Below are 105,164 nucleotides of genomic sequence, written 5' to 3'. Positions count from 1 at the left end.
CCACTCTCACCGTGACTACTAATTACCACGACAACTACAAGCTAGCTACTGGAACTACCGCTGGAAAATAGTATTTTTTGGACCAATCAACTATCACGAGATTTTACCATCAGACTACCGATGACAGGCTGTGAAATTGTACCATCACGAGATTTCACTGTGACTACCATCAGAGTACATGATAAGGTGACATTGGGGCCAGATTTGCTAAAAAGTAGATCGCGGAGTCCGGATTTTATCAAGATTTATCAACACGAGATAAACCCCCGAGACGAGACAAAGATCGGTGGCGCGAGGGATGTGGATGCACAAGAGGTAGCACCTTGTACGTGCGGGTCGAGGACGACGTCGTGGATGCGGAAGTGGAAGGTGCGGAAGCAATCCTCCCCCGCGGCGGGGTCCGCGGCGAATCGTCGGCGGACGGCGCCGAGCAGGCGTCGCGCGGCGGGGCGGGTGGCGGAGGCGTGGAGGCGCTCCAGCACGGCCTTGGCGGCGCCGTACGCGGCGTCGCCCGAGGTCCTGCAGTCCGCCAGGAAGGCATCGACGTCCTTGTCCTCGACCGCTGGCGCCGCCATTTGCCCTCGGCCTGGATTGGTTGGTGGGCTAGGTCTGGAACCCAGTCGAGGAGATGGATAGATGGTTCGGGTGGGGGTTGGAAGGATGGAGATGGAGAAGAAAATGGCGGGGAGGGTGCCTGCTCTAGTTTTATAGGCGGTGGCGGTGGCGGGCCGGGCCGACGAGGCGACGCCGCCGTGGACGACGGAGGGACACAGGGGTAAACACGTAACTTCTTCCAGATTCTGCTACCTTTGTTTAACTACCGCAGGTTAAAACAACCAGGGCCAACATGTCAGTCACAGTTCGTTAAACTTGACATGTGCTGACCTGCATTTTCATGTCGGATGTACTCGTCCGTCCGTTCGTTCCAAATTGTAGCTAGTCGGATGTGCCCTTCATATTGTACCTCTGTCAGATGTACCATCTATTCGTTCTAAATCGTAGCTTATTTTAAATTTTCTAAATTCATAGATATTATTATGCATCTAGACATGCACTGCATCTAGGTGCATAATAATATCTATGAAACTTAAAAAGTTAAAACGATCTACAATTTAGAACTGAAGGAGTATAACTTTTGAATGGATGTAGACATTTCGTACAAAAAAATCTTCTTGCCCTTCTACACGTTTTACACTTGAATAAGTTCTGGCCTAAGAAATAATACAAGTATACAACTGCACAGAAATCTTTTTCCCTTCTGCGAGGAATTGCACAAAGGTGTCTGTGTGTTTCTTTGTGATGAAACTCGTGACACAAAAGTTCAGATACTTGTGCTCCACAATGTAGAAAATAAGGGAAAACGAGGGCCTGATACTCACAGCCTCACAGGGGCATACACGTGGGTTAGGTGAGTTGCCAAAGTCCCGACGAGGGGTAGCCATCTTTCTTTTTCACCGGGATCCGTATCTAGCTTTTTATTAAAAGAAATATTCCTCTTCTTCCTCCCATACTTCTTTTGAGTTCGCGTGGATCAAAGGGCAATAAATGAACAGGTGGCCAATCAATGAAAATCCAATCCCCCTTTTTTCTAGTGGTAATGCACCATTTTTCTGAGTAGAATGATTTGGTAAAATGGTAAATTCAAATATTGGTTTCTCTCTACGTGCACGTGTCTCGGCAATGTTCCACCTTTTATCCTCAAAGGACATGTGTCCGATCGTCATGTCAAGCTTTGTCAAAATCGTGATCCTGAATCGGATTGGAACTCCAATAGTAAAGTAGCAAATTGTAGGATCAGACCTACTAAATTTGTAGATTCTACTTAGGACATTGGTGTTGTCTAATAGGCGGTCTCATGCATTGACACGTAATCTTAAGATGACTTAACAAATAACAGGTACAATGTATTGTCATTTTAAGTTATCTCGTTGTAATTCTATTTCCTTAATTGGTGTATAGAAAAATTTAGCCTACGAGGCGGTTGTTTCATAAAACAACAACCTTTTTCTCTTTCCTCACCCTCTATCCTCCACATCAGCGAAAATTCTACGTGGCATTGCATAAGACGACCTATGAGACTGCTGAGGTGTAGCAATGTACTTGCTCTTAGTAGAATCATAGAATCAATCCGATAAACAAATATCGTAAAGTTGTAAAATCGGATGATAGAATCGGGATTTTGACAACTATAGTCGTATCTTTAGGTTCGACTTAAGGGTAAGTATATTGCTACACCTCAGCAGTATTATAGGTCGTAGGATTTTTGCTGATGTGAGGAGAGAGGGTGATGAGAGAGAAAGAGGCCGTTGTTTCACGAAACAACCGCCTCATAGGCTAGATTTTAGGACTACGAGACGACTACTCTATCATTGTACGAGTTGTGGTTGCATGCAACTCATAATATTTCTTTTTTTTCTATGCACAAATTAAGAAGAATAGAATTACTATGAGACAACTTAAAAAGATAACCTATTGTATAAGTTGTTTGTTAAATTGTCTCATGATTACATGTCAATGCATGATACCGACTATTAAACAACACCAATGTACTTGCCCTAAGTATTATCTTGATGGATCCTATTCAGGTGCGGAGCTTCCAATATATGCTTTTAATCAGCCTTGTGTGGCAAAAGCAACGGTAACCTAATAGGACTAAATGGAGGACCAGTTACAGTTAGTATGTTGTTTGTAGGGATGAGGTTGCATTGAAGGCCCTGTCCCAACCGGTGATTCACAACTGAAAGCCACTTTGCGATCGAGGTTCATCCATATCTTGCTTGGTTGTCTGGGTTTCCTTTCACTACAAGGTTCAGCACTTTTCCTGCTGAGAGTTTGCGTTGAGTGGCTGAGGGGGATTATATTGATTTGCTTATTATATTTCTGTACTAGTAGTCGAGAGCGTGTGGGTTTTATGGAACTAATCTCCGAGAGTACAGATGATTTCCAGAGAACGAATCACCGACCGACATTAATTTGCTGACCAAAGAGAATACAACAACAGGTCACCGTCGGCCGCTCAACACAAACTCTCGGCAGAAGTGCTGAATCTTGTAGTGTTTCCTCTAACAGCAACAGCATCGACGGTGACAAGGAGAAGCACGGATTGGCCATTGGTTAGTTGTGGATTGGATTTAATTGTATATTTTTTTTTGGGTTTTGTTTCGAGTAGGGAGTAAAACCTTTTGCGTAAACTGTTCATCGATCAACCTGTCGTGATCAAAGAAAATTAAGCGTCGTAACGTACAGGCACCGGCGCAGGCAAACGAACGAAAGCGCGAATGAGATGTGCCAAGTCAAGAGACGCACTCGAAATTGGTGATTCTAGTGGTGAGCCATGCGCTGTGCAGTAGTTGATGTAGAATCGAGCCGGTAGTTGACTTTGACTGATCCGGCCGGCCGGTGAAAGGTTCGTAGGTGTGATCCATGTGTTGTGTATAGAATAATTATAGATGCAGCTATATGTCGATCGATCGGCTGTCTCTGTCGTCGTCGACAGCATTCTTTCTTTCCCTCTTTCTTGCTTGCTTGTAGTGTTTCTTGCTGATTTTGATTGATTGTTTTTTATGCATGCAGGGAAACGGTACTTGAGTTGTGTGTTAAATTCATTAACTAAAGCAACTAGTAATAAACTTCCGATGGATCCTACTGGTGCCATGCAAGATTTGTTTACTTTTGATGACATTGACATTTGACAGCGTAGTTTGTGTCTGTCCTCTTCACAAAGAAATACAATTAAGCAGCTTTGAATTACTAGCTTATATGCACCGAAAAATGGAACGTGTGCGTGTGCTCATCGTCCTTTCAGTCTCTGTAGACCTTGTAGTTGACTCTGGCTCCTGGCTCAAAAAAGCTTGAGGATATTCGGCAGATCTTACAGAGTGTGATTTCAGATCTAACCAAACGACGATTTATAACGTTAAAGTGATTCTTACGAGCTGTGTCGTCATCCATCGATCTCCTTTTAAAAATTATTATATTATAGAAAAATCATTAGCTAGCTCTCCTTTTCAGTACCAAGTTGCAAATGGTCGGTCGGCAGAGCGCGCGCTGATTGGCTCACGACAATGATAGATGGCCGTGCACTGGCAGCTAGTGAATGAATGATCGGTGGATGGGATGGGCATGGATCGATACCTGGAGACGACGACGCGGAGAGGAAGGGGTTGCCGTGCAGGAACAGCTCCTGGATGCGGAAGCCGAACCGCCGGAAGAAGTCTCCGCTGTCGTCGTCGTCCGACGACGACTGCTGCCGGCGGCGGAGCTCGGCGAGGAAGACGCGCGCCTGGCGCCTGGTGGCGGGGTCGTGGAGGCGCGCGAGCAGGACCCTGAGCTCGCCGTAGGCGGCGTCGCCGGAGGGCGCGCACCGCTCCAGGAAGGCCTCCACGGCGGCCTTGACGGCGCCGGCGTCCTCCTCCAAGCCCACGCTGCCCATGATGTGGTCAGAGAGGGATGATCGTGGTAAGGTACGGTGCCTGCGTTGCGTTGGAGAGGCAGCCTGCGCTCGGCTTGGGCCTTGGGCTGCTGCCTCGATTTATATGGCTTGGCATCCACGCCACCCATGGCGACTTGTATTATGTAAAATATATACATGGACATGCTTTTTCTAATTTTCTGTCACTGTTTAGCCCTCTATTTTCATCCATCAGCTGATGATGTAGATATCTCCGGTTGTATATACACTCTCGCTTTAGAAAATGTAACGAACTTTTTTTATACAAGCGACCGGTGACCATAACCAAGAGCCATCTTATCTTCTTCCATGGTACAAAACCTTATATATCTCATTGGAATTCTCTTAAACTTTTACAATGCTTCCTGCTTGTTGCAGGTAGCCTCCGTATCCAATATTTATCACTGTTGATTTTTTTCACTGCACCACACATACCTACGGCCGGTTGCAAGTTGCCTTTGTCTATGTAGAGATTCCTACTTGTTTGCAGGTAGCTTACACATATACTACCTCCGTATCCAAATATTTATCGCTGTTGATTTTTTATCACGATGTTTGATCATTCATCTTATTCAAAAAATTCCGTAAGTATCATTTATTTTGATTGTTGCTTACTTTACAATTATAGGTATTTTAAGTATAATTTATCTTTTTGTACATTTGTAATTAATTTTTGAATAAGACGAATGGTCAAACGTTGAAAGGAAAAAAAGTCAGCAGCGACAAATATTTTGATTCGAATGGAGTATTCTTTGTCGCCAAGGGTGCCGATGCATTCATTACACATAATCCCTCCACCATTTCATAGTATTTATTTGGTTTGTATACCTAGATGACGTAATACTTTATATTATAATAGAATTTAAGTATGTCAAATCTACATTCATTTGATAGATCAAGAATGAACTATTTTCATAGAAATATTATACATATACAGTGCCCATGAAACGCAGTATAATTGGGGTGTGTGTATACACGTACTTTTGTTATACCAGCATGCATGCAAATAGGGCCGCGGCCAGCCGATATATCATTTGAATTTTGAGCATCTCCTCACATGTACGCACGTGATTGTTAGTTTCCCTCCACCGGAGTACTAGACTATAATACGCGTGCCTCTCATAGCAATACAAGCCAAAACATTACTGGCCGGGACACTTGTCGCAACCTGGTCCAGCTAATTCGCAGGCCTGCGTGTCTCTTTAATTATTTAACTACTGGCACATCAATTTTGTGTAAAACATGCTAAATGTGCCGACACGTACCTTTTCTTGTTCAATAATGTCCACTCCAATAATATTCCTTAGCGTGCGCGCATTGTATCCAAGCTAATATATTGTTGCTACAGTATTTCTCCCCTTTTGCGAGACCAATTTGCTAAGGGTACGTTTTGATGTACTAAAACTAAAGTTCAGCCCTGACTAAGGTTTAAACATCTAAACTTTATTTGGCTAAATTAGTCCAGTCATGTTTGGAGCCGGTGCTAATTTTTAGCTTATTTATTGATAAAAGTCCATTTAGTGGGAGGATATTTTTGTCTTTTACCATTCTTGTTGGAGGGCTAATGAAGTAAAGTTTATTAGTTGAGAGGTTGGCTAATTTTTGCCCATCTTTAACCTCCCCTGTTTGGATCATCGGAGACTAATTTTTAGCTAACTAAAGTTTAGCCCTGAATCTAAATAGGATCTAAATGCAGTGTTCATTCATGATAATTAATTAATGTTTTTTCTGCGAGCATCTTCTACTCATATAATCCTATTTTAGCATGTTAGTCGTGCGGTTCAATGAATCTACACTCTTATTTTAAATTGTAGATTATTTTGGATTTTTCTGTCAAAGCGATGTACAGTTTTTTTTTTGAAATGGGAGTAGTTAATAACTTAATTTGTGTATATACCCTGCCCAGCGAATTGGACTTATAAAAATTCTTGTGGAAAGTTTGATGTGATGTGCCGACATGGATGGGAAAGGCACGATGCACGAACGTTCTGTGGTCGTGGAAATCCATGGAAAGCAAAAGAAGGGCAAGACTTCTTGATCATGGTTTCGTCTGTTATCAAAACTGCCGTACCATCTTTTTAATGGAATAAAACTATCACTCTCAATATACAGTTTCATAATAACATGCAGCAATTAATTTTTACATAGACTTATGATCAATTGTATCATGCAATGAAACTATAATATCCTCGATGCAAGTTTCATTAGGTTTCATGGGACTAGGTAATAGGTTTCATGGGGATAAAACTCTCCTCTTCTCTCTACTCATAATGAGGTTGCCTTTTCTCATGAAACTCCACTAAGACTGTTAGGCTCATGAAACTCCACTAAGGCTGACCTAACAGGAGCCTGGCTCGCTCCAAAAGACTTAGGATATAATTATGTGTGGAGTTATGTATGCAGTAATGCAACTTCACACGAACTTTGACTTACATATATACGCTGAGTTGTTTTCAGCAATTTTATTTAATTTATGGGCGTATGATTGTGGCGTGCATGTAACTGTACGTAACACTCTCTCTCTCTCTCTCTCTAACTAGATCTCCCCGCTTTATTTCATTGATACATCACAGTTTAGCGTATTCGAAGCGCGCCCGCTAGAATTCATTCTAAGCACACAAGGACTATCCTCGCACATTATATACTATTTGATGCGAGCCCAACATTGGTTGAACTCTCTCTCGCTCTCTCCTTATTTAAAAAGGAGCTGTACGTAATTCTTGTAATAATACAAAAGGAGAGAGGCTGTCTTCGCAAGTCGGCAGGTCGGCTGATGGTCGTTTTCTAGAATCTCTGTATAATTAACCGGGGCGCTCGAGGGAGAGTTGTCTCTAACTGATGATCCGGTGGTCGTTCATCTTCAGCTGCTCTTCGTTTCAAATTATAAATTATTCTAACTTTCTCGGAGACTTAAAACATTTCAAGTTTGACTAAATTTATACAGTAAAGTACTAACATTCATGATATCAAATAAATACCATTAATGTCTTCATTAAATATATTTTCATAGTATATCTATTCAATGCTATAAAACTTTGTGATCCTCTTTATAATTTTGATGAAACATAAAATAATTTGATTTTTTAAGAAAGTTGGAATGAGTAACGGTGAATTTTCTTTGGTCTCTCGTCTCGATCTGTTAGCGATCGACATGCATGTGATGAATGTGCATACAGAGAGCACCGATGGGTCCAGGTGCAGCTAAATTAATAATCACAATAAATTAAGGCCACAACCACAATAAATTAATAATCGTGTTGCCCTCTGGCTTTCTGCTGGGTTTTACGACCCAATGCAAGTAAGAGCAGTTGAGCAGAGTAATGTAATAATGGACGATCATGGTTAATACATCTGTCTTTGGAACGACATCTCCTACAAAAGTAGCTAGTGGTCAGCTAAAACTCTCGAAAAATGAATGATAGGAGCACAGTGCTATCCACGACGACGATCCACCTACTGCCACACACCCACACACACTGGATTTCTATGATTTCCATCACGTGCTGAGAGCTCGTGGAATCTCACCAAACATGATAGCTGGGGCATCGTGCTCGGGCTTTAGGGAGACAGGGTCGCCGTACGTCTTGAAAAAAATACATGCGCGGCTACCCTAAAATGCGTATGCGCGCACGTGTTTGTTTCTCCTCCAGTCGTCCTCTGCTTAAGCCAAACACTCTGTAGTTGTAACAACTAACAACAACTTGCAGCGGCGCTAGACAAACATCATATTCAGATCATCATGTATGTATATGTGTGCCCCGCCCGCGCTTATTCTACCACTAAACTAAATTCATTTTGGCAGAAACTTATTAAACGTGCTAAATAATGATGTGCCTGCCTGCCTGGCTACTAGCACACGCCTTCTCTTCAACTTCCAATGCTCCCCACCCAGAGTGTGTGCGGATACCTACATTTTTTTTTTGTATATTCTTAAAACATTTTTTGGGACTGGATCTGGACGGCTAGGCCTGGTTTGGTTCATTGCTTATTTTTAAGTACCCGTCACATCGAATGTTTAGATACTAATTCAGAGTATTAAACGTAGACTATTTACAAAACCGATTACATAAGTGGAGGCTAAACGACGAGACAAATCTATTAAGCCTAATTAGTCCATGATTTGACAATGTGTTGCTACAGTAAACATTTGCTAATGATGGATTAATTAGGCTTAATAGATTCGTCTCGCCGTTTAGCCTCCACTTATGTAATGAGTTTTGTAAATAGTCTACGTTTAATATCCCTAATTAGTATCTAAACATTCGATGTGACACGTGCTAAAAATAAGCAAAGGGAATCAAAAGCCACCGCAGTTTTTCAAGACCAATGGACGGCTACAGCATGCTGCTACAGTTGCTTGTGCTAGTTAATGTTTCTTCTGCAGGAATCTTGTACATGTGAATGTGATCCAGGTAAAGTTATATGTATATATTGACGAGAAAAGGACTCGCTGTTCAATGTATCCAAATTTAAGATCGTTTGCACCTCCGACCACAAGACGCACCAAGCTCATCTATCAATGACGATGCTGCACACGACACACGGATCGTTTGCTCCTCTCTCGCATCACCTTGCTGTTCACTTGTTCATCTATGGATCGGCTCCACGGCAACTGCTCTGCTCTCCCTCAACCTAAAGCAACTGATCGAGCTGGGCAGCAGGCATTCACCTTTCACCATACATGTCATAGCGTTTTGCTGATCAGTGCTGAGCAACAACAGCTCAAGACCATTGTTTGTCGAAATGGTTGTCAGAACCCAAATTAGCCCATACTTTATACCATTAAAATGTTTAAAATGGTTTAGTATAGATAATAAATTAGCCCTACTTTATATTGTTGTGGAGAATAATCAGCTCGTCGAGCGGCAGAGAGAGAGAGGGAGGGAGAGGAGGCCCGGGCCTGTACGCTGTAGGCCGGCGAGCGCGGCAGCTACGTCGGCAATGGCCGCGGCGGCGTCGCACTCGTACAGGAACTCCGTCTCCTCGTTCGCGTCCGCCGACGGCGAGGAGGCTGCGGGCGCCGCCGGCTTCACGTGCAGCAGGGCACCACCATCTACCTCGAGCGCGTACCGCCGCGAAAGTTCTAGAAGCTTCGGCGCTCGGGAGACGGCACGGAACGCCCGCGCGGTGCGGTGGGTCCAGGAAGGGGAAAAGGTCAAAAGGTCCTCCCTGGCAATTACCCGGGACGCTAATATGGTCCGTACATGTGCGATCCGACGGCTAAGAACCACCCAGGGGTGGACGGTATTTCATTTACCGTCCACCCCGGGGTCGCTATCCCACCGTAGTGCCGCCGCGTTCCGCGCGCTTCAAGCTTGGAACCGTCTCGTTCGCCCTGTCGGACACCCCCGGCGGCAAGTGGCGTCGTCGTAATGGCCGGCCGATCTCATCTCCGACCGGGCGGGATCGGAGGGATCGCTGTGCGGTGTCGGTGCGTCGTCGGAGACCGTGCGGCCGCCGCGTGAGGGGCAGCGCGCGTCGGCTCCGGCGGAGGAGGCGGCGGCCATGGCGCGGCGTGCGTGTGGGATGCTCTCATCGAGCTCGTTCACAGCCGACGGAGGTCGTGCCAGCCGTCCCGTCCTGTAGTTGCAGAGATTGGAGAGCCTCTCATGCTGTCCGCCGTCGCCGACGGCTGGCACCTGTTCTGGGACGCCGGGAAGGAAAAGTTGCAACGCCCCCGTTTCTACCGCTGCAGATACTGACGCATTCTAATGTTCCTGAAGAGGACGGCATGCTTCGGCCAATGCATTCGTCGCCTGAACTGCACTTCTGCTGGAAGAAAGAGCTGGTCAGCTATTTCTGCTGGAGTAAAAGGCATGAAACAACCTCGACTGCAAGACCTGAATGTCCAGGAAATGGATGAGACAGTTTTCTCGGATTAGTCCCCAACACATCCGGGATCAGTAGTACTAGTAAACTAGTAATCTCTTCCACCGCTAACTAAGGTGGTGTTTGGCTCGAAGCTTTGCAACAACGTAAACATGGAATCAACCATGGTAACAGAATCAGTGGCTGCTCTGGCCTGGCGTCGACGGTGTCATCCCTGCTTCCTGCCAGTTCCATGAACTCCTCGTCTTGGATTAGTTCTTGCTTAGCCCAAGTAGAAAATGGGCCCAGAAGCCCAGCCATTGTCTGACTAGGCCAAATCTCTATCTCTATTCCTACCTTATTAAAGTACAGGACAAATCCTTTAATTCTTTGGTTTTTTTTCCGTCATCTCTGTCCGAGTTCTTCACGGTTCTGCCCAACAGCTCTCCATCTCAGCTTCTACGTGCTACTACCATCCTTGATCCTCCATCTGATCAAGCCAGCAAAGGTCGGCGTTGCCTGATGTCTATAGCCCTGGGGCTCCTACCGACCACCTCTACTCTACCATGACGAGACTGCCGAGCCGTCCAGCGGCACTGCTCGCCTCCTCCCTTGTCGTTGTTTCTCTCCACGAAAGCATGGCTCCATCAATCTCCTTCTCCAAGTAGCAATCAATCAAGATTAGACCCTAGCAAGCTTCTTCTCCACCAACTCCCTCTTCCTAGCCACTTCATCTTTCCTCTACACTACGCCATGTCCTCACGAGCTTCAAAACAACAACAATAATGGTCATTCACACTTTAATAATCATCGTCCAAAACCACCATGAAATCCACATAATCTCCTCTCTCTCCCGGTACCCTCATATATGAAATTGGTGGCTGGAGTCTTTGTCCCGGCGAGGCTCCAGTAAAGAACCACTGCAATGCACGCAAGACGGCGGTGGCGGCGCGAGGAACCACCGCAACATCCTGCCGGTGAGGTCAAGTTGCCGGTGTTTATTTTCTCTTTGGATTGGGTTCATATATGCAACTAATTTGGGCTTTAGGGTTTAACAGCCCAAATAACAAATAGACCACGTTTGTTCCCTGCAACATATTTTTTTTCATTTATGCTCATCACATGAATTTTAGATCAATATCTTTTTTACATCAGAACGAATCCCGTTGCAACACATGGGCATAATTGCTAGTTAACTACAAAGTGAGAATCATTTTCTCTTGCAGAAGTTCCAGTCATTTTTTTTTCTGGAGAGTAAAGTGTGCCAACACCAAAAGGACCCAGGCATTGCATCACAGAAAATCGCCTTCTTTGTTTCTTTATTCCTCCTGCTAGTTCAAACTTCAAATTCCAAACACACACCTTATAGCATCAGCATCAAACTCAGTTTACTTTGCCATTCATGTTAGACAGTCCAATTGTGCTGTAAAATTACGGATCAAACTTGGTTTATTTTGCACCTCCTGCCACTGGGAAAGATGACGTATATAGCATGCGTACAGAACCACCCGAGCAGAGTACAAGGTGGTCGACGAGACGGTGACCATGGACGAGCAGAGCACAACTGACAACACGACGACGAACGATCAGGCGGCCTGGACGTCGCCGGCGAGGAACGGGTAGTCGGTGTATCCGACGACGGGGTCGGAGGTGTAGAAGGTGGTGCGGTCGTACTTGTTGAGCGGCGCGTCGGGGAGCTCGAACCTCCTGGGCAGGTCCGGGTTCGCCAGGAACAGCCGCCCGAAGGAGACGAGGTCCGTGTACCCCTCGCCGACCACCTTGTTCCCCTCCTCCCTGTCGTACCCGCCGGCGGCGATGAAGGTGCCCCTGAACGCCTCCCTGTACGGCCGAAGCCGGTGCGGGATGCGGCGGCGCCCATCCACCAGCGCCATCCGCGGCTCGATCATGTGGCAGTAGAGCACGCCGGCGGCGCTCAGCTCGCGGACGAGGTGCGCCGCCAGGGCCTCCGGGTCGGAGTCGTGGCAGCCCATGTAGTCCGTGAACGGCGAGAGGCGGACGCCCACGCGGCCCGCGCCGACCTCGCCGGCGACGGCGCGGACCACCTCGAGCGCGAAGCGGCAACGGTTCTCCATGGACCCGCCGTACTCGTCGTCCCGGTCGTTGGCGGCGTCCTTGAGGAACTGCTCGATGATGTAGCCGTTGGCGCCGTGGATCTCGACGCCGTCGAACCCGGCGTCGATCGCGTTGCGCGCGGCTCTGCGGAAGTCGTCGACGACGGCGGGGATCTCGTGCGTCTCCAGCCGCCGCGGCGGGGAGAACTCCTCCATATGGCCGTCGAAGCTCATCTGCGGGGGCACCGCGCGGTCGGTGCTGGAGATCGGGGCGGCGCCGCCGGGCTGGAAGGCGGTGGTGGAGACGCGGCCGACGTGCCAGAGCTGGCAGAAGAAGACGGCGCCCCTGGCGTGGACGGCGTCCACGATGGGCCGCCACGCGGCCACCTGCTCCGCCGTCCAGACCCCCGGGGTGTCGGCGTAGCCCTGCGCCGTGTCGGAGACGCCCGTGGCCTCGGTGATCATGAGGCCGCCGCTGGTGGCGCGCTGCGAGTAGTAGACGGCGGCGTGCGGCTGCGGCACGTTGCCGTAGGAGCGCTGCCTCGTCAGCGGCGCAAGCACCACCCGGTGCGACAGCTCGAACTGGCCCATCTTGTACGGCGTCAGCAGAGGAACGGCCTCCATCTCTCTCAACTCCGGTCGATCGCTCCTTGCTCTTGTTCTAAAGATCTGACAATGGCAGCTTGCAGTGCAGTGAGCTGCGCAGAAACTTGCAGCGTCCATTTATATAGCATCCAGGAAAGTTGGTAGTAGCTGAATACTGCAACTAGTTTATTCTCAGGATAGCCGGGCCGCTAGCATATTGTATGATTATTGTGCGGAGAGATATGCAGCCAGCAGTTACATCAGCTTTAGATAATGGAAGCTGTTCCAACCTATATATGAGTCTCTTAAGTTTATTGTAATACTAAAACAATTTTCTAATACTAATTACTAAATCATAGCAACTCATTCTTCACGGAGAAATCCATAGCCGCCACCTCCAACGCTTGCTATGCTATGCTTTATGTCCTGCTCCTCCTTTGGCAGCAATCTTCATTCTTCAGAGTATTGAACCAATAGATGCCCTGAACAACATGCTTCAGCTTCAGCTTATAAGCCGGCTGAAAAGCTGAAACGGCTGATTTGTTATGAGAAGAAACACTATTTGGTGGCTGATAAGCCGGTTGAATAAGCTTAAGCGCCGGTTATCCTTCAGGCGGCAGATCTTCCGATTGGCAGGGCAGATCTTCCGATTGGCTTTTGGTTAGCCGCCAATATAATGTGGCCCCTAGATGGTCTATCATGGTATAACTCGGTACCCTTTGATATTGAAGTTAGTTACACAGATGTCATTGTAATCTCTTTCTCCACTTTTCTGAAAATGTTAAGTGGTGCTAGTAATAATTAAGGCAAATATTATTTGTGAACCATCCTGCATTTGAAAGTTTTGCCACTTTAGGAATAATTCACTTCTGACTTTCCATGAGGCCTGATCTAGAAATGGGAATGCGCTGATTTTGCTTCGCACTTTTTTGACCTTATTGTAAGCAGGGATTGCGAAACCACACCTCCGATTTAATAACAATTTATTTAAAAAGGCTACTATATGCATCGTCTTGTGATCTTGCCAGAAAATATGGAAAATCTTCCTCGAAAAAAAAGAAAATATGGAAAATCCTGAATAATGCTCCAATCTTCTTTGCAGCCCCCCTCGTTGTATTTCGAAAGAAGGGCAACAGGAGATTGGAAGCGAAAAAGCGGCGGCAGTCGGCAGGAGGAAGGAAGAAGGCAGCAGCTCCCATGGGCCATGCCCGGCGGCTATGGGCAAGGTCGTGAGTCAAAGTGTCAAGGCTATGGACAACAACTAAACGCATAGTCTCATGTCATCTCACGACGGATGAGATATTTTTGGGACACTAGCTTCTTGCCGGTACTTCCTCCATCCTAATAGTTTAGTCATTTTTTGACTTTTCTAAATTAGACATGCACAGTATTTAGATTAAAAAAATCAAAATGATCACGGAGGGAGGGAGTAGCTCGGTAGCTGCTTACTGCCGCTGAAGTAGAACACGGTGCAGCGTATACACCGGAGATGATGCATGTATGTATATGTATAAACAATTGAGACGCTGACGTCACCCCTGACCGATGCAACTCGAAACAACCGACGCTTCCTTCCTCCGTCGGGTGGCCCACCTTTGACCCCATCACATCTTTCTTCTGTTCCTTATTATGCAGCAATAATCTGTACCATGGCATCGCATCGCACACACCTGAGTTCGAGCCTAGCTGTTTCTCGCTATCAAACTCAATTGTCTCGGCCGTAACAAGTAGGAGACGAGCATTATGGCACGGAATGGTTGAGACGGTTGCTCCAAAGCCACACTGCTCAGGTATTGTAAGACTACCTCTCTGTATAGGCAGGGTTTTTTTTTTTATAAATCCGAGATGTTAGACCTTAAATTTTGATTGCCTCTTCAAAACAGCAACATTGTATCGGACAATGTCAAGGCGGTTCAGGGCTTGATTATTTAACGTTACAGACAGGAAGAAGCCTAGGCAAGTGGTTTCACAAATGCACTATTTTATACATATTACTTCCTCCGCAATTCAAATTGCAGATCATTTTGATTTTTCTAGGTTCATAGATATTATTATACACCTAGATATACACTATATCTAAATGAATAATAATATCTATCAACTAAAAAATAATATCTATCAACTAAAAAAAGCTAGGGAGTAGGAAGTTGATTGTCAAAGTACAGCTTTATATCACTAGGATTTCTTTTAACTAAAAATCAATAGGTCCAGCGGTCCCCAGTCCAGTGCAGCAAAGTCACTTTCTGTGGCATTCAAGTCCAGAGTAGGAAGTTTCCTTCCTCTCTCCTACATAACATAAGCAATAACAAGTTTGGATGAAAAACCATGAAAGCGTATGTCCATCGTGTCCCTCCCACCCTATGGCGTCTAAGTTGCCGGATGAAGAATTGAAATCCACATGCAATCAGCAAGACCACAGGGTATCCCACCCACACTGCAGCCTGCAGGATCAAAAGTTACTTGACAAACCAGCAGTGACCAATCACCATCAGTCATCAGACCAGTAACTTTTGCAGACACATACAGGTTCAAATAATTCCACTACAAACCATGTCCAAATAAGTCCACTGCAAACCAATCTTCATCAGTACAATGTTACCACAAGCAGTTTACAATAGTATAGAGAGTACCACAGATTTGAAACTCAGGAAATTAACTTTGGAGGTGCAACGGTGTTCCAGCATCACCATAAGAGTGCAAGTACTCGAAATATACGCAATAGGTAGGCAAGGTAGGAGGATACTGCTCTCTCAGAGCAGCAGGCCACAGCATCCATCTTAGCAGTAAAACATGACGCGCTTCACATTTTCCTTGAGGGCAGGTAGAGGCCTCACAGCAACATTTCCAACAGCCCTGGAGCTGCGAGAAGTCCCTGGTTGAGGACCACGGCTCATCGTAGCACCGCTCACCATCGACCCACTGTCAGAGGTATCTGGCTCCAAGTAGAAGCGAGCTCGGAAGGCTGCCAGGTGAGCATAGTATGCAGGAGGCACTGCAAAGCAATCGAGCAGAACCGTCAGCATTCTCTTTTGCATTACTACCCCACGTCAAAGGTGGGTGCAAGGGCAAGTTGCACTTACCAACTGATACTGAGCGCGTGCACCTAGCATACCTGCAAATATTGATATTGTTTTTAGTTAATAGGCAGTTAAAAAGAGTTCAATTTAAAAGATGAACAGATGGACGGAGCAGTAAATGTTACGTGTAGCACAAGTTGTTGGTGAGAGATTGTAACCCATCAGCTGTGAATTTGTTCTCATCCCACAAAACATGATAATGCGCGGGGCGGCTTGTTCCCTGAAGGGAACCCAAATCAGCAATCAACTTATTTCATCATGTAGAGTAAAGCAATAAACAGAATTCAGCAATCAGATAGGAAAACCCAACCTGAATGCCAGCATGGCTACACAGGTAGAAATCGAACTCAGTCGGATGGCAAATCTTTGAATCCACAACAGTGCCTATATTTATAGTAAGAAAACAGTTTAACGACATTCAGATTAGGCAAGCTAACCTATCCCTCAAAATGAAAGGATTATACAAGCTAAGCCCAAGGTATAATAAGAGAAGCATCGAGAACTAACCAGGCAGTATGTTTCCACTTCTATCAACAGAACGCTGATCTTTATGGTTGTTAGCAAACAACCTAGTGTGATGACGCTTCTGGACCACTACAAAAGTAACTGGAGGCTGGTAATTGGGCTCCAATGATGCACAGGCCTGTATCCGTAGTTTCACAAGGGTGGTCAGAGAAAAATTAGAGGTGAAGAACATCACCAAACAAATGCCCTTAAATTAAGTTCACCTTTCTAATGGCATCAAGTTCATACAACAAAACTTGATAGAACTGTCCCTCACTAACACCATCCCTGAAAGTGATAAATGGTTTAACATACAGGGGAATCCTAGTCAGAAAAGGTGCCCATGTGCAAGGATATGAACCTGTAGAATATGATCCTCTGGGGTTTCTGTCCCGTTGCCCTCCTGAAAGAAATGAGAAGTTCCCTGCACAATCAACAAAAGTTATACATACAGCAGCATCCAAACATGGAGAAGTGAATGCATCTCATGTATCTCAATAAATATCATACTTGACCATGCCACCAGTGACAGTCCCTCTTTGGGGATCTTGCCATACTTTGAAAAGATCCTGTATCAACTCTTGGCGATGGGCTTGGGCACTCACTAATCCTGCATACTTGGTGACCTCAGGCCAGTCTTGAGAAGCAACCACCTAGGTAGGGAGGAACATAGTGAATAAAAAAAAATAGTGAAACTTTCAACTGAGAAAAGAGAACAGATCTTCTGGGCTTTCTCTGTCTTGTCACAATAATGCCACACTTACAGCTGCAATGGAAGGACTGGAATCTTCTCCAGGATGGGGATGGGTAACATCAGCACCAAATATAATGGTTGGTCTGTCACTGACAAGGGGGATTCTCCTTGCCAAAGCATCTACAAGCACAGTATTCCTTCCTCCAACCTGAAAAGTAGGAAAACTGTAAGAGACGAGTCTAGTGTTTAAGTAAAAAATTAGAACAGATCGGGTGAAATGATATACCTTCACATTTATTTTAAGGGCAACATTTGCAAGATACTGCTGCTTGTTCGCCTTGAAAACATGTTTAGTCAGACAACATTGGGAGACCAATCCAAGATCAGTCTCACAGATCCTTTTAAGATCCCCTAAAGAATGAAAAGAATACTAATAAGATTATACATTGGGCAAATTGCTTGAGAAACTTTTGAAAGAGAACATACCATAAAGTGAACCGTTATTGTCGGGCAGTATTACAATCAGTAGGTCCAGTTCTCGGCCCTGAGGTCTGAGTATGTTCATGGCATCTTGATAGCATCCCTTAAGTGCTCTTTCGACATGTTCAGGCCTCGCATACGATGGGGGAAGCACAGGTTCAAGTGCAAAGTCCTACAAGAACAGGATACGAAAGGAAAATAACACAGACAAATAAATACCAAAATGACAAACAGATAATTGTATTGAAGTTCTATCTGAATGACACACATACCATTCCAGATACTTGGCACATCTGAGCCAGCTCTTGACAGAACATCCTGGCAGCATTATCTTGCACATTTCGTGAGAAGTTAATGCATGCCCAGCTGCTAACTCTACCACCATTGACCATTTTCTACCATAAAAAAAGAATAGAAAATAATAAGCAAGACACAAGTTACAAAAATTTAATGATCATCAAACAGAGGAAAACAAAAGGCAAGCTACAGGTTGAAAATAGATTATATCTGACTAAAATAATGTGAATAGGAATACGAGTATAACCTAAAGGAACTTCAATCCTTGGTTGGTTGAGTTTTTTATTTAATGGTCAATTTCAGTGGCAAATGTTATAAATATTAGTCGCAAATTAATAACCGGGTAGTTGCATGAAAAAGGTAAAACAAGAGCAAAATTTCAAATAAGTTACACACTCACTATAGAGTTTTGCAGGTAAATCATGCAAAATTCCTCAAGAAAATTTCCATATAAAACTACACGAGCACATGGAATTGTGGGATTACAGAAACAATATGTAGCTGTGTGCCAAAACCCAGAGGAGTTCACTAGTCATTAGGAGCTATCAAGCTTTATATAAAGAATCTCATTATTGTATCATTCACGCAATGCTCAGGCTACGGCTTGAAAGCATGCTGTCATGCTTGGTGGCAGTTATATCATGGCTGCTGGGCCAACTTCCTACCTTTTGTAAATATAAGATTACAAAAACAGTTGCAGCTATATCATGTTTAACTTTCTCCTCTAATATTTTCATAAGGGGAAAAACTGAGTACGCCTGACGGAATTCACATGAAAAGGTGATTTTATCTTGATTTATCAGGAATTGCATAACAAGGCATACCTTATTCATCATGTTCCACTGACCGACTCTTGGCAACACATCCTTCTCTCTGCCACTATCATGGTACTTCAGCTATTACACATAAAGTAGAATGCCAGGTCAAAGTATGCCCAAAGATGCAAATCAACTGCTAACCCAGAGATGAAAATTCACTGACCCTTGGGGGAGGCAGAACACGAGCTTCGACAGCTGCAAGACGCTCATCAATCTTTATGCCAAATTCCTGTGCATATGGATCTTCGAAGTACGCATTGTGATGCACAGTCTGATTAAAATAGGTAAGGAAAACAAGAGATTTAGAATCATCAGTTCAAATTTATCAACCTTCATGAAGGCAAAAGCTAATTAAATGAACAAAAGCAACAAAATATTCCATGTCATTTAATCTTTTTTTCCTTGACGTGTCTCACACACAAAAAAAAATGGGATTGCTACAGACTCGCCACACTCACAAATTAGATGACCGGATCACTAATATCACTTAATGGTTATATATACAACAATTCTTAATAATAGATGGTACTTTTCACCAAAATATACAAGTTTGCTTTGCATGAATAACTTACTAATCAAGTTTTCGTAAAATGTATATGTATAAATGTACTGCTATTGCTAGTGCTGATGCTACTCCTATGCCTAAGTCAAACCAAGAAATATGATCTGCAATCACCTGCAGGATGTCTTTCTCGCGCTCTTGAGGACGCTGGCAAGTCACTTTCAGTAGAGCAGTGATCTGTTTCTCGTTCAGTCGTTTTGAGTAACGCTGTCCCTCAACTATCTTACAGACCTGGTATTTCAAACCATGAGATTTATGAAAACATGCTGAAGCTGGATATAGCAATTAGAAATCATATGGATAGATAAACATAGTATAATACATCAATTGCAATAGAGCTAGTTTAAGACAGTAACCTCCATAGGCAGATAATTTGGTCTTTGTTGATTGCCCACTTGCAAGCAAGGCAAACTGGTGTGCTGAATACTGAAGCCATAAGTCTCCAGGAAGTATTGCACCACAGTCTTCACGGTACCACGATCATCAATAGGGAATCTATAGCAGGGAAATCAACAAAATCATGTCAGCACCTTATACCTTGCACTATCAATCCATACAAAGCTAGGGAACATGCACGTACGACAACTCCCTTGTTGCTTGTGAAGTGAGGCCAGATATACGATATTTCCTTCGCATGTTTCCTCGGTGTGTGACTTCAATTTTTACACCTCGTAAGGCCTTTTTAATCTACAAAGGGAGCATTATAACAATGAAAGTACTGAAGCATAAACCAAAGCTTCTATCAGGAAATTTAAGGCAATTAATCAAACCTTCACACGATCAGAATCAGATAATGGTCTAACTGAGACATCTCTGTTAAGAAGCTCAGCAACGAAATCAATCACAGGGAGGGGCTCAATAAATGCAGTAGAGGACATATCTGCAACAACAAAAATCAAGCAACCACAACATTTCAGATAAGACAGTGATGCCATAAACTACACCAAAAGGTTTGTTGTGTTAATTTTGTTGTTTAAGCTTTTTTGTGTGTAAAGCAGAGTGTGCGTAGTCAACAGATCCGAGCATGCATGCAGGAATTAGTAGAGGTGATCCTGCGTGCTCTGCTTGTGGAGAGAGTTTGGCATGCAGGAATTAGTGGGGTGATCCTGCATGCAGGTCTATTAGTTCACCTATGCGTGAGTGATTGGCTGAGTTCTGCGGCTAAATTAGTGGCTTGAGCAGCGATGCAGGGTGTGCTTTTTTTTTTGTTATTGTTAGTGTAATCCTTGTTGGATGTTAGTTTGAGTCAAGTCTTTTATTAGTGCAAGTCAAGTCTTTGCCTTAGGGTGCAAGTCAAGTCTTTGCCTTAGTGTGTAAGTCAAGACTTGAGTCTTCAAGAGTAAGGCATTAGGGCTGTCTTGTGCTATAAAAGGAGTGGTGGTGTGAGTGTGAGTGATAGTGTGAGAAAGAGAGTGGTGATGGTGGTGTAGTGTTGATCAGTTTGCGAGTGAAGCAAATTGATCAGTTCGTGGAGCATGGAGTGCGTGCTATGTGGAGTTCGTGCATGTAGTGTGTGGCTGCGTGCTATGTGGAGTTTGTGTGCCTGTGTTAGTGAGCTAGCTGTGTGAGTGTTCTTGGCCGGGTTGTGCGGCTAAGTCACAGCTTAGTGCATGTGTGTTTGTGATGTGTAAAATCAGTGCATGTCATGTTAAAGTGCAGTGAATTTTAGTGCAAAAAAGGGTGCTGGTGTGTAGTGCCACAAAATTGTGTGTGCGTTCCTTATCAGTGAGAGCTTTCTTGTAGAATGTGCTAAACATTGTGCGAGATCCTGGGAGGTGCTAGAGGCTAACAGTTATTTTTAAACTGGTGGAATCAGTGTGTTCTAGTGAAAGAAAAGGGAGAAAAGGCACTGGTGTGCAGTGCCGCAAAACCTGTGTTCTTGCTCATTGTGTGCGTGTGTTTGTGCTCCATCAAGGCTTTGTAATCTAGAATGCAGTGTATTGTGTATGAAGTGTGCTCCTACTGGTCTTGGTAATGTATCAAGTGTCCAAACTGAAAGCTACACGACAAAAGGAATCAACATGAGAAGGTGGTATCTAACCAATATTCAGAGAAAGGCCCATCTGTGTGGGCCTTATGCTTTGGTAGAAACCACGCCAAGTTTCCAAACCGTCACCAAGTTGCTGGCGTCTCCCTAAATTGGGAGAATAAAATGACCTGCCAACAGGGCAATACCTACACAGGAAATAAAAAGACATTGGAGACTTTGCCATAGGAAAATAACTCTTAACAAAATACCATTATCTCAAAGATTACCTGGCAGTAGGCAATTCACGTAGTACAATGTCAAGTACTTGAAGAGCCTCTTGAGGAGCATCTGGTTGCCTCCCAGATAGAAACATAGCCAAATGGTGGAGATCAGCACGGTTAGCAAATTTGATCACCACCTTAAATACCCTCTGGCGCCTGAAAACATACAGAATGTCAATACAAAATTTTGGATGTGTCGCAAGCACAAATACATTAAAGAATGTTGGTATGAAATTTTGGATGTGTTTTAAGCACAAACACATTAAACATAAAGAATGCAGTACGAAATTTGGGTGTGTTTTAAGCACAAGTATGTTAAGAATGTCAGTACGAAACACTAGATGTGTTTTAAGCACAAATACGTTAAGCATAAAATGTCAGTACGGAATTTTGGATGTGTTTCAAGCACAAATACGTTAAAACATAAAGAATGTCAGTATAAAATTGTGGATGTGTTTTAAGAACAATTACGATAGAAACAGCAATACCTTTGGCCTCCTTGTCCTCCACCAAGACTATCTTCCTCATCTTGCAGTGTAATTTCAAATGTCCTAGAAGTAAATGGCAATGGCCCTGCTGTATAAAGGCTCTTCCTTCCATCGTATGCAGGTAGACGCCCATCCAAATGAGACTGTCTATAAAGAGTTACAAGCTCTCCCATAACAGCACGATTGACGCCACGTGATGTAACCTCGGGCGTTATAGAAACCTGATGACAAAAGGCTGGTTGTCAGAAACATATAAGAACTATGGCGCAGAATTATGTCTTCTTATTACGGGCTTACATCGTAGTGATGAAGGTCTTTATCAGGCAGCTCAGCAAAGAAATGGTTTGCCTTCACGATGCACCTGGAACCATAAGTACCCTTGCCAGGGCGCAATGGGAATTTAACTGATTTGCTTGATGCTGGTGCCATCTGAACGGCTTGGCTAGTTGAACTCTGACCACGAATAGCAAGTTCCTGAAACTGTTGCTGGACTTGCCCAGTGCTCACCTCGGCCTCTGCAGGCTGCGAGGATGAGCTAGCTCCCGGTGTGGATGGTGATACCGCCACAGGGGCTTGATATTGGACATATGGGGCTTGGTGCAGCTCGGGAACTGATCTCGATGGACCTGGAGGAACACTTGGTCCAACACTACCTCCCCCACGCCTGCCATAGTGTGGCTGAGGCAATCCCCCTCTGGGGCGCGGACCACCACGTCCCTGGTACTCAGGTGGTCCACCACCAGGATGCTGTGAAGGTGGGCCTCCACGGCCCTGGTAACCACGCAGTTGAACCTCAGGTGGCCCACCTGGATGTTGTGAAGGTGGGCCTCCACGGCCCTGATATCCACCGCGGCCCTGGTAGTCACGCGGTTGAGACTCAGGTGGCCCTCCACGGCCCTGATATCCACCACGACCCTGGTGTTGCCCTGCACCACGGGCACCTTGTTGAGGCAGTAAACCACGTCCTCCCCCATGCTGTTGAGTTGTCTCAGGTCGCTGTGAGGAGCCCTGTCCAGGCACTCCAGGAGCCTCCCCAGAACTCTCTCCAGGGCCAGTTCTTTTCTTCCTCACCATGATGGACCCTGGCATGACAGATACAAGAGCATCAAAAATAGATTAGTAGTGCATGAAAAAATGATGTATGTGATACACACACACAATGACAGCAGGTTAGGTGACACACACATTGCAGGACACACAACCACAGCAGGGTATGTGGTACACACATTGCAGGAACACACAATGGCTGCAAGGGTATGCGACACACGCATTGCAGAAACACATGTCAACAGCAGGCATGTGATACACACATTGCAGGAACACACAACGACCTATGAATCACCGGTACTTCACTAGCTCAGCCGTACCCATACCCGATACTTGCGTGTCCGATACTTTGATACATCGATACTCCGACACTCTCTCTATACCACCACTGTTGTTTTTCAAAGTCATATCGGTGATACAAAGACAACGACAGCTGGGTATGTGATACACACATTGCAGGAACACACAACGACAGTAGTGTACTTTGAGTCAAAATGAACTTGTGTCAGACGGCTTGACTATAGCCTAGAAATACAATAGCAGAACCACAAGAAGCGCGCAACGATCAACAAGAAATTATCACATGAGAGATATGTAGAAGTGCACCTACACCAAGTACTCAATTGATGAAGAGTCCTTGGGGTGTTTTAAATCTTACGTTTCTGGCTATTGGTCTGATGTTACGATTTAACAACATATCTCGATCAATCTAGTAGCAACAAATTCACCCATGAATTGTTAGGGAATCAGAGGCGGGGACGCGAGTAAAATCAGGGGGGCGCGACATGGGTGTGCACATGCACACCCAGTAATTTTTGCAAAAGAAAAAACGAAGTTACTAGGTAAAATTCATGGTCAGATCCGAAGACAAATAGGACACATTAGGGTTTTGGGTGTTCGATTCTGCACAGCGGGAAGGGAAGGGAATGAGCGGGCATACCCCTGTCGGATGCTCGTCGCCGGCGAAGCGCCCGGCGAAACTGGCAAGGGCGGCGCCAATCGCTCTGTCGCCGCCGCTAAGAAAGGAAGGCAGAGAGACGGGAAGGCGTGGGAGAGGAGAAAGAAACCCGAAGGTCTAACCGTGCACCCCCGGCCCCCGCTGATCCGGCCTCTCTATAATGCCAACCAGGGTCCGTCCCTTTGGCAGGGCTCCAACACCGGCTCCTGTTGCGGCTTCTACCGGAGCCCCTCTGAGAAAACGGCTTCAGTGTCGAAGCCAACCCCAGAACCGTTCTCAAAATGAACTAGAGGGGTGGAGTAAAAAAATGTAGCTCCTGCCGGCTGGTGGAGTCAAAAAAATGTAGCTCCTACCGGCTCCTCCCCTTCTCTACACACAAAAGAACGAAATTGCCCCTCAACAGCGCCCCCACTCTCCTACCGTCGGCGTGGCCGTATGCAGCTGGGACGACCACCGCGCGGCTGCCCCGGAGGCATCCCCTGCCTCGTTCGAGTCCTTGCCGGCGTCGGCGCAGCGGGGGAAGAGCAAGGCGCTGGGGCAGCGATGCTGCGAGGTCGAAGCGTGGCTGCAAGGGAGCAGCGCGGATGCGAGGATGGAGCAGGACTACGGGAGGACGGCGGCGCAGCGAGATTGTCGGATTGCGGCGGCAGGAAAGAGCTAACGAGTAGGAAAGAGAGGAAAAGATAAGGTCTAAAACGAAACTATAAGAAAGAAATCGGAATAAAGAAAGGATAGGAGGAAAACAGATGCGTTAAAAATGGAAAAATGACATCAGTTTTTTTTAGCAAGCACGAATATTGGTTAAGAAATATTTTTTTTCATTTTTCTTTTTATCTTATATGAATAAAAATTATAAACTGAGGACAACCATACAATTCATCTTAACAACCAAGTCATATATCAAGAGGCATATTGGACATTTAACATCTCCAATTCATCATAAAAAAACAGGTGAAGCCGTTTTGCCAAACATTTCCCAAATTAGCTCCACATTCACTGCAGAAGCCGCTCCACCGTAGGAGCCAGAGCTGGAGCTATTTTTTAAGGAGTCGAAGCCCTGCCAAACTAGCCCTCACTCTCTAGTTTATATAACTGAATCCCTAGCTAATAACCCGAATAGCAAATCTCCTAACTAATCTCTTACAAAATATCAAAACAACCGAACAAATACAATCTCCTACTTGAAACAGAAGAAGCTCTCGGCGCCTAGTCTAGTTGTCAGCTTATTTTTTTATCTAAATTGCTTTGGCTCCTATCTACAGTTTAGTTTTCTTATCTAAATTTAGTTGCTATGTATCCAAATAGGACCAGTTAAATTTTAGCTATCTAAAGATTTCTTTAGCTAGTTGAACCCAACTAAAGTGAAAAAAGATCAAACTACCCCTCCACTTTCTGCAGGAAAAGTATTTATAGTAGGAGTGAGGAATAAAATAGAAAAATACCTTTTCAACATCATTTAGCTGGAGGATCCACACACCCCTAGCTAAACTTTAGTTAGATCCAAACACCCCTAGCAAAACTTTAGCTAACTAAAAGAAAGTTGGGTGGATCCAAACAAGACCTAAGTCAATGGAAGATGATGCCGGACATAACACATGCGTGTGATAATCCAAAAATAAAAAAAATAAGCTGTACTTATCTCTTGATATGAGTCAAAGCAATTTAGATATATATATTTACTTATAACTTATAAGCACGTGGTGTCATTTTATTAATATATTGAGCTTCGTACGTACATATATGTTTATAAGAAAAGTACTACTCATTAATATTATCATGACATTAATATTATCATAACGACATGCAAAATAAAATATTTTCTTTGATGCAGCTCTATGTGTGTAGTGAGCCTACCATTTTGTTTACTTATCGATACTAGTGCTACTGCATGGTCACCATCACATGCATGAACTTAGCAATTGGCACTGCCTTTTTGCCTTGGAAGCCGGTGTCGGTACTGCTGACACTATGACTAGAGTACTAGACGGAGCGAGCCGCTAGTGCGTCACGGTGCATGGACGCACGCGCGACTGGAGTCACACCGCAGCACGTGGCGCGACCGTTCCATGTCAGCATTCGTTCCAGCGTGGCATTTGGTCACGCCAAATTTGATGGTACGACTCAAGTATTTGTCGTGCTAGAATAGTTGGCGCGACAAAAAAGGCTAGTTCCTTTAGTACGGATTATTATTAAAAATTTAGATTTAAAAAGGTTAAAATAAAAAAAATTCGAGAGCACGAGGTTTTCCTTAATAACTTACGTCAGCGCACCCTATACATGATGTCAAGTTCGAGCCCAGTCACTATCAGGTGGGCAGTGAACCTTCTCTTCCACCTCGTCTCCTCAGCGACAGCTTAAGTGGAATCCAAGCATTTTTTGTGCATGGTACTACCACAGGCTCTGATCCGCACTATGATTATGATACACGGACTCTAATAGTATACAATATTTGACCAAAATAACTACTAATAGTTTCCACATACGTCCTAAGACTCTTATAAATAACCTTAAAACTCTAGTTATGACCCATAATACGAAAAACATGCGTGGCTACCAGTTCTGCAGTAAATGTTGTGTATTTATTCATGAGATGATCTATGAGTCTACCTCCATAAAAATGTTCATCAAATACAAAAAAGAGCACTCCTCAACCTTAACATTAACATGTTGATTGGCACAACTTAAGTGCAACCTGATTAGTTTCTCTTTTCTCCCTAAATACTAATCAACCCTCCTCATGCCTAGCAACCACAAAATTCAATGCATGTGACTAACATGTCAAGAGCTTGGGAAGCGGGTCTAGTCGATGCTCATGCAATTCTATTATAAAATATATAGTATAGGAATGGAATATAAAGGACTCTATGACATGGCAACCTACTACTGAAAATAGCCTCTAGCGGTTCCACATCAACATCACCGATAATAATAATCATGGGATCGCAACATAAAGTACACAAATGGGAAAAAGGGGTAAAGAACTCGTTGAAAATAGCAACATTTCGTCACAAAGCCATAGGTAAATCAACGGACCCCTTCCTAGCCACATAGATCAACACCAAACCATAACATCCGTCGAGAATTCCAGCATCGAGCGGCATAAATCAACTCAACATCACCGAAACACAAAACCTATACGCGGAAAACAACAATATATCACAGAACTCCCTCCTAACCGTAAAAGTTGAGATCAAATGGATCAATCCCCTTCACCATTGCCCGTAATCCGTCGCAGGAAACCAAATCCCCCTCGAAGCATGACAAATCGAGTATGCATTAAGCTAGATTCTTCGAAGAGGACCCAAAGCCATCGCATCTACCCTTGAATCCCCACTCTTCGAACACGAGAAAAGTAGATCTGGATCATACCTCCACGCGGACGATGACGCCCACTCTACAAACACGAGAAAAGTAGATCTGGATCATACCTCGACGCGGACGATGATGCTGACAACATTGTCGACGGAATGCCGGTGAAGTATATGAAACAGACGAAGTCGCCTAGGAGGATCGCGCTGCAGCAGCCGTCGCCGTTGGACTCGTTGGCCTCGAGGGCTGTTAGGGTTTGTTAGGGAAGGGGTGCACGTCGGGAGAAAGGGAAATGAGTAAGAAAGGCGCTTTCACGATTATATACTTAGGGTTGAAGTGATAATGGGCCTAGGCTAAATGTTTTGGTGGGCCCATATCCTTATATATCATAGTTTTTTTTGTTTAACCGGGTCCAAGACCAAATTAGGCCTTGTTTAGTTGCCCAACTTTGGAGATGCAAAATCACTGTTGTAGCACTGTATCACACTGTAGCATTTCGTTTGTATTTGTGAATTATTATCCAAATATTGACTAATTAGGCTCAAAAGATTCGTCTCGCAAAGTACAACAAAATTGTGCAATTAGTTTTTGATTTCGTCTACATTTAGTACTTCATACATGTACCACAAGTTTGATGTGATGAGAAATCTTCTTTTGCATAGTTTCAAAGTTAGGAGTTTGAGGGCGACTATTCCCTCAACCGGAATCCGGTGAGAACTAGGACCGAAAATCGAGGACCGGTTCTTTTGGTCAGCTATTTTTAGTTAGCGGATAATTCAGTTCTGTTTTCCGGTCGCGATTAATTACGTGCACTCCTAGTGGGGAGACCGAGGGAGCGAGGAGGATCAGCCGCAGCTGGCAGCTGCTCCGCAAGGGCAGACTGCAGAGTGGGTGAGAACCAGCCGAGCAGAGCAATAGATCCAGCGGCCTTCATCCTTGCTTCCTTGGCCTCGCTTTGCTTTTGCTTCAGTCTGCCACTCTGCTCGGTCAGGTCTCTCCCCTCCTCTCGACTGCCGAGATTGGGAGCGAGCGAGTGAGAAGCGAGCGGAAAGAGAGGGGAGATCCAATCCATTCCAATGGCTGGGCGGCGTGCGGAAGAGGAGTACGACTACCTCTTCAAGGTGGTGCTCATCGGGGACTCCGGCGTCGGCAAGTCCAACCTCCTCTCCCGCTTCACCCGCAACGAGTTCTGCCTCGAGTCCAAGTCCACGATCGGCGTCGAGTTCGCAACGCGAACGCTCCATGTCAGTCCACCATCCTGCTCTCTCTTTCTATTGCTAGTACCTTGCTGCATCAGATCATCAGATCTCCCTCTCTCATAGACCGGATCAGACTCCAGATCCTGTCTCCCTCCCCCATCCGTGCAAAAAGAATGTTTTTTAAGCAATCTATCAAGCTGGCTGCTCCCCTTGCCTGTTGAATGGAGGATCCGAATCTGTTCATTTGATACATCCATTGATTCCGCAGCTAGCTCAGCTCAACGCTAGTAAAGGAAAGAAACCATTGATCCGAATCTTCACCTCATGGCTAGTTTCATTGGTTCGTTGCTACTAGTTTGCAACAAACAGAGAAAAGGAAAGAAGCTGCCAGCAGGCTTAAAAGTTGCTGTCTTTCCTGCAAAGCAAAGCAAACAAACCATGAGTGACCGTTCCGCATCTTCGTGCAAATTAACTACACGCGGGTGTCACAGTAGTAGATCGATGCATGACTCGGCTCCAGCTCAGCTCAGCAGTGTCACACCAGACGCGCTCATCTCATTGGATTATTTGATGATGTAGTGATCTTCCACCTGCACCACCACTAGTGGGGTACAGCGGTGTATGTTAATTACCTGTAGATAAACGTTAGCCTTAATCATTGTCGCTCTCAGCTCCGCAAGTGGCAAGTATCTTTGCCCCTAGTGCAGAGCTTAACTACCCTGCCTGTAGTGCAGGTACCTACCAGACTGATCTGTTTTTTGTTTGCTTGTTGCCTTGCCTGCTGAGATCCAAAGAGTAGAGTTCCAACTGCAAGCCCTGAATGGGGTTCCTGCCCAACTAAGTTTATTCCTTAGCCCTCCCAGTCCCAACCAAGAAATCGAGTGCTGTTACGAACTACTCGATGCAGTCAAAACTGCACCTCTTACAAACTTGTCACAGGAAGATTCACAGTTAACCAAGAAATTGATTACTCAAAAAAAAAAAGTTAACCAAGAAATTATGCAGCTTGCAGTGTTGCTGAATGTGTTATTGATTCTTCTAACCATGCAAATCCTTGCCTGTGCCTAATGTTGACTTGATATTGCAGGTTGAGGGCAAGATCATCAAGGCGCAGATCTGGGACACGGCAGGTCAAGAGCGGTACCGGGCAATCACGAGCGCCTACTATCGTGGAGCCCTTGGCGCTGTCCTTGTCTATGATGTGAGCAAGCCCACCACCTTTGAGAACATCAGCCGGTGGCTCAAGGAGCTGCGCGACCATGCTGACTCCAACATCAGAATCATGCTCGTCGGCAACAAGACCGACCTGAGACACCTCCGGGCTGTTGCCACGGAGGACGCCCAGAACTTTGCAGAGGCAGAAGGCCTATCCTACATCGAGACCTCCGCGCTGGAGGCGACAAACGTGGAGGAGGCGTTCCAGCTCATTCTGGGCGACATTTACCGTGCCATCAGCAAGAAGCCCGTGGCGTCAGACGAGTCTGGGGCAGGGGCAGCCGGAGGCGTCAAGGAAGGTAAGACGATCAATGTTGCAGCTGACGCTGCTGCTGAAAAGAAGCAATGCTGCTCAACTTAGTATGGGTGGTGCGTCCTGCTGAGATATTTCAGAGGCGTGTATGCTGTTGTAATGGCCATTTTGAGTCCAAAGTTTGTTGATTCATTTTGTCAGATAGTACCTTTGTTGGACCTCATGTTCACATTTTCTCTAAAGCAAGCAGTTATATATGATTATATCGAATCATCAAGTCAATTGTTTTCTTATATATGATTGTATATCAAAATCATCGAGCCAATTGTTTTATCAAGTATCAGCAATCCTACATATAACAAAAAAACGAAGCCCAGCATTCCGGCTGACAAAAAGATGAGATAGGTAAGCTTAATTATCATGTTCAAACAATCAGCAACCAGCACTCACACCGTATATCATGCACTTAACTGCAGGTTTTAAGATTAATAGATGGTACATTTTGCTGCATAACACTAATACAAACTGTGGCAGTTGATTCTAATCTGTATAAAAGATGGACATCTATAAAGCTAAAACAACACACGTTTTTAGTATCCTCCATTCCATCCAGTGCATTCTTCCAATAATCTTGATCGGACAAAGTCTTGCAACATCCCTCCAACCACTCACCAAAACTGAAGTGCTCCCTGATGATAGGAACGGAGCACTGCAGGTATACCCTTCCTTGCTTGCTTTTGACAAAGCCCGTGACTATGACGAGCAGCAGCTGCTCTCCTACTGTATTGGCTGCCCTTTCATGTGAACGTGGACGGTGGGTCTCCTCTCCACGCTAGGTTGGGTCTGGGTTGCCATCCTGCGGCAGTAGCACGGCAAGTAAAAAAATCATCAGGCAGGCAGGGTCCCAATCTAAAATCCACCTCAGAACAGCACGCAGAGGCGTGCCATCACGGATACAACTATCAAAAGGGCAGCATGCACACTCCGTATTACTGGAGAGGCACCGAAAAGAGACATAAAGCACATTGATCCGCCCACAGCACTCAGAAAAGCAAACATTAATGTCAAGAGGATGCCCTGAATTATTTACCTAAGAAAGCAAAAGTTAAAAACTTGATTTCAAGTAGCCAGAAAGGTACGTGTTAAATTCTGAGAAAATTTTCATCATTTGGCTAGCTCGCATATATGTAATTATTTTTTCTAGAGTGCCCAAGCACTTTTCGATTAAGAAGAAAACAGTTTACAGACACAATTTTGATGAAGCCGAGCAGAGTTTGACCAGCTCTAGCACGAGAGCACAAAGGATCAAAGAAAAAAAACATCGAAGAAACACACAAACAACCACCACACGACGTGAAACAACAAAGAGGAAGCACACTCGAACCCACGTACCTAGACACAGCCACTCTCCTGAACTTGCCAAAAGATACAACATCGTCAAGGATGCTAAAGGTCACGGCGGCAAAGCATCCGCCCGAACACAACAACAGTGGCAAAGCATCTACCCAACCAGCACAACCGCGACGGCAAAGCATCCACTAGATGACGATGACCTAAGCAACCCGGGCGAGGTGGACGAATCGAAGCGAGGGCAGGTGCAGAAGAAGACACTTCCCAAGACGACCACCACGAGGACCCTGATCAGCCGGAGACGACCGGGGGCGGCGTTCAGCAACGATCCAGCAGTGACGGTAGCAAGAGCCCGCTGAGCTTCAAAAACGACGCCTCAAGGGAGGGGTGACGCCACTGGCGCCGCCGTCGTCTGACCAACACGGTCAAGGTTTTCACCCAGAAACTTGCCGTAGGGGAGGAAAAAGAGAATGAATGACACCTTCAAGAAGGGAAGCGGCGCCCGGGGGAGTCGCTGTCATCGACCCGCAAGTAGGCACAAGGCTTTCGCCTACCCCCGTTCCTTCCTCAGAAATCACCACCGCCACCAGGAGCACGGGGACCGCCGGGCGCCAAGGAGCCGAAGAATGCCGCCACATAACCAGTTGTCTGACCCCCCGGCCGGCGGAAATGCCCCCTAGCGGACCCGACAGCCGGGGAGGGACGCGGCCACCCTCGCCGCCCGCCCTCCGGTAGCGGAAGGGGTAGCAAGGGGAGGGAGAACACAGATCCGGCCGTGGCCCCCTGTCCTCCGGGCGGCGGAAGGGGGGAATGTGGCGGCCATCATTGGGGAAGGGACCCCTGCGCCCGGAATGAGTAGATTCGGGCTCAGGGGAGGTGGATCTGCCAGCAGCGGTCGGCGGCTGGTGACCGGCGGCAGATCCAGGCTACCGGCAGTGCTAGGGTTTATGGAGTGGGAGTGGAGAGGGAGAGAGCGTGATGCGGGGGGCTGGCTTCGGCGCCGCCGCTGCCGGAGTCGGGCAGGTAGGCGGGTGGTTGGGTGCGGGTGCTATCGCCTCCCGGGTCGCCCCTCCAGAGTGCTCAGGAGTCGGTCGAGTAGATCGCTAAAAAATCTGTAACTGTAAATTGATGAGAAAATGGTAAGAGAAAACGCATCAGCATAGTTTCAGTTCCCCTATCGTTTTGCCCTGCGAATGCCTTTTAGCGATGGGGAATGAGTATGAATGGAGCTCGAGCAGGTTGTGTGAGAACCACTCAAATTCCGTAAAATTCTAAATGGGTCTGGAGGAATATATATGTAATCATGAACTTCATCTTAAAAAAGGGTAAAGAGTGGAAGAGGAAAAATAGGAGCATTCAGTTGTGCATTATTTCCCACCAAAGAAAGAGTGCCAAATCTACTAACAGAGTTTTATGCAGCTTTCATTTCTGTGGCATGCTGAGAGTTCAATAATGTTGCAGTGTCGAGCATGACAGATAAATGCGGGACAAAATGGCTTCTGAAAAGTTTTATTTTTCAAACTACCTTTTCTTGATTTCTGATGACATGGTTAGGAAAGCTTCCTCCACATTGATGGATTCCTTTGCACTTGTCTCGATAAAGGGAATTCCTAACGAATCCGCAAATGCCTGCAATTGATCTGATTGTGAGGTTTCGGAAGAACCTATAAGTATGTATGTTTATCGAGAATAAAATAGAATCACAGTGGTTTCTGGATTTTCGTAATGGTAAGAGATGCATTCTTCTATTGTGTTCATTATTTTTTCCCCTACATTTAAAAGTTGTGCAGCCAGCTGTTAGCCAGCATCAGAAAGAAAAAGGATCTTTACCTTTGCTTTTTCAGTATCAACAACCTTACTGTCGACCAAATCACACTTGTTCCCAACAAGAAGCTTGCATACATTGTCACTGGCATACCTATCAATCTCACTCAGACACTGCTTGATGTTATTGAAGCTCTCCATGTCTGTCACGTCATGTACGATCTGAAAAGAGTAGTGCGCAATATCAATTACGTTCCAAGACTGGCACATTGTGTATAAAAGTTGAAAAAGGGAAATTAACTGCCAATAACTAAAACAAGAAAGCTGAAAAGAAATGATCGTGTGTAAACAGGTATCATCGCAAACTGTAAACGATCGGCGTTTAAAAGGAATTACAATGATTCCATGAGCTCCTCGGTAGTAACTGCTTGTAATTGTTCTGAACCTTTCCTGGCCTGCTGTGTCCCACTGAACAAGAAACGCTGACATCAGTATCAACAACTGGTGGCTGAACAAAAATGAGTAGAATTTGTAAAGCAATGTGCGATCCAACTCATCCTATCTCACCAAATAATTAGTAATAAATAACAAAAATTCCAGTTTCTAGCTGCTTCCCAAGCATGAGCAATCTAACTATCGAAGTTATCTGATGTATGCAAACCATTAGTATTAGAAATCTGCTACCTGCCATGTATGCTTATCCATTCTAAATTATGTGATGTAAATTACATGAGATGTGTAGACCATGAGGATCTGTCTTATCATCATACAAATCAGCTCCTGTTGGAAAAGAAACCTAGCATATATCCATTACGGATAATGGGATTTCGCTAGTGCGTGGCGATGCCAATGCCAATAAAGTAACGCCAATGACTAGTTTCCTTTTTCTTTTTCGTGGCCAATTTCCTACTGACAAAAATCAGGGTAGTTGTAAGATTTAGATCCATCATAGTTCTATAGACACCGCGTTACTCGATTGTTATGGTCTGTAACTATTCCCACCACTGATATAATTTTAGTGCAGGATGTGAACCTTTTGGGTTTGTACATAGCGTTCTCGCATCAAGCAGCAAGAGGGGACGAGTTTTTTTTTTTTTATTATTTGGTGGGCAAATATCACTATCTTCCCAAATCCCAACCGAGAAAGAAGAGCGGGGAAGGCGGGAGGTAGGGACTTACTACTCGATGCTGCTCATGGCGGCCGGCTTCGATTAGAGTTCGTTGATGCAGTTTGGAGGAGGAAGAAGAAGTGCAGAGAGGAAGGAAACTGCAGGCGGAGGAGCAGCGCAAAGGCAGAGCCGCGGAGCAGGCATGGTGGTCAGATCGTTACGGATGGCCACCCTTCTGCTGATGTGGCAAGCCACGTAGGCATGCCAGCATGAATGAGCAATGCGAAAGGGCTCTTTTGCCCCTGCCAGTCCACTCCCTGCTACCTCCCTTTCTCCGACGTGCGCTCCACTCGTCATCCCTAACCTCCTCCCTATCACATGGCCGAGTTCACAATACCACACTCCATAAATTTCATGAGCAGCTCCCGGTGGCTCACCTCCTCGTGCTGCTGCTTCGCGGCCGCCCGCAGCCCGCGCATGCAGCGTTGCTATGTCATGCACTTGGTGACCATGCGCCATCTGCTGGTCCCCGGCGAGCTCGAGGCTTAGAGCAGCGTGGAGCCATGGACGCTAGCCGTGTACGTGAAGAATGAGATGAGTGGACATCAGCACAATGGCTCTGCTAGCTTATGGGAGGGCGCATGAAAATCAGATTGGAATGAGCATATGCAAATGGGGTTCTTGATTACTACCGCTTCCGCTTCAATTTTCTAGAAATGGATCTGCAGAGTACATGGCCGTGCAAACACTACTGCGCTCGCCGTGGTGTCGCATCTCAGCGTGAGCTCGGCCGCCGGCCGCGCCGCCTCCTCCCGCTCCTGTCATGGCCCGTGTGGCGCAGTCGTTGCTCCGCCGCCTTGCACTTTGGGGCCCGCCGACTTGCTCCCATCTTTCGTCGGCGCCGAGCGCCGGAGGATGGCGATGCCAGCCGCACTGCGGAGTGGAGTTCCACAACGAGCCAACGGGGGATTCAGAGGTGAGCTCCTATACCGGACCCATCGAGAAGCACAGGTGAAGAGGAAGAACAGAGATAGAGGTAGGTGAGGAAGCGAAGAGGAGGCGCGGTTGGAAGTGAAGAGTTGGCAAGGTTTGGCTATGGCAGGGGCGCCTGCACCATGGCCCACCCGCCTGTTTGCTTGGGTTTGGGCCGAGAAAAGCAAACAAACAGTTGGGCCCAATGGGCCGGGCCTCCACCACTCATCCATCATGATGAAATGCAACCGACGGCCCAACGCCCACGACCGTCACCGTCGGCTTGCTCCTCCGCTGCCACACCAACCAGTGATCCCAGCCATGGCCGCCGGCGGCGGCGGATTCCGCCTGGGCCAGCGCGTGCACGCTTCCGGTGACCCCCGCCGCGTCGGCACGGTGCGCTACCTGGGCCCCATCGAGGGTCACTCCGGCGACTGGGTCGGCGTAGACTGGGACGACGGCGCCGGCGGCCGGCACGACGGCTCGGTCGCCGGCCGCAGATACTTCGTCGCCGCGGGGGAGCGCTCGGCATCCTTCGCGCGCCCCACAGCGCTCAGCCAAGGGATCTCGCTCCCGGAGGCGCTCCGCCTCCGCTACCGCGTCGAGGACTTCACCAAGGAGGAACAGGGTTAGTGTAGTGCGTGCCGACGCCCTCCCTCAATTTGCCTTCACATTTTTCTCTTCCAGAGCATCATCGCGATTTGTTGACTTCGTTGGCAATGATCGCTGATTGCATGGCTTACTGTTCAGATGAAATGTATGTCTTCTCAACAAGCCAGAAGCGTGTGTCAGTTGAATTCGTTGGCCAGAACAAGGTTCAGGAGAAGCTCAAGAACTTCAACGATCTCACCAGTGCATCAGTTTCCTACATGGGAGTAAGCTCAATCGGACCACTGGATGAACTCAAGAATTTGGTTCCAAGTAAATACTGTTTGTGATACTGTACTCTTCTTGTTCATTTTACTTGCTCTTGTTCAATAAGCCACACTGCACTGTACCAACTGGAGCTGACAGTTCTTCATCCAGTTTTTGTTTAGAGACTTGCTAGTTGGTCTACCATTGTGCTAGAGTCTACGTTTTCATTAGCTCTGATGTCTGTTTCACTTGCTTCAGATCTCAGGCTTCTTGATTTAACTGGAAATCTGTTCTCTCAATGGCAAGTATGTACTCTCACTGGTTGGTTCTTGTAATTTCAATTACTGTAGATACAATGCATTTGGCTCTATAGATAGGAACAGCCAGATAAATAATGTTATTAATACTGCCAAATGTTTGCAGTATGTCCTCTGTGCTACTTCTTTTCTTCTTTTGCTATGTACCTAAACATTTTGGGCCCTCCCTCCCTCTCAGGATATATCGGCTCTTTGTCACGCTCTGGCATCTCTGGAAGTTCTTAATCTGACAAACAACACCATGGAGAATGATGTCATAGAAAGTCCAATGCTAGAGAATATCCATATTTTGGTTCTCAACAACTGCGGAGTAACATGGGAACTGGTATATACCCATTCCTGTCACTTTGAAGCTTTCTTAGTTGGTGCCAATCACATTAGAAGTTATTTGACGTGTAACAGGTTGAAAAAATCAAAGTCTCATTTACATGTCTCAACGAACTCCATCTGATGTCGAATAAGCTGAAGACGATCATGGTCAGTATTTCCTATTAAACCTCTGTTTCCATGTGCTCCATGTCTATTGCTACATTTCTTGTATTTCATCTCAGCTGCGTCCAGTGGCAATAGAAAACTGTATTGTAGATGTTGTTGGAGGCTTGTGCCTGGTTCACTGCCAATGTGCAATCTATTTTAAATGGATTATCCTTTTCAAGTTTTTGTGTGCATGCTTTTCTTGTTTCAGCAAAGTGTACACTTACTTTATGATTTTGTACCACTAACTGTGTTTCCCCTTTCACCAGACTCCAGATGGAAATTTTGTGCAAGGTTTCAATACATTGCGGCTCTTAAATTTGGAAGATAATCATATTGATTCATGGGATGAAATTGTGAAACTGTCTTATTTAAAAAGGTAAAAATTGAAATAATGAAGTTTTTTCCTGTAATTTGATTTATACTTTTGCATTTGATTTCAGTTATATGAAATATGGATATTGATCATCTCTTCCCCCTATTTTTCCAGTTTGGAACAACTCCATTTGAACAAAAACAGGATCAAGCATGTAAAGTATCCATCTAATCTTCCATCAGCTCTTGATGATGCATCTGCCGTGCCATTTGAAAATCTACAAGTCCTTTTGTTAGGTATGCCTGTTGTGGGGGTGTTTTTGTTGTCCTTTGACTTATGTACTACGTTGATTTTCTGAAAAAAACAGAATATGCTGGCTAATGCTGACTTTTATGTGCCTCAGGATCTAATGAGATCGATGACTTCTCTTCAGTTGATTCTCTTAACCTCTTCCCAAGTTTAAGGGTGAGCTGGTTTCAAAGATTTACCCTTATTGTTTGGAATCTTCTTGTTTGATATGACCATACTGATTTCTATTATTTAAAGGACGTCAGGCTTTCTGATAATCCTATAGCCGATCCTGCCAAGGGTGGTGCTCCCCGATTTGTGCTTATTGCTCGACTAGGAAAAGTTAAAATACTTAATGGCAGTGAGGTAGGCGCAACTCCCTGGATGCTTTTTTGAGAGGGTACGATATGTTGTGCAGATATTTGATGTTCTTAATCCTTGCATATCCAGGTAAGCCCACGTGAACGGAGGGAATCAGAAATACGGTCAGTTAATCCTTTCGTTCCGGTAGATGATTTCCTGTTGTATGGTATTTAGGGCCTCTTTGATTTATATGGCTGGTCAACCCTGGTTGGGGGATCAGATCGGATAAATGACAATCTAAAGTTGCTTTCCCCCTCTATGTGAACTGCAGATTTTTCTCTGGGTTTTCAGAGAAAGTGTTACTAAATACTTTTATTTCTTTTTTTATAATAAACATGTCCAATAGCATTTCCTAAAGTAGAATTTTTCAGTTCTGATACTTGTGGTGCAATGTGACATGCAGATATGTTCGCCTTGTTATGGGAAAAACACAATCAAATGACACAGAAGAGATCAAACGGCTACACCCTAGGTAGGTTTGTGGGAGTTTTTCTCGTCCTCAGGTTTTTTAATCTTATATTCTCATACAACATGACCTAGAGAAGAAATAATCCATTGATTTTTATGATTTAGTTCTTTTGCTGAGAAGAGCAAATTCAGTTAATGCATCATGGCATAGCGCATCCATCAATTCAATGGAATCGATATCCATGATCCTGTGTGTCATGCAAATGCAATGATCTTTCTAACAATGAGAGCACCAGTTGGTCATGTATAGCCTATGTAATGTGCGACTGAGGATTTTATGGATGTCATTTATCCAATCAGGATCGATTACGTTCATTGTAGATATGTGTTTGAGCTGCCTGGCTTCATTTGTCATTTTAATGTTCATGTAACAGATACCTGATTTTTGCATCACCAGTGATTAATTGAATTACAGAGGTAGCAAAAAATTGTCGATGCAGATTTGCTGAACTCAAGGCCTTTCATGGTATCGAAGATGAGAAGCCAACTTCAAGCACATCGGGCCCGCAAAAGATGGCTTCTGGTCTTATAAGTAGTGTCCTTGAACTATAATTTAGACAAGACATTTACATTGTTGATAAGTCAGCAGGGAAGAAGTGGGTCATTTTTTTTGTATACTTTGCATGCAGGCATCACCTTGAAATGTGTGGGGCCGTCTATGGGTGAAAAGCAACCATTGACAAAGAAGCTGCCTGCTACGACAACTGTGAGTACTTGTTGGTACCACTTGCCTATCCTCAATTTATCAGGGTTGTCGTTTGCTTTCTCTTGGGATGTTTTAGTCACATCTTGCAATGGTGGTGGAACATGGTTTCTGGTTGTTGCTCGACCTGTCCTTTAGCAATTCAACTATCAATGTGTGAATTAGGCTGCTGTGAAGTAGTACAATGAACTGTGGTGCCTAGTAATTCGAGATCCTTGATTGTTTCTTCAGCGCATCTAGATGAAGCAATGTCTGAAGTCGTTTAGTGTGTGCGTTACAGGTTGGGAAGTTGAAATCGCTGTGCGAGAGCTTCTTTAAACTGAAAGACATAAGGGTAAAACTATTTGTCGAGGAAGAGGTATGAACTGCAACCGCAACTGTTTGGAGCTGTACCTTTCATGCATAGAAGTCTTGTATGATCACTGCTATATTGGAACAGGGATGCCCCCTGCCGCAACTCCTGGAGGAGGACACGGCTTCTCTGATGGAGCTTGGGATCGGTTCGGGAGCAAGCGTTGTTGTGGACGAAGAGAGCTAGCCGGTCGTCATCGCCATCAGAGCAGGGAACCCAGCTACTCTGTCACGCAAACTGATTGATCTTCATTGTCCTGTATATTTTTTCTTGAGCAAATGTGCACTTGCCACTTGGTGAATCTTGCTGTGTACGTGTATGGCTGAAAAACGCATCAGCATTATATTGTAACAACACTGCCAAGACAATGGTTTGTTTTCCCTTTTTCCCCTTCAATTTATTAAGGGCAGAAAGTCCGTATTAAACACTGTATCATCATCAATGTCTAAATCATGGAAAGATGCTGTTGCTGATGTTAAAATGAATTAGGGCATATTTAGATGTGCTATTACTAAAGTTTAGCCCATCTAAACCCACCCGTTAATGTTTTTGCAACTTTTTTAAGGCAGGCTCCTCCCGTTCAGAGGGTGTTTGGTTCCTCCCCCTAAACTTTAGCCCCCATCACATCGAATGTTTAGATACTAATTAGAAGTATTAAATGTAGACATTTACAAAACTCATTACATAAGTGGAGGCTAAACGGCGAGACGAATCTATTAAGCCTAATTAGTCCATGATTTGACAATGTGTTGCTATAATAAATATTTACTAATGATGGATTAATTAGGCTTAATAGATTCGTCTCGTCGTTTAGCCTCTATATGTGCAATTAGTTTTACAATTAACTTATATTTAGTTCTCCTAATTAGCCTCCAAATATTCGATATAACACGGACTAAACTTTAGCTCGAGAAACCAAACACATGCCTTTTCAACCATACACCATGGTCATAGAAAAAGCAAAAAATCATTAATGAGCATGTCGTCCTCGTAGGAACCCTGATGGGTACACGTGTCGCCTGCTGATTGCCTGGAAAGGGTGGACGGCTCCCAAAGTCCAAACTGCATACCCAATTTTTCGTTTTTTGTTTTTAAAATTTTGTTTGCAGGATCTTCACTCCACCCGAGGTTCCTTTCCCCGCAACTCTTGGTTGCCACGACCAGATCCATTCCGGACGCACGCCCTCCTCCTCCGTTCCGATCCTCCCTCCTCCTCCTCTCTTCCTTCCATCTCCCCCGCCGTCCGCCCATCGCCGGAATCGTCCTCCGCCGATTCCTGCGTGGTGGAGTGCTTTCGATTCGAACCATCTCTGGGGCTGCTCCCACCCCTCAGCTGAACGTGAACAGGGCAGGGGCCAGGGGAATAGGGGATGCCCCCAGCTTAATCAAGGGTACCCCTGAATCGAATGGGGTCTCTTCTCACTAGGACCGGCGTCCTGCCATGGCTCCAGAGCAAGATTGTTGATCCCGTGCTGCAGGTCATCAGAAGGTACTCTGCATCTTCTGCGCTTCTTCTTTCACTTGTTTTAGTTGCAATAGCCGATACGTGCTGCAGTGGAGAAGCTGCTGCCTGAATAAATACATGCGCTTGCATCCATTTCGTTTGCTGCTGCCTTTAAATTCAGTTCAGTTCAGCACCTGTCCCCATTATCTCTGCATCTGTGGGCGTCTTGCCCATCTGCTTCATCCGCATCCATTTCACCCGCTCTTGAAGTTGCTGACATGACAAGCTTCTGTTGGCATTCCGTGCAGGGGAGCAGAACCCAAGCAACTGGCCTTCTCTGCTGCCCTTGGAGTCACCATTGGAATCTTTCCAATATGTGGTAAGGAGCTTCTCGGCCTGCATTTCATTCCCCCAATTTCTTCTCGTACAACTGGAAAGATGATCCATCCTTGCCATCTCTCAAGTTTCCTGTGGTTCAGAGCTTTCAGCAGTTTTCGTATTCTTGGTTATCCCAACCATCATTTTAGCAGTATCGGGAAGAAAAAAGAAACCTCTGCATTGGAGCACCTATAACTATAAGTACTGACATGAAATGGCTATTGGCTATTGAGTGGAGTCCAAAAATTTCACAAGTTTTGAATGGTACTGCTGCTTAATCATGCGTGCACGGATCCTGGAACTGAAACTTTTTGGCACATATCACTGCGTTTGCGCAACAATAGTCATTATTACATCTATCGGCGATCCTACCATATGTTTGTCAAAGCATCATTGTTTATCCTTGAGCGTTCTGTTACTGCAGGGACCACTGTTATTCTTGGTGGCGTTGCTGTAGCAATGTTGGGAAGCCGTTGCAATGCTGTTACTCTTATGGTTCTAAATTTGGCCGCCACTCCTATTGAGCTAAGGTACACACAGTCACTCTCCTGTCTTCTGAGTTCTGATTCCCTACAAGATCATCGCCTTGCAAATAGTAGGCTTGTGACTGATTCAAGAAACAATCTTTGCATAGCTGTAGCTGCTTGTTTACAAGAGCATCAGACATCTGAAATCAGTTCTTACTGTCATACTATGCACATCAAATACTGTGCTGGATCAATCATCTGCTTACCCTGTTTAAGCTTCTATCAGGATATATGTTTCGGATGTAAATGCACCAAGCACCACGGTGTAGATTTGTCACATTCTAGTTGATTTGTAGCTACCCCATGATTTTTTCAGACTGGTCTTGATGTGATTGGCAGTGCTAATTTCTTATTCCATGTCTGCAGTTTGATCATCCCTTTCCTGCGTTTGGGAGAAGCAGTCACGGGCAGCGGGCACTTCCCCTTGACGGCCGACGCATTGAAGAACGTCCTCACCGGCCATGCCTCAAAGGATGTGCTGATGAGCATAGTCCATGCGGTTAGTAAACTACTTCTCAGCCATCAGTTCTACTCATTCGTAGGATAGAAGCACTGGTTTACTATTCGTTTGTAGCAACGCTGACATAGGAGCACTGCCATTGTTGATAACAGATGCTAGGTTGGCTGATTGCCGCGCCATTTGTACTGGGCGTGTTGTACACCATCTCGGTCCCGTGTTTCAAGATCCTGGCGGATAGGTTTGGCGGCATCCCTTCGAGCCCCAGGACGCCGATCAAGGCGGTGTAGCTAGTGTGGCATGCCCAGTGCTCCTGAAGCTGTGTGTACAACCAATTCTTTGCTATGCCAGCGGGTTGAGATGGGTTACGGCGTCATGTTGCTCGGCCATCCATCCCAGAAACTGGCGAATAATTAGACCTTGAGCTATCACATGTTATATCCCCACTGTAATTCTGTATGCTGGCTTCACGATCATGTAGTGAGATATGTATTCCTGAATTCGCGAAGTCTGGATAAATAAAGTTTGGAAGCACTAGGGCCATGGAGCCGTGATGTACTGCAGCCGTGGGCCGGGACCAGGTAAATTTTCCCTAGACACTGCACATGTTTGTTTGTAGGAATTCAGAGGAAACAAGTAGCATCTCATTGAAAAATTCCTGCGTTCCAAATGGCGTCTACAATAATAAAGAATGAAAATGAAGCAGTGGGCCATAGCCCAAGCTCAAAAACCAGCAAGCAGTACAAATTTCAGCTGATGAAAACAAGTCAGCAGTTCCATCTTTCCAACTTGCAAAATCACTGTTGTAGTACTGTAGCATACTGTAGCGTTTCGTTTGTATTTGTGAATTATTGTCCAAGTATTGACTAATTAGGCTCAAAAGATTCGTCTCGCAAAGTACAACAAAACTGTGCAATTAGTTTTTTATTTCGTCTACATTTAGTACTCCATGCATGTACCGCAAGTTTGATGTGATGGAAAATCTTTTTTTACATAGTGTCAAAATTAGGAGTTCGGGGAACTAAACAGGCCCTTATATTAGCTTGGAGTAAACAACAAAACGAAAAGTGACACCTTTGACAAGTTTGCTTGCTAAAACCAGCACAAAAGGCGCCAAGAAGAACAACCGAGAGAAGGCAAGGAAAAATGTGTGACTGGGTGATGACCAAACAAAACCAACCCATCTCAGTCTCTGCGTGTGTGTTTGACCCCAACAAATCCCAAAACCAGATGGATGGAAGAAGAGCAAGAGGACACAGCAGGCCGGCCAAACTTTATTGCTGCTTGTCCTACTGCCACACGCACCTCCTCCTCCTCCCTCCCCCGCTTCCGCGTCGCCGCCACCAAATTCCAACCGCAATCCCGCCGCAATCTGCTCCCGCGCGCGAAATCGGCTCACGCATCCTCAATTTTTCAGCTCAGGGGTCGCTGAATTGCATCGAGCTCGCCATACCTGGCTGCTGAGTTCCGTTCGACTGCCCCGCCTCGAATCGACGAATCCCCTCTCAAGAGGTTGCAGGAAGGCGAGCTGCAGAAAGCTTCCAGAGCTCCCTCCATCGTTTCGGCCTCTGAATCCCCGGAGGACAGGGCTTCTTGAAATTTCAAGTCTTTGGCCGCTCGGAGCTGCTCCGGGCTCCTCAAGATCGAGGCAATCGGAGAGTCGGCAGCATTCCCCTTAGGGTTTCCGAGCTGTGTGATGGTCGGAAATGGCGCTTAAGGCCTCGGCTCAGGGCGCCGCGGAGGCGGCCATAGCGGCCATCGGCCGCGGCTACGATGTCGTCTCGGACGTCCGCCTCAAGTACTGCAAGGGCAAGCTCGCGGACCCGGACGCGCGCCTCATTGACCTCAGCCGCGATGAGGTCCAGGACGTCGTGCTCCCCGGCGGGATCAAGGTCGACGCCGTCCCCAAGTCCATCAAGTGCGACAAGGGCGAGCGGACGCGCTTCCGCTCCGATGTCCTCTCCTTTCAGCAGGTCCCTCCCTTTACTTGCGTACGCAGCTTCGGTTCCTGTTTGCTACTAGTATTAGCTAGTTGGTTGTTCTAGTCTACCGTCGTTAGTTTGTTGGATGCCTAGTTGCTAGTTTTTGAGCCAAGAAATGTATTCTTGCAGATGTCTGAGCTGTTCAACCGGGAGCTTTCGTTGACTGGGAAAATTCCATGTGGCATGTTCAATAGCATGTTTGATTTTTCTGGCTGCTGGCAGAAAGATGCGGCTGCCACCAAGTCGCTTGCTTTCGATGGCTGGTACATTTCGCTGTATAAGGTTGCGCTATCCAAGTCTCGTATTCTACTGCGTGATCATGTTACTCAAGCAGTGCCTTCAACCTGGGATCCTGCTGCTCTGGCAAGGTCAGACAACTTCTTCTCGTGTGCTGCCATAAGACCAAACTGTGATCATTTCTGTTGTAAAAAAGTTTTAGTAGCTTGGATTCTTGGTCAGGAAATTCATATTATTGGAAAACTAGTAGGTTGGAGCAGCAATTTGTGTTTCTAGCTTAATGCTACTGTTGACCCTTATTTATGTCATGAGGTTGATGGATGCTGCTTTGCCGACACATATTTTTTTCTTTTGAGTTTCTCAGTATTGTATAAATGGTGATATCACTATGGAAGATATGAGTTGATGTTGTTCCTCAACCTTGATTTTGGTTGCTTCAAATTTCAGGTTCATTGAAAAGTTTGGAACCCACTTAGTTGTTGGTATAAAAATGGGAGGGAAAGATGTTATTTATTTGAAACAACAGCATTCGTCAAGCCTGCAACCAGCTGTTGTTCAGAAACGACTCAAGGACATGTCAGACAGGAGATTTCTGGATGCAAATGGACACTATGATATGAGTATCAAGGATGCATATGGGAAGGATAAGGTGCTTTCGTACTCTGCATTAAAAAATTCTGTGGTTTTTGGCCCTTTCTTGTTGTTAGACGGGGATTATTTGATGCTGAATTTCAAGTAATCAGAATGGAACAATATACAAAAATCTGCTTGTGAACCTTACTATTAAATATTTAAACTGAAGTATTGATAAATGACCCTGTTGGGTATGTGAAAACTGCATGCCGATCAATTTTAGCTATCTTTTAAAGGTGAGTTTTTTTCAATAATCTGGTGCAATATCCTGTGCAGAGTGATGCAAGAGAGCAGCGGCTAAGATTTGTGCAATCAAGCCCATCAAGTTCTTACTGCTCGAAGGAGGTATTGATTTTCCCCCCTAGGAAGTATGCTTAATATTTTTTCCTGTTCATACAACATTTAATTTTTTTATACATTATCCAGGACTTGGTGATGGTGGTTAAGCGGAGAGGTGGAAGGGAATGGGACAAAGAGATGCCTCACAGTGAATGGATAAACACTGTTCAATTAGAACCTGATGTCATCTCGATGACCTTTCTACCTATTACTTCATTATTGAATGGAGTACCTGGCTGTGGGTTTCTGAATCATGCAATTAATCTGTACCTACGCTGTAAGTTCGTATCTCACTCTTCATTTCATGTGACAGAGCATCCCATTTTTATTTCATTTTCTAAGCTGCTTGTTAGTCATGCTATAACATTGCTACTCGTATTCAGCACACTGTACAACACTTAATTGAGGCGTCCTAAACTATTTTGCAATGGATATGTTGCTATGCATACTCTCCAATCCATAGATTGTCTTGTTGTTTATAGGTACCTTTTGTTTAGCGTGTCACTAGGCACCCTGAATAGCTGGCAGTTATGACATAGTACGTGCTCGAAACACTGCAAATGTCTATGAAAGAAACAAATGGTGAATTCAATAGGTTATACAGGAATTTGTCTAGTTGGTTTACGCTATGTCACTGGGAACAGCTGATGTAGAAGTGTCCTAAAACCAGGTGATTGATTTATTCCATTAATTGCAGATAAGCCTCCAATTGAAGAACTTCACCAATTTTTGGAGTTCCAGCTACCAAGGCAGTGGGCACCTGTGTACAGTGACCTCCCCCTTGGCCCTCAGAGGAAGAGACAGAGTAGTGCATCTTTGTCCTTAAGTTTCATGGGACCAAGGCTATATGTCTGCACGAATATGGTATGTGTGTTCTTGTGATCTTCATAATTTTGTTGGTTTACAAGCAAGTAGCCATAGAGAGTTTGTGTGTTTATACTTAATATATGTTCTCATGGGTCGTTGAGTGAGTCTACCCAGTCAGTTGTTACAGACTAATTGAAAAAGGCACTGTGTTTGAAGAGAATTTGTATTCACGTTGTTTCCTTAAATAACATGTATTGTGGTATTTGATACAGGTTGATGTGGGTGAAAGACCTGTTACTGGACTGCGGTTGTATCTTGAAGGAAAGAAAAGCAACATGTTGGCTATCCATCTTCAGCATCTATGCTCCCTTCCTCAGATTCTGCAGCTTCAGGATGACCCATACAACCACCGAACACCAGAACCATATGACAGCAAGTACTTAGAACCATTTGGATCCTGGAAGCGGTTCTCTCATGTCTACACGGAACCAGTGGAGTCTGATGACGACTCCTCAATCGTGACCGGGGCACAGTTACAGGTCAGCAGCCATGGGTTGAGGAAAATCCTCTTCCTCCGCCTCCATTTCTCCAAAGTTATCAATGCTGCATCGGTCAAGAATCCCGAATGGGAAGGATCGCCGAATCTGGGCCAGAAGTCCGGACTCATCTCGACTCTAATTAGCACTCATTTCTCGACAGCGGCTCAGAAGCCTGCCCCTCGCCCAGCTGATGTGATCATCAACTCGGCTGTGTACCCTGGCGGTCCACCTGTGCCTGTGCAGGCACCAAAGCTCCTCAAGTTTGTGGACACAGCAGAGATGTTACGGGGACCACAGGACACACCGGGATACTGGGTGGTCTCTGGTGCAAAACTGCAGCTTGAGAGGGGCAAGCTGTCGCTGCGGGTGAAGTACTCGCTCTTGACAGCCATGGTACCTGATGATGAGTATCCACTTGATGAACATAGTTGAAACTCATTATTTGGATGGGCTAGTGTGCATTTAATCGTATGGTGCATGGCAAGTAAAGGTTTTCAATGTGCTTAGGAAGGCTTTCCAACATGTACATCGCCTGTCGTTCAATTCTGCCTATTTCTGAGCAGAGTGTGCTGTCTGTAGTTCAATGTTTTCGCAGAGGGTGAAGTGTATAACATTCTTTGTATATACATGATGTTTCTACCTCCAACGAGGGGAAGATGGCACCTGCTATTCTGCTCCCATCTTTTCTGAACATTGTCTTACCAGATCTGGCATTCTTTTGACCAACATTCTTTTCCTATCCTAGCATTTCGAAACAACAATAAAGTACCAATTGCTGCCGCTGTGACTCCGCCTTGGGAGACTACGATTTTGATTTACAGCAACAGTTACCCCTAGCTACGGTCGCATTTAGGACACTGGTAGTAACAAACAACAAGGCTGTGAAACTCAAATTTGACAAGTAACTGGATTTCAGGAAATATCCAAGTAACCAGGTTTCGGGACATCCCGAGTGCTAAAATCTCTTCTTGGCTGCCATGGCAAGGATGGCAAATAATTAATCCTTGCCAAATAATTAAATATACCGGTGTTGACCAACAAATTACACATGTGCTTCTACACACTGTATAACAATAAATCAGTTACAGTTGACCCGTATAGACAAATGTTGTTTGGAATTGTTCTCCAAAGGAGCGTCAGTTCCTTCAGCTACTTCACTAACTCATAATGCTCTTTATTTCAGTTGTTCGGCGATCTGTGTATTAGTCCCAATTGTTGTACAAACTCCAGCTCTCCATGCTTGCCTCCAAACTTCCCTACAGATGCAAACAATGAAACAAGCATATCAGAAACTAACATGCACACAAAAAAATACATGTGGCACACACAGATGGCATGCAAACACAGTTGATTCCATGATGATTCCAAACAGAGTTTGAACCTGCATGCTTGTTTTCTTTATTTTGGGTTCATTACCAGCAGCTACATGCATGGCATATCTATAAACTTCAGGTAACAAAGAGGCTCCAGATACAATAAAAGACACAGCTCTGTTCTTGAAAATATGGCCAATCAGCAGTATCACAGATCTAAACAGAAATGTACATACCATCGGCTCCAAGTCTTCAGAGAATCTAGCTTGATGTGTTGACTCTGGATTTTCTCTCTTTTGAGCACCGCGTGCACTATCTTTTTCTTCATAAAAATCAAAATCATCCAGAATTGATGCTCCCTGAGGATGATCCTTGAAAATTTTCAACATTTGCACACCTTGCAGCAACCCAATCTGCATAACAAGAATGATATTAGATAAAATGATCCAAAATTGTGCGTTAACAGAACAAACGACGAGGGAACTTCTAATGTCTATTTGAGCATTCATATTGGGAAAATCTTAAGACGAACTTATATTAAACCTGCTAGTATCCTGCTTCAAAACATATTAGTTAATGCCTTAACTGTAGGATCACTAAATAACCCACTTTGTTTTAATATAAAAGATTTCTTTAGCTTCGATGTCCTCCAGTGAGTCTATAAAAGTAAATAACTTCATTTTTAACCTATTGTTTTTCTTATAACAGATTTGGGATGGTACCTCCTGAGTGTCCCTACTAAATGTAACTGGTCTGTTATCATTGTATTCAAGAATTATATGCCTGAACAGCCGATTTGGAATGTCCTTTATAATATGCCATATTATAGGGAAAAAACCACTCCATCTATCGTCTTTCCAAAAATCCATGGTCTTCTTGAAATCAACAGGGCCTAACATTTCAGCCAACCCTACAAACTGTCCGCTGGTGTTAACCTGAAAAAGGAAACATGAGGAACATGAGTGCATTGAAATTTCAAGTTTCTACAATTGCCAGGGAACTGCTTCAGTCAAGTTTCGAAAAGAAATTTACTGGATTAGATAAATGTATTCTTAATTGAAAAAACATTACTTATTCTATTGGCAGGCATATCTTGACCAGAATCAGGTTAAAACTGTCCTATATGGAAATCAATTACACATTTAAAACAATGAAACACTTAATACAGAAACAAAAACAAGTAAACAGCAGAAATCACGAAAAATCATCAAAATATAGCATGCAGCAATTTTTTTATGCTAGGAAATAGCAAATAGGCAACTACATTCACTTTTTCTTTAATTAGTCCTCTTTTTTTTTGAGGAAATTAGAACTCAAATCACACAGGTAAAGAAGCAAGCATCACCACATACATGTCTTGACCAAGTCAGTGTTCATGATCAGGTGTTCATTACAACATTTTGAGTTGTTTATGTGAAAAATAAATCCTAAAACAAAGGAGGCTGAAATGTTTATCTAAAGAAGCCTTTAATAAGGTGCAAATTCAAATGAATAAAAAACCCTGAAGTAGGCTGTCTATTGAAGCTGGATCCAGGGTTTCTATCACTAGTCATTTACAACCATTCATCTAAAACTTTGTAACTTAAGACAAAACCACTTGAATACCCTTTTAGAAAACCAGTGATGTCTCACTTAACTATCTTGCTCAAACATTGATCTTATCAGATACTAGGACCACTGACCTCCCAAAAAATACAAGGAAGAATAGTCTTTGCTGCTATAATATAAACTGTCATTTACTTGTGCTGTTATGAACAGGCAAGAAGATAAATAATTAGAAGGAAGCATTTGATCCTTACTTACCGAGAAGAATAGGAACACAGGACACTTTTCCCCATTCTCTTTCATTAAAATTTGAGCATCATGGTAAGCAGCATCCAGCTTATTGTTCCCGTTTGGTGTACTTGCCCAAACATTGTATTTGATACCTTTATGAATATCATCTTCACTATATGATTTTATCATGAAAAACTTGGCCTGTTTATACTGAACTGAAAAGTCCGATCTATTGAATTGTTCCCTACAGACCAATGGACTCATGATATCTTTCACAGGGGATGATGCTGAAGCATCATTCAATTTATTTGCTCTTGGCCCACGAACTTGGTCCATTACAGCCTCTGGATTTCTGCAGCGATTATCTTTCATATTGGTCCTATAGTGGTCACTACTGTTTGCAACTCTGTTGACCATCCTAGGTTTTATAAAAGCATGTTTGCTTGTGGTAACTTTGGCTTGCTCATTGGTATTAATCCTGGAAAAATTTTGTCTTGAATGACCATTCCGATGAGAAGCACCTTGCCGGTACCTTGATGGCGCATGTGGCCCAACATCATGGCACCAATGACCAGAGCACGAAGGGATCTTATCTCGGTAGCGCCAATTTGGAGAAAGTGACGGGATCTCATCACCATACTCATATCTTCTTGAGAACAATGGGGTTTGAGGACCATAGTGCCATTGGCTTGAGCGTGAAGGTGCATACTTCTTACTAGACAAAGAAGGGATCTCATCCCCATACTGCAGCCCTCTTGGTAGCGAAGGGCCTCCATCATCAAAGCACCATTGACGTGAAACAGGATTGATATCATCTACATAGTGGTGTCCTCTGGCATAATCGACCATCTGTTTCAACGATAACTTGTCACGATGAAATATTTCCATACAGAAAAAGGTTAGCTGTTATGCATGCATCAGACTACAAGTCACCATTTTAGTAGTCAGAATGATAAAAAGATATACCTCATTGCAATGTCCTGCAGATTGACCGTTGTGGCTTGAAAAGGCAGTAACTCGGCCTGATCTTCTGTAACAATGTTCTGAATGATCTAAACCATAATCGAGTTCAACTTCTCGATGCTTTCTCACGTGAGAAGCAGTAGTAGGATATGAAGAAAAATAATCTGGCCTTGCACTGAGGGTGTTGATTTTGGTTCTCATTTTCCCCAATGCATGCCCTAATGCATCTGGGCTACTTGGTGCTGCTTCTAATGCAGAAGATTTTTCACAAGAACAGCTTGAAGTAGGAAGACATGACTTCTGCCTATGATATTCTCTTCCCAGTGGCGATGGATCCTCAGAATATGCATGTGATCTAAGGTCAGTAACATAGTTGGACTCCACAGGCCGTGCTTGATAATCCTGACAAGGGGGGATTTGTTCAAGCAGAGTGAAAGAGAGCTTAATATGGATGCAGAGAGCTTTATCCAAAAATTGCGTAACTGATTTAAAACATACATTTCTTGACACATAGTGCCAGAGTAACAATTTCATTCGCTGACCTATCTAAACTACACATATTGGCTGGGTAGTCAGTAGTCTGGACATGTGACATAGAAAATGCAATTATTAAGGCAAGATAGTCAACAAGTGAACATACATTTCACGTGCGAAAGTAACTGCTTATGGTTTTTCTTAAAACAAACTGATATTTTGAGCTCATGCAAACAAGTTGGAATGTCTGAACCCATTTCGAACTAATTTAGTAAATGTTTTATTCGGTTTTATTGCTGAATTATTTGGCATGTAAAGCACTAATTGTTTATCAATTATAATTTGTATGGTTAAACAAGATATCATAAGGGTGTTGGAAAAAACGAAAGGATGAATGTTATCAAGAGAAAGCCTGTACCACACACGACAAATCCCTTTTTGCCTGAGATAGCAACTGGCCATGTTCCTCAAACTTCATATTGCCCCCTACAGAATTGGCTGGAAAATAAACACAGATCCAACGTAACCTTGCTCATTTAGAATTTGGTTTTCTGGAAAGTACCAGGACACATACATAATTGATACGAAGAACCCAAATCTTGTTCGAAAACCACATCATTTCTAATGGAAGTACAAGGACCATTTTTTGCTTCTGTTTCCCCTTCCATTTCTGGTGGATTAAAAACTTCCTGCATCCGTCAAGCAAAAGACATGAAATAAATGTGAGAACCGACAAATAAAATGGCTAGTCCAGACTGTGCTACTATTTCTCAATGATCAGAGACAAAATTTAAGGTCAAAATATTAATATTTCATAAGCTGAAGTCAGGGCCCCTTTGGTAGAGCTCCGGCTCCTGCTCCCCTGGTGGAGCAGGAGCAGTTCCTTAAATCGTTTGGCAATATGCAAAAGAAAAGATTGAGACAAGTACCACAGGTATGATTGAACTGCGCAAATCAAACTGGAAGCAGTTCTGCAAATTTGCTAACAGATGATAGAAAAGATCAAACAAAACTCACGCATTGCAGCACAGGTTGATTACAAACAAGAACTGCTGCACAGGGATTAGCACAAGCACACACTGATCGACAATCAATTCTAACAACTAAAAATGACAGATCTGGGCATGGTTGAAAAACGGTGGCACATGAACAGATAGGGCATGAACTTGAGCATCAGTGGGACCTACCAGAAGAAGAAGGCAGCAACAGGTGTGGATGACTCAGGTCTCAGGCAGGATCGGCTACCTGTTCCGGTGCTGGGCGGCTTGCAGTCAGTTTCCATGCGGGGAGGTGAAAGGAGGACATCAGGATCCGGCAGCGACCAGGTGGACACAGCAGGGGGGTGTCAAGATCCTGCAGGCAGGGAAGGCGGGGGGAGGGCAATGGAGGTCAGGATCCCGATAGGTTGGAAAAGCGATGCAGGGGCAGGTTGGGGAGGTGAAGACGAACCCTAGCCGCCTCTGTGTGGAAGATTTGAAACCACAGGTACGTGGAGTGCTGAGATAGGTGTGAGGGGGAAACGAAGGGAGATGCCGATGGGGAGCAGGTCATTTCCGCTACGAGCCTTCTAGTACAAATTACAAGAGCTCGGAAGCGCTTCCCCTGCTCCTCCAGTGTAGCAGCTTGTATGTTTGAAGCTTGGTAGAGCCCCTCGAGAAGTAACATGATGAGCAGGAGCTGAAGCTCTAACAAAAGGGGTCTCAATGTTGCCGCAGAGGATGGCCAGTTTTTTTCCTCCCAAAGCTGTCCATGCACATGCATTCCATGCAATTGCTACTCCTGTGGTTGCGGCCATATACCTGATTTCCTATGCAGAATCCACCAGATGTTTTATCCAAAAAAAGGCAAGGTTTCAGTCAACAAAATATAATATCCGCGGATTCCATAAAATGGATCACTAAGGTGACTTTTCCCTCAAAATCCATGCATCAAATGTATCTAATGTGCTATGGAAGTTTTTTGTACCCACAAAAAAGCTACTTGCTGGCCCTTAAGTTGTTATGACTGCCTAAATAAATTTCCTTTGTGGGTTTACGCGGTTATCTGTTATCTGGAGTGCGGAGCTAGAGAATTATGAGAGGGAAATGGAAAGACACGGGTTGGGGATTGTTTTAATACCGTTAACTGCAGAGCCCATCACTCCACTGGTCAGTGAGGCAGGGAGGATGGACAGACCTCAAGACATGACAAATATAACAGTTACTAGCAAATAAGTAGCCCTTTATTAAAAGGCGTCTTTTGTTTGGTCTTTTAATAAAATATAAATGCAGTAAGTGTAACAGATTCTCCTACATGGCCAACTTTTATGTAAAAAGAACATTTCTTATTTAATAAAATAATACGCAGCTGCCTATTCAAGAAACTTTTATGTAAAACTCCAAATTGTATTACCCGTAGGGAACCAGTTATGCATTCTCTTCGTATTGCAAGTGAGGGCAGAAAAGGACATGAAATTCATACTTGCCCTTTATGATGTGCCCTGTCTACATAGACACCAATACACCAATGCATGCCAAAATAGAATTAAAAAAAAAAGCAAAATGTAACCCAACAGATACATTAGGGTTTTGGGTGTTCGATTCTGCGCAGCGGGAAGGGAAGGGAAGGGAATGAGCGGGTATACCCCTGTCGGATGCTCGTCGCCGGCGAAGCGCCCGGCGAAACTGGCAAGGGCGGCGCCAATCGCCCTGTCGCCGCCGCTAGGAAAGGAAGGCAGAGAGACGGGAAGGCGTGGGAGAGGAGAAAGAAGCCCGAAGGTCTAACCGTGCACCCCCGCTAAAATTTCTTTCTCCCAAGTGTCATCCCGCTAAAAAAAAAAATTCCTCCCAAATGTCATCACGGCAAATTTCCAATAATAAAAACTTCCCAACGCTCAGCACGTGGACCCCTCTGACCACGTCAGCACGTGGACCCCTCTGTTGGGAAAAGAAGAAACAAGCTTTGCAGCAGCCCACGGCTATGGAAGCGACAGGGAGTGGCGGGAGCGCAAGGGATCGTCGCCGTTGAGGGAGGGCGCGCGAGATTGGCAGCTGCATCGTCGTGCACCGTGCTGGACCTGACGCAAGGCAGTTGGGGGAGATTACCTGCAGATCAGACGGGGGAGGCAGGGATGCAAGATCTCGCAGGGGAGGCGGACGGGGTGCAAAGCGGCCAGGGGAGACGGCGCTAGCGCGGATAGAGAAGGTCGCCGCCGAAGGGGACCTCCTGGCGCCGGCGAGGAAGCTCCTTGCGCCCGGAGGAGAAGAGGGGCCCGAAGGGGTGGTCGCCGGGGAGGGGCGGCCGGCTCGAGGGGAGGCGAAGGAGAGCGCCGCCGGCTCGATGGGAGGCGGAGGAGGGGCGCCGCCGGCGTGGCTCGTCGCGCCGCCGGAGGGCAGGGCCGGACGCCGCCGCCGGAACCCTGGTTGCGGCGTGCGGCAGGCGGAGAGGCGGCGTCGGGGGGAACTGACCGAGAGGAGGCGTCGGGGAAGAGAAAAATAGAGCGCGCGGGCGCGGGGAAGGACCGGTCCCCCGCGCGGGGCACCGGAGGTGGTTTTAGCGTCTGCTTAATGTTACGAGAACGATAGGAGAGCTAATTTTAATTTTAAGAGAGTTTTTGAAGTTGCTCTTAGAGCCACACCACCGAACGGTTGGGCATGGCGTATGAGAGCACGGATTTTTTAATTTAATCTTTTAAATCTAAATTTTTAATAATAATCTAAACTAGTCATTTTGGTCACGACAAATACTTGAGTCGCACCATCTAATTTGGCATGACTGGTTGCTAACTGACAAGTTGGGTCCAGTTACTCCGAGCGTGACGTCACGACTGAGCTTTTCCGGCAACGGCCACCAACCGGGATGTGTCAGGATGTCAGGCTAGTGAGAAGTAAAGGCTAGCGTGCGAGATAGAAAATATGTGTCCATGAAACACTAGAGGAGGCTTGGTAGGCCAAGCGGTGTTGTAGGCGACAGCGCTAAGGGCAGATGGATCCGGGGAAGAGAAGACCAAGGTGACGCGGGGAGGTCAGGTGGCGTTGTGGGCGAGGAACTCGAGTTCCACCGGCCACACGAGGTCCTCTGGCGGGGTAAACTCCTTCAATCGGGTGAGCTCCAATGTCGGGACGAATTCATTCTGCGGGGCGAGCTTCCTCCGTCCCTTAGCGGCTGCGCTTGCGTCGACGCGAGCTGGAAACGATAGCAAGGTGGGCTGGATAATAAGGCACGGGTGACAGATTTTTTTACTGCACAGGTGGAAGGAGTTGAGGAGCGACGCAACATGTATAAAATATATAGGCATGACGCTATTAAAAAGAAAAAGAATAGCACGGAGTTTCAGTGGATTAACTATGTTAAAAATTCATCTCTGGATCAAAAGAATTAGAATAGACTAATCTCCCAATCAAATACAAAGTCAGTCAGTGCAAGAAACTAGTGGTTCTGTTATTCAATACCGATACGATAATATCTCTCTAACGATAAGGGATCAATTCATGCTAACAGTGACTTGAGGATACAACAAAGTCATTTAGAGCTTAAAAAGACAATTGTGAGCAGGTCATGATGTATTTTAAGTTTTATGCCATGAAATTCAAAAGCAAAGCAAGACATGTTGCCACACGAGAATAGTCTCATATACCACCTATGCCTATGTGGGTCGGTCATTAGAATCAGAAGTAGACTTTGCAATCGACATATGTAGAGGAGAGTTGATATGGGTCACCCGCACATTGCCTGATATTTGGGTTGAACAACAGGACTACGACTTTTAGAGTATGACGCTTCACTTAGATAAACTTGTCGGACCAGTGACATGTCACACAAAATTCTCATCAATTTAGATAAGAGACTAAAATTAGAGATAAGATTGTATTCTATGATAGATCCTAAATAGTATATAATATTTACCCATAGCAACGCACGAGCATATTTGCTAGTAATTACTTATGGGCAATGTTCTGGTCAAGCTCTCGCTTTTGAATTGCAGAATGTCGCTTGCTTGCAACAGTGGCTCTACTATTCATAGCAATATTTTATTTCCCTGTACTTCGTCAATATTTTCATTGTGCTTGAGATGATTTTTGATATGTGGCCGATGCATGCATGGTAACATGACAGTTCTAGGATTAGAGCAACTCCAAGAGTTCTAAAAAAAAATTTAGAGTTGCTCTTAGTGGTTAATTAACTTAGCCTTGCAGGAGTTCTTGGCTGCTTTAACTAGCAAGTCTAGTTTTTCCTCACATGATTAATTGGAAGCTGGCGTGCAGCCTTTTGGAGCTTAATCATTTTGCTTCCCATTGCTACTTGGAATATAATGACAATCATTCTAGCTTATATAATCGAATCCTCAACTAACAAACCGAATAGCAAATCTCCTAACTAATCTCTTACAAAATATCAAAACAACCGAATAGCAAATCTCCTAACTAATCTCACGAACAAATCCAATCTGCTACTGCGAACGGAAGAAGCTCTCGGAGCCGAGCCTAGTTGTCAGCTTATTTTTTTTATCTAAATTGCTTTAACTCCTCTTAAGAGATAAGTAAAAGACCAAACTGCCTCTCCACCTTCCTTAGGAAAAGTATTTAAAGTAGGAGTGAGGGATAGAATACAAAAATACATTTTCAACTATCATTTAGCTGGAGGATCAAACATAGCTAGCTAAACTTTAGCTAACTAAAACAAAATTCCTAAACTTTAGCTAGCTAAACTTTAGTGGATGGATCCAAACACAACCTAAGTCGATGGAAGGTGATGCTGGACATAACACATGCGTATAACAATCCAAAGATAAAAAAAATAAACTGTACTTATCTCTTGACAAGAGTCAAAGCAATTTACATATATATACACACACGCGCATATGGTGTCATTTTATTAATATATTGAGATTCATAGTTCGTACGTACATATATGTTTTTTTTATATATATATATATATATTTATAAGAAAAGTACTAGTCATTAATACTATCGCAACTACATGCAAAACAAAATATTTTCTTGGATGCAGCTCTATGCGTACAATGAGCCTAGCATTTTGTTTAATCATTGGTACTAGTGCTACTGCATGGTCATCATCACATGCATGAACTTGGCAATTGGCACTGCCTTTTTGCCTCGGAAGCCGGTGTCGGTACTATGACACTATGACTAGAGTACAGAGCGAGCGGCTAGCGTGTCGAGGTGGTCGTGCCACGACTGGAGTCACGCCACAGCACGTGGCGCGACCGTTCCATGTCAGCATACGTTTGGTCATGCCAAACTAGATGGCGCGACTCAAGTATTTGTCGCGCCAAAATATTTAGCGCGACCAAAAAGGCTAGTTCTGAAAAATTAGTTCAATACAGATTATTATTAAAAATTTAGATTTAAAAGGGTTAAAATAAAAAAATCAAGAGCACGAGGTTTTGCTTAATAACTTACGTCAGTGCACCCTATATATGACGTCAGGTTCGAGCCCGGTCACTGACAGGTGGGGCCAGTGACCCTCCTCTTCCACCTCGTCTCCTCGGCGACCGCTTAAGTGGAATCCAAGCATTTTTTGGTGCATGGTACTACCACAGGTTCTGATCCGCACTATGATTATGATACATGGGTTCTAATAGTATACAACATTTGACCAAAATAACTTATAATAGTTTCCACATATGGGATAAGTAACCTTAAAACTCTGGTTATGACCCATAGTACGAAAAACATGCATGGCTACCAGTTCTACAGTAAATATTGTGTATTTATTCGTAAGAAATCTATAAGTCTCTCTCCATAGAAAGGTTCATCAAATAGAAAAAAGAGCACTCCTCTACCTTAACATGTTGATTGGTACAACTGTACATCCTATCTAAATTTACAAGTCCCTCACCATCAACCGCTAATCTAGGAACCTGATTAGGTTCTCTTTTCTTCCTAAATACTGATCAACCCTCCTCATGCCTAGCAACCACAAAATGCAATGCATGTGACTAACATGTCAAGAGCTTGGGAGGCGGGTCTTGTCGTTGCTCATGCAATTCTATTATAAAATATATAGTATAGGAATGGAATGTAAAAAGATATATGATGTGGCAAAATATATTAACAGTAAAAAAAGGCACCTACTACTGAAAATAGCCTCTAGCACCTCCACATCAACATCACCGACAAATAATAATCACGAGATCGCAACATAAAGTACACAAATAGAAAAAGGGGTAAAGAACTCGTCGAAAATAGCAACATTTCGTCACAAGCCATAGGTAAATCAACGGACCCCTTCCTAGCCACATAGATCTACACCAAACATAACATCCGTCGAGAATCCTAGCATCGAGCCGCATAAATCAATTCAACAACACCGAAACACAAAACCTATATGTGGAAAACAACAATATATCACAGAACTCCCTCCTACCCATAAAAGTTGAGATAAGATGGATCGATCCCCTTCACCATTGCCTGTAATCCGTCGTAGGAAACCGAATCCCCCTCGAAGCACGATAAATTGAGTATGCATTAAGCTAGATCCTTTGAAGAGGATCCAAAGCCACCGCATCTACCCTTAAATCTCCACTCTATGAACACGAGAAAAGCATATCTGGATCGTACCTCCACGTGGACGATGACGCCGACAACGTTGACGACGGAATGCTGGTGGAGCATACGAAACAGACGAAGGTGAGGATGCTAAAAACATTGTACTTCTATGGTGAGTTGGTGACTCTTTTTTTAAGATAAATTGCCTACTTTGTAATAATACTTGCAAGTTAGGCTTGACAATTTCGACTGGATCCAACAACAGGTTGGAGCATTCAACTGATGATTTGGTGTCAGTTATTAGCACGAACAGGCTGCATGCAGAATTTCGTGCTCCTTGCATACATGCATGACATAGAGACCAGTGCAATGACATGGACAGGCCTGCATGCCACTCTGCATCCTCAGCTAGATGTGTAGCTGAAATGGGCTCTTGGACCACTCGAGTGCGTAAACAGGAGAGGCTCGCAACTGGACCAAGCTCCTGGTGGAAGTGGAACACATATGAATGTATAAACCTTTTTTAAAATTTTTTTTTTGCCAAGCATCAAGCACGCATAGGGAATTTTTACATAGGTAATATATCTGTGTTGCTGTGCACACATTTGCTTCACTTCGGCATCTCATCAAACCAAAAAAAATTAGTACAACCTTACAACCTAGACAACATGTGAAGATCGTAGCTGCTAATCGTGCGCGGCCGTGAACACGCCGGCGAGGAGCATCGCGGCCATGAGGAACGGCGCGCCGCTCGCCTCGGACACGGCCTACAGCAGGATCAGCGCTGGCACGGCCAGCGCCATGCACGCGACCCAAGGCCCCTCACCAGCGCCCTCGCCGTGGTGCCGACGGGCGCCGGCGCCTCCGTCGTGGCTGGGATGGTGAGGACGACGACGTGGGGGCCCTGTGGCAGCGGTGGCGCCGCAGTAGCGCCGTCCCGGACGGCGACGGCGCACGGGATGTTCACGGCGACGTGCCCCGGCTTCGGCTGATTTTCTGCCGAGGCGCCGGTGGAGAAGGGAGCCGGGAGGGGCGGCATGTTCTTCCTCCGGCCTGGCGAAGCGAGAGGAGTAGGCGCGTGGCGGAGATGGGTAGGAGCAGGCGGCGCCGGCGGATACTTGTACAGGTCTGTGGGTCGGTGCTCCGTCGACTCGAGCCGGAATCGAAAAACCAGACGCCGACGAAAGCGAGTTCCTTCCCTCATCGCTGGCTCAACTCGGACAGTCGGACGCGCAGATTCACAAGAAGTCAAGAACAGTGCAGATCGATCACCGCATTGCTTCGCAATTTCCGATCACAAAATTCTACCAGGTATCCAAAACTACTGAATCGAATACCATGGCATGATCAGCAACCTATTACTGTAGAAAAACTTTAGCCTTGTTTAGGCTTTCAGCCAGCTTCTCGCTCCCGGAAGACGAAAGTTGAGGCAAACGGCAAACTTTCGAGCCTAGCTTTTCGTGAACCAAAAGTTCTAACTTTCCACGATACAATGGAAAGCTTGAAAGGAGGGAAAAATGAGCTTCTGGCAGTATTTACCCGTCTGCCATCGGTAAAGTACCGAAACGGTACGTTTCTTTTTCCTCCCTCCGCCCTTGCCGTCCTCCCTCCGCACTGCATCGGGCCGCCGCCCTCCTCCCTCCACCCGGCCCCTGCTCGTCGCCTGGCCTCACCTCATCCTCGTCGCCATCCTCCCTCCACCCCTGCTCATCCTCGTCGCTTGCCGCCCTCCTCCCTCCACACCCCGCGTCGTGCCGCCCTCCATCCGCTCCTCTTCGTCCTCATCGCCAACCGCCGTCCGCCGTCCGCCCTCCGCATCCTACGTTGCGTCGCGCCGCCCTCCCTCTACCCCTGCTCGTCCTCATCGGCGGCCGCTGTCCACCCTCCGCATCGGGCCGTTGCTCATCCAGCTCTGCTCGTCCGGCCTCTGCTCGTCCTCGGAGAAGTTGGGTTGCCAAACGGATCCCAGCTTTCAGAAAGCTAGCATTTCAGGACGAGAAGCTAAAAGTCAGCTTTTGGAAAGCAAAAGCTCAAACAAATTGGACCTAAGGACCTAAGTGTCTAGCAATCAACAAACATTTCCTTTTGCAAAAAAAACAAATATTTCAAAAACAAACAAGCACACGTCGCTCAGCATCTGAAGCCTAAACGAAACATGACTGCTTTACTTGACTGTTTTTCTTTCCACAAGCATCAAGCAGCCTTAGAAATTTTAATTTACAAAGGAACAAACACACATGCTTCAGCATGTCAAGCCTAAACAAACAAAAAACTATAACAACATAAAACTAGCCAATTGTTCTTGGAGCTAGCGCCGAGATAATAGCCAGAGAGCTAACCCTTCACCTCCGTCTGCGCCTGCTCCTCCTCCGCTTCCCGGACGAGGAACAGCGCCGGCGTGAACACGCCGGCGAAGAACACCATGATGAGCTGCACGAACGGGGACGCGCCCCAGACCAGCGCTGCCGCCACCAGCGCCGGCGCGGCCAGCAGCATGTACGCGATCCACAGGTCCTTGACCAGCGCCCTGACGAAGGCACCGACGCGCGTCGGGTTCTTGGGACCGACGACGACGGGCCGCGTGCCGGCGGCGGGGATGTCCACGGCGGCGAAGGAACGCCTCCAAGGATGAGGACGACGGGCGGCGTGACGGCGGTGGCAGGGATGTCGATGGCGACGCGTTCCGGCGGCGGCGGTGGCGCGGGACCGTCAGCTGAAGGGACCCGGCGTGGCCTGGCGCCGGCCGCGGGGCAGGAGGCGAGCTTGGCGCCACCGCAGGTGGAGAAGGGGGGCTTCCGCAAATACTGGATCCAGAAGTATTTACAAAAGGACCTCAAAATCGGATCGCGATTATTTATCGCGATCCAAATCAGGGGTCGTTTTGAAACATTCCTTCCGATATTTTACAAAACACCCCTAAATCGGATCGCGACCAATAATTGCGATCCAAACAAGTTACAAAAGGACCCCGGTTTTGGACCAGGGGCCTTGTCGAAAATGTTCCGGGGGCGGCGCCGGTGAGCAGGCGGCGACCCCGCGCTGTAGCCGCCGGTGACCTCTGCTAGCCCCGTGCCGCCGTGCGCCCCACGCACCGCCATTCCCGCCGCCGATGCTGCGGCACCCCGACGCCGCGGCCGCGCAGGCACCCACCGATGAGCACCGCAAGCCCCCTGTCCCCGTCGCAGCACGCCGGAGGCCCTCGACGTCGCCATCCGCAAGCCCCGACGCCTCCTGGTCCCCACTACGCCGTCTGCAGCCACGACGTGGCACCCTCCTGTTTCCAATTGGGCACCGGGGACGGGGAAAGCGATGCTGGGTGCTTGGATTCTTGGAGAGGGGATGGAATGATGGATCAATGTGGCATGCGTTGCTGTTGCTAGCGGCTTCTGATTGGAGAGACGAGGGAAGCTGGTTGCTCGTTTTACCGTGAAGGAAAACAAAGGAGGGAGAGCGAGCTGCTGCTGCTGGGCCATCCACGGGCGGCTACGGCAATGGCCGCGGTGAAGTTCGTTCCATCAAATCCCAAGCACCCATCCACATCGCGGCTTTGAGGAAGCCTATCCTCATCGTATGGTGGCCATACAAACTCACACAGAAGAGGGACCAGACACAAAAATGCTGTAGAGTTTCCAGTTTGTGCTGGTAGCAAGCTAGACAAAAAGAAAGAGAAAAAAAACTATACGTATTTGACTCCGTGGCTAGAGAAAATTCGCAGTCGCTTTCTTCCTTGCTTGCTGGCTTTAGCTTTTTGCTGCAGGTTGCTCCATCTCGCCATCTGTGTGCGTTGTGTTGTGATTGGAACCAACTGAATATAATCTTCAGAAGCCAAAGAAGATCTGAGCTTGCTGTTGAGGCTAGCAATTACCATGGAGCTCGCCATTGCCACCGCCAGCAGCAGCTTGGTCACCGGCTTGAGGTGCAGGACGACAGGCTCTGCTGCCGTCGCATGGCCAGGGAGGACTTCCACGGCCAGGCTATGCAGGAGGAGGGCGATGCCATCCAAGCGTGGAGCCAGGCTGATGGTATCGCAGATTTCACAAGCATCATGTGACCCATATCGTCAGCTGCATATGATTATTTATTTTCTTCAATTGAATCTCTGCTCTTTGCCTATACATATCTACTCCAGGTCACCTGTGCTCCTACCTGTCTCACTGTCTGGATTGAAAGATGCAGAGAGTGATTCTTTTACCCTTGCAGGTCTCTGCAGCAGGTTGCAAGACATGCAAAGGAAAGGGTGCAGTAGAGTGCCCAGGGTGCAAGGTACTCCTATCCTATGCATGATCCAGTTCGATGAATATGCTACCATTAATTTTTTCCTTTTGACGTTCTCTAACTTTCCAAAAATGGAACTGGCTGATGTGATGCAGGGGACCGGCAAGAACAAGAAGAACGGCAACATTTTCGAGAGATGGAAGTAGGACCCATCCATTATGCATTGCATTCTACTGCATATGTTTGTTAATACGTGTACCGGATTTAAGAGGAATCAGTCGGTCATATGTGTGTATCCTGATTGTTTCTTCAGGTGTTTCGAGTGCCAAGGATTTGGGCTCAAGAGCTGCCCCAGCTGCGGCAAAGGAGGCCTCACACCCGAGCAGAGGGGGGAGAGATGAGTGAGATGTTGAAAATGCGAGCATTCAGAATTTCAGATTCAGCCTTGCACATTCAGACAGTGAATGCTCTTCCCTACAGCCACTTACTATAAAATCTGGCCGAGTCTGTAATCGTTGCCAACTATTGTGGTAGCTGTGTGTCAGGCTGTGCCATTGTTAGCCAGGTCAGATGATGGTGAACAGATATAAACTTGCTTGAAATACTGTATATATGGAATGCAGTGCTGTTACATCTTTTCTGAAGTACGTATACTCCTTTCATGTGAAGAATACATCTCAATCTGGTTTGGTTTCCTTCTCCCTGTCCCTCTCATCTCACATCTCCGTTTTTCCTTGCTAACAAATAACAAGCAAAGGAGTTGTACAGAACCAAAAGTAATGGATGGAATCCTCTTCAGCAGGCGAGCAAAGCATGATGATTCCGCACAACGTCAACCAGCTACTACTATTCATTGCAAGTCATTTGATGAATTAGAGTGCCATATTATCAACAACACATAAATCCAAGCACAGACGAAAATTGTTACACGGGCTACCAACTCAAACAAAAAGGTTTGGAGCTGCTTGCTGTCATACCACGCTGTACCATCCTCTGGTTGGTGGTATAACACCAGCAGATTGTATACAAGATACATCACTAACGGCAATGCAAATGCGGGCGGGAGCCAGGTACAGTAGAGAGCACTGTCGCTGTGGTGCCCAGACAAACCCCACCCACACCACAAGCAGGGGGGGCTCTATTGGCTGAGCAGTTTGGAGTCGCAGGCCACAATCTTCACTTTGCCCACCTGCTCGGTGTTGTCATCGTTCTTGAACTGTGCGTCCGTCAAGATGAAGGTCCACACATTATCGCAGAACCTGTATGTGTGCAGATGGCCCTGGAGATACACAGGACCAGGCATTAGTAACTGTGCAAGGTGGCAGTGCAAATACAAGCACAATGACAAACATGCCAAATGAGGAGAAACCCCGGGCAAACTAGAGCTAATCTTTACACGATTTCCAATAAAATAAGGACCATCAAGTAAAGGGATAAAAAAGTAATATACAGGAATAATTAAAAATGAATTCCCGGAGAGGCAACTCCGGGAAGATACAATAAATTAAGATTAAGTGGTGGGAATCAACGAGCATGTTGCAATAAATAAAAAACTATTTCTTTTTTCCCATTTTTCTTTCTTATAACAAACACAAGAATCAAAACTGGATTACTTTCTTTATATATGAGTCTGACCCTTTCGAATAAAACATCAACAATTGGAACTTGGGTGTTTTGTGGCAAACTGCCAGTATTGCAGTCTGGGAAACATCACAACCATAATGCCCTCTAATGCAATCACCAGAACAACAATTTATACAAGATATCAGTATACACAGGCTTATCAGGATTACGTCCAAAATGACAGAATGGTTAGGGCAAAAAAGTAGCGCTGGACAGTTTCTCAAGTTCCCACCACTTACGGCCACGTAGATGCTGGATCCTAGACTGTACGGCAGGGGACTATGGAAGAATTCCTTCCAAGGGTGCAACTGCAGTGAGGAATATTATGGAAGAAAAAAAAAGGTTTTCTCAGATCCACTCAAGTTTTTATAACCACGTAACATGCAGCAGGAATGATCCCATGGATTCCAACTCCTGCATGCTATCAGCTAAGCCCATAAACAAGGATTGGTAATTATATCCATTAAAATGCCTAATGCAAACAGGGAATTTAGCAATCCAAGTTAGAACATGAATCAACTGAAGCTTGTCCAGGGCAGCAATCGAGAACAGAAGAAATGCCAGGATTGTTGCACGAGCCCTAGGCTTGTCATTTTGGAAATGTGCAAATGGTACGGTTGACCAAGTTATCCACCTATGGAATCTACTGTACCTTGAGACATCCTACAAACATGGGTGAGCAGGGATTGATTCACAGAGGGCGCGGCAGCTGAAATCTAAAAGGCTCTCACAGTTCAGTGACAGCAACATGTGGTGGCTGTGACCTATGATGTCTCCATGACATGTGTAAATCTGCACAGCACCGAGCACCTAGCATGTTTGGTATTTTCAAGCTTGTCAAACCATGTTCTGCTGTAAGAACATGTAATTCATAGGAACAACAGTAGTTTTGTTACTCCATGCTCCAGATTAGCCAAGATTCCAACCTCAATAGTTTTCTATCCGGTTCGACTACAATTTAGACATGGGAAAAGGAAATTCAAATTGCCACTACACTTGCCATTTAAGAGTCAGCTATCTGACTAGACAACAGATGGCATTTGACCCTATTGCTAGTGTAAAGTTTCATTTGTAGAAGAAAAAATGACCAGAACAAAATGTTCACTTATCTACATTCTACTATCCACTTTTTGCATACAAGGTTATTGATGCGATGCCAATTAAGCAAACTGAAATTGTGCTTCAAAAGGCTCTCATGTAGCTGTGCCCATATGCCATATTCACACCTTGCCAGCATTCGCTATCCTTTTCCATAAATTCTACAGTTCCCTTACTTATGCAGTATTGTCAAGAACTCGGAGCATCAGATGCAAGGCAGACTCCAAGTGCAATTTCAAAATTACCAATAGCGATTACCGAGTAGAGTCCTTAGTATGTGAAGGGGAAAATTGAAGGCATTCCTTTACCAAGATGTGGGCACAAAATATAGGTATCTAATTTATCGAGCATGTTAATCATGAGTCTGGAATTAATAACAACAGCATTAGGGAACAGCTGCACTGGTCCAATTGGATGGGGCCATTAGCTTTCCGATGTTGTGTCACACACAATACAAGTCTGTAATCCAATTTCTAAATGACATGAACAGGGGCTGCCATCTCGTCGTTCCCTCACAACCCAAGAGGAACAAGTGAAGTTGTGCACACTAGACGATCTACTTGATATAACATCGCTAGAGCATGAACATACCTTGATGTTAACCTTGCTCTTCACCTGGTTCTCCAGAGCATCCGTCATAGACTAAAAGAGGCACAGAAAAGCAAAGGTCATAGGTTTCCCGCAGGAGACTAGACAGGAATAACATGATCCACAGGCAAGGAGGTGTGCGTTTCACCTTGTCAAACTGGACAAGGACCTGAATGGCGAGCTCCGGGCTGAGGGTGCCGCTGGAGACCATCTCGTCGAGCGTCTCGGTGAGGCACATGCCGATGGTGGACCTCCGGTAGAGCTCGAAGGTGGCCATGGCCGCCGCCTGCAAGAGCAACGAGCGCAAACCTCAGAAGAGAAGCGGAGACTCCTTTCCCCTTTTGGAGTTTTGGTGCGGGCGAATTCACCGGGGGACTGGACGGATTGGTGTGAGGCGGAAGGAATTTACGAAATTCGGGCGCCACCCTCACCTCACGCTCTCACGAGTCGCAGCGAAAGGAAATATAGGAGGGAGCAATCCATCGCGGGGAGCAAAGCAGGTAGGCAAGCTAGGGTTCCTTACCAACAACGGATGACGAGATCAACCCGAGCTGCGCAGAGATGGATCTCCGCCCCACGCCGGCTCCGAAACAGGAGAGGAGGATGGCGACGCGGGAGGTCGGGATGGAAGGGGAAGGGGTGGCTGGATCTCGTCGGAGCGGCGGCGGGGCAGTAACCGAAGAGAGGAATGGAAGGGTGCGAGGGGGAAGGAAGGAATGAAGGGAGGGAGTCCAGTAGTCGAGTCAGCGGGGGGTCTACAATGCCAAATCCATATCCACCGCTTATAAAGGTTGCCCTGCCCAACATCCAAAAACAACCGTAGAGTTTCTCCTGCTACAGCAGAGATGGACTCTCTTCTCCAACGTGTCACGGGGCTCTCCTGCTTAAATTTGCCACTTCGTCGGATCAGCTCATACGCACAGGTAAATGATTCATTTCAAGCTCAGTCATCCAAGAGAGAGCATAATTTCATTTGGTCATTTGACTCAGAAAGAAGTTTGTACGGCCGCACCCCCGATTGGCTTGCGTATTCGTAATATTTACTACCCTTCACTTTGGCTGCGATTTAAAACTTTAAGGCGATTGATTGGGGATTTAAATGGGTGACTGAAGGTAACGGGTCTACTTTTAAATGTGATATTTACTACTCCACCTTTGTTCACAAATTTTTATATCTTTTTTACATATTAGCCTCTTGCTATTTAGTTTTCGACGAGCATTTTTAATTCGGACATGCGTTCTGTGTAAGTATATATATTGTTCATGTTTTATTTTGAGGAACTACTTTCTCATATGACCAATACTAAGTTCATTAGAGCGTTGACATGACCTCCAATGTACCACTTAGATTATTACAAAATATTTAGGAAAAATACTTCAAATAAAAAGAGCTGTATATTATAGAGGTGGGTAATCGACAGATGGTTCGTGGTCACTCCTTCAGTTCACTGGTTGAAAGTTTAATTAGTTTCCATGAGTTTTGGTTACTTAATGGCTTCGAGAAAAGAAAACCTGCATCCCTAATAATGAAAGTGTGCTTCATATTAACCTTATATTATCAATCGTAAGAGTTTTTAACTATGGCAGCTTTGGTGCTGAAAGCTACAAAATTAATGTTTGAATTAGGACAAACACAAAACGATTTATTTTCATGATTGAAGGAGGTATGGTTTTGATTGTCATGTGTTTGATGCTTATTTACAAGAAAGAACCGTGTTGTAATGAATGAGGAAGATACCAAACATCTATAGGTCACGAGATGGTACAGAGAAGACAACAAATTATAATATTAGTGAGGACATGTTCACATGGTTGTGTGTTGCGTGTATTCGTCTTTTACCTAAAAAAGCCGATGCATGAGAAAAAAAAAGAATGTGCATGCTTTGCTTAGGATAAAAATGTCTTGGTCGTTAGAAATATTGTAGTTTTGTTTAAATCCATTACCATCTACTCCCTCCGTCCCAAATTACTATTCGTTTTAGTTTTTCTTGATACATAATTTTTGCTACGTATCTAGACATACATATATCTAGCTTCATAGCAAAAGTTATGTATTTATAAAAGTAAAAAAGAATAGTAATTTAGAACGGAGGTAGTATATACACGACTCGTTTAAACTGGATTATACTTCACCCAATGCATCGATAAAATTTACTTGTTTGCAGCTAACTTGATGATGAAACGCCGCCGTCGTGAGGACCAAGTTGCTGTATGTCCGCCTAAACTTATGTCAGCAGTTTAAAAACAGAGCAGCATTAGTGCTGGCATGCATACGATAGGCACTTGCACCTGAGAGGCATTGATTCTCGGTTGTTGGTTTAGTTCCAGCCATACACCTATTTGTATGGATGACCCGACAAGGACCTCCACGAACATCAATCCTATGGTTTGCATCTTAATCGTCAATCAGGAGTATCATCATTCATCAGCTAGCTCGTCTAGCAGACCAAATAATAAATAACCCATCAGCGTTTGCAAGCATGCGTGTGACGACATGATTCATTATGCAACATGGGCAACGGATATCAGGGCACTGTAACTTGATTTTAACCACAAGCCATAACAAATAAACCGCTTCTAGAAAATGTCCACGGTTAAGTTCGTGTGCTTGTAGAGAGGTGTGAAACTGAAACTGTATATGCAAAGTGCCCAGCACGTTCTGCAAGTGCAAATATTGAGCTGGTTGGCCGGGTCAGCAGCTCTCAGCAGCAGCCTTGCCGTGTAAGCTCCTCAACTTAACGGCCCAACAGCATTGAATAATGCTTGGAAGCACAAGAAAGGGAAGTCCTTCCCTTAAAAAATTGACACAACAACTAACACGATACATTTGCATCGTAGTCCTCCAAATGTTCCTGTTTAGCATTGTTACGGCACGTATACTCCACCCGCTACAATACTTGGTTGACGTATTATAAACCACAGTGTGTATTGTATATATATATATGCGCGGTTGGAATGTTACCTTCTAAGGAGAGCTGCCATTTTTATCGAATGGATTTGTTTAATAACTCCTATTTTTTTTTGGTGAAATCCTATTCTTTTTTAGAGGCGAAATCCTATTCCCATAACTTGATTTCATTACTTTTAGTGTATAGCTCTTCTTAGTGCCTGAATTCTAATAAGAAAGTTTTACTTTTATATTTTATTGAAAAATGCCTTGCTAGTTTCTATTTCCTTAATTATAACTTCACATTAAAAATAACACCAATTAATGGTTAATGCATGATTCATGCGAATCTTTCTTTTCTTTTAGGTAATTTATGTGAAGATAAATCCTTAAAGTGAGGTTCTCAAAGACAAATCTTCAAAGTGAAGCCTCTTTTTTTAGACATGGCAAGATCCAATCTAGATGATTTGTCTACATCACTGTACTAGTCGTGTTGCAAGTTGTAATAATGTTATGGTACTTGGCTGGTTGACTTTTGGAACATGAGGAAATGCAATTTCATTTGAATCTTGAGCCATAATAGAGAATATATGCTCATGCATGTTTGGTTGACAAAGGATCTCTTTTTTTTCGAGGAGAAGGAAACAAAGGTTTGTCCAGATACATGCATTTCATGGATTGTTTCTTGTGTAATAATGCCAATAAAGGGAACTGAACAAATAAGAATTTTGAAGCTTCTACACGTCAAGGAAGAAAAGGAGAGTAAACAGACTTAAAATATGAAAAAACATAGGACTCTTTTAGCAAAATTTCTGGCACCTGCCTCGACGTACAAGAGTTTTGTTTGGGGATTCATGGAGGATTCTCTCTCTATCACGTCGCGCTGTCAGTCTCTCTTTTCAGCACAGTGCTCGTCCCTCTCTCTCTCTTAAATCTCATCAATATTATTTTTACTCTCCTTCGTCTCCCCTGCTTCGCGGCATCTACTACTACTCCTCCCACCTCGTCTCCGGCGGGCGATCTCTCCGATCAGCCCCCCTCCGCCGAGATCGAGGTAACCCTTGACTTCGCCGCCTGCTCTCATCTCCCGCTACAGGCCCCGCCGCTGGCCTGATTCCGCCCCAGAATTCGCCCATTCCTACTCTCCTCTCCTCTCCCGTCCTGATGGCGCCTCACTCACTTGACCTGGCCTTAAAAATTCTTCTTTTCTTGTGTCCAATTCGGTTGCAGCGATGCTCCGTGGCGAGGTGAGGACGCCCTGATTCCGCGCTGTTGCCGTACGTGAGATCTCGGGGTGGCCATCTCGCGGCGGCGACATGCCGTCTCTGCAGCTGCTGCAGTTGACGGACCGCGGACGGGGGCTTCTGGCTTCCAGGAGGTCTGCTCCGATTGCTCACAAAGTTTGCTCCTTTTTTTCTTGCCATTCTTCCCAATTGCGTTGTGGAATGCGGTGTTTGTCTCCTTACCGTCTCTCGTGTGGAATCAGGAGGACTCTCGCGGTTGTTTCTGGCGCGCTGATTGCTGGTGGAGCTTTGGCCTATGCCCGGTCAAGTCAAAGCCAGCGGAGCAGGCGTTCGGAGGCAAATTATGGCAGCGAAGCCAGTGAATTGGCCACCAATGGGGATGGGTTGAGTCAAAATTGTAGATTGGCTGCAACAAAGCAGAAAAAGAGTGGGCTTAAATCTTTGCATTTCCTAACTGCTATCCTGCTCAAGAAGATTGGTCCCAATGGCACACGCTACCTTCTAGGCTTGGTATTAACAGCGGTAAGTTCCACCATTTTCTATGATGAATGTATTCTATTTTGGAACTTTTGGCTTGTCACAAGTGATTCCAATGTTGCAACTGGCCTACTGCTGCTAGCATATAAAGGAATAATTTGTGAATAAATCTGTATTACTCATCCTAGTTTCTTAACAAGGAAAGCAACCTAACAATCCCATGTCAATGAAGAAAGTTAGCAAAAAAATTTTCCTGAAAAATAGAAAAGAAACAATCTATGTCTAATGCATTTTCCATATGTTTTGATGGCAAAATTTCGAATGTCTAAAAACATTTTATCCTGACTATTTAATAAAATGTTACTACCATTGCTAGAAACTTCTTTTTTTTTTTACTATTGCTAGAAGTTTCCGTTTTTCAGATGTCTACCTTTGGGAGTTTTAGACAGTATGGGAAGCTTTACTAATGATCTACAGCACCACATTCTTTTTTGCAGGTGCTGCGTACTGCTGTGGGGCATAGATTGGCAAAAGTTCAAGGCTTTTTGTTTAAAGCAGCATTTCTTCGGCGTGTCCCAACATTTACACGCTTGATCATAGAAAACCTTATATTATGTTTCCTCCAATCCACATTATATCAGACATCAAAATACTTGACAGGGTCTTTAAGTTTGCGTTTCAAGAAAATTTTAACCGATATCGCTCATGCTGATTACTTTGAGGTACTTCTACTGCAATTTGTTTCTGCATTGGTTCCATTTTGTTTTACTCCCTAGTGCACACATTTCTCACCTGCATTATTTCCTCAGAATACCAGGAAGAGTATTATAGAGTTTGAATGCCAATAAAGAGTATTTTCTAAGTTCTTATCTATCAACAGATTAATTTTGTTCTTGTTGGTATTATGTCATAGATTATAGGGACCATTTATAAAACTAGTGATCAGTGCAGCAAAGATCGCATACGATAAAACACTGTAGCTGTTATGTCATAGAAAAAAAAAGAAATTCCATAAAATGGGGAACTATGTTTCATCATGTGCTATTCTCCTACAATTTAGAGATGAATATCGTTTCTGTGATAGTCAATTATAGTATTGGGTTGGTGCATGAAGAAATGTGCTTACTATTTTTTTTCTAGTGCTGTTTACCAGTAATTTTTTTACCTTACCCTTTCTAGTGCTCCCATTTTCTTTATGCTAGTTGAATTTTCCTGCCAGTTTTTAATTTATGCTAGCATTGATTACTTTTTCAGTAAGGTTGTTAAGATTATATTTGATTTTGGTTTTAGAAGCTATTTTTTCCTGTTTTCCTTCATGTCTTATTAGGAGAATGCAGTTGCTTTTATTCATGCTTGCGCTTTTAGTACACATGCTAGCAGCTATTTTTTCATTAATTTAACACTTCTCCTTTTGAAATACAATTTTGACAAGACATTTTCGCACTCTTTTTTGCTTTATGTCCAGAATATGGTTTACTACAAAATGTCACATGTGGATCATCGAGTATCAAATCCGGAGCAAAGGATTGCTAGTGATATCCCAAAGTTCTCTTCTGAACTAAGTGAGCTTGTACAGGATGATCTGGCTGCGGTTGCAGAAGGGCTAATATACACCTGGCGTCTCTGTTCGTATGCTAGTCCAAAATACGTGTTCTGGATTATGGTAAATTCTTGATACAAAATCTTGGTAGTGATGCTTTATTTACTTATATAGGATGTGATAGCCTATAATAACCTCTATGAAAGCTATTAGTATTTTGTAATGACAGCCAGTTTCTTCCCCCACTCATTACTTGGTAATATTATAATATTTAAATGCTTTCAGGCATATGTACTAGTTGCTGGTGGGGCAATAAGGAAATTTTCTCCTGCTTTTGGAAAACTGAAATCCACGGAACAACAACTAGAAGGAGACTATCGTCAACTGCATTCACGATTAAGAACACATGCTGAGAGTGTGGCATTTTATGGTGGTGAGAACAGAGAAGCATCTCATATTATGCAGAGGTTTGATGCTCTTGTTGGGCATCTGAATCTTGTGCGTCATGAAAACTGGTGGTTCGGCATGATTCAAGATTTCTTTCTGAAGTATTTTGGTGCCACTGTGGCAGTTGTCCTTATCATTGAACCATTCTTCTCTGGCAACCTTAGACCTGATTCATCAACCCTTGGAAGGGCTGAAATGTTGAGCAATCTTCGATATCACACAAGTGTGATCATATCATTGTTTCAGTCCCTTGGAATTCTTTCTATCAGTTCAAGACGTTTAAATATCCTGAGGTACAGTTTTCCATCTATTTTACGAATTGTTAACATTACATCATTACCCCATAGGTCTGAATCATGGAAGGTGAACCTTTGCTCCAAAAGTTACTGAACAGTGGTGCATTCTATCTAATTAAATCTACTTTTTTTTATGCCCTTGCAATTTGACAATAGTGATACTTCCTGTTCCATTTCTGACATGCAGACTGAAAATAACTTCTTTTTTTCATGAAACTGTTTTAGTGCTATGATCCACATATTTTGTGAAGAGGGAAGAATCTCACTTTTGCTTTTTGTTGTTTAGTGGTTTAATATTTTTCCAAGCCAAAGACACTATGTCATTTTGTGTAGTGCTTGGACAGAGCATAACTGGAAATTGTTACATCCTGTTCATGATATGCTGCCAACTTGTGATTTAGATAATATTTAATTCAGAAGTACTTTTCAATTTGTGCAGCTTATGACGTTATTCTCTATTGATTTGACCTGTTGCATTTTGTGTTAGGTGACCTTTCTATATTCTAGTATATGAGATCATGAAAATTGGCAGAGCCATTAAAGTTTTGAACTGGTGTCCATAAAAAAACACACACAGTAACTTTATGATTATTTCGATAGACCATACTTTATGCAGAATACAGCTGGACAATGTCAGCTTACTTGCAAAACACAGTGACTTTGATTTCTGTTTGGAAAACTTTGGTGGGGTCCTTCCTTGCCCCTTTTGTGTTCCAGATGCGTTTTCTGCTCATCTGCTGCTTTTGAGTTTGAAACTTTGCACCATCATGATTGTGATGCCTATGGACTTTCAATGTAATTTCACAGTGGCTATGCAGACCGGATTCGTGAGTTATTGGATGTTTCACGTGAGTTGTCTGGTATTCGTGATAAATCATTGAATCACAATTCTTCTTCTGGAAATTATATCAGTGAAGCAAACCATATAGAATTTTCTGACGTTAAGGTAATAATAACATGCTGGTTGGAGTATCATATTCATTTTTTATGTGCTTTATTTTCAAGTTTCTGATTTGAAGTGATTGCAGGTAGTCACACCTGCAGGTAATATCTTGGTTAACGATTTGACTCTCCGGGTAGAAACTGGTTCGAATCTTTTGATCACTGGTAATCTTCTTCTACCAAACATTTGCTATTGTGAATTTAGACTTATGACGTGACTGGCACACTGCTTTCTGCGATGAAAATTAAATTGATTTGAAGTGTAGTCCCCCACATATATGGGCTGATATGCAAATGTATGTTACTATGTTTCCTTAGCTTGATGTGCATTTCTATTTTATACACTGTAGACCATTTGTAAATCAACAGCTATTTGATTGTGTGATAAGGAAGTCTGTACAGTCTTGACACCCACTTGAAGGATAGTGTTGAAATGTTCTGCATGTATTCTTGGATGATTTTAGATTCCTTTTTGTATGTCTCATTATGATCTCAAACTCTCAGTGTATATACATCTTTGCACAAAACATCTGTTTTCATAAGCCTATGTCTCAATATATTCACAATTTTACGGATTTATTCTTCTTCCAGGTCCCAATGGTAGCGGAAAAAGCTCCCTTTTCCGGGTCCTTGGGGGTCTATGGCCACTGGTATCTGGCCACATTGTTAAACCTGGTGTTGGTTCAGATCTGAATAAGGAGATCTTTTATGTCCCGCAAAGACCTTACACGGCTGTTGGAACACTACGTGAACAACTAATCTATCCTCTTACAGAAGATCAGGAGATTGAACGTCTTACCTATGATGGCATGGTGGACCTTCTAAAGAATGTAATGCTTTCTAAGTTGGATATTTGCATTGGTATTGTGGCTTCTTGAGGCTTGAGGTGCAACTTAGCACATGAACCTGCTGGATTTCTAACCATGCCCGTTTCACAGGTTGACCTGGAATACTTGCTAGAACGCTACCCTCTTGATAAGGAAATTAACTGGGGTGATGAGCTGTCCCTTGGTGAGCAACAAAGATTGGGAATGGCCAGGTTATTCTACCATAAGCCAAAGTTTGCCATCCTTGATGAGTGCACTAGTGCCGTAACGACTGATATGGAAGAACGTTTTTGCAAGAAGGTTCGAGCTATGGGTACATCCTGCATAACAATATCTCATCGCCCAGCTTTAGTTGCATTTCATGATATTGTTTTGTCCTTGGACGGTGAAGGCGGCTGGAATGTTCAGCATAGAAGGTTGAAACCCTTTAAATAAGTTGTTAAATGTATGTTCTCTGAATTAATTCACTAAAGTTTTAGTAATATACTAATTTTGCAGGGAGGACTCTTCCTTTTCCACTGAAGAGTCTGATTTTTCATCATTAGAAACTGATCGTAAATCTGATGCACTGACTGTTCAAAGGGCTTTTATGAGCAGGGCAAAGGTATATGATTTTTGTCTACTGGATTTCTGTTCCATCATCATTAACAGGCACAGCTTATCGTATGTTTCTGTTTTATGGGTTTCCTCACCAGAGCAATGCTTCGTTGGGGTCCAAGGACCATTCGTACTCTACAGAGGTCATAGCAACATCCCCTAAGGTGGAAATAGAACATGCAGTACGGACATCTCGGGTTCCACATTTGCGATGCCACCCAAGACCTTTGCCTCTCAGAGTAGCTGCAATGCTCAAAATACTAGTATGCTGTTCTCCTTGGTGCCTCACAGTTCCTCTTTAGATTCGTGTTCTCCAATAATTCATATTCAGCCCCTACTTTAGAATTTAGATATCTTTGCTTGTTGGTTGCTCCTTTGTTTGAACAAAAACATCTAATGTGATGTAATAACTAATAACCTTTCGAGTATACTAATGCTCTACAAACTAAGGAATTATTAAAAAAAGGAGAAGATTCTACACATAGATCGGATGAAGCCTCTTGAACTAGCTCTAGGAACTTTATTCTCGATGTTGATACACCCTGAAATTCTTATGCTACTCATTTCCTTCACTCCCCAGGTTCCTAAACTACTTGATAAACAAGGCGGGCAGTTGCTTGCTGTTGCTGTACTTGTTTTCTCTCGTACATGGATCTCTGATCGTATTGCTTCATTGAATGGTTCTTCTTTTTCACCCTTGGATATCTTTCATAGTTAGAAAAGCTGCAAGTAAATTTCTCATATGATATGTCTCATCTTGCCAGGGACAACTGTGAAGTTCGTCTTGGAGCAGGATAAAGTTGCCTTTATTCGCTTGATTGGTGTCAGTATTCTACAAAGTGCTGCAAATTCTTTTGTGGCACCATCTCTTAGGTAATCATTGGTTAACTCCATTTAAAAGATTTATCACTAGGTAATTGTTACACATGGACGCCATAGGGCTTGTTGCTGCAGCTGTAGTGCACATAGGGCAACAGCTATAGATATGGCTGCAAGCACCAAAGAGACATAGCCTGCATGGAAGCCACGCAGCAAGATAGCAGCAGCTTCCATCGCAATAGATGAGGACAGCACATTGTTAGTTGTTTCGATGCTCTGTCTTATCTTAACATTAGGAAGCTGCATTATTTGACAATGTATCAGGGTTTGGTGTTAATTGCATGCACATCTCGCTAAGAAATTTTAGTGAAGAACATGCAATGTTATCATCAGTGAATTGCATGCTACATCATCATCATCATCATCAAAGTTTCTATAGTGGGAGTATTTAACGTAGGATTGAAACTTTTACATGTATCTGTACAGGACCCTTACCGCTAAACTTGCCCTTGGATGGCGGATTCGCATGACCAATCATTTGCTTCGATATTATTTGAAAAGAAATGCATTCTACAAGGTATCTCCTCGAGCAAAAACACACAAACACATTATTTCTTTAGTTTCCTTTACTGGTTACCTGTTGCACATTATAGCTTCTCGATATTCTAGTTATGGTATGACGGGACTTTGTAGGTGGTGTTATAGCTGTTCTGATATTCATTTGAATGCATCATTTATGTGACAGTCTGTACTAGTGGAGAGTTGGACACTATTTTGTTCAGTGTGAAATGCTGGGGTTGTTGCTTTGTTGGACACTTGCTTATGTAATTGTACGGGTGTGCCTCACAGAGCCAGCTGTTTGAAATTTGAATTATGGGCTTTTAATGGCAAAGGTAAACTAATACTTGAGCCGCTGCCTAAAACGTACCCAATACACGTTTGAGCTAGTCAAAATGTTCTTTTTAGTTAAATCATAAGGCAGAAATACTCCCAAGTTAGAAGTTGTGCCTTCTCAAAAATTCAAATTACTTTAGAGGTTCTAATGTGGATGCTCCAGTCTACATGATGGAACAAGATGCTGGAGTCTGGTACCTCCAGCACTCCAGTGGGCATCAACTTTGTGTGTATTGACCCAGGCTGGAAATTTGGAGAGGGATAAAAAACGATAAGGGAATAGGTTTGACCTGGGACGTAGCCCCCATGTCCTTTTCTATTGACTCCAATGCATTTATTTGTTCCTAGTTTTTTGTGAAGATGAAGAACCTGAGTGCTGAGACTGGAGATGGCCTAGCCATCATGCTGTCTAGTGGTGGCATGGCAATTGTTTTAGGGTTGAGATGGACAGGAAAAGTAACAAGTTATCCTGGTATATGTTTTCAGGTATTCAACATGTCAGGTAAAAGTATTGATGCGGACCAAAGATTAACACTTGATGTAGACAAGTTGACCACTGATCTTGCTGGCCTAGTTACTGGAATGGTAAAACCAGTAGTTGACATTCTTTGGTGAGTTATCCTTGCATCTATCGCTAATTATGAACTTGGTTTAAAGTTACCCTAGAATTCATTGTGATAATTCTAGCCAAATTCACCAGGTTTACATGGAGAATGAAGCTCTTGTCTGGACGAAGAGGAGTTGCTATACTATATGCTTACATGTTACTGGGTTTGGGCTTCCTGAGAGCAGTATCCCCTGACTTTGGTCGTCTCTCAGGCCAAGAACAAGAACTTGAAGGAACATTCAGGTAAATACTGCATATGTTGTTGCGTCTTGGTAGAGCCAACGTGCCATTTAAAGAATTTGAAGCGCTAATCTGATGAGCTTTTGCAAGGTTCATGCACTCAAGACTGCGGACACATGCTGAATCAATTGCTTTTTTTGGTGGTGGTTCAAGAGAAAAAGCTGTGAGTTCCATTGCATTACACGGATAATACTCAAGTTCATACAAATGATATGTGTTTAATACCATCAATTAATTAAATGCTTGTTTGATTATTTTAGCCTCAGTTGTGAAGTGCAACGCTAGGTAAATAGTGGGTTGTTGAAAGGTAGCTGGATTTTTTTACCTTAAAAAGCATATTTTTGACTCAGAAACTCTGTTGAACATGTAACTACATTCTCACTTTGTAGCTTTATGAAACTAGATATTGCTTCCTTACTGCTTTATTGTGTTTATTACTCTATATTTAGTTCTGCCTGAGATAGTTTGCTTTCCGTACCTTGTTGCACCTTCCTAGCAAAGTTAATGTTTGCTTGTTTTATTCTTAAGAGTGCTTGTAGCAGCCTGATTCAGTTTTTTCAATGTGTTAGATTTAGAGATTATGAGATAAAACTGTTATCATTATCCCAGGCAGTGTGGCTTATTTATACACATTGCGTGTAGCCATGTACATGAGATGGAATATTGAAGAGCTAGGATAATATAATGTGGAGACCCAGCAGTTCCATTTTCTGATGCTTCTATATGGCATTTGTAGAGACCATTAAGTGTTTAGACTTTAGAAACTGTTCTTGTGGGGTTCTTTTTTAATTGTATTTGCAGTTCTAACAGACATGTTATGTTTATGAACTCTAACTGATAAAGGTTTTCCCCCCCAGTAGCTCTTCTGCTACCCTTATTGTGTTAGATGACATGAACCTGACTTTTCTGCTTATCATTCTTTTCATATATCAGATGGTTGATGCTAAATTCGTAAAGTTACTTAACCACTCAAAGATTCTCTTGAGGAAACAGTGGCTTTACGGTATTGTTGATGATTTTGTTACAAAGCAACTTCCTCACAATGTGACATGGGGTCTTAGTCTATTATATGCTTTGGAGCACAAGGGAGACAGAGCTTTGACCTCAACTCAAGGTTACTAATCTTCACAACTCTTCCATTCTACATTATTTTTCGTCTTAAACATCCCGAAATACATTGTTCCTTTGGTTTGTGTAACAGGAGAGCTGGCACATGCTCTACGATTCTTGGCTTCAGTGGTGTCACAGAGCTTCATAGCCTTTGGCGACATTCTTGAGTTACATAAGAAGTTCCTTGAACTCTCTGGTGGGATTAACCGGATCTTTGAGCTTGAGGAGATTATATGTGCCGCTCAAAGGAGTAAGTTCAAACCTTTTTTTTTTACTCGAACATGCAGGAGACCTGCGTATCAATATATTAAGAAGAAAGGGTGTAGAACACGAACAGAATACACAGGTTTAGATAAAAACCTGTTCATTACCACACTCGCTCACTATTACGTTGGCTTTCTAACAGACAATAACAATCATGTTAAATTCTCTAATTGGATTTTTCAGTAAGGAATTATATAGCCCATTTTAAGTGTGCATAATATAACACTAAAACACAATATATTAGGGTAGTAATTGATCCTGTTATTGACCTGTCAGCTTGCATAATTCTGGCTCTACAGAATCTAGTGGTGTTTTATACAGCACATATTGTGAAGAATCCTGCTCAGCATGTTATGGTTGAGCTTGCCACCTCCTAAGAGTTTGGCACGTGAAATCTATGAAACAACATTCTTATAGCAATTCTTTTACCATGCCAAGTTAAATAGTAAGTCTCTAGCAGTGTACTGAAAATGGTGCGGTGGTCTTTATATGTTTTGTCAACAGTTGTGTGTTTGCAAAATTGCCAATAGTTGGCAGAAAATTTAATAGCTGCCACCCTGAAAAGGTTGAAAACTTCGATAATTGGGCCGGGTTGAAGTTTAGTGTTCATGTTCTGTCATTAGTTAAGCTTTCGATTCTGAACATGCTTTTAAAATTACTCCAGATACCGTGGTGTCTTCCAATGCCATCAGTGCATCCTCAGAAGATATTATTTCATTTCATGAAGTGGACATTGTAACACCATCACAGAAGCTATTGGCTAGCAAACTGTCATGCAATGTGGTACAAGGGAAAAGCCTTCTTCTGACTGGTATGCAATCTTCCTGCAGGCAATCTTCATTATTTTCTTATCTGCAGTGACCTTATATTAACAGGATTCATTTTACCTTTACTGAAGGTCCCAATGGTAGTGGAAAGAGTTCTATATTTAGAGTGCTCAGAGATTTGTGGCCCACCTTCTCTGGGAGAGTTATCAAGCCCTCTGAAGGGATGTTTCATGTCCCTCAGCGTCCATATACCAGCCTAGGTACTCTGCGGGATCAGATCATATACCCTCTCTCAAGGGAGGAAGCAGAGATGAAAGTTCTCTCGTTACATCAAGCTGGTAGGCCCACTTACTTTTTGGTATATGTGTCTATTGAATTAGTAAGAAACCATGTGTTTGAAAGTGTGAACATAGTTTTATGATTTGCTAGGAGGATGCTGGTTAAAAGGACGTACTAAATTATTTTGTTGCTTGTCCTGATAATGGGAAAACTCTGGCAATATAGGAAACAGATCTAGTGCTTCCATCCTGCTTGATGATCACCTGAAGACAATTCTAGAGAATGTGCGGCTGGTGTATCTTCTAGAAAGAGAAGGGTGGGATTCTACACCAAACTGGGAAGATGTTCTGTCACTAGGAGAACAACAGAGGCTTGGGATGGTCAGTATTAACTGTCAGGCCACCTTTATTTGTTCTTTCATTTTATATGTAGTTGAATTTATTGGAAGTAACTCTCTCATCGTTGTTCTAGGCCCGTTTGTTTTTCCATCATCCTAAGTATGGCATCCTCGACGAGTGTACCAAGTACGCTTTCTGTCACGATGCTCTTTTGACTTTTCCATTTTTTTTTAAAAAACTTTTTGCTAATTAATTACTGCGGGTCCTAAAATTTTTCTTGATTGCAGTGCTACTAGTGTTGATGTTGAAGAACATCTGTACAGGCTTGCAACTAACATGGGCATAACTGTGATCACTTCCTCACAAGTAAGTGCTTGGATAATCCCTGCGACAACACAAAAAATTCTTATATTGGTGAACTGTTCGTATTAAGGAAAAAAAAAAGATGGTGAACTGTTGTCTGTTATCGCCCAAAATTCATACCTTGCTCTCAGGAATGAAATTAGAGTTTTGCTGAAAGACTGAAACATTTCCATGTTTACAGAGGCCAGCTCTGATACCCTTCCATGCCTTGGAGCTGAAGCTCATTGATGGCGAAGGGAACTGGGAGCTATGTTCAATCCGCCAGTGAGTGATGCCACACCTGAGCTGATGCTATCATATGCGCCGTCAGCTGCATGTACAAAAGCAAGCAGCTATCGCATTGCCATTGTGTATGATAATAGACAGTGGCAGTGTTGGTGTCCTGAAAGACAGCTATATTCTTGTCAGAATCTGCTTGGCGTAGAACAACAAATCACTCGTAGTTTAGCTTACATCAAGGAGAAGGGTGGTGCGTGATTGTGATCCATGAATGATGTGTGGCGAGGTTTCACTTGTAGAGGTGTTTCAGAGTTGCAGTAGTTGGACAGCTGCAGAGCAGAAGAGAACATGTAAATTAGCAGATACCTACTGATTCATTGTATTAGATTATGTGTAGTGTAGTAGATATATATATGCTATCGCAGGCAAAGCAATAAATAATGTGGACGCTGCAAGGGCTAGCGGCATTTTAGAGCAGAGGCTGTACTGTAAATGACAATAATTTGTAAAAGTGTCGTTCCTTTTTGTCCATCTTTTTTTAAGAAAAGGAAATTTGCAATCCATGCATGCTTGGTTTATTTCTTGTGACTGGAAATATGTGCTGCATTTTTTTTAGAGAGCAGGAACTCCGTGCGTATGAATCGAGGTGAACTCCAAAGCGAAGAATTAGTCCACCTAAAAAGGTGATGATGAATTGATGATACGCAGATATATTATCCGCGAAAAATATACAGAGACATATTATGAAAAAAAACACTGACAGCTGTGGGATTTGAACCCACGCCCTTTCGGACCAGAGCCTAAATCTGGCGCCTTAGACCACTCGGCCAAACTGTCGTTGTTGCACTCACCATAACGAAAAATTTAAGTACTAATAAATGCAGTCAGTGTCCCAAACGCATTAGCGCCAAGTGGAGGCGCTCGCCGTCGTGAGCCTCATCCTGTCGGTCGCCGACCTCGTCAGTGCGTTCAAGGTTTTCCGTCCCTTCAGTGGCTAACCTGCCAAAGTGGCAAGGATGTACGTACGTACAAGCCGGAGCAGCTTCGTTGCTGTTTAGTAGGAGTAATAGCTGCTACTGGAAGTCTGAAACTCGCAGAGCCATGTTTTGTGTAGTGTCCGCGGAAGATCAACTTGTTAATTGTAAGTTGTGATGAAGTTTGTAACCCAGAAATGTCACTCCTAGAAACCGTAGTCATATGGTTTCTAAGTACAAAATATGCATACGTTGGTGATTCCCGAAAAAATTCAGCACGGCGATATGTCTAGTCCATAGGTTTTAACTTGTTAAACATCGAGCAGTGATTAATCACTGAAGTTTAACATCACTATTAAAAATACCAAAATCATCACATACTTCTGTACGGGTAAAGTTGCAAACAAGAAACCTTGCATAAAAATGGGGAAAAATAGAAAAGAGAAGGGCCCATCCGGGTTCGAACCGGAGACCTATTGATCTGCAGTCAATTGCTCTACCACTGAGCTATGGACCCGTGTTTGTTCTTCTTTAAATATAAGTACTTTGTAATACATTAACCTAGAGCCTACGTTTCAACCTTAAACTTAGCAGAACTGCTGACAGAAACATACAGCTGACATGAAAAGGCACTTTTTAGCTGGCATCAACTTTTCGCAAGCACTTCGAATTGAGCCACAGGCTATCGTTCTCCATGGAAACATACTGTGGCAAGAGAAACGGCCGTGTTGGATTGTGACTGTGACAGCATCAAGAGGAGACGCAAGGACAAGCTACCAACATAATACCATTAACACTTTCACCATGTTCTTTGCTGCTACAAGAATCGAGTATCTCATCTGCAATAGTTCAACTCCATGCCAGCAGATTCAGGACATGGACACGAATCCACCGGCCTAATTACAAATTACAACCTCTGCCCCACCAGGTTGTGGCAGGGAGATTAATGGATTAGCTCTAACATACATCATCAGGTAAGGAAGGGGGAAAACATGACATCCACACTACTCCCAAACATATGCACAGGATAAACAACAATCGCTTCGTTTCGTCTCGTCTCATTTATATAAATCCCAGCTGGGTGAGGTCATCATCTGGGATTTCCAGGGCGCCTGAAAGATCAATATCTTGCAACGAGTCATCAAGCCCATCCGTAAACCATGAGCTAATATCGTTGCCCTGCCCATCAAGCCCTCCTGGAACATCCAATATGTCGTCTAGTCCAGGCAAGACTGGCAGGGCAGCATCCGTGGTACCGCGCTGGGCAGCGTTGCTGGAAGTATTCCTTGTTGGATGCTGAGTCTTTCTCTCACTTGGTGGCTCGGGTGGGGGCTCTTGCACTGCCGGCGATGACAATGGCTCCACCACTCTACCCAGCACGTTTCCAGAAGTTGATAGCTGCGCCAGCTTTTGCTTTGGCTTTGTCTTATTTTTGCGCTCGCCGCTCCTCCCGCTGCCGCCTGATGAGTGGCGCCCTGACTTCAAACCAGAGCCCTTTGCAGATGCATCCCTGTTGTGATCCCTTTCCCTCTCGCCCTTTTTCCATTTTGTGCCACCTGCTAATGTATCAGCAACAAATCGATATACTTAATCAAACACGAATGGTCTTCTAACATCACCCAGTACAATCATCACCAGGATAGCTAAGTTACCTTGATCAAATGGAGTTCTGTCAAGCTTTTGATGCTTCAGTCTCTCTACACCTGAAGCCAAAAGAAAAGTAGGCAGGAAGTTATTTTTTGGCAAAATGATTTGATATGACAAGGAAAATGGGCATGCTGCAGTGTACAGTCCTCTCTTAAGTACACAAACAAAAACAGAAATTTCTCTCTTAGCAGAAACAGTTGCACATAAATTACCTTCTGTGGATTTTGCATCACTGCTAGGCAAGGGCGCAGATAGCACACTCCAAAGAGATGGCTCACTGAAGCAGCTCTTTCCTGTTTCATCAAATTTCTGGCACCGAGCAAGTGTACGCTTGGCAAAAGCCAATGCAAGCTGTTTTGCAGCCTTATTGGCAGACTTACTGACACCAGCCTTGTGGCTAGAGCCAACTCGCCCACCCTACATATCATAAAGATATACAATCAATATTGAGGATCAAGGTTAATCACAGCTAACCCACATTACCCCGTTTTTGACAGACAACAAAACATTAAGCTTAAAGGGGCAAGCACCATCCAACATGCAGAGACCTACTGCCCCCACAGTAATTTTTAAAAGAAATAAACAATGTCTTGTTGAAGCAATGAAGGGTGAATATCTCTACAGAGCACAACTACCATAGCAGAGCCATGGCACTTATAGGGTCTGTTTGGTAGAGCTCCATCTGATTCTGATTCTCTATGGGAGCTGATTCTCTGAGAGAAGTGATTCTATGGCTGAAAGTGATTCTCTTCAATTCTTTAGCATAAACTCTTAAAATCAGGATGGAGAATCACTTCACAGGATCAGGAGAAGCTACTTTTTTCCGCTCCCAGCCTCTTAGTTCATTTCAGAGAATCACTTCACAGAATCAGCAGAGAATCACTTCTCTCTGGAAAATTGTTTGGCAGAGCTCCTGCTGGATTCAGCTGAGAATCAGCTCTGGGAGCTCTGCCAAACGCACCCATAATCTCATGAAGCACCAACAGCAATATAAGAAAAAGCAATCATGTAAATAGGAATCTCAACTACCTTGAGTTTTCTGTATGCTCTTTCAACTAGTTTGTTCATGGCATGTCGCTCCAAGCTCCTGTCAGGTAATCTTAAAGTTAGCCATTGAAGTAACCTCACATACTAATCTTTAAGATATAATCCAGAAATATAATTCACCGGTACCTCTCCTCAAGATCCTTTGTATCTTGAATTGATTTATCTAGCTTATGTAATCTGCATTTCTTTTGATTCACCTGCAAAACAAGAATGGTACCATTTTAATATGTATTGTTGCAAGCCCAGTGAGAAGGAAACCAATTCTATCTTTCAACATATGTATGTAAAGTTATAGCAAGCATCCGATGAAAGTATCAACGATAAATAGTCTTAAAATAGCACAACAAGAAGTACTTGTCTTGGCCATTAGGTTGAATGTAGATGGCTCAAATAAACCACTTGAACCACAGAAACTTTTCAAAGGACACATAACTGGGCCACCTCGCATTTGGTTGTTCCACCTAGTGATACAGGCAGCAACCCATCCTAATCCATAACATTCAAATTTCACCTACAGACTTTTACTAGATACAGATCCTAGCATAAAAATAGGATAAATATCTAATTTTGATGATTTCAGACTTGTATACAAATCATCATAAAGAGGGGTGCAAAATGGCAGTGTTTTCCCCGAAGAAACTATATTGGTCCTCTCTTGAGTCCTTATTTGCCAGGATACCACTTATGTAGCTCCCACGAACCCTGCAGTTTAAGCACATACTGATGCCAGATAGGCAAGCCCAACTTTGTGTATGCTTACATTATAACATTTTAAAAACAAAATATTTAGAACAAGGAATCCTTAGACAACCCAAGTTCCAAAACTCGATAAACGTAATAACAATTTACATGAATCTGGTGAAGTCATATCAATACATTGAAAATAGTATATTGAGTAATGGTGTACCCATCCAAATTTAATCAAAACTGAAGACATGTTATAAGGGGGTGTTCATGTAACCTGATCATGCAGCCTTTTCCTCAACTCTGAAATCATTTTATTAATGTCCTCGTCTTCTCCATCTTCCAGCTTTGGCTGAAAAGGGTAGTGTTGCAAAGATGAGGCAAGAATCACAACTAGAATGTCAGAGGGGGAATACATAATTTCAGGTTACTACATAATCTTTGACTTTCTGGTTATTGCAACAGACAGAAAATATCATAAATATAAGAATTCAGAAATGATAACATATAAATGTATATGCCATTGGATGACTACTAATTTTCGGGCACATCAAATACTTTCTCACTCGCTCCTTCCTTTCGTGAGTGTGATGTTTCAGGAGTGAAGAGAACTCTTTAAGCTGTCAAGAACATAGACAGCTACATCTGCGTATATTGCATCTATCTCATTCAATCCATGCTAGATGCTATTTGATCACTAAGATAGAGGTGTGCTAATAAGAAAACAATGAGGTGGCAAGAGACACAAAGGGCAAGTGATCATCTTGTGCATTTCTTTAGTAAGTGTTGGGTCAAAACACCAAACAAAAGAGAACATAGGGCACTTTGAAAACATCTTTGATCAGAGCTCACAGATTTTTGCCAAGGTGAGGAACTGAAGTAGAGGAGCAGGAGGATAGGAGGGGAACTGGGGAAGTAGAAGCTCCCCTCTTCTTATCAGGATGGGGACGAGATGTGAAGACTGAAGAGGGGAGGGGAGGATAGGAAGAGTGTGAATGTTTGTGTGGATTGTATCCTAAATACTTTCTTCTCATTAATGCAACAATGCGGAGCTCTCCTACGTATTCGAGGAAAAAAAACTTTGGAAACACCTCAAACTATGAAAAACATCCAACCATATGACAAAATCCCCAACTGGCCAACTTCAGCACTTGACTCATCCATTTTACTGTATGCCACAAAACAGTTCAAGAAAGACAAGCCCTTAACAGCTATCATCTTAACAAACGGATCAGGTTGCCCAAAATTTGCCAACTATACTGCTCATATTTTTTTCCTTGAACATGCAGACGAGCTGCATGTCATTACATTAAGAAGTGTTCCTACTTTTTGGTATGTTCAAGGCATACTACAACTTGTGAAAAAGAATTGCATAAAGCTTTTCTTGAATGCAGGTGAGCTGCATGTCATTATATCAAGAAGTGTTACTATTATTTGACATGTTTTCTGGTGGGCATAATAACATCTTGTAAAAAAGAACTGCATAAAGCAACACTGAAGTTAGAAAAATGCAGAGTTTAAGGGATCATACCACTGTCTCTGGACAAATGCCAATACTTTGCAGCTCAATCAAAATCTTATCTTCCACTGACATCTGCCCATATTGATACTCATATGGAGAACAAGGGAAATCTTTCACTGGATTTTGACATTGCCTTGAAATCTGTGGCATCAAGTCATGCAAAGAGCCACTTTCTGGGTATACAGTAAAATTGACTCCATCTGATAAATGCTCACTATGAACTGAACTTTCACTATTTGAATTGATGAAGTTGCTTGAAGCTGTAAAACCATTGCACATGCTCTGGTGTACCATGGAAGTACTGTTTGAGTGCGTGAAATCCACACTCAACCCGAAATTAGATGTTATGGCACTAGCTTGAAGTTCATTTTCTAAGTATCTGTTAATAGTGTAAGGATTGTGGCTATTTGGAAACTCAACAAGTATATCTCTTTGCACACCATTGGAATCAGGTAAGTCATCTTCTATAATTAAAGCTGAAAGGAGTCTGTGTGCCATTGGAGCCATTTCATTAAACCATTTGTCAGCCTCCAGCTTTTGTGGTACAGTGTGGTTTTCATCACCAGGAGAAAAACAGCCGATAGATCCTTTCGCTCCAACTCCATTGGTTTTGCTTTGCTGGGATGGGGGAGAAAAATTGGATGGAGCCAACACCTGAGATGAATGCTCCTCCTGCAGATTTTTCAGACAGATGAAGCAAGGATACATAGAGACAACAAGTTTTCATGAAATGGGAACTCTTTTGTCGGAATTATTTACAGCATGAAGTCACATACCATCTTTTGCATTCTTCTGTAATCACTTAATGCTATTATATCATGTTCACCATCAGACATGCATGACATGCTCATCTCAAGCTCTTCAACAAGGTTGATCTGACCACAAACTCCAACAAATTAGAATCCATCCCAACCCAACAATGAAAGCACATTCAATCATGACAACTAAAGAAACCATGACACCAACCTGGTTTTTCAAGAAAGATAAATTTTCAGAGCTTATGAAAGTTAGCATGGGTTCCATTTTCTTCCAAAAAGGGCCAGAATATGCACCAACTGCAGAAAAAAGAAAAGGAAGTTATAAACATCAACCCAAAGGGGCGTCTAACAGAAATCACCAGGCAAAAATAATAAGACCGTATACACACCAATAGCGCTGCGAGCAGCATTAACAGCAGCTAAAAGTTCCTCTTGGTCATCTTCTGGTTCACCTACAATGCATAATTAGTTACTAAGAGAAAGAATAATGACTAGAGTTGATGAGTATAAAGGTGAAACATGAAGTATCTTTCAGAAAACCTGTTATATCTGTAGGTTCACAATTTAGAGCCTGTGAATGCCAAGATGAAGCTTTGCGGTCAGAGCCTTTCTTCATTGGGGGCCGCCCCAACTTACTGCACAGATGATTGAAAGATCAAATCAAGATTCATATAACAAACTAAGATCCACAATGCCACCAAAAAAAAAAAGAAATAACCATCTAGTACCTCTCGTTCTTTTCAGATCCAGGCCTTCCACCTTTTATTGGTTTTCTTGTTTCTGCAGTGTCCAGTTTTTCTTTTGGTATGGAAGAACACCCCTTAACATGCATAGTACCTCTTCCACTCCTCCCTTGACGGCGAACACCACCATCCTCAAGCTCTTCTTTCAAAGGAATCCTATTTTTATTTGATGAAAATATCAGTCCCATTGCGTTATGGGCTGCATTTGCACCCTCATTCCCCACTTCACCACTATGCATAGCTTTCTCCTTGGACTTGCTTTCGGTTGCAACCGATCCCTCACTTTCTGACAACCCAGCAGGAGATGAGATGCTATCCATTTTGGTTGTTGGTGTGTTCTTTGTCAGCACACTGCCAGACTCTATAGGTGTTGATCTAGCAGCAGTATCAAGTGGTGATCCTTCAGATAACACTTCATCAAAATTTGATACTGGAGAAACAACATTTGCTCTTCTTGTCCGTGACATTTTCTGTGGACGTTGCCCAACCCAAGCAATAGGAGGTGAAGAAGCATTCGAATGTGTGGAACGTTTGCGATTTGTCATGCCTCCCAAAGGCGAGGCTTTATTTGTGTAAGGGGCTGCTTCTTCCCATTCATCATTTCCTCCAGTTGAACGTTGGAAATTAGAAGACGAATTCATAACAAGCGAACTGGTTCTTGGTGCCCTGCATGCTTTAGCCTTGGGCAAGGGGCTTAAGCTTCCATTCTGCATATCCTCAGAAGTATTTGCCCTAGATAACAATTAACATATCATCAAAGGGATGGCAATGTTGCACTGATCATTCACATATATGTAGCAAAGACAAAATGTGAATTATCAGGAGCACAGAAGTATCTTAGCTTACTTGTTTCCTTTTACCGTAGTCCTTTCTTTATCGACTCCAGTATGACGTTCTCTTCTTTCATTTGGCTGAGTGGCATAATCCACATCTGTCTTGGATTGAATACGGGATACAATATTGTTCTGCTGAGAAGTGCCATCCAACTTGTTACCTGCTAATGCTCCAGCGGAAGCTCCATGTCTGTAGATGCAAGAATTAAGAAGGGTGAGCTCTAACAAGGATATGGAGAGGATCCAGTGGAACCATAGATAGCAAGATTGATTGCAGATTTGCAGAAGGTGAAAAACTGTATTGATCAAAGAAATAAAATGCAGCTTAGCCCAAGCAACAATAGCTAGATTCTGCTAGAAACACAAACCGTCAAACACCAACCTTCTAATAATGCGCATATACAGTAAAATCGTTCAACTCTCTCGTGATGTTGGACTTAAACAAAGACAGTTTATGTCAACCCTTACATCTCTATTTCATGTTAGCGCATGATGTCAATTTGTCAACATATCATGTATATGTTTTCGATGTTTGAGTTGTCCCAAGTTATGGGCTTCAGTTCAGCATGATGCTCAATCAGACAATCATTTCAGGAAGCGACCAATCACAAACAAGCAAAATTCTAACTTTAAAAACAAAATAATTGTAAGCCCATGGTTTACCTGTACGCAAGGCCATCACTGGATCGTGGACGTACTTCGTTGGCTGGTCTATGTTGACCAACAGATTTGACATCTCGATCAGCATCACTGCCTCTGCCGAGCATCGTTCCAACAGAGCGCTTGCGCTTCATCTTTTTTTCCCATCCTTCACCACCAGTAGATAAACCTCGCAATTTGTCTTCAGAAAGCACTGAGACTGTAGCAGACATTCTTGTACAGCTCTTTTCCTTCTCCACAGGTGAATTTTTCTCATTACTAACCAAAGGGCCTTGCCTTGTAGGAACACTAGTACGTCCTTCCACCTGAAATATGTACAAACAGTGGAAAAGTTTTTTTAAGTGAAAAATGGTAACACAGGAAAATTACAAGGAATATGAAAACATTATCATTGTAAAATTAGTGATAGAAGTTTAGAAGAACACGTCATACACACACACCTTAAAATGACAAATTTTCATGGTCTAGAATTGAAACAAGGTCAACAAGAGTAATAGTTTCCAAATCCAAGAAAACAGGTTGCTAGCCAGTTACCAGGTGGAACTAGGAAGTTGAGTTACGAAATGATAAGACTGGGTACAGTACGGAGTATGAGTGGTCGAAAAGAAAATTTTATAGCATTGGGCAATTTAACCGAGACAATTCAACTTACAAAAGAATAACGAGTTTTCTGGAACTCAACTGGTTTCCATCCACAAGTAACCGACAATATGAGGAGGTAAGGACACTTGCTTGAGTTATAATTAGTTGTAAGGATTGAAAAGCCACAGCTTTTCTGAACTGTTGTTGTCCCAGAATCTCAGTAACCATTAAGAAATTAGAAACCTAACCATAACAAACTAAGAAAAATTAGAAATGCAAATGCTACACTGTTACATTTAACTATGATGAAATAACCGGATCAGCTCAATAGCTACAACTAACAATAAAGAAGAGTCCTGAGATTGCAAAGCTTGGAACTTTCGTAGATTTGGTAGCTGGTCACCAAAATCATGGCAGGGTCAGGATTGTGTACGGGCAGTGTAAACTTAAGCAACCGCTGTACAGTATAGGATTGTTCTGAAACAAAGAGTGAGCCAGCAAGGGATGAATGACGAACCCGGCCATCGGCGAGGGAGGAGCGCACGCGCTTGCTCATGACGGCAGAGCTGTTCTGCGCCCCCATCCTGAGCGCACCGGATGAGGAGCCGAGCTTGTCGGGGCCCGCGTCGGCGGTCCTCTGGCGCTTGCGGGTGACAATGTTCTTGAACTTGTCGAGCTTCTGGATGGCGTCGTGCAGCGACCTGACCTTCTCCCTAGGGCGAGGGGGGGAGGTGCAGCAGAGTTAGCAATGCGGCGGCGGCGGGGAGGGGAGGGGATAACAGGCAGGAGGGGGGAGAGCTGGGAAGGGTACGTACTTGGCCTTGCCCGTGGAGTCCTGGACGCTGGCGCGGATCCGCCTGAGCTCGTCTGCCTGGTCGTCGGCGGCGAGCGCCCGCCTGAGCTCGGGGTGGCGCCAGTGCTGCTGCTGCTGCTGCTTGGGGTCGGGCCCCCAGGCGGGCGAGTCGAGGGAGATGTACTGAGAGAGCGGCGGGGTGGGCGTGGGCGGGGGGGCGTGCGCGTCCCCCGGCCCCGCGCCCTCGCGGAAGCTCCCCGCCATGGGGAGGGGGAGGAGGAGGAGGATTAGGGCTAGCTGGGCTCCTCCTCGTAGGCTAATTGCGCGCGGCGCGGCGCATCGAATGCTGCGGCGCGGGCGATTGGGGGCGGAATTGCTCGGCGGCGAGAGGGGGCGGCGGCGGGAGGAGGGGGAAGGGGAGGGGGAGGAGGCCGAGGTAGTCGGCGGGGTTGCTGACGTCGTCGCAGGCTTGGTCCGATCGAAGAGGGGTGGAGAGGAGGAAGGGGGAGACGGGAGGGGATGCGGGGACGGGCAGGCTCACAAGAGAGAGAGAGAGGAGAGCAGGAGGGGAATTTGGAGTCAACTTTTTGCCGCACACTGGTCAACGGAGCCTCTGATTGGCCCAATCCGGTAATGTTAATGTCTCCTCCTCCAGTGGCCATACTAGTGAACTGCTGCTCGATTTATATATTAAGCTATATATACTCTCAAAACATGTTCTCTTAAGAGGCCAATTAACTTTCCTAAGATGTGGGATAATTGAGATACTGCTCGATCTCATGCTCTGGGGGCCCAAGTGGTGAAAGTGATGGATACGTGAATAAGGCAAAAGCTATTTTTTTTAGAGAAATTGTATGACGGCAGAGAGAGTTACAAAGATTGAAAATAAGAGGGTGTTTGGTTTCACAGACTAAAGTTTAGCCCCTGTCACATTAAATATTTAGATATCAATTAGGAGTATTAAGTATAGATTAATTACAAAACCAATTGAACAGATGGAGGCTAATTCGCTAGACGAATCTATTAAGCCTAATTAATTCATGATTAGCATATATTTACTGTAGCATCACATTGTCAAATCATGAACTAATTGGACTTAATAGATTCGTCTCGCGAATTAACCTCCATCTATGCAATTGGTTTTATAATTAGCTCATATTTAATTCTCCTAATTAGTATCTAAACATTTGATGTGACAGGACTAAACTTTAGTTCGTGGAACTAAACACCCTCGAGACTATTTGTGCAAAGTGGATGTACACCAACCAGCTACCGAGAATCACACTGCACCTCGCCTAGGCAAGCACGCCTATGTTGCTAGATATCCTCTTTGGGCTTATCTGCCACCCTTCATTTCCGCATATTCCATATAATTTGATTGACAATAGCAACCTATTGTTCGCAAGTCTTGCCAGAAGCCTTATTAATTTGTTGATAAGAAAGGTATGAAGCTGGTGTTTTTTTGATCGATGCTAAATGAAAGGTTCTCGCCATACTAACTTTGTGCGGGTAAATTAAGGGGAGGTACAGATTAATAAAGTATAGGATGTTGCAGGTGGGATTTTTTCTGTCTATTTCCTTTTTAAAAATAAAAAACCGCCCAACTCCTCCACTCATTTTTCAAAGGCGGCTTTAGTTCATTCATGCATAGAAAGCTTGTGGGTGTGGATACCCCTCTAAGATCGCATTATATTAGTTTTTTTTTATCTTAGAGACGATAATAAGCATGGGTTTGGTTTTGAGATGATGTGGGTTGGGTTAGAGCCGACCCACTTTTATGGGTTGGAGCCGACCCATCCCGTGTTTGGATGACTGGGTTGGAGCCAACCCAGTCTTTTGTTTGGTTGGAGAGATTGAGAGGATTGGATGGATGTCTTTTTAACACCGTTAGTTGTGGGCCCCACCTGCCAGCTGCGGGGCCCACCTGTCAGCCTCTCTTTTTTTCCTTACCTTCTTCTCCTTATCTTCTTCCTCCTCCCTCACGGTCCGCTCCTGCTCATCCTCCTGGCGCGCTCCTCCTGCCCGGCCGCCGGCCCCTACTCTCCCCGCTGCCGGCCGCCGGCCTGCGCCCCCTCCCCGCCGCCGGCCTGCGCCCCACGGCCGGCCGCCAGCGCCCCCCGCCGCTAGCCGGAGCCCCGTGCCGGCCCGAGCCTCGCGGCCGTCCACTAGCGCCCCCTGCCGCCGGCTCGAGCCCCGCGCCGCCGGCCCCTACTCTCCCCGCCGCCGGCTTGCGCCCCCGCCGCCGGCTGGAGCCCTACCCCGGCTCCTCCCCACGGCAGCTGCCCGACCCAGCTCCTCCCCGCGCCCCCTCCTTGCCGTCGGCCAGAGCACCACGCCTCCTCCTCTCCCACAGAGCTCGAGCGGCCGCGGCGGCATCCAGGCGCGCGTCGCCCACGGACGGAGACCGACGCCGTGCAAGTGGGTCAAGATGATCCCTCGAAATCGAGTGGACCATCTCGACCCGGATCTTAGAGGAATATTCCTCTACTGTGTTGGACCCAACCCCCACCCTCTCCAACCAAACATGGGTCGAAGTGGGTTGGCTCCAACCCAACCCACTTCGACCCCGTAATCAAACACACGGTAAAGTATAAATTGGTCAAGACTACACTCATTTTTTTTTATCTCTAGCATACCGCGAAACATGGCTCGGTTGTCCACAATACTCCACACATTAAAATAATCATTTTCACCTAGAGAGAGAGAGAGAAAATAGGCAGTGAATGGACACTTCTGCCCTTGTTGCATTCGATCCGAGCCCACATGTTATCTTCCTACTCTTCATTTCCTCTCCCTCCCCTCTTTCTTCCCTTGGAGAACGGTGGATCTCGAGCTACGGATACGTCGATGGTGGATATCATGGCTCAAGCCACTGGACCTCTCTATCTCCATCTTGAGATAAAGTGATAAACTCAGTATTTTTTCAATATCTATATGACCTCTAAAAACATATTTAATTATCATGAAACAAATCTGAATCGAGTTATATATATATATGCACACGTCTAGTTTAAAAATCAAAATTAATAGACAAATTCGAGATAATTTAACCACACAAATCTAGATGTTTTCTTATTTTGATATTGACAGGAGTGCAAATTGATGTTCTCCTGACTATCAGATTATACTATTATATATCTTCTAAAAATGCCAGTTAATTTTCCCAATTCTATAGTTTCATTTGTTATTACTAGTTCAAAACATGCACTTATGCTTAAGCACGCAAAAGGACAAATTCTTGCTAATACATCCATATGCAGGTAAACAATTTACCATGTGCTCAGCAAAACAATCACACGGGTAGGGTGCAACGGCTTTTACTAGCTCTCATCAGACATCATCACTTCATCAGGGATTCAGGGTATACATATTCTTCACTTAGATGCATGCATGCTCCTGAATTATTTATCTTTTATATAGATATACGTTGATATTTGAATACTAACCAATACAACACCAACAATTAATTAATTAGATCGGGACACACATACATACCCCATATCCTTACGGCGATTAAACAATTAACAAACGTTCGTCTCATCATTCGTAGCTCGATCGATAGAGATCGATCTACAGTTACTTGGCGTCCGTGACCATGGCGATGCCGTTGCCGGCGCCGGCGGCCGCGGAAGCGGTGGCGGTGCTGCCGCGTCCGAACCTTGCGACCGCGCAGTCGGTTTCGAAGAGGCCCGAGGAGACGAAGTTGTCGGCGCCTCCCATGACGGGCATCTTGGCGGTGACGTTGAGCCTGTTGACGTAGTCGGTGCGGTAGGTCTGTCCGAGCACGCCGTGGACGTCGTCGGTGAGGTCGTAGAACTTGAAGCCGAGGTCGAGGTGCGCGAGGCTGTCGTCGTCGGTGACGCCGTAGCCGTGGACGCGCGAGTCCTCGGCGGTGATGGGCACGACGTTGGCCATTATGCGGAAGACGCCCCTGAGCTCGACGACGACGGTGTTGGCCTGCGCGGTCCTGGTGACGGAGAGCGCGGGGGCGGTGGGCGGGGACCACCGGGCGCCGGTAAACGCCGGCAGGGGGACGGCCTCGTCGTCCAAGGACAGGGAGAGGTGGTCGGCGGCGGCGTCCCAGCGGACGGTGCGGGCGGCGCCGACGTAGAGGTGGTGGTGCGCGAAGCGGATGCCCAGCGCCTGGATCCAGGTGAAGTCGCGGCTCATGGCCGGGTTGCGCTTGCCGATGAAGTGCGCGTTGATGTGGAGGCCGGCGTCGGAGAGGATGCAGAAGTCCTGGTCCTTCTTGCCGTGGAAGTAGAAGTTGTTGCCGTCGGCGCCGGTGAAGCGCGGGTCGCCGCACGACACGCCGGGGTAGAAGTCGCACACTGTACATGTATGATGTATGGGAGGAGCATATTCCATTTGTATGAGGCGCGTGCATATATAGATGAAAGAAGATACACATATGTATATGTACACTACTCACGGCAGAAGGTCTTGCACGTGGGGCAGAGGACGAGGCACTTCTTGGGGCAGCGGTTGGGGCAGGTGGCCGTGCACCCGGGGCGTTTTGAGTTCTTCCTGGTGTCGGTGCAGGTGAACTTGCTGTTGCGCTTGCCGTTAATGGTGACGACCTGCATGTTGCCCGGCAGCGGCGGCTGAGCCGACGCCACCAGCGCCATGTACAGAAGGCTTGCGCCCAGCACGGTGGCCACCGCGGCGGCGGTCGACGCCGACCACCGGGCCATTATTGATCGATGGATGGCTCTCTTGATTGCTGCTGCTGCTGCTGCTGCTGGCTGTGTTTGTTTGTGGCTGATGGATTGAAGGGGGTAAAAGGGAAATGAGGCTGTCTTATATTAAAGCAGTATAGCGATTGCCAAGTAATTAAGCATGCATGCATGGCCGGCTGGCGTTGACCAGGGGCAGAAGGCAGGGGGGCTGTAGTAATAGCTGGGGGAGGGAGAGTACGTGCCGGATCAGCAATGCAATGCTTTTCTTTTCCATGGGAGCTAGTATACGTTGAACGAAGCCCAAGCCTAGCTTAGCTTCGATCCATTATTCTTTATGCTGAACGCATGCAATTTTGTTTTTTCATGTGAAAACAAAACAAAAAACATATGAGTTAGTGGACTGGGGTTGAGTGTCGACTACACACACCTAACATAATTAAGTTAATGGTCATGTGAATGTGTATGCATAGCTTGGAGAGGTGAAAGAAAGATTATGCATGGATCCACGTAGCTGGATGTGCGTGCCATGATTCGTACGCATTTCCAACTTCCCAGTACTAAGCTACCTGATCGATCGATATGATCTACCTGGGATGAACATGAAGGACGGACGCGTCACTTCCCCTTGAAGCACAGGTAGCAGGTCAACGCACGCCAATTGCGACGTACGCCATGCATGTGCATGACCCACGCTCCACCAATCAGCAACTTGTAGCCGTTCGATCCGGCACGGACGACGCGTCGCGATCACAGCCAGCCAGCCGCCCGGCTCGACGCGCGCGCTACTTCTCCGCACTCATCGCGATCAACCGCCTCAAGGCACGCACATGTATCTCACGTTACGTACGTGTAACACCTATAGCTATACGTGCCCCTGGTGGCCTCTTTCTTCTTTCTCCTTTGCCAAGAGTGCAAGGAAGATACCAAGACGTAGCATGTTGTTTTGTCGATCTTCCATTTGTTTTTCCTCTTGGCGTAGTGTTCGTGGTGCCTGCCTCGTGATGTGCAAGACCCAAGACACCATCGTTCGATGCCAAGATAGACGGCACGAAACGAGGCAACATTTCCGCGCTTGCATGGCCCTGCCATAGCACGCGACCGTCGACCGTGGTGCTAAGTGCTTACAATTATTTACGGCAAACTGTCACCAAGACCTGTCGATCCAGTTTAATCCTCCAAGAATAACCTCCAAGAATAACTGCAATAGTAACTCTACGCTTTTTTTTAATGTATATATACAAAATAAAATATTATGAGTTGTATGGCGACAATAACTCATATGATAGTAGAATGCAACGATGGAGCATGACCCTTATACTAAGGAGGAGAGAGGGATCCAAAACACATACTTCTAATGCAATGATTCCGCGAAGAATGGACGAGCATGGATCACTGTAGTGAACACAGCTAGACAAAGAATGAGGATGAAGATAGATGCGTGGATTAGTAAAATATGTTTGCTTCATAAATTCTCTAATAGGACTACAACTGCTGCGGCTGAACAAAAGATTTGTTGCTGATCTTCTAAATAATGCTATGGTGCACTGGCATATAGACCAACACTACCCTAAGACCTTCAGAAGTTTTTTTTTGGGGGAGGGGTGCCGACTTTGGACTAAGGTAGGTCCGCTAGGGGCACAGGGGCTAATGGAGTAGTTATAAATGCTAGCATATTTTGATCACAAACGTCAAACAAAAATAATTACTTGTAAATTTAAACTATATAGTCGGTAACAGCACTACATCATCTTTAGATGCTTAGATTGATGAATGAAATAAACCCCATGATACATAGTTTCGTACGCTTGCTAGCCATAACATTTACTTTTTGAAAGTGCATTCATCCTTCCTAGTGGGTTTCGGTGGATTAATGACAATCTAATTAAAGTTCTAACAAATTTACAAAGTGTATGAGCAGGTTTACATAAATTGCAAGTGAATATGAATCACTAGCGACCCCTCCCAAATTCAAAGATAAAGAGTGACGGCATATGGTTCAAACATGAAGACTTACATTCATTTTGATTTTAAATCTTAAGTATAGGATGCCACACTATCAAGGGGGATCCAATGTGTATGCTTTGCAGGTGATCAAAAGCTCAAAAAGATGACTAACCACCTACAAACACACTTACACAACCCTTGCACAACCTCTCTAACATAACCAGTTTTTACGTTGAAAGTCGGGTCAGCCGACTTTAACCGGTGAGCCAGGTTGGGCTTGGGTGAGTTGGATTGTGCGCTACCCTGGTTGCACGGGCATCCATTCAAACCCGGGTCAGCCGACTTTGTCGGGTGAGTCGGTTTTGAATTGACTATTGACTAGTTCATCTTAGAAGATATTTTTGAAGTTGGCTTTGACTTTAGTTAACTTGTGCAGGTCGAGTCAGCCGACTTAGTCGGGTCAGATGGGTTTGTATACCAACGGCTAGTTTCGGGGGTCGGGTATAAATACCCTTTCACCTTCCTCCTCATAACTCTCTTGGTCATCCCGACCGACCTGTGGACAAAGGCTTCTTTAGCACTTACTCCACCTCTCTGAAGCCACTCTAGTGGATTTAGTGCCTAAGATTTGAGTGGAGCTTGTGAGAGACCTTGAGAGAAAGCTGTGTTCACCATCTTCTTGAGCTTTGAAGTCACCGGTCAAGCATCGCCTTGGATTTGTTACTCTCGGAGTTTAAGCTCCTAGCCGGCTAGGCGTCTCCCGTTTGAGCGCCCTCTTCTCTTGTGGTGTGCTCAGGAAAGTTTGTATTATCCATCCTCGTTAAGGATTCATAGTAATCGACTCAATCCTCTTTTGTAGTTGATTGGGAGAGGTAAAGGGTTAGTGAACGACCCGGCTCTTTGTGAGCTCCTCAACCGAGACGTAGCTTCCTTTGTAGGAGTGAACTTCGGATTTAAACCTCGTGTCTCCTTGTGTTCTTGTGTTCTTCGTATTCTATGTTCTTGTGATAGTTGACTTTCACGCGCTAGGGCTGATCAATTTATTCTTTGTGTTTCTAGCTAAAGTGCTCCCTAGATCTGTTAGTATACCTTCTTTCTGTGGAATCATCTGGAACTAAATTTGGTTGGCTAGATTTGTGCATAAATTCAATTTATTTTTGAAAGTCGGCTGACCGGTTCTGGCCGGCTGACCCGAGTGCATCTCGGGTGAGCCGGCTTTCAACTATCCGCTGCACTTTACGTTTTATTTTGCAGGAACGCCCCTTAGGGACCTTTCACTTTTTACATGGTGTTAAGATGAAAATGTGTCATCGAATTATGTTCACTTTCACTTTTATTTAAATTAGATACTAGCATACTTGTCATGGCTCTATTGGATCGACAAAAGGCGCGAGATTAAGCCAATTGCTCTAAGTGGAGTATTCATTCCAGTTTCAAACATGATTCTCGCTAGCTGAGTTGTTACGTTGTTAGGCACATGGAATTATGATTCCAAAAAAGTAGATGGAATTACGGGTCAATTGACAATTACTTAGGGCTAAAACTAAAAAATCATCAATCGAAAATGGCTAAAATGAAAAAAGGAATCTAAGGAACGCTCGGGATGATGCCAACTATCTCAGAGGAGAAGCCATCCAAGAATCTGATCGAGATCCTCTGCAGTCGACGTGGCACCGAGTCAGATCGACGCGCCATCGCGGCTCTTTCCTTGATGATGGTGGAGGTGGCACTGGATCCTCTATGAGCTTTAATCCCACGAGGTTGTTGGTTGTTTTATAGCCGCTGACGGTGACTCCCCTCGGCCTTGGAGTTTGTCCGTGCCGGCTTCGATTTGGTCCTTAGCCGACGGGTCCCTCCCTTCTCCGGCCACGGGCCCCACTGCCTAGTCGCCCACCTTCCGCACGTGATTGCGCCGCCCTTCATCGAGCCCCAGTTATCATACGGGTAATTTTGCTCCTAGACACTCTTAATTGTTGGTCTTTATGGACACTCTTCAATTGTGATAATTTGCTGGTGGACACAGGATCAATAAAATATTATTTTTTGTGTGAGAAGAGAGAGAGATGTAGTGAATGGACTAAAATGCCCATCAATTGAGTGGGCTGAGCGTGAGATTGGAGAGGACGAGAGGGGGATTTCTTCGCTCGACTCTCCCCACCCCGCAGTCCCGCACCGCCGCGGCGCCGCCACACCCGCTCTCTTACCGCAACGCCGCCCCTGATGCAAGGAGCCAAGGACCGACCGACGGCGAAGTGGGGTGCCTGGCGCTTGTCCGCTGCCGGAACTTCTCGGCCGCGCTCACTACCCCAACGCCGCCCGCCCGCCCGCCCATGACGCAAAGAGCCAAGGACCGGCCGACGGCGAAATGGGGTGCCCGGCGCTTGCCTGCTGCTAGCACTTCTCGGCCGTCGCGGCCGGCTGCGCCGTCGCCGCGGGGACTGCCACCGTGTCCAGTGGGCACTCGACGCCCACTCCCCACACCAATCCGGTCGACGGCGGCGCAAGGGAACACAAGTCCCCCCTCGGCCAGAGTGTGGCTAGATCGAGCTTGGCGTGGCAAAATCCAATTTCTACACCTCAGAATCTAACTCAGCGGCAGCCAAATCGAGCCCCTCTCCCAAAATCGAGCCTGACGAGGATCTAATTGACCTCCTCCGCCCACAATCGAGCTTGCCAAACATTATCTATCCACTCTATGCTCGGCATATCGGCAAGTTGAGCAAGCCAGCAAGCCAAAGGCTACCTGCCTCAGTAAAAACACGTCCAAAATCTCCCTCTCCAATCTGACACATGGGCCCCACCGAATTGATGGGCATTCTAGTCCATTCACCATATTTCTTACTGTTCTCACACAAAAAATAATATTTTATCAGTCCTGGTGTCCATGAGCAAATTATCACAACAATTGAAGAGTGTCCAGTAGCAAAGATGAATTCGGAGTAATATCCTGCAGCTAAAACCAACATTGAAAAGTGTCCAGGAGCAAAATTTCCCAATTTCATACGTACAGGTTGGTTCAGTTCCTCTTCCGCCGTCGCAGTTACAATCTGAATCCACGCGCATGCCTGCATACACTGGCAGCTCTGGTTTCCTAACACTTTTGCACGGCAACCTGGCAAGCAGGGCGATCGATGGTGATGGTGGATTGCCCCTCCGATTCGTCGTCGCACCTGGACGATCTGATTGATTTTCGTCCCCCCTCCCACACATCTGCAACCACGCAATCTGTGCCTGTAAGTCTCCATTTCTTCCATGTTTCTTGTTTTCCTTTATTGTTTCAGGGCAGTTCCCCTTCGATTGCCGACCTTTCACTTCAGTGTAGCTATCACATAATGCAACAGAATGCAGTAAACGCTCACCTACCCTTTTGCTACAAAAATTCCATCTTTCGCCTAATAAGTAATATCAACTTCAGCTAGAGGTATGCTGTGGTGAGTCTGCCTTGTACCCTCTAAAGAGAGATAAACTAAAACTTGGTTGATGCAAAGGTTAGAGAAGCCAAGACTGTCAGAGCTGAATCCTTCTTGTCCCCAGTCAGCACCTCCTGCAAAATGTTTTCAATTTTTTTAATATAAAATAAAATGCTACAATTGTATTCTGATGTCATTCTTTCCAATGGATTGTTTAGCAGAACAAAGATGAAGATAGAATCAGCGCACTCCCTGATCACATTCTGCTCGACATACTAGAACGCCTTGATCTGCACACTGCTATCCAAGCTAGCACGCTCTCCAGGCGATGGGCGCACCTCCCTCCCTCACTCTCTCGCCTGCTCATACACGTATCACACTTCTTGCCTCGTGACAGAAAAAAGGGGGAGCACTGGACAGTGGATCAAGTCATGACTGCCTACACAGTGGCTGTGAGGAGTTTGCTGCGGTCGTCTCCCACCAATGACCGAGCCATCAAGCACCTGCAGCTCAGCTTCTACCTGACGGAACCTTACCTGCAGTCCATCGGCCATGCTGTTGGCAATGTCATGGAGAGTGGCAAGAACAACCGCCTTGACTTCACAATCTGGACAGATGTTGCTCATCCAGGATACGAGCAGTGTTTGTTGTTTGGAGAGCGTCTCATGTCATTCTCCCAATCTTGTCCTGCTGCATTCAAATGGCTTACCAGGTTCACCCTGCAGAACATCACATTTGGAGACTCTGACATCCACAATCTCCTCAGCATCTGCAACAAGCTGGAGCTCCTCTCCTTGACCTACTGCGATGCTGTCATCAATCCCGTCACCGGCGAGGATGCCATCCTCACAATAGATGCGCCACACTCGGGAGCTCCTCGTCCTTGAGGTCATCACCTGTCGGTATGCAAGGATTGACCTGATCCAGGTGCCAAACCTTAGGAGGCTGGTCTGCGCTAACTGGATTGGCGCACCCCCCCCCCCCCCCCCTAGCTATTACCTGCTCATAGCTATTATTAAAGACTAGCTCCATAGGCACTTGGTCCTTCTCAAGCAAAGTTGGATGCAATTTCTAGAGATTTGCTTGTTCTATGTTGCCTTAGATCCCTCGCTCAGTGGCTTTTGATCATGCGGATGCATGTAAACACTAGAAGTAGGTTCCTTGTGGACACTAGATAAGCCGTACAGAGGTAGGTTTCTTGTAGATACTAGATATGCTGTCAGTAACTGTAATCCCATTGTTTATTGGTTTTTGTATTCCAGACATCGGGCTTCTGATGCAAGCAATACATGTTAGACTAAACAAACTCAAAGAATTCTCAAACATTTCTCTCGACAGAATTTCATCACAAATATGATGCCATAATGGCATTTGGCGGAGAACAGAAGCATCTTTCAACTTCAGGCTATGATCAGAAAGGGAACAGACGAACAGTCAGCTCTAAACTACACCAATCCTGTCTCTGTACCAATCCTGTCACAGGAAGGTCTCAGCCTCACGGCGCCGACGAGGAGCAGGCGTGCCGGTGCCGGGGGCGGCGACTGAACTGGATGCAAGCGCCCCGCGAGGCTACGGTGGCACGTGGAGGAGGCACCCTAGGACGGCGGCGGAACGGGATGCAGGCGGCCAGGCACTCTGGGCCAGCGCCGCAGTGGCCCTGGGGCGGCGGCTGGGCAGGGGCTGCACGGGAACCAAGCACCCTGGGACGCCGGCCGGTGAACCGCGCCTAGTAAGAACGATCCATGCGGGCTGCGGCCGGTGGGGTCGCCGCGGGGAAGATGCGCGGAAAACAGGAACGATGCGGAAAAAATAATAACTGCGTAATAATTACTAAATTACCCTTAGGTTATCTATACCACCGGTCGAAAGGGGCAGAAGAGCCTCGGGCTTGAAGAGGATCTGCTTGCTTGACCAACAGCCCTGCGCTAGGTGTGATGCCATGGACGATACTCAGTCTCCATCACGGAACAGATGGAGATTCCCGGTTGAGGAAGAGGAGAAGGAAGTAATGAGGCATCAGCTTGTAGATGGCTTCTCCTCTTCTTCCGTTGAAATAAGCATCGGATGACATGGGTCTCCCATCATCCCAACAGATAATTGTAATTCCAGCTCTAGCTTTTTCCGGGAGCACTGTTATTAGATCATGGCTTGCATTGTAATCGTGTAGTATAATAGCAAATAATTGTTATTTTCCAGGCAACCATAACTTATTGTGCTTAATTGTTGATTGCAATGACATGTCAGGCAGTGCCCTCATTTGTGTGAAACAGTAGGCTACCGTGTTTTTTTCAGGAGATTTGAGTGTCGTGGTGTTGTCTTCTGGTGGCAGGAAAATTTGAGATTTCGTCAGGGATGCTACTACCAGCGACCGCCGACCAGCCAGCGTCGCAGCGCGATCTGTAATGCTTCGATTTCATTTAATTTGTGCTGATGGATTCGTCCCGTTCACTGGATTGAGATCAGTTGCCCACTCTGCTTGAAAATCGCTGGGTGCTAATTTGATTTCTGCTACACGCCTACACATTTCCATTATTGGGATTGAATTGTGTTGCATTTCACGTGTTTTCAAGTGGCCCCAGACAGAGTTCCCCGCGCAACCGTCCCTAAGCCCGCTCAAAACCCCCCCTCCCGTCCACCAGCGTAGCCACACGCTTGTTCGAAATTCGAAACCAAAGGCAGCGCAGGCGAGCGCGAGCGCGAGGCGATCAAGCAGCGGCGATGGCGACGGAGATCGCGCCGCCGCCCCACCGGACGCGGGAGGGACTGGCCTTCCGCGCCCGCACTGCTCTTCGTCTCGGCAGGTTTCCCGGTACGCCGCCCACCTCCGCCTCCCCCACTCCCCGTCACCTCGCTGGCTCGCTCCCTCAATTGCTCGCGCGGGTTAGTTCGAGTCATGATTCCAATCCTCCGATCCTTTCGTTCCAATGCTCTTAGAGCGCGCCGAGCGCGACCACCTCCAATTCGCGCTGTAGTCGTTTTGTTTGTGCGGATGGTTTTCGATTCAATCGCTTAGGGCGATTCGTTTTGGTGGGAGGGCGTTGAGTTGCAGGAGCGTCCGCTGGCTTGTTGGGCAGTGTTGGTGCTTTTTTCCCCAACACACGAGTGTGCTAGTTCACGCGTAGATCAGAAGTCTTCGTGTCGGGGCTCTTGCTCCTGGCCTGTCAGACCGGTCAGGTGGCCGGTCAGGCCGGTCTAGCATAGGAGCGTCGTGAAAATCTACGTCTACCACCTCGAGAGGGACCCCGTCGGAGATGGTGAACTTAGGGTTGCTCTGAGATTGGCAGGCCACTCAGAATGTCCTCAACCGCCGTTGAGACGGAGGAGGAAAGCAAGGGGTTGGAAAAGCTAGATTTTAGAGATAAAAGTGTAAAAGATAGGTTTGTCGATTGGGTGATGCTCCGCCAGTCCACTTGGTGAAATAATCAATAGCCCCAATCACAAAACAATGTCC

At 44.9% G+C, this 105,164-nt stretch overlaps 15 protein-coding genes and 2 non-coding genes across 26 annotated transcripts in view; 7 read left to right on the top strand and 10 right to left on the bottom strand.

Moving 5' to 3' along the window:
• The window catches only part of LOC117848562 (methionine S-methyltransferase), a 10,469-nt gene extending 5,964 nt beyond the window's left edge, over positions 1-4,505 (bottom strand). The window contains exon 1 of one of the 2 annotated variants that reach the window (XM_034730014.2): positions 4,135-4,505. In XM_034730014.2, coding sequence (XP_034585905.1) covers positions 4,135-4,432 — 298 coding nt within the window. In that variant the 5' untranslated portion in view covers positions 4,433-4,505. Of the gene's footprint in view, positions 1-322; positions 913-4,134 lie in introns of those variants that run through there. The other variant, XM_034730015.2, reaches the window with a different exon arrangement.
• Positions 4,506-11,676: 7,171 nt separating this feature from the next.
• On the bottom strand, positions 11,677-13,096 carry LOC117847303 (putative 12-oxophytodienoate reductase 5). The gene has a single exon (XM_034728490.2). It carries the CDS (start codon positions 13,051-13,053, stop codon positions 11,845-11,847), a length of 1,209 nt encoding a protein of 402 aa, XP_034584381.1. The 5' UTR covers positions 13,054-13,096; the 3' UTR covers positions 11,677-11,844.
• A 2,340-nt stretch (positions 13,097-15,436) lies between these two features.
• LOC117848567 (protein argonaute 1B) lies at positions 15,437-24,238 on the bottom strand. The gene is made up of 23 exons (XM_034730021.2): positions 24,073-24,238; positions 22,383-23,167; positions 22,086-22,306; positions 21,604-21,753; positions 21,389-21,522; positions 20,118-20,227; positions 19,928-20,034; positions 19,704-19,842; positions 19,462-19,578; positions 18,949-19,056; positions 18,792-18,863; positions 17,943-18,065; positions 17,677-17,842; positions 17,477-17,601; positions 17,261-17,398; positions 17,007-17,149; positions 16,858-16,920; positions 16,721-16,784; positions 16,500-16,635; positions 16,303-16,376; positions 16,118-16,212; positions 15,996-16,027; positions 15,437-15,907 (listed from the first exon to the last, which is right to left on the bottom strand). The coding sequence occupies exons 2-23, from the start codon at positions 23,157-23,159 to the stop codon at positions 15,693-15,695; spliced, it is 3,309 nt and encodes a 1,102-aa protein (XP_034585912.1). The 5' UTR covers positions 23,160-23,167; positions 24,073-24,238; the 3' UTR covers positions 15,437-15,692.
• A 3,958-nt stretch (positions 24,239-28,196) lies between these two features.
• LOC117848806 (ras-related protein RABA2a) lies at positions 28,197-30,329 on the top strand. The gene is made up of 2 exons (XM_034730355.2): positions 28,197-28,643; positions 29,686-30,329. The coding sequence occupies exons 1-2, from the start codon at positions 28,476-28,478 to the stop codon at positions 30,172-30,174; spliced, it is 657 nt and encodes a 218-aa protein (XP_034586246.1). The 5' UTR covers positions 28,197-28,475; the 3' UTR covers positions 30,175-30,329.
• Positions 30,330-30,468: 139 nt separating this feature from the next.
• LOC117848807 (ras-related protein RABD1) lies at positions 30,469-39,578 on the bottom strand. 2 transcript variants are annotated; one of them, XM_034730356.2, is made up of 5 exons: positions 39,439-39,578; positions 33,577-33,648; positions 33,247-33,402; positions 32,942-33,045; positions 30,469-30,922 (listed from the first exon to the last, which is right to left on the bottom strand). In XM_034730356.2, exons 3-5 carry the CDS (start codon positions 33,379-33,381, stop codon positions 30,844-30,846), a joined length of 318 nt encoding a protein of 105 aa, XP_034586247.1. In that variant the 5' UTR covers positions 33,382-33,402; positions 33,577-33,648; positions 39,439-39,578; the 3' UTR covers positions 30,469-30,843. The 2 variants fall into 2 exon arrangements, with proteins under 2 accessions (XP_034586247.1, XP_034586248.1); XM_034730357.2 differs by lacking the exon at positions 39,439-39,578 and adding an exon at positions 34,360-35,399.
• LOC117848805 (tubulin-folding cofactor E) lies at positions 35,533-39,829 on the top strand. Its single transcript, XM_034730354.2, has 15 exons — positions 35,533-35,889; positions 36,012-36,182; positions 36,375-36,421; positions 36,612-36,758; positions 36,836-36,910; positions 37,177-37,286; positions 37,398-37,519; positions 37,627-37,688; positions 37,770-37,877; positions 37,962-37,996; positions 38,278-38,346; positions 38,783-38,874; positions 38,972-39,048; positions 39,326-39,403; positions 39,485-39,829. Exons 1-15 carry the CDS (start codon positions 35,583-35,585, stop codon positions 39,581-39,583), a joined length of 1,599 nt encoding a protein of 532 aa, XP_034586245.1. The 5' UTR covers positions 35,533-35,582; the 3' UTR covers positions 39,584-39,829.
• A 651-nt stretch (positions 39,830-40,480) lies between these two features.
• LOC117849588 (uncharacterized) lies at positions 40,481-42,766 on the top strand. The gene is made up of 5 exons (XM_034731192.2): positions 40,481-40,886; positions 41,150-41,220; positions 41,644-41,749; positions 42,113-42,245; positions 42,359-42,766. Exons 1-5 carry the CDS (start codon positions 40,804-40,806, stop codon positions 42,491-42,493), a joined length of 528 nt encoding a protein of 175 aa, XP_034587083.1. The 5' UTR covers positions 40,481-40,803; the 3' UTR covers positions 42,494-42,766.
• A 573-nt stretch (positions 42,767-43,339) lies between these two features.
• Positions 43,340-47,431, top strand: LOC117849587 (MACPF domain-containing protein At4g24290). The gene is made up of 7 exons (XM_034731191.2): positions 43,340-44,176; positions 44,315-44,553; positions 44,870-45,071; positions 45,332-45,400; positions 45,482-45,671; positions 46,092-46,258; positions 46,474-47,431. Exons 1-7 carry the CDS (start codon positions 43,910-43,912, stop codon positions 47,170-47,172), a joined length of 1,833 nt encoding a protein of 610 aa, XP_034587082.1. The 5' UTR covers positions 43,340-43,909; the 3' UTR covers positions 47,173-47,431.
• A 191-nt stretch (positions 47,432-47,622) lies between these two features.
• LOC117849586 (uncharacterized) lies at positions 47,623-54,761 on the bottom strand. 6 transcript variants are annotated; one of them, XM_072292577.1, is made up of 10 exons: positions 54,350-54,575; positions 52,716-53,073; positions 52,454-52,619; positions 51,841-51,955; positions 51,685-51,752; positions 50,796-51,194; positions 49,857-50,678; positions 48,776-48,988; positions 48,290-48,466; positions 47,623-47,996 (listed from the first exon to the last, which is right to left on the bottom strand). In XM_072292577.1, the coding sequence occupies exons 4-10, from the start codon at positions 51,932-51,934 to the stop codon at positions 47,943-47,945; spliced, it is 1,827 nt and encodes a 608-aa protein (XP_072148678.1). In that variant the 5' UTR covers positions 51,935-51,955; positions 52,454-52,619; positions 52,716-53,073; positions 54,350-54,575; the 3' UTR covers positions 47,623-47,942. The 6 variants fall into 6 exon arrangements, with proteins under 6 accessions (XP_072148678.1, XP_072148677.1, XP_072148676.1 ...); XM_072292576.1 differs by lacking the exon at positions 54,350-54,575 and adding an exon at positions 53,890-54,339; XM_072292575.1 differs by lacking the exon at positions 54,350-54,575 and having other exon boundaries at positions 52,716-54,339.
• A 7,622-nt stretch (positions 54,762-62,383) lies between these two features.
• On the top strand, positions 62,384-63,615 carry LOC117848953 (uncharacterized). Its single transcript, XM_034730550.2, has 4 exons — positions 62,384-62,778; positions 62,957-63,019; positions 63,127-63,173; positions 63,285-63,615. The coding sequence occupies exons 1-4, from the start codon at positions 62,623-62,625 to the stop codon at positions 63,370-63,372; spliced, it is 354 nt and encodes a 117-aa protein (XP_034586441.1). The 5' UTR covers positions 62,384-62,622; the 3' UTR covers positions 63,373-63,615.
• A 176-nt stretch (positions 63,616-63,791) lies between these two features.
• LOC117848954 (transcription initiation factor IIA subunit 2) lies at positions 63,792-67,049 on the bottom strand. Of its 2 annotated transcripts, none has more exons than XM_034730551.2 (4): positions 66,804-67,044; positions 66,429-66,566; positions 66,284-66,334; positions 63,792-64,250 (listed from the first exon to the last, which is right to left on the bottom strand). In XM_034730551.2, the coding sequence occupies exons 2-4, from the start codon at positions 66,555-66,557 to the stop codon at positions 64,110-64,112; spliced, it is 321 nt and encodes a 106-aa protein (XP_034586442.1). In that variant the 5' UTR covers positions 66,558-66,566; positions 66,804-67,044; the 3' UTR covers positions 63,792-64,109. The 2 variants fall into 2 exon arrangements, with proteins under 2 accessions (XP_034586442.1, XP_072148675.1); XM_072292574.1 differs by lacking the exon at positions 63,792-64,250 and adding an exon at positions 64,261-64,902 and having other exon boundaries at positions 66,804-67,049.
• Positions 67,050-70,045: 2,996 nt separating this feature from the next.
• On the top strand, positions 70,046-82,000 carry LOC117848223 (ABC transporter D family member 1). The gene is made up of 26 exons (XM_034729556.2): positions 70,046-70,221; positions 70,398-70,545; positions 70,654-70,933; positions 71,386-71,610; positions 72,354-72,551; positions 72,714-73,168; positions 73,979-74,117; positions 74,200-74,278; positions 74,705-74,943; positions 75,052-75,356; positions 75,439-75,544; positions 75,636-75,800; positions 76,118-76,217; positions 76,302-76,410; positions 76,843-76,933; positions 77,737-77,861; positions 77,951-78,100; positions 78,188-78,260; positions 79,031-79,211; positions 79,299-79,457; positions 80,136-80,282; positions 80,370-80,576; positions 80,743-80,897; positions 80,989-81,041; positions 81,143-81,221; positions 81,400-82,000. Exons 2-26 carry the CDS (start codon positions 70,484-70,486, stop codon positions 81,484-81,486), a joined length of 3,969 nt encoding a protein of 1,322 aa, XP_034585447.1. The 5' UTR covers positions 70,046-70,221; positions 70,398-70,483; the 3' UTR covers positions 81,487-82,000.
• A 194-nt stretch (positions 82,001-82,194) lies between these two features.
• Positions 82,195-82,274, bottom strand: TRNAL-UAG (transfer RNA leucine (anticodon UAG)). Its single transcript has one exon. It is a non-coding gene; the product is annotated as a tRNA-Leu (tRNA).
• A 582-nt stretch (positions 82,275-82,856) lies between these two features.
• TRNAC-GCA (transfer RNA cysteine (anticodon GCA)) lies at positions 82,857-82,928 on the bottom strand. Its single transcript has one exon. It is a non-coding gene; the product is annotated as a tRNA-Cys (tRNA).
• A 254-nt stretch (positions 82,929-83,182) lies between these two features.
• LOC117848417 (uncharacterized) lies at positions 83,183-92,153 on the bottom strand. 2 transcript variants are annotated; one of them, XM_034729822.2, is made up of 16 exons: positions 91,703-92,153; positions 91,405-91,600; positions 90,309-90,610; positions 89,659-89,835; positions 88,798-89,544; positions 88,610-88,704; positions 88,459-88,521; positions 88,278-88,366; positions 88,088-88,186; positions 87,321-87,983; positions 86,067-86,141; positions 85,232-85,302; positions 85,088-85,145; positions 84,271-84,475; positions 84,064-84,114; positions 83,183-83,970 (listed from the first exon to the last, which is right to left on the bottom strand). In XM_034729822.2, the coding sequence occupies exons 1-16, from the start codon at positions 91,942-91,944 to the stop codon at positions 83,474-83,476; spliced, it is 3,630 nt and encodes a 1,209-aa protein (XP_034585713.1). In that variant the 5' UTR covers positions 91,945-92,153; the 3' UTR covers positions 83,183-83,473. The 2 variants fall into 2 exon arrangements, with proteins under 2 accessions (XP_034585713.1, XP_034585714.1); XM_034729823.2 differs by having other exon boundaries at positions 83,183-83,967; positions 91,703-92,151.
• Positions 92,154-94,981: 2,828 nt separating this feature from the next.
• On the bottom strand, positions 94,982-96,524 carry LOC117850105 (uncharacterized). Its single transcript, XM_034731894.2, has 2 exons — positions 96,113-96,524; positions 94,982-96,011 (listed from the first exon to the last, which is right to left on the bottom strand). Exons 1-2 carry the CDS (start codon positions 96,372-96,374, stop codon positions 95,257-95,259), a joined length of 1,017 nt encoding a protein of 338 aa, XP_034587785.1. The 5' UTR covers positions 96,375-96,524; the 3' UTR covers positions 94,982-95,256.
• Positions 96,525-101,434: 4,910 nt separating this feature from the next.
• LOC117848138 (putative F-box/FBD/LRR-repeat protein At3g49030) lies at positions 101,435-102,635 on the top strand. The gene is made up of 2 exons (XM_034729467.2): positions 101,435-101,536; positions 101,932-102,635. The coding sequence occupies exons 1-2, from the start codon at positions 101,435-101,437 to the stop codon at positions 102,598-102,600; spliced, it is 771 nt and encodes a 256-aa protein (XP_034585358.1). The 3' UTR covers positions 102,601-102,635.
• Positions 102,636-105,164: the final 2,529 nt, after the last annotated feature.

The sequence above is a fragment of the Setaria viridis genome, chromosome 3 (assembly GCF_005286985.2).
Source record: "Setaria viridis chromosome 3, Setaria_viridis_v4.0, whole genome shotgun sequence".
Classification (NCBI taxonomy): Eukaryota; Viridiplantae; Streptophyta; class Magnoliopsida; order Poales; family Poaceae; genus Setaria; species Setaria viridis.
This window is presented reverse-complemented; position numbering and strand designations above follow the sequence as displayed.

Bases quoted from the DNA above. Each gene is read 5' to 3' on its own strand.
- LOC117847303 (XM_034728490.2), bottom strand. From the start codon at position 13,053: ATGGACGCTGCAAGTTTCTGCGCAGCTCACTGCACTGCAAGCTGCCAT.
- LOC117848567 (XM_034730021.2), bottom strand. From the start codon at position 23,159: ATGGTGAGGAAGAAAAGAACTGGCCCTGGAGAGAGTTCTGGGGAGGCT. The intron at 22,307-22,382 runs GTAAGCCCGTAA...TTTTGTCATCAG, and splicing joins AAGACCTTCATCACTACGAT to GTTTCTATAACGCCCGAGGT. The intron at 16,921-17,006 runs GTATGATATTTA...TTGATTGTGCAG, and splicing joins GTCACTGGTGGCATGGTCAA to GGAACTTCTCATTTCTTTCA.
- LOC117848806 (XM_034730355.2), top strand. From the start codon at position 28,476: ATGGCTGGGCGGCGTGCGGAAGAGGAGTACGACTACCTCTTCAAGGTG. The intron at 28,644-29,685 runs GTCAGTCCACCA...TTGATATTGCAG, and splicing joins TCGCAACGCGAACGCTCCAT to GTTGAGGGCAAGATCATCAA.
- LOC117848807 (XM_034730356.2), bottom strand. From the start codon at position 33,381: ATGGAGAGCTTCAATAACATCAAGCAGTGTCTGAGTGAGATTGATAGG. The intron at 33,046-33,246 runs GTAAAGATCCTT...GATCAATTGCAG, and splicing joins TTGATACTGAAAAAGCAAAG to GCATTTGCGGATTCGTTAGG. The intron at 30,923-32,941 runs GTAGTTTGAAAA...CTACTGCCGCAG, and splicing joins TCATCAGAAATCAAGAAAAG to GATGGCAACCCAGACCCAAC.
- LOC117848805 (XM_034730354.2), top strand. From the start codon at position 35,583: ATGGCCGCCGGCGGCGGCGGATTCCGCCTGGGCCAGCGCGTGCACGCT. The intron at 36,183-36,374 runs GTAAATACTGTT...CACTTGCTTCAG, and splicing joins ACTCAAGAATTTGGTTCCAA to ATCTCAGGCTTCTTGATTTA. The intron at 37,878-37,961 runs GTAGGCGCAACT...TTGCATATCCAG, and splicing joins AAATACTTAATGGCAGTGAG to GTAAGCCCACGTGAACGGAG.
- LOC117849588 (XM_034731192.2), top strand. From the start codon at position 40,804: ATGGGGTCTCTTCTCACTAGGACCGGCGTCCTGCCATGGCTCCAGAGC. The intron at 41,221-41,643 runs GTAAGGAGCTTC...CTGTTACTGCAG, and splicing joins TGGAATCTTTCCAATATGTG to GGACCACTGTTATTCTTGGT. The intron at 42,246-42,358 runs GTTAGTAAACTA...TGTTGATAACAG, and splicing joins TGATGAGCATAGTCCATGCG to ATGCTAGGTTGGCTGATTGC.
- LOC117849587 (XM_034731191.2), top strand. From the start codon at position 43,910: ATGGCGCTTAAGGCCTCGGCTCAGGGCGCCGCGGAGGCGGCCATAGCG. The intron at 44,177-44,314 runs GTCCCTCCCTTT...GTATTCTTGCAG, and splicing joins ATGTCCTCTCCTTTCAGCAG to ATGTCTGAGCTGTTCAACCG. The intron at 46,259-46,473 runs GTATGTGTGTTC...TATTTGATACAG, and splicing joins TATATGTCTGCACGAATATG to GTTGATGTGGGTGAAAGACC.
- LOC117849586 (XM_034731185.1), bottom strand. From the start codon at position 51,961: ATGCAGGAAGTTTTTAATCCACCAGAAATGGAAGGGGAAACAGAAGCA. The intron at 51,195-51,684 runs GTACAGGCTTTC...CCCCCTTGTCAG, and splicing joins AAAGGGATTTGTCGTGTGTG to GATTATCAAGCACGGCCTGT. The intron at 50,679-50,795 runs GTATATCTTTTT...TCGTTGAAACAG, and splicing joins CTGCAGGACATTGCAATGAG to ATGGTCGATTATGCCAGAGG.
- LOC117848953 (XM_034730550.2), top strand. From the start codon at position 62,623: ATGGAGCTCGCCATTGCCACCGCCAGCAGCAGCTTGGTCACCGGCTTG. The intron at 63,020-63,126 runs GTACTCCTATCC...GATGTGATGCAG, and splicing joins TAGAGTGCCCAGGGTGCAAG to GGGACCGGCAAGAACAAGAA. The intron at 63,174-63,284 runs GTAGGACCCATC...TTGTTTCTTCAG, and splicing joins AACATTTTCGAGAGATGGAA to GTGTTTCGAGTGCCAAGGAT.
- LOC117848954 (XM_072292574.1), bottom strand. From the start codon at position 66,557: ATGGCCACCTTCGAGCTCTACCGGAGGTCCACCATCGGCATGTGCCTC. The intron at 66,335-66,428 runs GTGAAACGCACA...TGCCTCTTTTAG, and splicing joins TCCTTGTCCAGTTTGACAAG to TCTATGACGGATGCTCTGGA. The intron at 64,903-66,283 runs GTATGTTCATGC...TCCTCACTGCAG, and splicing joins AGAGCAAGGTTAACATCAAG to TTGCACCCTTGGAAGGAATT.
- LOC117848223 (XM_034729556.2), top strand. From the start codon at position 70,484: ATGCCGTCTCTGCAGCTGCTGCAGTTGACGGACCGCGGACGGGGGCTT. The intron at 75,357-75,438 runs GTTGAAACCCTT...CTAATTTTGCAG, and splicing joins TGGAATGTTCAGCATAGAAG to GGAGGACTCTTCCTTTTCCA. The intron at 76,411-76,842 runs GTAATCATTGGT...GTATCTGTACAG, and splicing joins TTTGTGGCACCATCTCTTAG to GACCCTTACCGCTAAACTTG.
- LOC117848417 (XM_034729822.2), bottom strand. From the start codon at position 91,944: ATGGCGGGGAGCTTCCGCGAGGGCGCGGGGCCGGGGGACGCGCACGCC. The intron at 91,601-91,702 runs GTACGTACCCTT...CCCTCGCCCTAG, and splicing joins GACTCCACGGGCAAGGCCAA to GGAGAAGGTCAGGTCGCTGC. The intron at 88,522-88,609 runs GTTTTCTGAAAG...TATGCATTGTAG, and splicing joins TGAACCTACAGATATAACAG to GTGAACCAGAAGATGACCAA.
- LOC117850105 (XM_034731894.2), bottom strand. From the start codon at position 96,374: ATGGCCCGGTGGTCGGCGTCGACCGCCGCCGCGGTGGCCACCGTGCTG. The intron at 96,012-96,112 runs GTGAGTAGTGTA...ATACATGTACAG, and splicing joins CACGTGCAAGACCTTCTGCC to TGTGCGACTTCTACCCCGGC.
- LOC117848138 (XM_034729467.2), top strand. From the start codon at position 101,435: ATGGTGATGGTGGATTGCCCCTCCGATTCGTCGTCGCACCTGGACGAT. The intron at 101,537-101,931 runs GTAAGTCTCCAT...TGGATTGTTTAG, and splicing joins CAACCACGCAATCTGTGCCT to CAGAACAAAGATGAAGATAG.